The sequence below is a fragment of the Thunnus maccoyii genome, chromosome 6 (assembly GCF_910596095.1).
Source record: "Thunnus maccoyii chromosome 6, fThuMac1.1, whole genome shotgun sequence".
In the NCBI taxonomy this organism is placed as follows: domain Eukaryota; kingdom Metazoa; phylum Chordata; class Actinopteri; order Scombriformes; family Scombridae; genus Thunnus; species Thunnus maccoyii.
The window spans coordinates 10968011-11095925 of NC_056538.1; the positions used below are offsets into that span (position 1 = coordinate 10968011).

Sequence of the window (127915 nt, forward strand, 5' to 3'; positions counted from 1 at the left end):
GTTACATCCAGTAAACTACTATTTATGCTTAACTGGTCTGCACATTATACAACAGGCTCCAGGAGTTTATCCACCATTGTTTTTTCCCCAGCCTGTTTTTGGGGCCAGCCTTTACTTGTTCGTGTCAACCATGCAACCAGCCATTATCAGAGACCTGGCTTTTAATTGACTTCCATCTTTTATTTGAGGAAATATGGTACATTACGGACAGGGACATAAAATTATTGAAAATCAAGATGCTGCTATAGTGCAACAGGCCAAGCGCCTAACTCAACTTCTGAAGAGGAGATACTAGAAGAAGAAGTGTGTTTAAACTGTAGTGGGTAGAAAATAGCCATGATCTCATTTTGTGTTAGATAAAGATGCCTTAACATGCTTGTTGGACTGACTGCATAAAATTCTAAATTTCCCAAATTTTGAGTCTACACATGTAAAATTGTCAGAAAAGCTATTGTTGGGGTTTTTCTAATGATCATAAAAAAATGTTACATTCTGTTATTTTAGCATTTTTAAGATGGCAATAAAAATGAAGAGTAGCAACACAGGATCGAAATCAAAGCTGAACTATTTTCGACAGGCTTCAGCCTTACATGATGAATGGTGCCTTAGGATAGCGTTGCACTATAAGAAATGATCCAGCATAAAAATGTCTCCTAATAATCCCCTTGTAAAATCATTAATTCATAGCCTGTTTAACCGAGTAAGGAGTAATTTACTATTATAATATGGCATTTGCCCTTTGAATTAGGTTTGGATGCTGAGTCAGAGCTTCTGCGTTGTTATTGCCTAGGCACGCTCCTCAGGGCAGGGTCTGCAGATGATGACCATAACTGATGACTTGGTTGTGCTGTTCTTGCCATCTGCATTTCTATTTCTTAGACTTAACATAGGGATTACTTTCATATCACTTCTGATTAAATCAGATATATGCCTGATGCTCTGTTGTTCTTTCTTTCTCATGATAGCCCTGTCACATCCACTCATCATTGCCATTTAATTCACTGCAGAGCTCCGGCTCTCTCATGTAGATTCTGGTTTTATTCTTACATCTACAGCTAAACATTAACCACATTGTCATCGCATTTAGAGGGATTTGGTCACGTCTGCATTTGAGTTTACAATAGAATACTCCATACCCCATCCTCTGCCTCCCATTCCCCCCTCTCTTCTCTGTCTTTTCCTTCTCAGTCTCCAGTTGGAGAGAGAAATGACAGGCCGATGTTCTGGAGCCAGCCAGACACGCTCTAGTGGACGGACTTCGGTGTAATGAGTGACAACTGCATGGAAGTCAGCCACAGCAAATCAACAGTGAAAACAGAGAGAACTGATCAGCGGGCCTAATGGAAACTGCTGGTCCTGGAAGTTCCTGTCTAATGGGCAGGACACACAAATACACACAGAACACAGAGCAAAGTCAGAATGGATCCAATCCAAGGCTATTGTCCTTGCTAAACTATGTCCCATATTGTGAAATTCCCCAGTTTTTTGTCACCACTACTACTTGACCACATGAAGCTTAGGGAAAAAGATGGGCCTTTAAAATTGGAGAATAAGCCTGTGCCAAGGCTCAAGGGAACTAGTGTGCCCATTAATAATTCATGGTCAGACAATCAGAGAAAGACAGGTTGTCAGTTACCAGATTTTTTTTCTTCATAGTGTGAAGATGCAGGATACTCATTGCTGCAGGGGAGGGCATCTCCACACTTATTTTCACTTCTTTTTGCATCTAATCCCATTCTTTCCTGATGGACCATCCGACCAAACCATTCTTCACTTCCCCTAGGCAGAGCTGGTGGCAGACAAGGGTCATTAAGTAACTGTCTGGGCATCCTCCCTAAACAGCATCCACTATGGGAAAACCACCCAATATTAGGCCATGCGCCTATCATATTGTATTTCCCGTAAGCTGATGATTGCTGACACTTCTGTTGACAAGTGTAGGCTCTATGCCCCCCATGCCCCAGTCCTGACAAGATCCTGAAAATCCTGGACACCTTGTCTCCAACACCTCCTCAGTCACCCCTCAGAGGCTGGCTGAGGGATGGACAGAGAGAGGCAGGGAGCCAATGAAGGTAAGACTTTGCCTGCAAAGGGCTCTTAGCAGCTCCTTGTCCATGCACTTTGATACACATGAGACAGGCAAAAAGTAAATAACAGGGAGCTTTGTGAGAAGTAATCAGTCGGAAAGAATCTGGAAGGTCACACTACTGGGATAAGGTGAGTCCCGTCTTCTTCACTGTCACTTTTTAATGGGTCACATCAAATCTTTTTGGAAATGAGATTGGTTCTGCTTAGACTTCATTCAATTCAGCCGAGAGTTAGTCATGTGAGACACATGCAGCATGCAATCCACTGTGCTCTATTCTCTTTAACACCAAAACAGCTCCTGTTGATTACTGAGACTATTTGATTCCAGATGGCAAGGCCTATAAAGTGTCATTTAATAAAGGATGATGTATAATGGCGGTGGTTCACAAGTACATTTAAACTGTGAGTAATGATGTCATTTTCTCACTTGTGTGGGGGCTAAAAGGCGAGAGTCCCCACTTGCCCTAAATGAGTAGTGCAAATGGGTAGTGCAGCAGTGGAATTGCAGTTTGTAACCAGCTTCTGGCTAAACTAAATGGAGGCTATTTGTAGGGGGAAACCACTGATCTTCTACTTATCCCTGTTGATGCCTCTCACTAAATGTAAAGGGGCAGGAATCCTATCAGAGAGAGGCATGTAGCGTAACAGTGTGCGATCTGTGTGCCCACTAGCCCAACATGAGTGTCTACTCCAATTATGATTCAATTTGCTATCTGGAGTGTGTTACCCTGCTTGAGTGTTCGCTTGTTTGGCGCCATAAGGTAACTGGCTCAATTACAGCCCTCATTGAAAAGGAAGTGCCTGGTTGTGAACAGAATTGCACCAAAGAAAGATAGTAAGAACAACTAAGAAAGAAAGAATTGTTGGAAAGTACAGAAATATTGTGGGAGGTTTTCTGTGCTGGAACTAAGAAAATGTACCCTTTCCAAATGCACGAGTCAGCATGACTCAGATTGATGATCTCCTGGCATATGATTCAGAAAAGGAGAGAATATTCTCTGTACCTGGGCAAGTTGTCAGACCTGCTCTGGCTGTGTGATGCTAGCTCCTTCTGTGGGCACTTAGCCAACATTTGCATTCATTTATGCCGAAGCTCGCTCACCCAACAGGCCCCGTGATATTCTGCCAGTATTAGCAATCTCATCTGCTGCCTCACGACTTGGTGCAAACTTCCATTCTCACCTTAAGTCCCCTCACTGAGACATGAGCTGAATGATGCATGATCACATTACACATACAGTATATTTACACAGTATATTCCATTGATATTATGTTGTAACAAGAGAGTATGATTTTGATTTCATTGGACTTTTTGTTTTTTAACAACCTATGGTTTTCTTGAAAATCAAAATAAAATATAAAATGCAATAAACTTTTCCGGTATGGTTTGGACAAAAAAATAAATGAAAGGTGTGATCATATCTGGAGAGGTTTTACTTATTTTATATGATACCTGACCTGAATCGCCACTGACTCAGCTCAACTCATGGAAACAGAACACATTCTAGTACAGAAAACAATCAGACATGATATTAAAGTTCACTGGTTTAATGTTCAGTTATAAAGAGTACTTAATATTTATGTCAGAAGGTATAATATATATACCCGTTGTTCTGTCAGGGTGTTATGTCTGCACATTTTTCTAATCCTTTCACCACTATTTGTGATATGTCATACTTCTCAAATTGCCATTATTTTACATAGATTTATTTTCACACATGATGTTATACACATGTTGGCCTTAGAAAAGATTGTTTTTATAGAGAACTATTATGCCATATTACTTTTCATCTTAATATAGTTAGTATAGTTTTTCTTATAACTGTTATGTATTGTCTATACAACATAGCCTCAAAAAATTGGCCAGGCTCCATGATAAACTTGGCTGGCAACATCAAGTAAACAGTAATATGACTGGAAGTATAAGGGAATGGTAAACCTGTGTTATTATGCTATTGAAGAATGTAAACAGGGTTAATATCAAGGTTGTAAAGATTATTATAAAAAATATGATTTGCTACAGATTACTGGTTATCTGATGAAACACATAATTACTAGTGTCATCCAATGGAAAGGTCATACTGACTCAATGAATGGTGTTAACTTGGGTTGCTTGCAATCATCTAAGTAATGAAATGGAATTAGAAATTCTTCAGCTGACTGAATTTGATTATTTCAATATATGCAAAAAATGTTAATTCATACAGTATCACTTTTTGAATCAAGTAATCACCTATTCAAACAAACAAGTGTAACATTATTGTTTTTATAATGTAATGTAAACTAAAGTATTTTACAATTAGCATATTTCCTAATTTCATCAAATTAGCCCCAAGCGAGCTGTGCAATTCTGAGGTGCAAAGGATTAACTCTGAAACTCACTGGGCCTCACACTGAAACTGTACAGTGTGACATATAATCAGAGGAAAACATCAGAGTTTACACTAAGCGGAACCATCACTCGAGTGTAAACAGAAGATTTCCTGCCCTCCGGTCCAGACTTGAAGTTTTGGTTTCTGTCACATTACCTGCCATGTAAACAGAGCCCGGTGTCACAACATGAGAAAGAACACTATGGCATGTACAAAGCCCAGGTCCCATACCTATCTGCCTTTCCTCAGCCTCCTCCTCTGTGTCTGTTTAGCTTTTGCATACATGCATGTGTGTTTCTGGGTGCAAGGGAGAGAAAGAAGTTGCCTCATATGTCTCTGAAAGAAGTCCCTTTCCTGGATTCTCATGTCTACAGGACTTTCAGTTTTAAGTAACAGTATCATGAGAGTTGCTGTGCCTACAGGCTCTCCTTGTTCTCTGTAATTGCTTTTACTGCCACTGGCCCAACCAGCTCCTACTGTTCTGCTCAGGACGTTGCCCGTCATCGTCTCAAAATACCAAAATAAAAGGCAATACTTTCTTCTTCACGGACCCATCTCTGAGGACTCCTCACCAACAGATGTCCAGGGATTACCCCATCCCAACGGAAAGCACAGGCTCTGTTTGTGTTTGTGAGTTTGTTTTACTCGCTCGAAAATGTCAAGTATTTTTAGACAAGACTGTGCAAAAAAGCTGAATGAGTGGGCTGCATAGAACATGCATCAACACACTGGAGGTTTTCCATTCTGACAGCAGGTGATGCCTCATCCCACCAGGCCTCTGCTGCAGCATGGCTCGGCTTTATCTGCTTCCCAACTGTGTATTCATTGTGTGAGTGGGACTGCACCAATATCAAATAAATAGGACTATTCAGTGCAGATTGTTTACAGCCTTGCACAGGTTGCTTCATATTATGACATAGTGGTCAATCAGAATGTGACCAGTGTGTATTTTCTCTTACAATTATGGCCACTCTCATACTGATTATATGTGTTCATTTATATAATCTATAGTCTACATATAAAGGTGATACCACAGTACATTTTTTCAAAAGTGTACATCAATTTTTTTGTTGTTTTTCTTTGTTTGGTAATTACTTACCAAGTCGAATTCCATTGTGTGTTTCTTAGCACTACAGTATCTACTTAGGCATCTCTTTCTCTATCTGTCTTAAAAGCTCTTCTGCCTGTCAGTTATTCTATTCCCACTCCCTGACACCCCGCCATCTGGTTATCACATGTATTGATACAGATTAGCGCCGGAGAGACACGCATCAAGTCGTACGAGAAAATTTAGTTAACCCTCTCTCACATGAGAATCCACTTCTGCCAAGTTCCTCTGCAAACTATTTATGTTCTCCACCTCCCACACACCTATTAACCTTTTGTTTCACTCAATTGAATTTGCAAATGATTCTCTTGGTCTCTTACTTGAAGGTAAATCCAGAGATAAATTCTCCATCAGACTGAGGTAATTGTATATCGATGGAGATGTTAGCAGTTTGAAGTGGTGGCTTGTGTGCCGCCGTGAAAGAGGATGTATGAGTATTTGTGATAACACATGCTTCACACACACAAGCACATAATCACTCAAACTCTAAGGACTGCTGCCTCAGTTGAAAGAGAGACAGGCAGAGAGGTGACATCATCCAGTCCAAGGTGACCCTCTTAAATCTTTCAGCTGCTCACAAGTGTATGCACGGCTGGGAAATACAATGGGCTCCAGAGGCAACAGCATGCCCACTAAATGTGGTTCTATTCGGGCATGAAGACACGTACACCCAGCTCTCGATAAAGCTCTTAATATACTGATGATGTTTTAGTATTTCAAGGCTCAAACTGCAAATTCAGTATATTTTACTATGCTGCTATGCTCTAAATTGTATATATTAATGTATATTAATTCAAAACGTGTAGAACACAATCCCTTACCGCAACAAGATGGCAAAGGTTTGTGTACATCTGCAGTATATTTTTCTGTATATATTGGATTTACAGTAAATTATGATTATTATTGAATTATTCTATTGAGTTACACTGGCTTAGAGTAAGAGTTTGACATTTTGAGGAATACGCTAGTACACTTTCTTGCTGAGAGTTAGATGAGAAGATCAATAACACTCTCATGTCTCATGTCTGTCGGGTAAATATAAGGTTACAGCCAGCAGCCACTTAGCTTAACTTAGCTGCTTCCAGCCAAAAAATAGTCCAGCAGCCTCCTGTAAATCTGCAACTTGTCATTTTTACATTTTGGTTATTGTATAAATTAAACAAACAAGACATAATTGTTTCAGAAGTATTTGTAGGCGGATTTCTTTTTACATTTGGATACAGTCAGGTTTGCTGTTTCCCCTTGTTTCCATATTTACCAGACAGACACTTTCATCTAAGTCTCTGCAAGAGAATGTTTTACAAAATGTCAATGTTTCATATTTTATTTAATTAATAAATAACTAAAAATTACTTAAAACTCTGTCACATCTAGTTGTGACTGGTTATAGTTTGAATGATTTTTAGGGGTCAAAGTATTCAGTATTTCACAAGAAAGAAAAAATATGAAAAGTCAGGGGGAAAAAAACTGTCTGTTTTCTTTTTTATACCTTTAATCATCTTTTGATGATTTATTTTATTGACCTACATATTGGAAACACTGGTTTAGAAAGATGAGTAAAAACAAGATATTGCCCCTTCCTCAGAACTACAAAAAGCCATTCTCAGTGTCTAAATCTTTGTAAGTGAATATGGGGATTAAAAGTAGCCTGATATCAATGTGCAGCCTGGGCTTCCCAGCCAAGCTCCTCTCTTAACACAGTCATAAAGACATATATTTACCTTCCTTAGATGTGATTAAAGCGCTCGTCCACTGGGACTGTAAGACAAGCCTGCTCCCTCTGATATGCAGCTAATTGAGACCACCTTCTTGTACTTCAAAGGTCACAGGGCGCTCCTCCCCCCTTGCACAAAGCTCCTACAGTGCAGCTGCAGCTACTGAGAATCATCCTTCAGGTATTGGTGGTACCACGTTGACAGAGGGATGAGAATATATTCAATGAACCATAACACCTCTGGGTCAATTTCACTGACGTGGTTGTCCTTGGGTTGTTGTTGAGGGAGGACTTCTATAAATGGTGGCACTTTTTCTTTGTCTGAGCTTATCCCTTTTTCCACACTTCGAAGCCAGTTCCTCTCTCTTTTCCTCTCACTCACTCTTACCCCCCACTGGCAAGAGCGCTGGCTCTTACCTCAAGTTGCTTTGAGCAGCCTAATTACAATAACTACACCTGCGGGATCCATTTTTTGGTTTGACACAATGGGTAATAGAAAGAAGCGATAAACTGCTGTGATCCATTGTTCACTTCACTGCAGTTATGTGACATGATGGGAGTTTGCGTTCCCTGCCCACTTAAATGTGAGCAGGTAGACGTAGACAATCTACTTTTTTTTCTTCTTTTGTTTTAGGCATTATATAGTAAAATACAATGTTATTTAGTGATTTTGTTTTTCAAAGCTGCTTTAGTGTCACGGTTTTCAACCAAAATTAGTGATGAGCGATCAAAAAAGATAGAAAGAATACACAATTTCATATCATCAAAAGATGTTTTATAAACCTGAAATGTTATATAATACATGTCCCTAATGACATTGGCCGATGGGTACACTAATGTGCTCTGTAATTGTATGCACTAAGTAAACAACACTCCAGCTGAGAAATTAGCCAGAGGAGTGCATAAACAAAATGTTTCCCTAAGCTTGTTAGCGCACCTCCTATCACAAACTAATTACAACAAAGTTCGATTTCTCCATAAAATAATGACAGTGTGTCCCTGGAAATACAAACACAATAGGTCCCTGTGAGTGACACCTGCCAGCAGACAAGACATCTGTCTGCATTTCCATTAAAGAGGATTCTTCAGGGCAAGCTTGTCTCCTCTGTCTATTCTATGGACTCACCTTCCTTTGTCCTTTAAAATCAAGGGGGTAAAAAAAAAAAAAAAATCAATGCAGCTTTATTGTGGCGCTGAGTCCACACATAGGATAGTAGAAGGGAAACACCAAGTGAGGAGGGCCTTGTGAGGATATCTGGAGTGAGATCAGTGCATTGCAGCAATAAAGCTAATAAAAAGTCAGCAAATGAATCATTTCTGGTGCAAGCTTTTGTTGAAAGTACCTTTTTGTTCTATTGATTTATAAAGCTTGAATGCTTATCATTACATGTCAATTGCAGCTTTGGAATAAGAGCATGTTGAACTGCCAAAACAGAGCACTGCAGTCACCATTTTTCACAGTCATTTTTCATTCTACTGCTCCAGTAATGGCAAAGGGATTTGATTTGGCTGTCCTACGGTCATTCAGAGATCCCATTGTATCTGCTGAGCCAGAGTTGAAGAAACCTCTTGGTAAGAGTTTCCCACCCTAGAAAATGAAAATGATGAAAGTAATCACCCCTCGAGTGAAGACAGATAGGAAGTGAAGAACTTAAGAAGTATGCTGTTAGGGTTTAGCGCACTTTATATCATGGCCCTTTAAGATCAAGCAGTCAAAGTCAATCTTATTCTTATACTGTGGAGGGCAACATTTGATGTGTATACAAATCTAATGTATGTATACGTAGACACATTAGATATACAGAAATGTTCACAGCCAAACTATTTCTATAGCAGATTTATTTTTCTACAGACCTCAAGCAGCAGCTTGGCCTCTTGGTGAGCAACACTGTCTTAAGTTCCTGAAACCAGTGTGAGTCTCACTGTCAGTCAGCAGCAATGTTCAAGTGCTCTTCAGCAAGACACTGAACACCTACCCGCTGTCTTATTGTATGCTGTTCTAGATAAGAATATCTGCTTGTAAAATGGATTCATCAGCCACCATCAAAAATGTTGAAGGGGGTGGTGGGAGGGAGACCATATTCTACCTAAAGGAATCACAAAAATCACAAGGATTCATCCACTGGAGACTATAAATTTCTGCACCGAATTTTATGACAATCCATTCCAGTTGTCAGAATATGTCACTCTAATGGAGGCAATGCTGTAGATGTTCATATAAACTGATATCAATGTATCTATTATGTCATATCTACACAGTGCACAGAAACATTATTCTTTTATAGTGTGTCAAAGCTAGTTCTGGCAAGACATTTGGCTCATGCAGCATACCTGGGTTGAAACCACAGCTTGAATTAATAGAATTAGTCACTCAAAGTACAATTTTGGGCAGTTACCTACTTTCCATCCACAAGACTTAAATTCTCCAGTGCCCAAGGACATCATCTGCCCTGTTAAAATCTCCATCTGTCCAGTCCCATCTGTGAAGACACAAGGATTTGCTCACAGGTGAACTTGACCAGTGATCAAGGTGAGCAACCACCTGCACTGACAGTTGGGCTGAAGACATTTTTCAACCAAAAATCAAAGTGTTTCTCCTGAATGATAATGAAATTATACATCTCCAGAAACTGTAATGTTTCAAAAGAGAAATGACTGCTATCCTGCACTTGCTACTTAGAGACAATCACTGCTATTTTTGGTGAGATGTTTTGCTGCAGATAAAAATGGCCAAACATCCAAAAGCAGTGTTTTTTTAACACAACAATCTATGATACTTAATTTAATTTTACTTAGTTTTTCAAGAATTATGTGAAAGTATATTTCCATCGTATTTTCCGTGTGAAATAGAATCAATTTATAAAGGTCATTACTAATCTGTATTACGACTGTGCTGAGAAGATAAAGTGCTATGGGGCATTTTTTTTTCTAATGTCAGCAACGTGCCAACATGGGGACAGTTCATCAAATATTCCTCCTAAAGTCATAGTTCCACTGACTAAGCGTTATGACCTTTTTAATTCAACTGACTAATCCAGCCATGTCACTGTATCATTCAGCACTTTTTCCATTCAGTGGGCACAGCCAAAACAAGACAAGACTGTGCAGGGAAGAAACCATCTGGCCTCCGATTTAGTGCATCAATACATTATTGAAAACGTCCCAAACACAGCATTGCCTTACTTTTAAGTTACTGCCTTATGTCCCATTTAGCAATCAGCCGTCAGCCCCATTCAAACTTGTCTTGTTCATCCATGTTCGATGACGATCAGCAGAAGGGCTTTTGGACTTAAATTGTAGAGGCAATCTAGGTATATCTGCCTGTCTAAATGTCTCTTTTTTGCCCAAAGTGCTTCAAAAACAAAGAACAAGATGCATTTATGTCCATGTGAATTACTTTACAAATTCCTAGCAAAAAAATATCCCTGATTGCTCTGTATACTGTTTTTAGCTTTTAAGCTTTCAAGTGTGGATAGATGTCTGCTCCTTTGTTGTCAGTTCTATTCCACTTAGCACACTCTGAGCTGTAATTATGCCTGTTAGACAGAGAAAGTCTCAAGAAGTTCAACAAAGTTGCTGTCATGATGTAAAAATGAGTGAGTCATTTACAGTACATTTATTGACTCATGTACATGTGCTGTGGATTAAAGAGGAGACTGGAACATGGCCTGCAGAGTTTCCGCTCACAGCAACATTCGTACGCATCTTATGAGCTTCTTTCCACAAGAGCCAACAAAGACTCTCCCTAAGGGAGAATGACTTAAATCATGTTATCCTAGATTTTTTTGCATCACATGAAAGTGTTACGTAGACTTGCAGGACTGGGGGGATGTAGATTTAGCCAAAATATTCTCTTGATCATTGGCTTTGAATTTTACACACTTAGTTGCAACAAATTTTGCTGTTTTTGTTGTTACCACCAGTATTTGGTCTTAATACCAGTATCAGAAACGTAAAAATAATTTAATAGTCTTGTGAATGTTTCCAGTGAAATGGCCATGAACACACTAAATCCTGCATGTAAAATATGTCAAAATATGCAAGCTAGGAAGTAGGGAAGGACTTCAGCTTATAACATTTTTATGGCAACTTTATCACCAGACAAGAATGTTGATATTGGCAGATTCCGCAAATTCCTGGATAACATTCAATGTTAATTACTTTAGTTTTTAGGGAAAGATCATGTATATGGTGAATAGACTACACTTAACGTGTGGGTAGGTTTAATAATAATTATAATAATAATAACTTTATTTGTAGAGCACCTTTCATACAAGAAATGCAGCTCAAAGTGCTTTACAGCAAAAGAAATTACATGCACCAAGTGCTTTACATGAAAAGGTCATAAAAGGAACATAAAAGCATGTAAAAAAAAAAAACAAACAAAAACATTAATGTAATATAATATGGAAAATAAAACCCACTCGATAACATTAATAAAAAATAAGATAAAAAGCATACTTCAGTGGTGGTAATTTGAGACTTAATAAGCATTAAGTATTTCGCCACATGTACACAATCTGTATCTGTATCTGCGACTAGGTCTCTGAAGCCATAAGCAAACAGAACTTCCTTTTTTATACCGACAGCTTAGGCATCTAAGATAATTGGTTACTTGGTTAGGGTTAGGGAAACCTGTGGTTACAGTTATTTAAAAATGTTAATTGCAGGTCAATAACAGGACACAAACACACTACTTCCTACATAGGCACTAAAAAATCATGAAGTGCAAAATTGTACAAAATGATTGGACAATATGACATAATTCCTGGGATACTTGCCTGTTGTTAAGCCAATGCAAACAATTTCCTTCCTACACATTCAGTGTAAATGGCAGTTGCTAGATGTTCAGCTTTCATCACCAGCCACTTGTTTATTTCAGCTCTCCACCACTTATTTTTTTTACTCCTGCATTAATGAAATCAACACAGTGCTTAAGGCTGAAGAAAGGCTCAAGAAAGTCATCCACACATTTATATCCTCCTGCTTGGACTACTGCAACTCCCTGTATACTGGGATTAGTCAGTCGTCCCTGTCCTGTCTGCAAATGGTCCAGAACACTGCAGCCAGGCTCCTGTCAGGTACCTGGAAGAGGGACCATATTACACCTATCCTGGCCTCCCTCCACTGGCTGCCTGTACTGATTTTAAGGCTCTTCTGTTTATTTATAAAGCCCTAAATTGGCTACCCCCCTCCCTGTCAGATCTGCCCCCTCCATCAACTCTTTTAAGTCCAGGCTCAAAAATTACTTTTATTCAGTAGCATTTGAATCCTCCTGATGTGGCTGATTTTTGGTTTGTGTCTATCTCCATGTCTGTCTTCTGTGTGTTGTCTATTTGTGCCTATGAGCTGTGTGCCTTGTTGTGCATGTCGGGGTTTCTTGTATTTGTGATTTTAGCTACCTGCTCTGGTCTTTACAGTACTTTGGTCAACATGGGTTGTTTTTAAATGTGCGTTATAAATAAATTTGACTTGACTTGACATGACTTTAAACATGTTTGTACCTCTGTACTCGAATAATCAACCCACCAGGTTTGCCTCTGACCACTGAATGTGGAGTCTGTTTGTCAGGAAGTGAAGTTTTAAGCCCTGCGGAGGACCAGACTGGAGCCTCATGGCAGCTCCGCAAAAGGGAGCTTTATTTTTAGCAGTTGAACAACAGGAAGGAGAAAAGGAGGCCAATTCTACCTGGCAAGATGTGTAGGAATGATGACATCGACTCAGTGGAGTGTAAACTGAGCACGGGGAGGTTGGTACAGTTTGATAGGTTGAACACTGTTGAGGTAAAGAGGGGGTGAAAAGTGAGGTAAAGAGAGAAAATAGACAGTGGAGCAGTGATGAAGGCCCCACAGCACTGGACACTGGTCAGAAAGTTCCCCTGATGATCAGCCACAATGACCTATAGGATTCCCATGGTCTTTTGGCAAAGATGAGAAGGAGCATTCAGTAAGTGCAGTTACGGTTCAAGCATACTACACATTTTACACACAAGCTCATAACCCCAGTCAAAGTCATATTCTGGAGAAGCTATTTATATTTCTTCAAATATCAAACACAATTGCTCCTGTAAACAGCTAACAGAAGAGTCGATATTACTAGGAAAACAAAGTGTAGAGTCAACAAAAGCCATCAGTAAATAACAAGAGGTTTAAATGCTTAGCATCACAGATAATATCAGCATATCTTAAGTTTGCTATCATGCCTGAATTTATAATGAGAATATGTATACTGTTTACAGACTTTTGGCATTCACATGCACATAATAGGACGCAGAATACTTGCTTATCAAAGTAACATCAGAATATTAATGTACAACAAAAGTAACTTGTTCACAAACAAGCCTGGACATTAGAGAGTCTGGACATTACTGTTTAGGGAAAACATAGTGCTGCAAAGGAATATGTTGCTTTAGACGTCATAGTTTTACTCCTTATGTTAGGGAGTAATGTGTGTTTTGCATTTAATCTAAGTTAGAATGAGCTATAGTTTGTATTGTGTAAAGCTAGTCCACAGTAATATTACTATTTATTATTGAGCTTAAAAAGGGTTCAGATAGTTGTAGCTGTGGCCTGTGAGAGCCAGTTGCTCACTCTCTGTACTCACTAGCCTCAAATCACCTGCTTATGTGATATTCTCCTGTTAGCTTTGAGGTGGACTTCGGATGAAGAGGGACTGCTTGTTCCCTGTGGCTGTTGGAGAGGAACTAACGCCTGCTGATACAAAACCTCTGGGACAACTTTTGGTATTTAATTTCCCAATTAAAGACAATTAAAGGTCCCCTTTGGATTCCTACTAAAAGAGACACTTTTTTTAAAAAATTGAAGACAGTTTAGGTTGTACTAGTCCATGGACTCAGAAATGACTCTTTACTGATACTGATTTGTTGGCAGAGATGTTATGCATCTATAACTATCCATTTCATTTTAATAGAAGTGTAAGTTTCCTTTCATTTTATGTCTATACAGCATGTAAGGAAGTAGGATAAAGATACTCTTAAGTCTATTATTTATTAAGTCTATTATCTTAAGTCTAATAAGGATAGCTATGCTCCAGTACAGCAATTCATACAAATAACTGGATGTAAGTAGTAAACTGCTATGAGACCCTAAATAAATTCTGCTGAGTTGTTACACTCATATGGTCTCAGTAATTATTTTATGGTAAGTTGAAGCAGTGGTTACAACTGCAGTAGTAGAAAAAATTGTTTAAATGCATGGCGTTCATTTTGATTTGGCATGTTGAGACTGGAACAGGGCTCGAAGGCGGGGGGTTGCCGTGCTCATGTCCCACCTCTAGAACCCCCACACTTTTAAAATCGCTGCTCCACCCCTAGTGGTACCGAATACTTGTTTGTTTCAATTCAGGATACTCAGTAGAACTGCTCACTTTTTTTTCTAATGCTCAGATTTTGAGATTTTGTCCTAGAGCATGATTAGCCCATTACTTATTCCTAGTGATCCATTATCAATTATCAAATTAAATAATGTTTTGAGAGATATCAATCAAGATGTAAGTGAAATAACTTTTTTTCATATTGTGACTTTGTTTACCTTTGACCTCTGCTCCCCACAGGGCTTTTGTACACATTGAAGTATAACTGTGCTGACAGCCCTCAGTAAAAGCATGTGACCCATTTACTGCAATCTCAAACTTGGCTCAGTGTGTCATTCGGTGGTACTGTACACTGGAGATACTGCTCGTGTCAGTGAGTGCTGCCTTTCAGCGATTCGTTCAGGTACGAGAAACCAGTGAATTGAACGTTTGTCTCATGACAGGCTGCAGATACTGTGCCTGCAGGCTTTGGCAAGGCAGGCTTTTGTGGCTTTGTTGTTATAGTTTTGTTGTCTTGAGTATTGGTGTGTTACTGCCAGGCAAGACGTCAGCATTCACCTTCATGTAAAATACTGTACAGTATACGCTCTCAGTAAACTGTTTACCCAGATTTTTATTTGTCATCCAAGATATAATACTGTGCTTATAACAGAAGGAATGAATTCCACCCCGGCTTTGAATTGTTTTAGGTTTGTCAGAGTGGGGAATGACCTATAGGATTCCCAAGGTCCTTTGGCAAAGATGGGAAGGCGCATTCAATAAGTGCAGTTACAGTTCAAGCGTACACATTCTACACATCAGCTCATAACCCCAGTCAAAGTCATGTTCTGGAGAATATCAATAAGATATCATATAATTGTGCTTATAACAGAAGGAATGAATTGCACTCCGGTTTTGAATTGTTTGAGGGTTGTCAGAGTGAGTATGGAAAGATTCAGTTTGACGCTCAGCAGCCCACAATGAGTAGTTTAAAACACACAATGCACTAAGCATGCTCTCAATCCTAAAATCACAGAAGACAAGCATCAACTACATTTCGGCTCGTTGTGTTCCTTCTGAAACACCTGTATCCTGCGCAAACCTCTGCCAGACCCACCTCCGCTCGCCCACTCCCTGAAATAGTGCCCGCACTTTAAATGCAAATAACATACCAGGCTGAAGTATACAGCAGCCTGTTAAGGAGGCATTTTTGTAGATAGAGATTAGTGAATAATTTAATGGCAAATCCAATCTGCAAGTCACAGGGGTGGCATGAGTGTGTGTGTTAACTTGGCTTACAAGGCAGTGCTGCAGGGGAAGGCCTTCTCTTCTTTTCATTACAGAGGGCAGATTGGGAAATGAATCAGGCACTGCATTCATTAGTGTGTGCACACAGAGGCGTGATTACGGCACACACAGACCTCCAATTCCTCACCTGTCAGGATTTTCTCACAGGGAGGTATTTATCAAGGGGAAAAGGAATGTTCCCCCTCATAAACACCTTTGATTTGAGCTTTCTCCAAGTATGACAACCATTAGCAGTTAAGTGGCATTAGGTGCAATTAAAAGAAATGATGGGGAGGTAATCACAGGGCGCCCAGAGGTATTGCCTTCACTGATGTGTCTGAAATATGCATAAGGAGAAGAAAGCTGTGGCTCTGGACCAGGTTTAGCCTCTAATTAAGAGAAAATGCCCCCAGTAACTCAAGTGTCACGGAAACAGCTTGATGGGTAAAACCTCAGAGGATGAAAGGTCAAGCTAAGAAAGTCATCAAATCAAGATACTTTACTGTATGTAGATGTGGCCTAAGAATATTACAAACGTCCCTCAAGCAGACGGAGATCACTTTAATAATAGTCTTATGAATCAAAACGCATAATGAGCTAGTTAACAAAAACATCTGATTTTCTACAATTCTTCTCCACTTTTGTATTATTCTTGTTTCAAAATGTTATCAATAAATAATGCTGGCGGCATCTGAGAGTGTGACTGAAATGCAAATGAGATTTGGTTTAACTCCCATGTTCCACCGTTGGTTTCTGGTCTTCCAGGGAGTTATTTTTGAGGCAAAATTGGGTCACGACTCACAAGGTGTTATTTTTAAACATCAGCCCCCTTAGCCAGTGTCTGAGCCACAATAAAGTCAAGCAGGCTTGATTTGCATTTTTAAAAGGACAGCTTGGAGATTTGGTGTATTTTGTTGGTCCTATTCCTGTCTCTTCTTTACTCCCTCCTTAGATGCCAGTTATTTCAAGAACACGGACAGAAGCAAGTTGTTGTGTCTGGCTTTGCTCGGATCCATTGTGATGTGGAATGAGACGGATAGTGCTTGAAGACGCTCGGTGTCTGAACACCCTTGCTCTCAGCATATTGAAGCGAAAGTGGTTGATTTGGATGCTTGCATGCGTCACACAGGCGGGCTTTAATTAGTTTCTAGGTTCCATGTTACAATCCTTGCTGTCTATATTTGGATGTTGAAACACTTCTCATATTTGTTCTGCAGTTTAACTTCACCATTAGTGTTTGGCTCTGGTGACTGACCACATTTTGGCACGGTAAATGATATGAGAAAAATTACTTCCAAGGCCGCAGTAGGCGTGTGTGTCACTGATGGCTTTTCCACTTGACCCCTTTTCCATTACAGAATTTGACAGAGCCAGTATTTAATATTCTGCTACTATTCTGGGCCTTTTAAAAATCCAATTAGGCTCCTGAATTTACTGGATTATGACACGACCATTTGGGATTTAAAAAGCCTTGGTTCAGTCTTTGTAGAGGAATTATCATAGATATTTTAGGGGGAGAAAAATGTAATTGGTACACTATTTGTGTGTGAAAACATACAAACTTAGAATAAACTATGATTTTGCCCTCTGTTGTGATGACACATGCAGACGTATTGTTTTTTTTCTGCAACTTTTACATTTCACAAATGAGAAAACGTTAGCAGATTATTAGGTGAACTGTACGGCTGTAATGATTTTAGGTGTCTGCAAAATGTATTAATGATAATATTTTTACTTTTAGAATTCTGTGACAGAAATCATTGTAATGACTCCATGAACTTAATTTTGTACTTTTACAGCTAATGAGCTCCCCAAAACCCAAGGAGAGTAGTAAAAGTTTATTTCTATTAATATTACAATGTGTCCTCAGAATGATCCCACAGTAACTCAATGAGATGAATTCTGTTTGTTTCACACCTGCTCATGGTAACATACACACACTAATGTCATTCCGCTCTGTAAATGTATGCCATCTTGCCTCAAGAAATGCCTTCAGACATATTTGTGGAGGCAGTGGCAGGGAAAAGTGTGACCCACATGTTGTTAACAACAGTCTCCCTGTCACAGTGCACATCCAATTTACACCTTCAGATGTTTTGTTTTGAAACAGTATTGCTTTTACATTGCCAAGGCAAATAGCAAATTAGAAATCATATTGCAGACGACTGGCTGTATTTGTTTTCCATTGCATTCTGCATTTCATCTGCCGTGCTTGAATGAATGCCCCCCCTCTCCACCCTCCTTTCAAGTGGTGCAGAAGCCCACACCATTTGTCTGAGCTCATTCATTCTTTGTGTGCGCAGGAGAGCTCGTCTCTCTCTTTCTTTCTTTTTTTTTTCTGTCACATTTTGAGTAATTTGTTTGCTGAATCACACAAAAGCCACTCTCAGTTCAACGAGCATCCCTCAGGTTCAGCCAGGAAAAAAAAGTGTGCTCCTTCAAGCACAACTCTCATGTCCAAGCAATGTTCTGATATTTCCCCGGTTGTTTGGCATGCCAGGGGAAAACACACATTGTGTATTCACCAATCACAAACAGCAAGTGACAGAGGATATTCCGCCACAGTGGCCAGATATGTAAAAATCTCTGGGAATGAGTTTCAGCCTGCACGGTGCCAGAGTGATCTGCAAGTATAATGATTCTGGCTTGCATGGGCTTATCCAAAGTAAGGGAAGTATTTAATGAATTTAAAAGACCTATTTAGTATTACACCATTGTGGAGGGAAGCATCCATCATTTGTTGGACTATTCCCACACTACCTTGTCTACTTGACCATGACATTGCTGCTATAGTGGTACCTTGAAATGGATGTAATTAGAGTCATTGTATTGGACGGCCACACAATTAAGTGACCCAAGCGTTTGATGCTTTCCTCTTAAAGGTTCCCTCTAAATGTGCTCCTTACCAGGCTCTAAATGTGCTCTTTACTAGGCTCCTTACTAGGCATGGTATGTCTGGAAATGATTCTTGTTTACTGTGGACAAGCAAACAGTATATCACCATGCCATCTTTGCCTTCCCCTTTCCATCCATGTACTTCATTCCTGTCTGTTGGAGCTCATTAAACAGGGCTAAGGGACTGGGTGAAGTGAGCAGTATGTCCTGAGGAGGAAGCTTGTCTTCCAAAAGCATTACCATAACCTGGTGCATCTATCCTCCAGGCATGTTGGTCTGCCTCTCCCCACTTTGTTTGCTGTGGCCCAAAGCTATGTGTGTATATTTGCTATTATTAGGAAGAGAACTGCTGGAAGGTATAGAAAAATGCCAGGGAGGACAGCTATTTTTAACAGCTGGTGCTTGGCCTTGATCCTTCTTTTCCCTCCCTCACTCATCTTCTCTCTTGCACGGTCGCAAATTGTACCATGTGCTGGCTGGGCATCAGTGCATTGCCCCCTCTTTCACCTCCTGCTGCTACGTCCACCTCTGTGTCCATGTGCTGATAAATCGCAAGGTGTCACGCTCTTCCACCTCTTTTATCTCACATATGGCAACGGACGATGAGAATCAGAAGTTGGCTGCAGAGAAAAAGAAAACAAAAAAATGTAGAGTGGGAATATCATAGATTTGTATAGGCACTATTTTTTAGAAGACTTATGTCTCTTTTAATTTGACTCATCCAGTGGCAAATTAATGAACAGCACAGACAGGCTTTAAATAATCTCCTGCAGGAGCTATATATGCAAAAATCCATTCATACAGTCAGTGATATACACTAGTCCTCACTGACATTGCAGTGCTAATGCAGGCAAGAGAACTCCTCCTCTTCCACTATGCAAGCACCACAAGCTGAGAGCAGCAACAGAAGCAGCTGTCTCTCTCTTCCTCTCTGTGTTCCTCCCTCACGTGTGCTTTCTCACTCTCCTCTTAAACATTTGTCACCTCAGTTTTGTTTGACTAACATTTCCTTCTCTACCTCTTAAAACTACAAAACACCTCTGTCTTTCCATTCAGGTTTTTTTTTTCCTTTGACCCCTAACTATCCCTTTCCATCCTGCCAAAGGAGAAGAAACAGATCTGCCAGGAAAAAAAAAAAATCTCTCCCCTTTCCCCGATTTAGCTGCTTGCCTCAGATGCAAAGAGTACAATGTTATCAACTACTTTAAAAAATCACCAGATAAGATAATATCTTGATTGCCTTGATCATATTGTTTCTGGGGCACTTTTGAAGAGAGACAAAGACATGAGAATGATATGACTCTGTGATTATATCATCTTCTAAAAATATCCAATTTGTGAGCTGTCACTCTAGACCTGGAGAGTAGCGGCACAGTGGAACCACTCCTTTATTCTACCCATTCATCTGTAAAAATAAAAAAAAAAGAAAGAAAGAAAAAAGAAAGAAAAAAGATATAACTGAGAGTTATTTTTGGTGCTGAATGTGGCAGGTATAATTATGGCAACCATATGGCATTTTCTTATCTGTATTTCGAAGGCAGCACAGAGGTCATTCCGCCACCCGTGTTCAACGCTGAAGTTAACTGTGTTGTCAAGGCTACCGCATGCAGGATGTGAGCGCGGTGCAGAACACATCATTTTCTCGTTCCATTTTTAAAGTCATGACCACAGCCAATGCTTCATGCATGGACTAAATGTATTGCTCTGTGTTCCCTATCTTAATAACCTGAGCCGCTGCTTACGGACTCAACACCAATTTAAAACAAGCTGTAATTTGTGTCTCATTTGAGTAGTGGGTGGAGAAGCAACTAGCAGTGAATGTCCTCACTCACAGAGAAAGCAGGGAGAGAGAAAACGAAAGAAAGACTGTAGATGGAAAACGAGTGAGGAAGTGACAGAATGTGAAGACAGAGAGGCTACACACAGCTGGCATCGGCCCAACGAATTCATTTTGTGGGGCCACAAATCAGTCAGTGTTATGTGAGTCAGAATCCACAACTTGTGTTTGCTATGAAACAGCAGCAAGTGCTCACAGTGTTGGAACACAATCAAAGTGGATTGCGGTGCAAGTGAACACACCCACCGGAGCGGACCTGGAAAGCATTTTGCTTTTAATTCACTTGAGTTCTTTGTTTAGCTTATTTAATAAACACTTGTGTTAGGAGCATTAAATACAGCCCTGGTATCTACCTACAGCACAGCGGCTGACCCAACGTGGTGCAGGCCAGTTCAGTCATGCATAAATGGCAACTATCCCCACAGGGCATGTCGTGTACAAAAAAATACCTTATTTAACCTTATCTTGTGAGTGTACATTCAGTAAAACTGACTTTCACCATTTTAAAGAAGAGAGTAGCATTAAGCTTGACACCTATAACAGTGTATTGCATGTGTGTATTGCAGTATGTATTATTAGAGAATATTATTAAGAGTGTATACTACATAGTACACACCACATCTGCCATATCAAAACCTTTTTTCAGATCCTGAAATGCAAGGTGAATACAGAGTAGGATTTATTTGTGGTACATCAAACTGTGTCCTTATTAGAAATACCTCTGAAATTGATTTTTTTTTTCTTTTCTTTTTTATGTTCAGCAGCCATGGCACTCAGTACAGTAATGAGCTAGGTGATATTTAGTGGGTGGCCCAACCTGACTAAAGCAAAGTGACAGCTGCATGCTAGGTTGTAATTTGTTTCTTATAAAACCCCAGTTCAGTGTCCAAGCTCGTTACATGTGAGAATGTGTCACAAGCTGTATTTCACTGGTAAGTAAACAGCAGTTTCAAGCACACAAAACCTCCAATCACGATGACTGATGCAAGATGCAATCATATCTCTGCTGAGCCACAGTATACTGTATTGTACCATACCCCAGTGTTGTGCAAATTTCAGTGAAATGTGGTTTATAGTGGAAAAATTATACTAGTTTACAAGCTTTTAGCTCATGAAGAATAAAAAGATGCTTTTGTCATTCCGGTTTATGTATCACACTGGATTATGTATTCCAAACTGCTTTGTTGGAAGAAGATATTTACACAAATACCATTGAAGAGACATGTTGTGTTTCTGCCCTAGGACAGTTTGTACAGTGTTTCTAAACTTGCACCAGTCTTTCATGAGGCTTGAAATCAGAGCTGTGAAGTCACTGAATTGTAAAATCTGGGTCTGCTTCACAGACAGTCACACCAAAATATACTACAGTTCAAATTATACGCAACAAATGGGAATAAAATACAATTTAAACTTAATTTGGGTGCAAAGAGCTGCACAAACAGTCACACACAGTCAATGTCCCATTTATGTATTTATTTATTTATCTAGTAATTTATTCATTTATTTAAGAGATTGAAGAGATTCATTTTCCCACTCTGGCTCACATTGGCTTTGGGGGTAAACTGTGTCCATTAGTTTTGAAAAGCTTCAGTTCATTGTCCAGAATGCTGTCAATCTCAAAATCTATGCTGCTGATTAATTACACGATACCCGTTACCCTTCATCTGCCAATCAATTGATTGCACCTCCACTAGAGATACCATGAAATCAAACAGGTGGGTAATGTTAGCCAATTAGCTATCCACATATGTTTCTTTGTAATAAAGTAAGAAAGACATGTAACCACAGATAAGTCAAACCCAACACTTTCTGGAATACCCCAATGAAAATCTATCTTTTGAGTTGTGAATATACTTGATACTAAATATGGTTTAAAAAGGGTGGCTCTGGAAAGTTGTAACTTTAGCTTGCTCCTTCACTGAGGACTGTAGCCACAGTTAGCATGGATCCACAACAGTTACATTGGAAACCAGCCAACAACGTTTTGTCACATATTATCGAAATGCCCATAAAAAACTGCTCAGACAGCATAACCGACTTCTCCGACAGTATTCCAAATGTTCCAAACGTTCATAGCTTATCCACCAGATAGCTATTTACACTACTGTCTGTACTGCTATTGAATCCTCATAATGTAGAAGTTCCTCTGCATGACTTATTGGCTAAGGGAGGATCTTTAATATAGTTGGTCTTCCCTTTTAAATTACCACACCTTCCCTCAGCCAATACCTCATTCTCTCCATTACTTGCTCATTCTTTTTATTTGTCAGAGTTGTTTACATGTTGCTTTTTTCACATTAAATATTTAGGAATAGATTGTTTTCACAAATGTAACATGCATGTAAAATAATATCCATTCTGCAATATTTGTGTGGTTTGTGCATTTGAATAAATGGGAATAGCAAACTCTAAAGACAATTTTCTTAGCAAGAGGTTGAAGCAATCTCTATTCAAAGTTAGCAGCAAGGCATCCCAGAGGGCTCTGGGACTTGGAGCTGCATTTGATTGTGTTTTTTCTGTCCATGTCCCTGGAGCGTTTGCCTCAACCCAAGCGTGATCGTTTCCGTAGCATGTGCCACTTTACCTGATTCAAACTTGATTGACATATGAGACTGACCAAACCTCCATTATCATATTCATTACCTGTGTTATTGGAAACCACACATGCAGGGCTGAGCTTTCCACCTCATATGCAGGCAAACCTTCCCAGAAGACAAGAGGTTACTCGTTCCTCTTTTCTCTAGCTAATGTTAGTCTTATATGGAACTACTCTCATCATGACGTGTCCTATCCGAGCTGTGACTGGGTCTGCACAATGGTGAGATCCCATCAGGCCAAATTAGGAAGACCATGAATAAACTTGTCTGTGAGGAAGGAGGCAGAGAATCAAGACAGACATCGGAGGAGTGCCTCCAAGGCCTTAAACTGAAGTTATTTGATTTACCCCAAATGGCTGGCCTGGATAAAACCAGAATGTTGGCGCTAACTGTTGTGCTTTCACCAGAAAGAAGAAGGAGTGATCTATAAAGATATCTTTCTTTTCTAACTTTTGTGATGAATGAAACCTGTACCCAGCCTGAAAGATCAGGACAGAGAGGAAGACTTGTGTGGGCAGTCGGAAAGGTGAATAGAAATAATGATAACCACAATTGAACTTTTTGTCTGTATAGTCGCAGCTTCCCTGTTTTTGATAATCTGCTGCTGTAACAGCCAATCCATCAACAAAAACAGATTTGATGTGAGTTGGTGGACAATGTTACTCATTCAAATAGTTTTCAAACAGCATCATGAAAATGAGAACTGAAAATGAGAACTGAAAATGCGAACGTTGTATCTTTGCTTTTCCATTTCCATTTTCACTTTTTGAAGCAGACTTGTTATTTCATATATGTGTGTGTTTGTGCTAAAGGGTAATTCAATAGTTGCTTGAGAGAGCTGGAATCAAGAAATCTTGCTGAACCAAACACCAGTTTGGACTCTTTATGAATGGACAGATTGATTGATTGATTTGTTTAAGTGTGGAAATCCTGGTTGCCTGCAGATGGTCCTAAAATCCCCTCAGCATGATTAACAGCTTCCCACTGAGAATGCTAAGTAGCCCAAACAGCACACATATCAGAGCTCAGACAGAGGGGGTCGAGTGTACGTTGGGGTATGACTGCGGGCTGCTGCCAACCTTTGATATTTCACTAAAAAGCCAGTTCTTTTAGTTGTTTGATCACTGCACTGAGATTGTGCCACTGCAGAGATATTTATGGAGCATCACTGATACTTGATCAGAGTAACTTCAACTCAGTGAGGCAACATGATCATTTGTCTTAAAAGAAATCCCCGCACAGTCAGATGTGTGTGTCACATGGTCCACACTACCCAATAGGGTGTCATTACTTCATGCTGAACTTTTCGTTTCCTGTCATTCTTTCTTGGTAGGGCTTGTCTAAGAAATGATCTTTCTTCACTGGCCACTGCATCAGTCACGCCTCAGCCTGTAGTTGCTCTGGAAAATTGCCTGGACTTTAGAATAGTCCCCAGCTCAAGGCAAGGAATTGTCTGTGACGAATACCATATTTTTCCTTTTGAAAATGATTGGGTTTTTTTTTTTTTTTACCAATTTTTGGAGTTATTCAAGCAGCCCTGAAAGCACAAGTGTAGTTCAAAAGTTCAAAAAAAAATTACACAGCCCATTTTATCCTTCGTCTACTGTATATGTTTCCATGTTTTATTTCATTATTTTTACTGAGACTAGGCCCTGTCTTTATCAGACAGGAGTTCCCTTATCTTCATATTGTAGAAATGAGTAGCCAACAGCTCTCAATCATGCCCATGTATTACTACTGGGTACTTTCTGTGTGACACAACAATGTGACAACATTTCCTAAAAATATAGTCCACTCTTTACAGAGCCAAATCTAATTAACCTTAGTGTTATGTTGACATTTATTTCCTCATTGTTTGGTTTCTCACCAACCCAGAAACCTATAAAATAATAATAATTGCAAAATCAACCATTTTCTTATCCCCTCAAATATTTGTTTTTCTTATCATCTGAAGGTTTAAACCCAATATGTAGAAAAGGTATTGAAAGGATAACCCTTAACTTTGCCACAATCTGTGCATGCACATTTGATGAAGGTGACATAATACTGAAATGACCATAAAGCATAGTTATTACACCAAATACGGAAAGATTTCATGTTTTGTCTATGGATGTGATATGGACCGTATAGAGTACGCTTATTATACAAACAGTAGTGATGTGACTTACATTTGAGGTCAGAGAGGCCAAACTGCTTGTTAGACGTCTTATGACCAAACTGTTACAAAACTCCAATTGCAGAAACCAAAATAATCTTTCTGTGGCAGAATTGAGAAACATCTTATCAGTTCAAAATTGTGTTTATTAGTAATTCTCAAAAAAGTGTCAAACAGGTAAACCTTGCCTGTCAAAGAGGATCCAAGGTCTATAGGGCCCCAAAAGGGAACATAGGGATTAATCAATGTTACTGAGAAAATAAAGACTCGTACGTGACTTATATTCATGTATATACTTGCTATGTATATGGATTGCTGAGACACAGTCCTAGTTGGTCCCTTTGTGGCATGATCTTGCTCTGTGTGCTTGTTGGGACTTGAAGCAGGAGTTAATGAGATGCATTTGAAGGCATATTTTAACCCCCAAATATCTGAGCCATAATTAATATCCATACATTTACTTTTGAACTGTAATGGCACATTTTTGTTATGATACGCGTGCTTCTGCTTTACCTTCACCAGTGCATAATTGTTCCCTTGCTCAAGCCTCGCTCCATAACAGATCATTTCATGTCTATAAACTGAAATAAAGTCATTTTAGCGTTCACTAAGGGAAGAATCGTTTGGTCCAAATCATCCTTTCAAAAATGCAATCACACATTTGACCTTGCTGGCTCCGCTGGCCGAGAGATCGTAAGGGAATAGACAAGCATCCTTCAGTCATTTAACAGACAAATGGAATAGGTTTGTTCAAAAGCCCCTTGACATGACAAAAGCTTTCACCTTTTAACACGCAGTATAGTTTTAGCCCGGTTGCTCTTCACAATTACAACACAGACTTCAGTGCTTCAAACTGAGTGCTTCAGTTCCCACTGAGTGCAGATTTAGACACCACTACTTAAGTAATTGATTCCCCAGTGATATGAATACACTATATGTTGGTGAGGGTAATTCTTAAATATGCCCTGTGGTATTACACTCAAAGTGTTTATCAACAGCTTGGTTATTTCCTCGAGTGATGAATAGAGATGTGTCGAAGATGGATGCCTCTCCGGCAACACCCACACCTGACATACAGTATGATGCAAAGCGCCTTCTGATTTACTGGCTCTTCACCACCATATGGCTCACATCAGTCACTCCACAATGACCAGGATGGAGACCACTTCACCAAGGAAAGAGCAGTAGTGGTAATAGTCATGGTTGGCATTGGACAAGTGGGGGAAAAGGACGGGAATTTCAAAATCAGCCAAATCAAACAAACACCATCAGCACTTCACCTGCTCCCCCTTCCTCCATGCTTATTCCTCAATCGAGCTAGGCTTGTTTGTTTGCTAAACGAAAACAGGCTTGCGAGCTCTCTGTCCCATGCCAATAAAGCTAAAGAGGCAAAAGCAATCAATGACAAAGAAGGCATTCAATTTACGTTTAAATCCGAGGCTAATCAGCTAATTTGCGTGGTTCAATATGGTATCCTAAGCTCTCCACAAAAGCTACTCAAATGTCCTGGTAATGAATGTAAAGATTGTTTTCTCATTTAACAGAAGTCATTTAACTGCGGTCAGAGGGGTTGAGTTATATAACTGTTACAGTTTCTCACATGTACGAGCTGTCAGAAATGTCTGCCACCATTGGTTAGAAGGTTACAAAAGGACAGAGAAGGTGCTTTTTTGGGGGATTCAGGAAGCAAATTGAGTCACAGAAAATTTAATTTATGCTCTGGTGTATTGTTGTTATCAGTAGATCATGGCATTAATACACACATAATGAATTAAATACAGTTTGTTTTAGTGAAATTAGGTTTATTTGTCAGGAATCCAGGTCATAAATGGGACTGATTAAGATGCATTTTTAAGTGAACAAAAGTGAAAGAATTGCCATACATACAGTATGACACCTTGGTGGTGGCAGTGTGGTGTTCACGTCTGTCCTCACACCAATAAAAACATGTCAAACACCAAACAACCTCCTTTAATTAAAAATGTAGTTGTTTTCTCTTTTTGGTAGGTTTCTAGAAATGGCCAGGCTGCAGCGTTTTCCTGTATCCGCCAGTGTGGAAAATGCCAGTGTTGAGGAAAACAAATTCTATTGCAGCGTGCAATGTGGTGGAAATTATATTCAAACGTGATTGATCTGTTTATCCTGGACTGGAGCAGGCAACAATTTAAGATTATTACATTTCCCAAAGACAGAGTCATGCGTCTATAAATAGTCAGCAATCAGTCTTATTTCACTCTTCCAAATGACACCATCATGTGTTTTAGGTTTATGCAGCCATTCACTCTTGCTTCAGATGATGAATTCATTCGTTCACTCGATAATTCAGTCATCCCCATTCAGCTCATTCATTTACCCATTCACCGCAGACGCAGGCCAACAGATGTAAAGTAAAACGGCAATGCTGCTGGGTTTCCTAGATGCGATTCAGTTGTCAGGCTCGCCTTTAATTAGAGCATGATAACATGTTTTTAAACTCTATCCCTCTCTACTTCGTGTTCCCGGAGAAAAGCTCATAAATAAATTGAAGAGGAACATCCACTTTTGAACTCACTGGGCTTTACAGTACAAGAAGAAGAACGCTGTGCTCACAGGAATGTGGAGCAGGACATGACAGGAAGTGGTCGAAAATGGGCATTAGCGGCTTATAAGTGATACAGTATGTGGTGACAGCAAAACAAAGAATGCAGGTTTGCTGTTTAAAAAATATGAACAAAATGTGTTCACTTTTTTAAGGGGTGGTAAGCTGGACAAGATTAAAAGAGCTTGTTAATATATAATGATTAGAAACATGGTGGACTTAAAATGTTAGACCTCAAGGCATTCAACTTTACATTAAAAGCATCCCTTATACCTCCCTTTATTTTAAATCTGCAGCAGTTCTCAGCAAAGTTATTGACATCTGTTCATCCTCTGTTCCATAAAGAACTCTATGTTTACCTTCAGTTAACTGCTTTCAGTTCACTATAATAATAGAATAGTCTTTTCTATACTTATCAGGTTTTTTGGAAGAGGTCATAGTCAGCTGGTTTCAATATCAATATCTTCAACCAGAATCCTGTTATGAAATCCAAAGCCAAGTGTTATGGTACAAGAGAAATATTTTGATTAAGGATAAGCCTTTGTTTATTAAATCAGTGTTTTGAAAAAGGAACATAAACTGTAAATGATCTGTTGAACAGTGGGGGCGAAATCATGGCTTATGATGATCTTAAAGTAGTATACGGTAATATCTGTGACCTTTGTGACCTATAATCAAGTCCAGGCAGCTATACTACAGATCTGGAAAAGGAAACTATCATTATGTACAAAACAAATGGCATGTTGCCCTTACATTGAGGATACAACATGGATGAACAAGAGAAAAATAAAGAAGAAAATATATCAGTTATACATGCATCTCAAAGAAAAATGTTTATATTTGTTTGTGGATTTGTTAAACAAATGTATCACATGGAGGGAAGTTTTACATGTATTTTCATTAGGGCTGTAGTCAACCAAAGAAAATCTTGGTCGACTGAAATCGCTGATGTAACAGGACAGAGTGCAAAGTGAACTCAGAAGCCACACATTTCTCCATTCTCCATTTCTCTGTTTTGCGTCTTCAGGTTAGGCTAACCTATTGTTGCTAACTTTGGAGCTAACCCCCTTCACTTTTCCAGCACTTGTGGAAACAACAGACCTGACTTTTTAGCATTTATTAACTGTTACACTGTAGTCTGCACTGTACATTTACTGCCAGACTGAGAACTTACCGCTAACCTTTTCCTCTGCTCCATTCGCATCCACTGTCACTTCTCTGCCGCTCGCTGTCTCCCACTCTCTACGCAAACATACTAAGCACTGCCCTAGTTTCCCACGCAATGACACAGAGGTTGATTCACATTTCTGAACAGCGCTGCACAGAGACTCCCAAATGCTATTGATTTCCGAATGAAGAGATATTTGGCCTTATTTTTGTCATTAAAAAAATTTTTTTTGCCCTGGGGGGGTTTCTCATTATCATTACAGGAGAAACGCTAATTCAGTAAATGTTCAGTACATTCAATAAACGCTCAGTGAATGTTGAGTACAGTTAGACCCAGCAGTCTCCATTAGGTTGGGCAGGTTCAAAGTTGTGAAAACAACGGGGGTGTTTTGAATATACTCCCGTTTTCAGTGGTTATTTGTTAGTCTGTCCCTCCCGCCGCAGGAAATAATGGATTAATACTGGAAGGCTACTGATGTAGCACTTCTCTCCTTATGAAAGTAACACGGAGATTATTCAACCAATAAGAATTTAGTCAGATGAGAGCATATCGACCAACTAATCGACCAGTCGACCAGCAGACTACAGCTGTACAGATTTTGTGGGGAGGAAGTCAGATCTTTTTTTATTTTGGCATTGTAAGGAAGTTGTATTATTTTGGGTTAAAGTTGAATAGTAGATCTCAGTTTACAACTCAAGTTTTTACAGTTGTCCTTTAACCACAATGTTTGGTTATTTAAAGGATGATGAAGAAGGAAAAGACCTGAAAAACATCATTATCATGATGGACAAAGAATACATATTTGAAGTTGCAAAAAGACAGCAACTAAACACTGAACGTTTCAAAAAATGTTTTGGAAGTATCAGTGTGTTCTTGAAAAGGATGTTAATAGGAATAAAGAACAGAGTTTATTTTTTGAATGTGGGTGGGATGCTTTGAGTCAGGCTGAAGGCTGGAGTTAAAAATAAACAAACAAATAAATAAATAAAAATAACATTGGGATGTCGATAAAGACCAACTAAAGGGGTGTAAATAAGTTTTCTGACTGTATAATTGAACAAATTATTATGTAAGGGGGTGTGTGTATGTGGATATGTATATGAATGTGTGTGTGTGTATGTGATTTGTATGTATGTAAATATAGCTATATGTATATGCGTATATGCATGTATGTATGTATGGGTTCAGTTGTACGTATATAGATATGAACCTACCTTTTGTCCTACACTGACATCAGGAAGAATTTCTTTTTTTTTCTTCTTTCTTTTTTGCCCTTCTTTTCTAATCTGTTGGTGGTGGTTGTGGTGATACATGTATATGTTACATGTATGTGTATGTATTCCTTTGACCTTGTGTAGAAAAAAAAACAAAGAATGCAGGTAGTGATACGTTATATAATTATATTTTTATTTGATCACTGCATGATCAAAGGACAGTTTAACAGCTCTTAATCACGTCATCACATATGTCAAATAAACTGGGTTCACGTGGTTGTTGGACTGAGTCCATCATTTATTCTGTAGATCAATAACCTTACATCTTTATAAAAGTCATGCATGACATGGAAAAGAGAAACAAAACATTTACAGTAGCCTCTGCAGCCTCTTTATATCCATGCTCGCTGACTCTGCAGCATGGCACTGCCGTTTAAGACATCTGATTGGCTGTCAGGATCTGCTGTATGTTTAAAGAGAGACTAAAATAATGAACATTGACCAGGAGTACATTTATATTATTGGCTTAAGAAGAGGCTGACAATTTGAATGTTCCTTGGGTGGGGTTGCATGATACAAGAGGGAAAGAGCTTTACTGACTCATAAACAAACATCCAATTTGGATCAATAAGCCGAGTAGCCAACGCTGCCTTGAGATTCTTGCCATAAATCTCTGAGGGTCGCCCTCTCCCTCATTAAATTATAAAGGATCTGTGAGCCGTGAAACACTAACGGCGAAGCATCACACTGGTGGCTAAAAATAGAGAGGCCTAAACAAAAGAGTTTTTTTTTTTGCCTCTACATCCATATTGTTACTCAAGAATCCTTTTAACTATCCACTTCTCTCATTCCCCGAGGTCAGGAGAGAGAGGTGGCCAGAGCCAGGCATCCCTGCGTGCTCGTGTGTGTTTGCAGGGTGTCGTCCATGCGTCAACAAAACACTAACACGTCCCTGTGATGTCATGATGAAGGAGATACAGCTGTTCCAGCGGATGGGAACACTCTCGGTGAAGCGCTTGGCCCCTGCCGGGAGGTCCGAGATGCATCTTGTTGCTCCAATTTAAATTGCTAATCCACTTAAAGTACATAAGTCAAGAGTGCTCCCAGCTAAAATGCAAGCCGTGTTGGGTCTGGAAGTTTTTTAAAAAATCATGGACCTTGCACTTAGGAGAATTACATTTTCATGCGCTAAAAAGAAAAAGGAAGGAGAGTCCCAACACATCATCATCATCATCATCATCATCACCTCAAAAAAGAGGCAGCACACACAGCATATGATGCATATTCTGTAACAATATCATACATTTCTCCTAATGTCTTATAATAAATATTCAAACTGGATATACGTATGTTTTCAGCGCAGAGAGAAATGGGTGTGGAGAGATTGTTGTGCTCTTGGTGATGTGAAACTAATCAGGGAGAAAGAGCAGTTTCCACACTAGTGACTTTTCAAGGCCCTGTGGTATAAATATCAACCATCTGTGAGGCCATCTGCATTGGGGTGCTACATCATGCACCAAGGCCAAGCCACCAAACGCAGACAGGTTGCCTCCCATGACACAATCTGCACTGCATGTGAGACAAGTAAACCTATCGCAGAATCACTGCTATCAACAATGCATCTGCCTCATCTCTCATGTAGTGCTGTCATCCGTTTGTACATGAGCGAGGTCCTCTTTTAAAGGAGCAATCATGATAACCTCAGCGCTGTATTATTTCACAGCTGTAGTCTGCCACCACATCTCATCTCTAGGGAGAAAAAAACCCTGCTTTGGCGTAAAAAAAAAAAAAAAAAAAAAATTGCACATAGATGTAATATGTTGGCTATAAGGTGCATTTTCAATCAAGTGTTTTTTTTTATCTGAACTTGAATTACAGGACTGTTATGATTGCAGGGGCAAACATCTCTCTTATATCCAGCCATCCATCATAGTTTGACAGTTGATATTGCACCAGTTGAGAGTAGTGACCACTTTTATTTATTTACTTATTTATTTATTTTTGCTTGTGTACTTTACTACCCTATGCTGTAGCTGACTTCTGTGAATACAGACTTCTGCAGAGATGAGTTGCAATGAGACCATGACCTTTTATATCCAGCTGGAAATACAGAGAAAAACAGAGCAACACAAGAAAAGAGAAAAAAAAAAGAGGCTGAGTGTTATTATTGTTACAGAAGACGGAAGACAGCAGTTTGCCGTGTCTTATCTGCCCCCTTGCAACATCTGGAATTATGTTGTGTATTTGTTGCTCTGTCTCCCATCAACTGTTCTCTGTGTATATGTGCTTCTTTGTGTGTGTGTGTGTGCGTGTGAAGGAGAGGCAGAAAGAGAGAGAGGGTGTCTGTGTGTCTGCTTGTGCATGTGAGACATTGTTTGAAGCTATCTAGTTATTGGAACGGAAAGCAATGGAGGAAGGCTGGTGCTGAAGAGCAGGCCACTTGAGGGGGAAAGGGAGAGCGAGAGAACAGAGGGGCCACCGGCAAAAGTGAAAATCCTTTTGTTATTTCTGTAGATTGTTGAGACACAGTGTGGGGGGATTAATTTGTCTCAAGGTCTGAGAGCAGCCATCAGCAGACAGCAGCACACTCCTCTGCTGTTTGTTTACCTAACTTAGATCATGCTGCTCTTGTAAAACATCTAACCCATAGCCGGCAAGGGAATAAATCTCAGGTGGCAGTTTTGAAAAGATTGATAGAATAATCCCGAGATTGAGAAGTGGGTGGACAAATAAGGAAATGGTGAGCAGCCAAAAATATGCCTTCTGGTTGGAAAAAAAAAAGATGTTTAAACTGCCTGTGATCACAAACATGCGTCATCATAGCCAGAAAAATATAAATAGCTTTGAAAATATATCAGGCTTTTGCATTTAAAGCATGCAGTAGTTCCTGTTTCAACTTGCTCAGTTAGCCTGACGTAAAAAAATAACCTAATAATCCTAATTACTACAGTCATAACAAATTTATATGAATTTATGTACAAAATATACAAATTACGTATAACATAGGCTACTATAGAAATCTTATGATGCTAGGTTACTATGTTAGATTGCAAATTCCTTCAGATAACACAATCTCCAAATGAATATTGTAGTTATATGGAAAAATTAGCTGGAAATTCATTATAAATACAGCAAAGACTATAAAACATCAATGCAGTTATTTATTGTAGGACTGTGATTAGCTCATACCATGATTTTTTTTTTTTTTCATTAAAGGCAACTTTAATTCCACTCATATCAAAGAAATCAGCTCACTCGCGCCTGCAACACTTAACAATTGGACCCATATCATCACAACAAGCCTTTAAGTTTTTTTGATTTTTGTTGGGGTTTTTTTTTTTGTTGCTGTTTTTTTGTTGCAGGATGCTCGGGCTGTGCAAGAGAACTTCAGACTCTAGAGGTCTCCATCCTTCAGCATCCCCTCATCATCCACCTATTCGCCCTCCTCCTCCTCCTCCTCCTCCTCCTCCTCTCTAGCATTTTGTGCGGCGGAGGAGCAAAGGAGGAGAGACCGTTGAGGAGGAGACAGAGGGGACCCTGAGACAACACGTCCCACGCCAGAGCCAGACAGCACAGGGAACTTTGATTTGACGCCAAGTAGCCTGCGATGAAAATGACGGTGAAGAGAAAGAGCCACGTTTCTACTTCTTCTTGGGAGGCTTAGACATGTCGGGCGTGTGCAACATATGATGTCCTTGGACTCATATGCTCAATGAAGATTTATTTCTCTCTTGATTTCGCTCTTCAATTCGCTGATGGTGCCGCTTCGTTGTGCCTGCACTTAGGTCAGCCCGAATGCGTTTGAAGGCAGTCTGAGCGCATTGTTTCCAGCTCCGTTGCATATGGGATTTCCAGCCGTGATGTCTGCAACATTTCGCTCTTTGTTTCTGGGTAAGTCACTTCCCATGCCTTTAAAAAAAAAGATGATTTATTCATTTTAAAAAGCAGTGGAGCGTTTGTCTGTCAATTGTCACTGAGGATGTGGGCGACGATGCATGTCGTTGTTCATATTTATAGTGATTTTATATTTTATATGCGTTTTCATTCTTTCACACAACACGTCTGGCAAATGTTTTCAGCCTCGATTCGGAATGATTTCACAATATTTCTTTTTTCCTTTTGTTGTGCGTTGTCATTCCTATACTTTATTTCTGCTAAGTGCGCAAATTAAAATATTTCAATCAAATTTCATTTCCATAGGCTGCTCTAATTGCTGCAGCCCTCAGAAACGGGAAGATTTGGGAGAGGATAAAAGTTCACATGACCCCTCCCTTGAAACGGGCTATACAGATTTTTTGAGACTGTATGTGCATGTATTGACAACCAGTCAATAGTTGCAGGGTTTGCAGTCAATAGATGCCTTCAAAGGTGGGCCTGCTGCAGACAAGCAAAATGATTTTTGCCATTTTTTTTGTAGACAAAGGCAAACAATTCAAAATATAGCACATACAGTAACCACAAAGAGCCCGTTAGATGAGACATTTTCCATATGTAGGTGCTTACTGTTTGGCTTGTTTCAAGTGGTCTGAACATTATTTTACTGTATATATTATTATTACATATATCATTTGTTTTTCAGTTGGAAATGGAACTTGAAAAATGTATTTTCTCATGATCACAAGTGCCTCACTTACATTAAGAGAAATGGAAGCTTCCTTTTGTGTATCAACAGTGACAGTAGTTTATTAAATCACTGCTACTGCTGATACTAATGCTGCTCTTATTACTACGATTGCCGCTGTTATTACTTGTACTACTTATATTACAGTAATGTACTGTGGAGGGCCTGGAGGAGCTTCCAGGTTCGGAGCCAAATTAGGGATTGTTTAATTCCACTGTGACTTCTCTGACTGGAAGTTACTGTAGCACTGTGAGACAGTGTGTAAAAATGACTTCCAGTAAGAGGTTTCACACTCCCCACTGCTGTCTCATCACCTGCAGTGAAACGGGAAAAAAAAATTCCCCTGTTGAGTGTAACTAGGGACAGAACCTAGAAATGTTTGAAAAAGGCTGAGTTAACAATCTGATGTGTCTCTGGATGAGGGTACTTGGTATGAAAAAGTTTGGAAAGCAGAGTTTTAGTAAGAGTGGCCATTCAGAGGAAAACAGAAGATCTTGAGGCTTGTTTGATCTGGTTTGAGTTGTGCTCTAGTCTATGTGACGCTTGCTGTTCATCATATTGCGGTCTGGAGAGAAATCCAACGACCACAGCATCTGTGTTTAATTTTTCATGCCATTAGTTTAGACGTACAGCTGATGTTATTTGCTTATGCTAGATGTGGCTTTGTATTGTTGGTTTATAAATGCCTAAAGAGTCTTCCATTATTCAGTTGGAAGTTATAAGCTATAAGTTATTCAGTTATAATGGTGACCTGTCTGTGTTGTATCCTACTCCTCTACCAATGCATTCTGGGATAGGCTCCAGTCCCCTGTGACCCTGAATAAGATAAGCAGTATGAAAAGACAGACCTGCATACATGCTGACTTCTTAAGGCTTTCGTTGGTCTACCAATGAATGTGCGGTATGTGCTCAGTGGTGATGGTCACAGATCCTGCACTTTAACTAAAGGAGCTGACTCAGCAGCAGTCACTGCATACCAGCACATTTTTTTGGTTTAGTTCATCAGCCCTGTTTTTTTTTTGTTTTTTTCGATAATTATATGATTCACGCTAAACACATGGATTATCTAAATACCAGCGCTTTACTGATAATGATAACGATGGTGATGATGATGAATGCTGAGCCAGCAATGGCAAGGTGGAAGCTGCAAACGTCATACGCAATGATTTATACATCACATTTGTACATTTCTCTTAAAAATAACCATAAGCTTATGCCTTATGCCTAGAGTATTAAATGATTTGTTGTTGCCATGGTGAGGCATTTTCTCCTTCCCATGTCATATCACAAGATAGGACTGTATAAAGCAACCCATGCAGCTGAAAATGATATCATTAGCATGAATATCCAGCATAGTTTCAACCTGGGTTATGTGTCTCTCATGCGAGAACAAAATATCTGCCAGTCAGCCAGAAGAATATTTTCCCTGACCAAGGAGATGTATGTAGCTTTTCAGGCTAGGCTGCTCTGCTGTGCTAGACTGAAGGACATTTTCCTAGTTATAGCCAGTATTAATTCAAGATCAACACCGAAGCCAAGTAAAGAGAGGAAGTAGCTGTTTTATTATAAAAGAATCAATAGTCATTAATAGTGGCTCATTTCCTTTTTATTTGGCTTCAGCCTTGCAAGTCCTGAGACATCCTTAATTTAGTATCTGTTGGAGATGTAATATCCACTGTTCACATTACAGATAAGTAGCGCAATTAATTGCCACAGAGAGTTCTGTAGCTCCCTTCTGTAACTCTGCCGATACAAAGTAAGAAACAGAACAAGGTCAAATAAAGTAAAGCCTGGTTCAGCCAGAAAAAGGAGACTAGTGATGGATCTGTCCTTGTGCCAGGAATAAATGATTTTGAATGAGGGAATTTGAAATTGACTGTCCAAGAAGTAATAACATAGTGTAAGTCACTTGACAGAAATGTAATTGGAAAGAATGAGCAGCTTTTCTGTGTGAGATTCCAACCTCTGCAGCCTGACTTGGTGTGTCGCTTGTGAGTCTTATGTTCGTTTGAGCGTCAATCTATAAGACTGCCGGTGATCATGGGAACGCAGTAGAGTCTTAAAATTAGTGTGCAGTGATGCAGTGGCTTCTATGTCTGTTTACACACGTGTATGCATGTGTTTAACAGTGAGAAGATGGCGGCGCCTATGCGTGCAGCTAGTGTTAGATGTAGATAAAGAGAGCAGTGGATCCAAACAGAAATTCTGTCCCCATTCTATATTTAGCATGTCTGCCGGGGTACGCAGAGGATCTCTGAAATGTGAAGATGACAGGAGCCTCCTGAGCCAGAGGTTATGAAGTGACATCTTGATGTGTTTGCGCCTGAATCACACTCCCACACACACACACCCAGCCACCGACTTCTGGCATTCATACAAACCCACAGACATTTCGATATTTGACGTCTAGTTACCATACATTAAGGCTTTGTTTTGATCTTCTTTTTTACTCACATTATTTTAGCCTCCTCATGTGGCATCCCCTATGTATCTTCTCAGCTTTGAAAATATTTGCTTTTTAGAGCATGTGATGAATTTGGCAGATATGCCTTGTGGGACCTGAACTTGTAAGATATTTGAAGCATTTGTCACTTAGGTGGAGAGTCTGGCACATTATGTCGGAGTTAACCTTCATCTCACATTGGAGGAGTGTAAACCTTTAAATGACTTCCAATCTCACTTTAATTGGCAGCTACGATTAATTTACAGTTTATGTCATGAACGTGACGCCGAGACCTATTAACACTTTCAGAGCCTCAGTGCGTTCTTACACACAGACTGAGCAAAAGGACAATGCAAAACATCACATATGCACTCAGGAATCAATATCCAGTAGATATTGCTTTCAAGTTGTAGGACATAGACTGCAGTACATCTGCGGCTGTAGAGGGAAAAATAGCAAATAGCTAGCATTGCATTGCTCCAGATACTTAAATGACTTCCCTTCCACCTACAATGTCAGCGATTTGACATGCAGAACAAAATGTAAACAGATTTCCATCAAGAGAGGATTGTATTACTCAAAGCAAAAGTGGCAAATCTGAATGGCTCAGCAAGGGCAGAGCACTCTGGAATACAAAACCTCTACCAAGGGTGACTGAGGAGGCCTACAGATGAGTACAGAGGTCCAGCCGTCCTCAAAACAATTGACTCATATCATTAACAAACACTGATTTGCCTTCCAAGCACTTTCCCCCTGATGTGTACGGCCTTTGAATGACAGCGTGCTTCCCTGAATAACAATTTGTACCTGAGGGATTCTTCATGTTTCATTGATCGTGGTGCTTTTAGTCAGAAGGTCTTTCTATTCTGTCGCAGAAAGCTGGATGCCACGTTTAGAATGAGAGTGTTTGTAGGTGAAAGTGTACCTGCTTAGTACAGTAAGTGCTTTTATTCCTACTAGTAGACGGTCGAAGTAGGTTGTATTTTTAAAGCAGCCGAAGACATCCGAGCCCAAAATAAAGGTCGGACTGGCGGAATGAACGTATCGACTTTGTCGGCTGATTCGACAAGATTTCGTTTTTTCTTTATCTTTTTTTCCTGGTGTGTTTCAGCCACACCCATAGTTTCCAAGCTGTCCAAACATTCTTCTGTATGGGCCTTTTGTCACTTCTTCTTGTAAAACACAAGACACATGCCGAGACAGAGCTGGTTTTGTGTAGTGTTTCTGACCTATAAACCCTCCCCCTTTTCATCCTTCACCGGGAAAATTACTGCCAGATTATTGTGGAACATATGAACAGGAACTGCCTATTTCACTTTACTGCTAATCTTTGACAGATGTTCTGGAAAGACTCAAATTCACATTAACTGGAGCCACATGCACATCTACACATGACGTTACACTGCACTAGTATGCTGCACTGCTGTACACAAACAATTAAAGACATTTTGTGCAGATAAGCTGACACGCAAACATGTGATAACTACCGGCTGTTTTATAAAAATGGGTTGACCATGGGCCCGTTTGAGATGAGAAACATTTCAAATGAATATTTAAGTTTTGCAATAATGAGGACATGGATTAGAGGAAATGCTTATGCCAGTTTTACACATATTTTACTATAGTTTAGTGTTGAAACAATTACAACAGTCAATTAATCAATTATTTGACCAACTGAAAATGAATTGCCAACAATTCTGATCATCAATGAATCATTTAGGTAATCTTCCAAGCAGAAATACCAAACATTATCTGCTTTTTGGCCTCTCAAATGTTGGAATTTGTTGCTTTTTGGGTAAAACAGGCTAGACAAGATGTCACCTTGGCCTGTGGGAAAAGGTGATTGTGGCTATTTTCTGGCATTTAATAGACTCCAGTATCCACTGATCAATGCAAAAAAAAAAAAATTGCATAGTATAAGCCATGAAGGCTTTTTTGCAGCTAGTGCTTTATTAGGTGACCACAGCACAGCAATGACAATAGTAATCACCTTAGAAAATAACCTTTCACCTCTTAAATTACGTGATCCTACTGCCTTGGATTTTACCAACAGCTGACCTCAGCAGAAATTGATTCAGATGACCATGTCATCAGCAATTAAAATGCTTTGGCATTGCATTATGGCATCCAGAATGAAGTTTTATGTGACCCTAAATGCCTCTATCCATTTTGGATACCTAATTGTAAATGAGCTATGACAATGTCAGAAACTGTCCAAAACTAACATAGGAAGGAAGCCTTTTAAACCTTTGTTTTAAAAATTTTGTTTTAGCCCCTAGTTTCCTATAATCCTTACAGACATGGACATTCCTTCCAAAGGGAGGATTTCTGACTTATTTGCAGTAGTGAATAACCATGAAAGTTAATGGAGCGGGCACAATTACAGCTTTCTATTTTCTTAGAAAACGTGAAGTGATTTGCAGCTTGAGAGCATAAATATTTTAATCAAGGTCTATGATTGTTTTATGTAAGCAGCAAGGAGATCAAAGAGTGAACAAAACGGTGAGATAAACGCTGATGCTGTCGGCGAGGTGGAGCATGGAATTGTCTCCCATTGATTCACCCCACCGAAGGTCCGTCTCGATATTAATTCTTTGCAGCTATTGACAGTGCAGGAAATGGGATTCTATCTATTACCAACCGAGTGCTCTCCAAGAGCAAAGGTGATCAAAATTCATACATCTTGCAAAAATACCATTTAAAATGTTTGTTTGTTTATCAGTAGTGGGGGTATGAGATGCTATCATCACAGAGCTCCCAGCTCTGTCGTGGTGCTTTCAAGTGCTTTCTGCCTTAGTGAAAACTGGCAGTGCGGAATAAAGCTGGCATGCTTGTCTTCTTTAAGCAGAACACGCTTTTGATCTATGTTCTCTGTCGCTGAAACCAGGTATATCTGTTTTCTGTGCAGCTGTGCGATCCAACTGTGCAGGAAAATAAACAGCTCAAAAAGCAAAATCCCCATTGCTGAGGTGTCTTTCACTTTTAAGCAGCTTAGCATAGTGCTTACATCAATGACACAAAGGAAGAAAAAGCAAAACTCTTGATAAAACATTTACACTCAATGAGCAGCGCAGGAGTGACATTGGTTGTGTTACAGTAGAGGTCAAGCCGGTGTGTCTCTTCAAAGGTTTCCCCTGTCATCTGGAGAGCTTGGTAGCATGACGGATGTGGACCAAGCCTGATCATGCTGATTGTATACGTCAGGTCAAGATTATGTGGAATCACTGTGTCCTTATTCAGCAGAGGTTGGACATTTTGGGGTTTTTATCGCTGTACCAGGCTGGACTCATGTTTGCTGGGCTAACGTTTTCAGTGAGTGACAGAGTGTCAAAACCCCGGTAAACTGTCTGCCAATAATTGATCATTTCTTATCAGTCGCTTAGCACTTTAATCGGTCATGGGGTGCACCTGTCAGACCCCAACCTGTGTGGTGCCTCATCTCACACTGTGATTATTGATCATCATGTCCAAATATCAACTTGGACATTCAAACATGCTGCTGAGATGAGAATCAGCAAGAAAAAACAGCTCACAGCCAGATTGTGACCACAGGAAGTCTCCCCCACTAATCTTATAGTATCAGATTTTTCGTGCAGACAGAAAGAACTTTGAAGTGTTCATTTATTTTATTCATTCCAGTGTGGTGCAGATGCACAAAATATTGACTTTTCTTTCACTCTACATGACATTCAGCTGTAATTCAATCTCCAGAATTGATTGCAGATGAATAAAAGTAACTTCTGCTGCACCAAACAATGGCAACCCAGGCGAGGCTTTTTCCCTCCTCTCCTGCTTTTCCAATTGGGAACTGACTGAATGAACAGGAGGAAATGTTCCTCGTCGCTCTATTTAGACGCCTGCTGTTCCTTTCAATTTGAAGCAGTCTATTAGCCCAGCAAGCAGGACACTCCATTAGGTGTTTTGAACCTGCATGCTCCATTGTCTCACTCCATTTCCTCTTTTGCTTGCCATTCTTCCCTAAAGCATTTGAGGCTTTAATCAGTAAAGGCCCTTCTGCCCTTCAGACATTTATCTTCAGCCGCTTTTGGTCGTCACAGAGCAGCCTGGAAAGACCTAAAGATGGATGGTGTTTGGAAGGGAGGGAATTCTGTGGCCATTGATTAGAGCGGTGGAAGACAAAGCGGTTACCTGCACAAGACCTGAACACCATCTGGAGGATCCCCTCCACTCTTAGTGCATGATAGCTGAAGTCAGGACTCGGCCATCTGTCCAGTTTAGATCTAAACTGAATGTGAGGAAGAAAGGATTTTATATTGGTTGGAAAAGCAAAAAAGGAATTGACTGTGCAGTGCCTTTAAAGAGTTGGCTTAATCTATTTATTGACTGTAACAAAAATCTGGAAATGACCTTTAAAGCTATTTTAAGCTCTTAGATTTGCAGTTCTGCTGATTAACTCTTTATAGGGATGAGATCCTTGATCATCAAACCATACCTCATGTAATTGCCATTCAGCAGGAACTGTGAAGTGGAATAACTAAGATCCAGTTGTAGTTGCCATTCCTGTTCTCTTGCAACGGATGTTGTGTGATGGATGGTTTAATTATCCGACCACAGTGCCAGCCATTTGGCCATTCATACCACAGAGACAACACTGTAAACTGGATATCACTGATCAATTGCTAGGTTGTCCACAATTAAGTATGCAATGCCACTGATTGCACTACAGCTCTACCCACAGTATTCCATATTAAAGAACGCAGAGTCCTTTATCAGGCCGAAAGGTTGGGAGTTTGTCTCCACAGGAGATGAAATCGCTTATTCAGGAGCTCAGATGTGGTCAGAGTACAGAGCTGAAAAAGCTTTCTCCCCTCTTATCCTCCCACTTCTTTTCCCTCTTCCCAGCAAAGTGGTTCAGAACAGATGGCACCACCACCTTTGTTTTTTCCGACTCGTTAGACTTGACTTGTTGATGAAATGGAGCCTTTACGCTGTACTGCCCATGCAGATGTGTAGCTGTACATTTTTTAATGTACCCTCTGCGGTAAAGTGCTCCACAGTAAGGGTGGAATAATCCACCCACAGCCTGATGTACCCACAGTATGGATGTAGCGTTTGTATCTTACAAGGCTGTACAATACATTGTGCTTTCCCAGAAGAGGGCTTTCTGGCTTTACATGGACATAAAAACCAAGTGTATGTTGAGTGTGTTTGTGCTTGTTAGCTGTAAGTTAGTGATGCTTTTGTAATTGTGTAAACTCACCACAGTCATCTAGTGTGCCTAAGCAAACAACTGTCAGATCAAAACTCATAGTGCATTTAATAAGACCATTTGTTTTTGTCACTTTCTACATTTCGGTTTCATGCACACTTGTTTAGGCTGGCACATCATGCAGTTTGTCAGACCCAACTTATAGATCAGCACATCTCTATTCAAGACACAGACAGAGGCTTAGGACTGCATTCAAGATGCCTGTCATAATTTGGCATTGTTGTCCAAACTGTCACACTCTGTATGAAATTGTCTTATTGTGGTTGGTGAATGAGGATTGTGATGTTTCTCAGCGTGTGAACAGCACCATAGTTGAGTGAAAACTGTGCTGTGTTCCGAGCTTCATGTCTCTCTCAAAATTATTAAACATGAGGCTTTTTTGGACAACACATTCTCTCCCAGCAGCAGACATAATTTTTTTGTGTGTCTTTTTTCAAGAGGGAAATCAAGAGTGTTAGTGTTTGGCTTGATTTGCTGTCTACGGTCCAAAGACGCTGTGGAGGAGGAAATAGCGGAGTTTGCAAATTCAAGCTCTTAAAATAATTAAACTTGGCATGATGACTCTGCTTTCTAGATGGGTCCAAGCTTAAAAAAAGACAGCTTTGGTAGTTACCACACAGCGACAGCAAGCTGTGTTATATTCTGAAATTAGTAATAATGAAGGTTAAAATATGCAATGCGCAAATAAGATGAAATCAATTGCATAGTTCTGTCACCGTGGAGTGAAATGAAGCTTTTGGCCACTGACCCATCATACATGAAAACAAACATTTTTCCATTTAGGAGAGGGATGCTATTTACTCTATTAACCTTTCCTCTCAGTTGCACTCTTGACATTGAACAATGTGAAAGAGGCCAACTCCTCACTGGCCCTTTTGCTAATGAGGCAATTAAGTCTATCCTGCCTTGGTTGAGCAAGGGGCCGAGAGAGCAAGGCAAGTCATCTGCTGTCTCAGCAAACACCGAGCATTTTAGCCGCGCTGCAGTCAGAATACATAACAAGCCCTCCTTTGTTGTAGTGGTCGCCCAGTCGTTGTGGTTCTCCCTTGTCAGTGCGACCCTTAGCACAGCTGGAGATCACAGGCAGCATCAGGCCATATTTATCCATGTGCACTGAATCGCAGCAAGTGGAAATGGAAGAAAAACACTAAAATAAAATGATGTTTGCACTCTTACTTGCAATCTATTGTGAAGCCATTGTGGGGGGACTGTGTAACATAGCCACAACTATTTGCACATTGTTTTGGGATAATACAAATAGCACATAGAGCACTGTTTATTGGACTTACTGCATTACAGTGCATTTCAGAATAAATACTGCCTGATATTTATTTGTTAATGCTTTACAGTCCATCTCAAGCAAAATTATACTTAAAGAAAGCAAATTAGTAAAGATATTATTATATTTAGAGCAGTAAATGGATGTCAGTGCTGCCTACATTTCCAACACAACCTGATACCTGTTTCATTTCTTAGCCTCGATGTGTCCTGTTGACTTGAGTATTTACAGTGTTTCCATTATTTTATGAGTTATTCATGCAACTAAAAGAGCTCCCACTGGTCGACAGACTGAGAGGATGGTGGGCTGCTGAAGGCCAGTGTTAGAAGTGGCGTACACTGCAGCTGGAGATATACTGTACATACAGTACAGTGGAGTGGAGTAAGGACGTTACTCTGGTTCTAGTCCCACGAGACTCACAAGAAAAGCAAGGTTCCGCCTCTCTTTTCCACCTGTATACTGATAAATAGAAGATCAATGCAGTGTGTGTGGGAGGCATAAAGACAAATATTTGGATATAGAAGCAGGTGTATGCATACATAATTGAGTTCCCGTCAGTGTGTGTGTGTTTGTGCCTGATTTTATCATCAGATTCCCTCACTGACACATGTTTGAGGGGTAGAGTGGAATTGCAGCCACCTTAAAGCACTTTCCAGGATAACGTTGATTGCTTCAAAATGTGCTGATACTCTGCATCCATTAAAAAAAAAACACCCTTGTTACCCAATTAAATGTTTGACAGCAATTAGCATGTTTCTTCCCTCTTAGCTTAGTGACGGGCTGCTATGAGCAGCTGCTGTGTCATACAAAAGAGGCCAGCATTAGGGTCTAAGTTAATGTGTTTAAGGGATGCACAATTCTAACGAGTGATAACGGAAGGCTTACGGCTGCTCAGAAGGGATTAGGGGACATAGTTGTCTGTCTTAAAGCTCAGGCTTAACCATCATACACTTTTTTTTTTTCTTCCAATCCTTCCTCTTCCATCTCTCCTCCCTGGTAATGGATCGCCGGTGTTTCTTGACACAAGGCATGAAAAAGAACGTCTCACTTGGCGGTGGAATGAAGACGGCTGCTCATTAGCTGTGGAAAGGTGTACCCAACCAGAAAGAGGAGATGTCCGGACAGATTTGCTTGAAATCAATGCTTGTCTTCCGAAGATTCCTGTACAGTATGTGGCTGCCGCAACTTATAGGACCAAATTGATAGGAGCTTACATACGCAGGCAAAGGTGTGCTTAAACCACACAGATGTACGCACAGTACATGGTGTTTAAACATAAAGAAGGAAGTGAATATCATGCGTCCTTCTAGCATCAAATCTCAGCCCTCTTGTGGAGGTCTTTACTGTCCACTTTAACATATTTGCCTTTGCCATGTGACCGGATCAATATTGAGAGATTACCTCTGTTGGTGTGTGAGACACGGATGATCCTGAAGTGGCAGGGGGTGGAGAGTGACAGAGCTGACGGGTTTTCAGTTACAGGACACTAAAGATGCATAGTGGCAAGGGCGCCAGAAAAAGTGCACAGTTAGCAAAGGCCACTGATCACGTTTGTTCGCTACTGGCTAAAATTACTGACACTTGATGCCTTTACTGCAAAATACACTGAATAACACAGAAACCACCACTGTCACATATATACAGCCCTTTCTTTCTTTCTTTATTAGGATCCCCATTATCACCAGCATAAGCATTGGCTATTCTTTCTGAGGTCCACCACCCATACAGTCATACACACTCATACACACTATAGCTACATAAACACAACAAACTCATTCTAGCCTTAATCCTTTTCTTTACACATACTTGTGACAGAGCTTTTATGTTGACATTTCCTTGAGAAATGCCTCATTTCATTTCATTCAATATTCAGCTCACATAACGCAGCAGCACAAAACAATGGAACCCTCTTAGTCTTATTGTATTGAGCATGTGCACTTATGTGGTAGAGTCACAGTTTAATACAGTCTGTTGCTACAGACTCTGAGCAGATGATATGACTGACCTTTGGCTTCATATATATATACCAACGCTGTCCTTTAGCCCAAGCTAGTGACCCTCTTGTGAAGACAGATAAGCCTGGGTGCAGTTTTTCTGAAGTGATGTCAATAGGGTTGCCCCTGTGAAGTGTATCGGGAGACCTTTTCATTGACATGCAAGTTAGTGCCGTTTTGTCGTCTGGTAACTGCCTCTTTAGGTAAATCATCAATGCAACAGCGCCAGCACATTTTTTAATGTAATGAAAGTTATTGCATTGAAGCATGGAGCTCTCTTTGCGGCCTAGTTAGAGCACCACCCACTCTGGCCTCTTTTTTTTTCGCTTCATTTCTCTATTATCCTCTTCCTTAGCTAGATCAACTGCATATAATCACTGTCTACAGCTGATCTGATGGAAGGGAGAGTGGCGATTACAGGTGGGGGGGAGAACAGACGTTTAACCTTAACTGTCCGGTGGGTGGACATTTTGATGTATTTTTGCTCACATTATCCTCTGACTGCATTAGCATGACCAGCAGAACATAAGTTGTTAAAGCCCTCATTATTCTGCTATTGATTTTTGTTTTACTTCACCTGTAGTTTCAGCTCAAGTAATCCCACTTATTCTTTATTTATCACATCTGTCACAGCGTTAAAATTTGATTGGAGGGTAGAAAAGCAAATAGATTTTATATTTTTCACACACCCCAAATAGCCTCGGTTTGCCATTGTTTTGGTGACATAGCATTGGAATGCAGTAGAAGTATGAATGATGTTTCACTAGACTGACCAGCATGGTCATTAATCCTAATATCTAGACTGTAGCCGCCATCCACTCCCAGCCGTGGCTTGACTACAAGTAATCATAGCCATACACCCTTGTGTACTGTGCTGCAGGAAAAACACTACAAGCGCAGAAGCTTAGTCCATCAATCTAAGAGGCCAGACTTTTTTTTTTTTCTCCAAGCCCATGTTGGAGGATTTTACATGGCACCCTCCCCCAATCCTGAAGGAATATGTTTCTGAGCCCTTTCTCTGACTGTCCTGTCTCTCCCCAATCCCCTCTCCCTCTTATGAGATGAGGGATCTGAGCGGACCAAGTGTGTATAGCTTTCCGCCGCAGGGTCGTGATGGATGGCCACTCAGCTATACGCGCCTTGCTCACCAGAGGCCGGCCATATTTCTCCTTCACTGCCCACGTAGACCTGCATCTGCATGAGGACAGTCAGGGATGTAGCTTTCTGTGAGCTCAGCAGGGCAGAGGAGGAGTATTTGATTAGATGTAATGGAATTACAGTAATCTGATTCCAAAAAGATGACATCTGTAATCTGTTGCAGTTACTGTAAATATGCAGTAATCAGATCACAGATGCCTATGATGCTTCAGAGTTTAACGTATTACATTGCTCTGTGCAAATGTGGCATCTAAATTGTGGAATTTTCTTCATGTCTGGCAGAATTGTAGATTAAAATACACCCTGTTTAACCGATTGCACTCATAGGAGAGTGATGTAAATTAACTTTTCGAGCAGCAGTATTGGTTACAATTTTTTGCAGGTAATCAGCACTTTAAGTAATTGCTTCCGAATGTAATCCCCCTAACCCTCATAACTGGTGATGTGGTGAGTGCTGTGCTGGTCGGGGTTGGTGGGATATGTGGGGGATGGATGGATATGTCGAGGTGGAGTATTAACAACGGGATGACCCAAGGGCCTTATAGGAGGCTACTGCTCGGTCATAGAAGGAATAAACGCTGCAGGGTGCTCTGCATGGCAACGCACTCATGCTTTTGGGTCAGAGAAATGAGGGGATGGAGAGAGGGAGAGAGAGAGAGGATCTGTCATTGATCCTGTGGCATTAGCCTGGGCTGCAGTCATAATGAAGCCAGTGCCGTGTGCTCTTTGCGCGAGTGTGTATACGTGTGTGTGTGTGTGTGTGTGTGTCTGTGTGTAACTGACAACTCCTGTAAATATCTGCATCTGGAGTGTTTATATCCCAGTGATTAATTATAACTCATGTGGACACAAAGAAATCACTCAAAGCGTGTGTGCACATGGGTGTGTTTGTATGTGTGTATCCCCAAATGGCCTTGTGTGAGCATATTTGTATTTGTGTATGTGTGTGTGTGTGTGTGTAATCTGTTTGTGCAGGTTTGTGTGTGAGTGCATATGTATGCATCCAGAGATGCCTCTGTGTGGACATATTGCAGGGTATGAATTGTCATTGTGCGAGTAAACTATGTGTATGTATTTCCCTGACTTTGAGTGCATATTTGTGTTTGTGTGTGTCTGTGTGTGTGTATGTGCGTGTGTGTGTTTGTGAGTGTGTGTATATATGTGTGTGTATACAGTGATGAAGCAGGAGAGGCTGCTTGGCGACTCATCCATCATTTTCCCCCCTGGCCCGCGGTGCCCTCAGAGGAGCACTGTGCTGCCACGGTGACATTGGGCTCATTTTGGACTAGAAAAATGGTGCATCCGCCTCCAGCGTCGCCGATGCCCGTCGCCCCCCCCCCCCCCCCCCCCCCCCCATCCTCCAGCCAACCAGCCAGCTTAAACGCCACAGTAACTATCCCTCTAACCATCTCAGACTCGTTCCCCTGCCGTCAGCTTTACACGTCGTATCCACAGGGACAGATTGCTAATCCGAGCCACGCTCTATTGAGGGGCCCTCGTTTTTTTTCTACAGTCGTTTAGTGAAGCTGCTTCAGGTGGGCTGTCGCCTTCTCTGACCCTCCCCACCCCCATCACTCCTACCCTTCAACCCCATCCCTTGCTGGATAACCTTGGACTGACTGGGAAGGGTGGAGGAAGGGAAGCATATGGGAAAGAGAAGGGGGAGAGATGAGGCTGCTTTATGAGTATCTCGCAGTCTCTCTGCCCCGTTCTGCATCTCTCCCTCGCTGGTAATGTACAGGGTGAGTCAGCATTGAGCAACTGCGGTATAGCGGTCCAATCAATCTGTTTACGCTCGCCTCTGAGAAGACAATGCCAGCACCAAGCCGGTGCTGCTGCTGCTGCTGCTGCTGTTTCGTGTCTCAAGGAGGTGGGTGTGTTTGCACGTGTCCTCCAACTCTCTCCACAGATTATCCCATGCGGGACAGCACTGGCTCACTAAGGACAAACTTTTGTCACTGCTGACAAAAGTGATGGTCATATGGTCAAGGGGACATGCTTGGCAATAAATATTGAATCTAGCAAGAGATGAGGGTTTGAGGAAAAAGTGTGGCAGATAGTGAGATAATGTTACACGCTCGTATGATTTTTCTCAGCTCTAGATCAGTGTGTGCTGCCGCAGCAGGCTTGATGCAACACACATTGCCACTTTCTCCCTCATCAAGAGAAAGACCGTTTGTGGTGCATTTACTCTATGTGTGCACTGTGTGTATTTCAGGTAGGCTTCTGTGGGCACACAATAGTTAACACATGACTGATGTAAACAACCATAATAATTCACACCCATACGTACAGTGAGGTGGTGCTGCTCAATACATAGACACAAATAAAAAGACACAGATGCATGCGGAAATAGCTCAACCACCATCTCCCATTATGTAACTGCAGTCACCACATTTTAATTTCATTCCTCCCAAAACAGCACCTTACTGTCGGAGGAGGGAGGGGGGGGTACGAGAGGGAAACAGAATCCGAAAGATAAAAATTGGAGAGGAAGGAAGAGAGGCATGAAGGGAAAGAACAGAGTGAGACTGGGAGAGACAGAAAGAGGAGTATGTGGAGGAAAAGAGGAGTTGAGGGATTGCAGCATGTTTGCCCCCCTGCCGTCTTACTGCGTCCTGTATCTGCAGCTAAAACAGTTGCTAATCATTCCTGCCACCTCACACAAATAGATATATATATACAAGGAAAGAGGAAAACACACACATATATGCGCAAATCTACTGATACATCAGCAGAGGCAACACAAAGACGCACACACACACAGTTTTTCCTCAATAAGCTTCCTTTTATAGATAACCCCTCTCTGGCTGACAATAGCAACAATAGCATAAATCCTGATCCCAACAACAACAACAACAGTGATGGACAGCCGCGTCCTTCACTGAACCCACGTCAGCACATTCTACCCCTTTCTGTCTGTTCTCCAAACTTGTCTTTTTATTTTAAAAAGGATCAGTTTCCTGGGCTGCAAGCATCCTGTTAGGACATGCCGGGTTGGTGGCTGATTGATCAGCCTGTTCTGTCACTGGAGATCAATTGCCATCAGTCCTCTTGTATTGGAGATCTTGTTTCCTCCATTTGCCTGTAGCAGCGTGCCTAGCGACCTCATATTCCCACCTGACCTCACCTTTCCCATAAGTCAGGCCGAAGGTCAACGCCTGTTATTAATTTGCATGACCTTGTTGACTGTAATGTCCTATTGAGCCGCTGCGTGCCTGTATTGTCTTTCATACAGCCCTGAGAATAACTTCCTTCCTGTGCAGGGGATCAATAATGTAGCATGGGCCATAAGAAATATTACGCTATTTCCCTCGCAATAATGACAGGAATCGTAGAGAATATATGCTAGCCAGCCTGGAATCAATAGCCCTAATGTAAATGTAAACTATTCCCTTCCTGTTTCAGTGATGCTTTTGTGGTTTGTTTAGGTACATTTCTATACGCTAAAAGCAGATTTCCAACTGAGAAAACTACACCAAAAGGCATTTCACTGTGTAGGTTACAGATATCGCTTTTGAATATCACAGCCAAGCATTGTGGTGCATTGCTCCGTGGCCTCTTATCACAGCCTCTCACCATGAAGGAATGGTGAATAGCACATTTCAATCATCCTGTCATGGGAGAACTATAATCTTTTTCTTCTGCATGGCATATGTCCTTCCACTTCTAACTAATCCTTATTATGCCTCAGAAGCGAAGGTCATTGTCAAAGCCGAGGGGTGATTAAGTTAATCCACTTGTTTTCTGAATCCGATTTACCTCATTTTCCAAACTAGGGAACAATGTTCCGGCACAAAGACATCAAGATGATAGTGTGGCACACATTAAGGAGGAGGGCCCCTACACTGGAGGATTCTTCTATTATCTGTCTATATCATCTGCATCCCATTCTGCTTCCCAGTTCTATCAGAGACTTTCTAATGACTGCATTCAAAGCTATCTCTGTCATATGGGGAATGTGAGTGAAAACGACAGTAAAGCACACAAGTTAAAAGCGGCATGATCTCTCTTATTCATGAATCGATCTATGTCGCTGCAGTATAAGCCACTAGCAGAGCGAGGCACAGTGCCCTGGTGAGCAGTAGCCCCGTGCTGCAGCCGGCCAGCCTCAGTGAGTTACGCAGTGCAGTGGCATACAGTTGACTTCATTAGCAGGTCCCTCCCTTCAAGGGAATGGGTTATTTACTACCGCACCGGGCATGGACAGATGCTCCACAGATATTATACCATAGAGATTTGTACAAATAGTTGTGTCAGTGGGTGCAGTTGTGCTTGTGTTTCAGGGGCAAAGCTGTTTGTATCCTGTACAGTCAGTGAATCAAGTTAAACCCATAATGAATGCTGATTTAGCTACATTTTAATTCAGTGGATGCAGATAAAATACATCCATGTGTAAGTGAGTGAATGTGTGTGTTATTGTTTTTAACTGTAACTCTGCATGTGTGCTCAAATACAGTACAGGAAATGTGCACATCAATGCTGTGTTATCTATGTGTGTGTCTGCATTTATGAATATTTGTTTATAGATTTATTAATGTGCATGTCTGTCAGCGCATTAGCGTTACCATTAGCTTCTCCCTGTCCAATCTGATCACTCTCTTCTGCCTTATCATCTCGTGGCATGTGAGCTGCTTTTAGTAGCAGAGGGAAAGGGGAAAGACTGTGAGATAATAGGACTTTGGACACAATACACATGTCACACATATTTGTCCATTTATAGACACAATTTTGCTTTTACTTCCTACATCGTTAGCACAGATGAACATGTATGATATGTATGAAGTGTCAAGGCTTTTATTGTAATCACATGTCTCTTAATGCAGAGACACTCCTGTAGCGTCATCAGGAACACTGACCAGTGGGTAAAAACTCAGAAAAAATACAAAGTTATGTATTGTTGTCTTTTATTTTCCAGTAGTGTGAAAGCTGACATTTTCATGAGATCATGGGACTGTGTGCCAATAGAGCATGTGCACATGTGCGTGTGTGATCTCAGTCTTTACCTCATCTTTGAAAGTGTGTCACCATGCAATAAAAGATGAGGAAAAGTGTTTTTAAGTATGTAAGATGCAATGCCCAAAAGTACTTTTTAAAAAAAATGGTTTTCAAACTTTTAATTTGGTTAAAATTTCAGCCCAAGTCCAACCAGGCGCGTTTCATTCAGGTCCAAGTCCATCCTCTACCAGCTGTAAATATGAAAACAAACAGTAATAACCCAGTTCTCACAGAGCATTAGTTAGCCAACCACACACACACTCAGACAAAGTGTTGCCAAATGGCTAAATTGGCAGGTCAATTCTGTTTGTTAGAGCAACAATTCTGAATGTTTGTGCTGCAGAATACGTGTTTGATATAGTAATTCAAGGAGAAAATCAAAAGATGTATAAACAGTATACCATTGCAATTTTAATGTTAACAGTAATGCTTAATGGTAGCATTTCATTTGCAAATCCTACACAAACCTGTGTTACGGACATAAAAATGGGCTCAAACTCTGCCTTCATTTGTTAAGCTCATCTGGAGCTCGGGTTCAGTTTCAGATCTCTATCATGTACTGTATACAAAGCAGGGGGCAGGAGAGGGGAGAAAAAGATAGAGACTCAAGAGGCGCAGAGGGGGAGAGAAAGACACAAAGGAAAGCAGAGAGTGAAAGGGAAAGCAATTGAATGTGGGGCAAACAAATAAACAGACAGTAAGTTAAAAGGAAAGAGGCACAAGTGAAAAAAAAGTGCAGATGTTTAAGGGCGTTTAGCAGATCCTGTTGCGAAGCTCTCAGTCAGTCATAATAAACAGGCCTTATGCACAATTAAAAACACCTGGAGCCCCTCCATCACTTATTAAGTCAAGCTTATAATCATCGGGGTGGTGATGGGGGGGGCCATCTGCACTACAGACCTAATAGCTTTGCGTGTGTGTGTGTGTGTGTGTGCGTGTGTTATTCCTCTCTCTGTCTGTCACTCCCACAGCTTTGCAAATTAAGGTGTGACCAAGCCAGAATGAGATCTCTTCATAGCCAAGACAAACACCATAATAGGCATTTCCAACACAGACCCTATTATTTTTCTGTGACGGCTGTGCTGCATTTTTACAATATATGACACTGTTTTTATAAGCTCTGGTTCCACATCCTTCCTCATCTTCATCCTGTTCAAACTTGTTCCCCTCAGAAACACCCACGTTTTCACCCTAAAGATTTGAATCATAAAGTTCATGTCCTTTCTCGTAAATGTCTTACTCCTACGCTCATCAATAATGATTATCTAACAGAAAGCTTGGTCATTTTTAAGAGAGGAAATGCATAACTGACAGATCCGCTTGAAGAAAAATTCGAGCAGCAGATCAGGGTCACCTGAGAAGAGCTGTTTTTTCACTTTTGACTATTTTCAGGCCTTTAACATGAGAGTAATGCTGAAATTCAACATCAGGCAGAGAATATGAAAACCACTGGTGATTATTATTCGCCTATTTCAAAACTATAAAATGATGAAAGATACTTCTAGTGTCTCAAAGTGGAGATCTGAAAAAGTTTGGAGTTTAAAAATAATGTCTGAGCTACTTTTCAGTTTTCGGGGTACATGTGCCTCTAATAGATGTGATTTTTGTGGAACAAGGAGGCAGGAATGATAAGATAGTTGTCCCCATTTATTTTACTCTCTGAGGGAGTGTAAACTACACATGATATATTAATACTTTTTTTTCCAGTTTTGGCTTTGTGCTGTGAAGATTATACTTCAGCAGGTTGCGTGAGGTGTGTTTGACTTGGACGCAAAAGCCCGTACACACAAGGTGTTTTTATGTTCTCTGTTGTTCTCCAGCTCATATCCAGGACCACATCTGTGCTTGCTGTACAGTTTCTGGTTGTTTATGTAGCTGGCCTGTGGAGGTAGAGCAAACTGCAATCAGCAGAACTTTGAAGTATACCGTTTTTCGTTCTTACTCCTCCTCTGCAGCCCGCCACCCAGGGTTTCTGCATGTCTGCTTCATTTGGCAAAGCAAGTCTGCTAAACAAAGCCTTTGAACTCTGGCTGACTTAGGCTCGTTTAGACAAGAGAGCAGAGGGAACAATCAATCCCAAGATGTAGGAGTCGCACCAATCTAAATATTTTATCACCTCAGACTCTGGAAGATGGTTGCATCTAAAGCAGGGAAGGAGGAATTTTTGCTGAGGTACAGTTTCTCGAAAAGTCTCATGACTGTATCTAACACGATTAAGCCCTAAATTAATTGTTACAGAGCATTTCATTAGAAAAAAAAAACAAGTACATGCAAGGGGCAGCTTAATCGCAGCTTATTTCTTGTTTTATTGTTTTCTGGATGACTGTGATGATGAAGCAGTGTTGGTAGTTGCCAGTGTGGGAGCCGATCCTTATCACTCTAGTTCTCATGGCCTTGGCCGGATGGAGGTCTTGGTGGCAATTTCTGAGCTGCAACACAGTGAAGTAGGAAGTCCAACACACCATTGATAGAGGGCCTTAATGGTTTAAAGTGTTAAACCTTGTCTCCCCACACATGCTTATGGGCTATTAGAGTTTATGTTAATTAACTTGTTTAACAGCCCAGCTGACCTCTTTTGGTCCGTCTAATATGTACTTCCTTGAATCCTGCTGCCTACAAATGATCACAGGTAATCAGGGATGACTATGAATCGGGGGTTTTAAAGAATGCTATTAGCTAGTATACTAGTCCCACAGGATTATATCAGAGGCTTGTTTGTCTCTCAGGTTTTCTTCTCTGTTGGAGGGGTTATGATGGCTTTTATTAACCCTCTTGTTTCTAGTAGGTGCATCTGTCCAGGACCCTGGCCGTCCAACTGAATCAGTCTACTTTGAGACACTGTCTGTCCCTACAAATTTTCTCTTGCCTCATCCTGGGAGCTGGAGCGCAATGATCCATTTGAGCAAGAGAGACACCGCCCCCATTACTCTGAGATTGAGCTTGGCACCCCTCACGCTGCCATGCTGGTCGTAGACGGGGCAAAGTGGAACTCGTTTGTGTGGAAAGGGGGGCGTTAAAGCGCATTAATCTGCCCTAAATGGATAAATCTGGTAAATTTGAGCAGCTGCACCTGCATCCTAATCAGTCAAGATGCCATTTACAAAAGCTCATTTTACAAAAGCCATTGCATCACCAGCGTGTCTTCGAAAATTAGCATGGGATACAAATAGACAACGACAGCAAAGCCTGAGAATCAGACATGACTGATAATAAGATGATTTTGGAGGTAAAAAGCGTGTTTGACTCACCAAGAGAGCCGTTGAAGATGAGCCTCAGAGGTTACGGGAGTGTGGTTAATGCTGTTTCATTCCTGAGGAATAGGAAGGCGACTGGGAGTCTGCACAGCTCAAGGTGTGCGCTGTTATTTATTGAGAGGACAGACAGAGATCAGAGGAACCACGATCTTTGGATCCTTTTTTCTCTCTCTGTCTCTGCCTATTGTTCTTTACTTAGGGGTTTTTATACTGTGGCAAAAACGTATCAGTTTGCCAAATGTAATTGCTGTAAACAAACAATAATGAAAACAGTGTCATTTGGTGATATGCTGCAGCAGGGATAGAGTTCTGAAGAAGCCACATAAGGCCCTGGAGGTGCACCAGATCAAGCTTTGCATATTTCACACAGTTAGTTTCCATTTAGTTCTCTGGAAGCAACTGATTCTGACACCTCGGCTCCACTTCATCTACATAGCTGCTAATTTGCTAATTACAATAAAACTGCCGACGATCCAAAATGCAAGAGGAAATGAGAATCTCTTGATGATAGCAAGTTTAAATCCTCTGGCATGCAATCAACATGTTTTTTATTTGTACTATTCATTTTTTTTTTTTTACCAGAGCTGTTCCCCATCAGTTTTAATCACTTCATTTTAGTAGAACTGTACTTCATCCTGCTTTGCGTAGGTTATCTATTGAGTTATATGTTGAATTAGCAATTTAAATGAACTGCAACTCCACCACAGTGCATTAGAATTCAGCTCAATATATTTAGTTTCTAATTAAAACAAAAAAGAATATCACAATAAAGTCTTTCACTGTGAGTTCAGGATAGATTGCGTTTTGTCAGAGGAGCAAAGTTTAGAAAGTCACTCAGCTGGTATGTTAATATGGAAAGAAGAAGAAGAAGCCCATCAGTGTGTAACCTCAAAGAGGCCTGTGAAAGCCTGGTTGGACTCACTAAATGAGAGGCCAGGGGGATGGAGGAATCCGGTTTCTCGGTCACTGATGAGCTGGGATGGGTTGGGTGCCAGATGTTTGTGGACATGCACGGAATATGGCAAGGCTGGCCTTGCAGCATGCAAGATGTGAAAAAGCTTGGCACAGTCAAGGCGGCTCTCGCCTTGGCACATGTGCTTGTGGGCAACCTTAATCCCAGTCCTTCTTCTCCCCAGTTTCAGACCAAATCCCAATCCAAAGACATCAAATGTTCCTGTGATGTCATTATATTTAACCACCCTTTCTTTTATCCTTATTCGTCCCTCCTCATCCTTTTCTAATGCTGTGCTTTATTAGAGAACATGAAAGCATATTTTTCTCTCCAAAACAGAATCAAAGCCACAAACACATACGCCAGGGTGTGACATTATTTATTACAAGGGTATGATATTGTTCAAACACTCCCATATAAAATAAACAACCTCATTCGAATTCAGGGAATTTAAAGAGGGAAACTAATCAAGGCAATTAGCAATCACTGTCTTTACTGCAGCTCCTCTCGCTTCTTGCTGTATTGGCATCCGGTGGATCTTTGCAATCATCTCAGTGGAGGTCCTATATAATCCTGATTGTCTCTTCCGTCTCATAGTGCAGAATCAACGATATTACAGGTAGAGTGAGTTAAGAGATAGCACTTTGATTTCCAGTAATTGATCCAATGAAGAAGATAGATTGTGTCCACCGTCCCCATTCATCTTGCAAATATGTCTAGCCTCAAGGTTGTTACTCCTCTTGGCCGATGCCTATTTCATCCTGGGTTTATGGTGCAGCATTTTGCTAACTTGTCACTATCATGCCTAAAGGGTCAACCAGAGGGCTTGATCACTGACCTTCCAGGTCTCTACAGCCATGTTTCGATGACCCCACCACCCACTGCATTGATGAAGGATGGCCTGTTAGCGTCACAGGGAGCGCCCATGCGTCCCTGAAGCTGATTAAAACACAGGCTGATGGACGTTATTTACTGCATGGCCCATGTGTGTGTACCGTGTGTTCTGTGCATGCGTCTCAAGGACTCAGCAGGCTCCTGGCTTCATAACCCCCACCCCCCATCACACAGTCATGCAATGGATCATGTGAGGGAAAGAGAAAGGGGGGGCAAGATGGCTGTCATTTCTTTCTGCTGGATGTGTCACCTCTTTAGCCTTGGTGAAAAGCTGGTTGAAGGTTGAAGGCTGCTGACATACGCTCAGAACATGATATGCCAGAATGTGCCGAGTGTTGGATGTTTGTGTTCATGTGTGTGTGAGTCTCAGTGCTCCTGATGGTTTTGTGTGGCCTATTACTTCATGCTGCATGTGTTTTTACACGCATGCATTTGTGTGCGTGCGTGTATGTGTATGCACCTTGCAGACGGCATTGCAGCTGATGGCTTGTCACTGATAGTGGCCCCTCCGTGAAACGAAGGTCACAGCACTCTCCGGATCTCATCTGGCCCTCTCATAGGAATACCGCTGTAGCTGTCAGCTAATGAGACAGTGGAAGGGAGCGAGGGTGTGTGTTAATGAGAGAGTAGAGAGGATGGAGAAAGAACAACAGAAAGAAAAAGAAAACTAGAAAGACAAAGGGAAAAATGTGGGAGAAACGGGAACGAGCACAGAAAGGGGAAATACAAGAAACCAAGAAATGAACTGCAACAGCAAAAAAGAGAAGACGTCAGAGAGACACAGTTGCGCTCAAGGGAAAGCAGCAGACAATGGGGACAAGGAGGGGGGAAAAGGGAATGACAAACTTGAAGAAAATTAAAAACAGTCCGTTTCAATTCCGTTTTCAAACACGTCATAAAATGTAGATCCACAAAGCAGCAGAGAGCTGTTGCAGAAACAGTATGGGAGGGGCCTCCTGCAGTCTGCCATGGCTGCTGACTGCACCACACCTTCCTACTGAGAGCATCCTGTCCGGTCTCCTTTACCTCCCCTCTATTTCCTTATGTTTCTGTCTGTAACTCACTGTCTTTCTGTTTTGCTCCCTTTTTTACTTTTGCTCTTTTGTTTCCCCTCCATTCTTTTAGAGAGAAGGAGAGAGAGCTCCCAGACAGTGCCTTGAGGCCACCATACTCAGGAATGATGGATTGGGTCGAGGGTGCATGGAAGCGGAGGGGGTTGCGGAGCACTGCAGTGTAGCATGACTGATGGGAACATGCATTATTTTCCTGGAGGGCTCGGCCAGCGAGGGCCAGAATGTAGTATATCGCTGGCGCACGTTAAAGGGGCCTGCAGCACAGAGAAATGGGCGCTTTTATAATGGTCATTCTGTAACCCTGAATCATGACCTGCTATTGCAATCAGTGTGTATTAGCTCATGGCAGCGACAGAGGAGGATATTGGCAGATGTTCAAGCCGCACTACAACATTGGCTCCTTGATGGTTTTCAGAACAACCCTTGTTCTCCACCACAGACTTCAGAGCAGTTAACGTGTCCGTAAAAGGCTGTTTGGCTGAGACACTATCCAGTGACTCACCTCCACCGTGGGACGTCGTCCCACACCCACTTGCCTCACAGTTACACATCATACATATGCATCGCTTTGGCCACCACCTACCCTGTTTTGTTTTTCCTTCTCGAGGAGGAGCAAATAAGGTGGGGTCATTTACAAAATAGCAATAAACATCCACCCAGCTGCTCTTTCAAAGCTTTTAAGTCTTGTCATAATATTTTAACGTAGAATCAATATTCTAGACCGTGAATTTCCTGTGACTTGGTAAAAACGTCTGTAAGTGCCCCTTCCCACTGTGCCTGCCATGCTGTGCATATGTACTGTAGCCTCGGCCTGGCTCATTCATTTATAATGAGTCGGTTATGACTCCCCTGAGTCATGCTGGAGACTAGAGTCTTACTGTTCAGTCAACCAGAACCTCCTGTTGGAGCAGGAAGGCAGGGATGTGCCATCATACAGTGTTTGTAACACAAGAGTGCAGAAATTATGCTGTGATATTAGCATCTAGTGCACAAAGGGGATGTAATTTACAGTTCTATTTAGCACATTGTGTTTGGTTATAATTGTAAATTTATCACTTCACAGCAAGAAAGCACAAAAAAAGTGAATTTCATGGAGCCTGAATATGTAAAACCACAGCAAATTTTGTTAAAAGTCATCATTGATCAGTGTGAGAATAGGCCTGTTTTTCTATCTTAGGATACTTTATTTCAAAGTTAACAGTACTTGTATCTCTGTACATGAAGTTTAAAGGTTTCCTTTTCTTTCAACATACCCACACATGACACCATTTCCATAATCCATGTGCTTATGCTTTATACTTTCCCAACTAAGAGCTAGTAGCCTTTCAGCTTCCCATCAATGCAAGCTGTTTCACAGCTTCCTATGAATGCGTATTGGCTTTATGTTCAAATCATTGGGGTATAAATTCATAATGAATATTAGATACCATCAGAAGCTCACAAGTCACTTATCCTGCACTTCCATAGGCAATGTAACAGCATTTCTTATGATCATTGCATTTAGTACATGTCTGTGATTTTATTGTCAGATTTATTCAGCGTGATTCGTGATACATGCACATAAATCAGCCAGTGATGAGCAAGTATTTATTGATGAATTCTGTGCTTCCTCACAAGCTTTCCTCCACTGAGCTATTCATAGATCTTTGATTCATGCTTTTAAAGTGATTTCTGAAGGCACCTGAGATCTGATGAGCAGAAAATAATGAAAACAAATGATCAGACCTTTAACAATCCTTTAATAGGTTTCCCATGAAGATGACTGGAAAAGTGAATCAAATTTTTGCGTTTTTCCTTTATGCACAACATATGTATGTGTTTAGGAAACTGTAAAAAGTTTACATTGTAGGTCAAATTTATCTTTGATTTCTTAGTCAGACATCTTAGACAAGCAATTCCAGCTCCCAACTTACAGTCCCGTTTCAAAAGTGTATCATGAAAAAAAAATCTCCATACTCTAGATAACTCATAGAGATTATAGCTGAAATATTATCCAAGTGCGGTGTATCGAGAACCCAGCCAAGTGGCTCGGCAATTATTCACACAGGAAAGTACCACAATAATAGTCATAATATCCGTAGTGGTAATAGCCTGGATGCAGTCTGCCCGTGTTAAATTCACAGAGCTCTGCATGGTCCACACTGGGAAAAGGTCAACAGTCCTAAACCAATACTATCAGACTAAACAGTGTTTGAGCCAAATCTCTAGAAAAATACCATAATTTCATTGTTTTTTTTTTAATTCAGCAGCTTCGTCAAATTTACATTTTCCTTTCTTCTGTGACACCTTAAAGCATGTAAATAGTCAAACCAGGGACACACTTCTGTGTCTGATAAGGGGTTAAACATGCAGCAGATGTTGCACCACTTCTTCTATGTATCAGCAGATAGAGCTGTGAAAATGAATACATTTGTTATTTTATATCACAGTTTCTTGGCATTAGCTGCTGTAAGTTTCTGTAGCCTACAATTCCTGGAATTTGTGCCTCAGCTGGTGTTAATGATGCGTTAAGCTATTTCCTTTCCCACTAGATGTGTACGCAGGAATTCAGATGTCCAGGAATACACATACATCCAGGCTTACTTCTCTCTCAGGTAGACCTACCAGCAGCTCTAGCAGTCCAACTGATCTACTTAATGTTGTAATATTTCCATGTGTGAAGTTTTTCCTCAGGTTTTAAGTTGTTTAATTTTGATCTATGCACCTGAAATACCTTCATTTGACAGGTGGTAATTTGATATTTGACTTCTTTACCAACTGACAACACCAGATCAGTTTTGTGGGGAACATCATCTTAAAAGCTCACATTATTTTGGATTAGCTCGAGCTGGTGCATGTCTTTGGCATTTTTCTGCTCAGGTGTGACCTGTCAGGTTCAATGTTGGTCATATTATTCACCTCCGGTTCTTTAATCTTTATTGGCATTTTGATATAGACTGGGTGCATTTGGCAAGCCCTTTGATTAAGTTCTAGGTCTCTTCAGTATTTATTTTAACAGTTTGTCAAAGTGTCAAATCTCATTGCTGTTCATCCTCGCGCCATAGCCTGTAAAATTATATTTTATTACATTGCATTATCCTGTGCCTCATCCAATTAGCCTTCGACGCAAAACAAGTCCCAACCCATTTTATGTTACACGTCAGCAGATAGAACCCATCTGTGAAAGGATGACTCCATATTTATAATGAAGACAGGACTTAGTGTGCATTAACTTTAGCTGTTGAGAAGCTCAAGGCACATACTATTCTACACACTGCTGTCATAGTCCAGCCATCTTTGCTCGGCTTGGATTTTTGTGGAGTCTCTCAGGTGTTTAGGAGGCTGGGAACAGAGGCTTTGTGAGGGGAAGAGGCTGGTGCCAAACGACTAAAACCTAAACACTGTGAGAGCACACTTCATCCCCTCTGTCTCCTGCCGTGTGTTCCTCAGTGCTTTCATCTCTCTCTCCCTCTGCCACAATCCCGTTCTCCCTCCTTCTCTCTCTCTCTTTCTCTCCTCCAGTCTCTCTTCCTCCATACTATCCATTTTCACTCTACCCCTGCTTTTTATCTATGTTTCTCCATCTTTCTACCCCCCCCCTCCTCTCCTGCTGTGAACTAGTTGGGCTGCAGAGAACACAGAGCCTGAGGACAGGATGTCAGGAAGTCAGCTTCCATGAAAGGCAATGGGTCGCCACCATGCCTGTATAAGGCCAGATGACTGGCCAGTGTTGTGTGAATGTGTGGTTGTGTGTGCATGTGTGTGTTTATCTATGGGCATTTGAGTAAATGTATTTACCACTGTGTATTACTGCGCACGCACACAAGGTTTTTTGGTTTGCCTGTGTATACTACATGTGTGTGCGTCTGTACCCTCACTTGAGTATATGTCATGTCAGCGTGTGTGTGTATCTTTGTGTGACTGCAGCCCAGCAGCAGGCTGACGTGTGCCGTGCAGCCACAGGGACCAAAAGGGGCTCTGCTCTCTCTCAGCTAATCCAAACAAAGCTCAGGCTGAGCCAGAATGAAGAATGTCTGCACTGTTGGTCATAGACGCAAAGGGTCAACCGGGATGAGTGTGCTGGGAGGGGGTGAGGGTTTGGGGGGTAGGGTGTGTTTGTTTGTCTGTGTGTGTGTGTGTTTGTGTGTGTGTGTGTGTGTGTGTGTGTGTGTGTGTGAGAGAGAGAGAGAGAGAGAGAGAGAGAAAGAGAGACAGACACCAGCTTTATGTTTGGTCCATGTGTGTTCTTGCATTTCCCTGCATTTGTGGGTGTGCACGCCCTTGTGTGTATGAGTGTTTGCCTACATATGACTCAGTATTCTCACTGTGTACTTGAATGGATGTGCTGTGTTAACTTGCTGGCGCCTCTTGGTGGGCGGGCTATTCTTATCCCCAGACTTACCTGATTGCCATGTACAGTCACAGAGAGAGGATGAATTCACTTTCATTATAACATATTCAGTCTGCACCAGAATCATACACAAGGGAGAGAAAACTCATTCAAACATATACACGCATGCAAAGGCTGCAGGCACATGTGCCATAGCAACAGTTTTATTTCTCTCAATATCTATGTGATTCTTGTTCATGTGTTTATCCGTCTTTGTCATGTGTTTATCTGAGTCTGAGTGCTTCCTCTAAGACTCAAAGTTCTGTATACAAAAACAACTCATTTTTATTTCCTGAAAGTGGAAACCCCATATAAGTTTTTTTTTTTTTTTTCTCCCCCATTCCAAACATTTGCACAACACATTCCCTTTTGGCTCTGTCCTCAGATTCCTGTTGCATTTCAAAACTCTAACCACTGAGAGTGGATCTGCACTTTTACTCAGGGTGACTGGCGAAATGCGCAGTTGAGGTTTGGAAACTTGACTGTTTGCCTGAGCCAGAGGGATCATTAGACGATTGTCAACGACAAGGCTATGTCGCGGGTTTTCCAGTGAGCTAAGAGGTCCGATGAGCACACATGAGGTTCGCATTCACAGCCAACTTACTCCGAAGATCACAGAAACTGTCACTTTTATCTTCTCTTTCTTAAACTGAGTCAAATCAACAAGAGGCAAACTCAAAAGCACACATTTGAATGTAGACTCAACAAAGTTGAAATCTGACCCATTCCTTACTCTTGCTGGAAAAGTTTAGGATGTAGAAATACTAAGCTTGAATCATGATGTTTGAACAGTCCCATAGCCACTCCCCTCTGAGGCACTGCCATGTATATGAGCAAAGCATTGGAACTAACTTCACTGCAGTGTGCCTGAAGTGGTCAAGAGGCTATTGTGAGGCCACCAGCCTGGCATACTCACAGCAGTGTCACTGTGGTCAAATGGCAGAAAGAGGTTGGCAAAGAGTTTGGCATGTGATGTCCAGTGATGTGATGTCTGTGTGTGTGAAGGAGAAGAAAAGACAGAATAAAATCCCTTTGTCATCCCCATGTGACGTGTGTGTGTATGTGTGTATTCTGGATGTTTGTGGGTGTTCTGTGGATTCATTTAGTTTCTTAATACATGGTTAAAATTATGGATGTCATGCTGGATAAAAGATTTTTGTAGACTGTAATGTCACTGGCGCCCTTTTCGCTTTGTGTGGGTATGCATTTGTGTGTGTGTGACAGAAAGAGAAAGAGCAAGTAAACGTGTGTGTCTGATTAGTCTCCATGTGTCCCGAGAGCCCATCGGCCATGGATTTTAGAGCAGCTGTGACTGGTTTGACCTCTGACCTCTGAATATTTTACTCCAAGGGTACATCCCTGGGTACTGCATTTGCTTCGATAGACTGATGTTTTTTTCTTGACTGTATAACAGAGGAAGGGCATAATATAGTATCTTTTTTGTCTTATTCATAATCATTGGTATTGTGCCACTCAAATGCTTTGGGGCTGTTACTATAGTATAAAACTTTGCAGTGCATCAGTGGCACTTCAGAAAGCTTTTATATGTGATAATAATAAAAAATATTTTGGCATTGAAAGCGAAACTTTTACCTTCTGTGCACTTTTCTTCACACTTCATTGTGTGGAATTCCTGGCAGTAATGAAACAATGCAGCAGCGGAGCAGTCCATTTACGATGGGGTTCGGTCCATTTGTAATGGAACACTCTCAGTATTTGGCTCAGGCTCTTGTGCACTGTACCATAGCTTACTCCCAAAACTAGAACTGGTTAGAATATAATGAAACCATAGACAGTTTATGTAAACCACCTCCTATCCATCCATAGCTCCCAGCCACAAAGTAACACTGCCATTTCACAAGCAGGCCAATTAAAAGCCAGTGACATTCAGGTGTGGGAGACAGAGTGACATTATAAGTAATTCCTGCTAAAACCCAGTGACATTACAGCAACAATCGGCCAACTAGAGCGCAGGCATTCACTGGCCATCTTTAATCTACTGGATTCTTTAGAGAAGAATGTGGTACTGTGTCAGGAAACCGCTAGCGGGAACTTTGTGGCAATGAGCAGCCCTTCAAATGTCATTAGGCATTTTTCTCTGTCGTTTTAGCAGTTGAGATGGTCTACATATACTGTACAGGGTAGCAGGGGGATTGAAGGGGAGGGACATGGCCTCTTTCTAGCCGTGATCAGAATCTAAACCACCTTTATTACTGAGGACATTAACATGTAAGATGCATTTGTGATGCATGCGTTAAACAGTTAATGCATGCAGAATGTAGCTCTGCAGCACACATGCTTTTGTTACTTAAAGATATGCATGCTGGGTATGAGTAAAGGGAATTGCACATTGTTACAGTAGTGACAAGAATACATTAGATATTCAGAATAGATCTGCTAAGAAAGAGAGGGAGTCCCCCCTCATCCATTCTCCTCTTATATCCTCGCTCTCGTGCTTATGCAGATGTTATTCCCACCCCCTCTCCCTTTGCATTAGTGTGGGATAGGAGCACTGAAGGCACTAATAAAGGACATCTCAGGGACGAAGGACATCGGGGTTTGAAGGTCGTACCATGGAGTCGGTAGCACATTGCTTAGGGCAGCATTACTCTCTCACTCAAGTGTGCATGCACGCGCGTGTTTACGGATCTGCTAGGTGTGCATAATCTAAGTAGTGTGTATGTGAGTGCTTGTGCCACGTCCGTGTATGTGCTTGCGCAAACGTGTAATTAAGTATGCATGCTCTATCTAGTGAATATATGGGCAGAGAAGAGGACATTCTGTCTATCCGTTGGATGTGTGCTTGCTCCCAAAGACCTGGCTTGGGGCTAAACTCTTCTGCTCATTAAACCATACAGGAAAAGTCCCATCACTCATGCACACAGAGCCTTAATCAGCATACGGTGCAGCCCTGATCGCACTGCTTACCCACCAAATGGACATCTGCATTAACAAGTCCAGCAGATCTCACTTGTATGTGCTTATATGCACCATATGGTTATGCAGACACAGATTATGTATGCATGGTGCACATGTATGTACACACATGCACACGCGCACAGAATAGCAGTGGTGACGGATCTCAGGTGGAAAGAAATCTTCTGTCTCCCTGATTTGACCTCTTCTTCTATCCTCCTATTAGCCTGGCTTCTCATGCAGAGCCACAAGTGTCACATTGCATCACTGGGAAGCATCGCTAATAGAAATATTAATATGGGGAGCGCCCTGGTAGCTGAATGGTTACTGTGCATGCCACATAATCACAACACCCCTGGATCTATTCCCCCTTGTTTCTTGTCTGCCTCTTCACTAATGACTGTCAAATAAAGGCAAAACTGCCAAAAAAATCATCTTTAAAAAAAAAAAAAACATATATACATATATATATATATATTGGGGAAGATGAGAGAGAAAGGCTTTTTTCTCTCCCTCTCTCTTACCCTCTGCAAACAGATTAGTTCCTAATCCAGGGATAAGGGGAGATGAATTGTTCCTGATTGGCTACATTGGGATAAATAAACACGTCTGTTGCAAATGGATCCACGCCGCAGAAGGCAATTTTTATCAAGTCATTTAGTCTCATGCTTAGTCTTAAAAATCCTACTTCCTGTGAAATCATTGAAATCTGTCACTTGTTTTCCAAGGCACTTTCACTTGTTTCAGGAGTTTTAACTACAATAAGTTAGAATGGTGTAGAAGTTCTAAGAAAACTTTTTACAGTACAGTACACATTCATTTGTACTGGATACAAAGTAAATTTCCTCATCCTGTCCAACATTAAATTACTTTTTTACATGGCTCTTCAACACATCTGTCAGCTTAAACTTTTCTTCTTTTTTAGTGTATCTCTTGTTATAAGACAATCAGAAGTTTTAACACACTTTATTGTTCAAGGGAGTAGGGAGGTGTGTCCAAACTTTTGACTGATACTGTATTTTTGTGGCCATGGTTTTAACAAGGCTGCATTTTGGCCTTGATCTCAGCTGGGGTGTTATTACTCATACCCTGATACCTCTTCAGATGGAATTAGCTGTTAGGGCCAGCATGTGGCACGTCGCAGCAAAGCTGAGATGTGTGAACAGTTTCTTCTTCTGGACTCAGGGGAGAACATTGTCATCGTCCTGGCATTGGTCCAGCCATGCATGGCACAGGCATTATGTACTCTTGGGTGAGCAGGCGCCATGCAGGGGCAAAAAGTGTATTTCTTCAGCAATGTCTGTGTGTCTGCATTCTCTATGAGGTCTGACGTACAGCAAGGCTGAGAGATAAGAGCCATGTAAGATAGATGATGATGATGGGGGATGGGGCAGTGGAGCTGGTGTTGGTAGTAACATTTCCCTTTAGGCTGCCAGCCTCATTTTCCATCTGAACAGACGTACAGGGATGTGGATTTGGAGACTGTGCAGTGCACTTTACAGCAAAGATCAGGAGGTGCTGTGTGGCCAGTGGCTCATTTCTTCTATATCAGGGCATCAAAGATGTCTTTTTTTCAACACTCTTCTTTAGAGGCCTCCAGGTTAGCCCGCAGGATTTGCACTTTTCATTTTATTTAATCATGCGTGAAGGTTCTATGCTAATCTTGAATATTGTCAAGTACAATTTGATGTCCACACCTGCTTCTTTTAGCCCCACCAAAAGAGATTCTAAAAGTTCACCCTAGGGACAACCTGGTACAACATTTGAGCAGTTTCACTACATCAGATCAGGGTACAGTAGGTGTAAAGAATGTATCCGACTAGAATCCTCGAGCCTGGCGAAAAGTTTAAACTTGTCATCCTTAGTTCCTGAAACAAAAAATCTGAATACATCAGTTATGTTTGTAAGTCACCTGCCGTTCGCCAGACAGACAGATGGGACCTGTAATTTCCAACTGGCTCTCTGAGTCACTCCTCAAGATAATAATAGCTATGCCAGCATACCCATGGAATATTCAGGTTGCTTGTTATACTAAGGCCTTTTCCCAACATAGACATACATTTACCAGACTGTTTGTTAACTTTGTCAGCATGGTGAAATATGGCACACATGGACACAGACATAAAAGTACATGCTCGCACCTGCAGAAAATTTGGGCTAATAGCATTTATTTTGCAGAGCGAAATGTAATTTGACAGCTCAAGAAAGACAGAGGCAGATGCACTTGCGGAGAATTATTTGAAATACAGCTGAGCTTCACTTTTTTTTTAATTTATTTGTTGTTTGGGTAAAAATGGAAGAGAGTACAATAAAAGAATTGCCTCTCAGAGTGAGGAGAACATTCTCAGTGGTGCCCCGCATAAACCTTTCACTGGTCAGAAGGCTGTTTTTAACCTTTGTGTGGGATCCAAAATGCCAAAGAGCCAAACGTCTTTCATTAATCTCAAGACAAAAAGCTCCTTGCATCAGCACAACCTGCAGAATGCCGGCAAAGTGAGAATCATATCCCAAACTTTTAGAGAAAAAAAAATATCCACCACCAGGCTGCTCCCACCTCGGTTACAGCATACTGCCTACACAGTTTTCCTATTGCACCTTGTTCTTTTTTTAATTAAGGAGGAAATGTTGCCCTAGGGCTGATGCATAAGGGACAAAGCACTTAGCATGTCTGGCCCTAACTAAGATTCTACATTCTGGTTCTTAAAATAAATCCATTTATTGCTCCCTCCTGGGTATGCTTTCTCATGCCTAAAAGAAGCACGATGTTGATTATAGCTTTAGCTGCCACCCTCTGTAGACTACCCAAGCTTAAGCTGTGTGGCCAAATTTAAATGAAAGGACTGTGGGACATGAATTTGCATAATACACATATGGAGAAAAAGAGGAAACACGAAGGTAGAGCCTGAGATGAAGTGACTACTTCTTCTGTGAAGCAAAAAATAAAGTCCCCTCACCCCTCCATATCTCCACCCCAAATCCAAATGATATCATCTGTTAAATTACTACCTCAACTCAATGACATACAATATCCTCAGATACACCTAATACACATTCATCCTAATGTTTAATTCACTTGAAAGTTGATCACAGGGCATGTTTTACTTTCTCTCCACTCCCTTTTTTTTTCTCCGTCTCCCTGTGGCGATGTCACAGGGGATTAAGTCACGGAGGCCAAGGGACTTGTTTATGATTCATCTGGAGGGAGGCTGGAGCCGGTAGTAGTACCCACAGGGCAGGCAGCTAGCAGGCTACTTCCCCAGCTCCCTCGCTTCCCTGTATGCTAACAGAGCGCTGAATCTCTAAATGGCCCGTGTAGAGATGACGTAGAGGGAGAACTCTTGTACATTCAGATTACACATTTCAAGCTGACGTAAATCTTTATGACGTAAATCCTGCCTCATGGGGTATATATTAAAATTGTGATTTATGATGTATGATTTGCTGTTTTTAGAAAGGGAGTAAAGCATAATTTAATTGTTTTTTATTTATTAATATTTTGCATGCCATGTGGTGATCATTGATTTGAGTCATCAGTTCACAGTTTTTCAAGTCCATACTAAAACAATAGACAGATACTCAAATGAACATTGACACGTGTTTTTCTTTCTGTAATCATTCTTCCTGTTCATACTGGCCTTGAAGAGATTCCTTCATAATTCACTTACAGTGTGAGTGATGGGGGACAAAATCCACAGCCCTTGTTTTGAGCAAGAATGTATTTAAAAGTTCAAGGCTTCAGCTGTCCAAATTAGTCAAATCAAGTCAATATCCTTCAGTGTTACTGTCTTTTCCCTGTTGTTGTCACAATCCTATCACCACAGCTGAACAGGAAAACATTGTCCGTTGAGACACAAAGAGGGATTTTTTTAATAAAATGTGGAAGATATCCACTTTATTTGTCTAACTCAGATGGGTGAAGCTTCATATTATCTTCAGATAAACCTTTAAATATATTTTTGCTTAAAACGAGGGCTGTGTCCACCATCTTCTAATGGTCAGTATGAACAGGAGGAATGATTACAGAGACGAACCCGTTTCAGTGTTTAAATGGGCTAACTACTGTTTTAAGACAGGCTTGAAAAATTGCGAACCTATCCTTTAATCTAACTAACCTCAGCTCTAACTCTCCTTTACAATTTTTAGTCTTATACAAGTCTTTTTTTTTCAGAGCATCCCAGCTAGATTCTAAGTCATGTTTTACCCTTATTCCCCTTGACATTTAAGTGTGCTCCAGTCTCAACTAATTGCATGTGAGATTTTAAACAACCTGTAATAGTTGATTAACAGCCTTAATAACTGTGTGTCTATATTGTGGTGAGGCTTGTTTTTAATAAAGCTTCTCACAGTAGGTAAACCACAACCAGTACTAAAGCTTAGTTTGAAACACATGTGCAACCACAAAACGAGCAAGTCTCTGGCCAGGTTTTTTTTTTCTATTGTTCTCCCATTACTATTCTCTTTTGTTGAGAATGAACAGTGGTTTGTTATTAGTGACAGACTACAGGAGAATGGTGTTATTCAACATCACTGCACTGGCGTCAAGGGAATTAACATATTACCGCCATTCAGTTGGACTTACTGTCTTCTTTTAATTGCTCTTTTAATTAACTTGTGTCTAGCCTACGTCTTGTCAGAAGATGCCCGAGCATGCCGTTTAGCACAAGGTAATGAGATTAACCTCTCGTTGACCACGCAAATGTAGATTAAACATTATGGCCGAATGAAATGAGCTGGGCTTTATTTACCCATGTGTACAGGCAGGCGGCAGGCAGGCGAGCCACAACTCTCTCAGCAGTAACATAGCTAAAATGTCAAGGGGATAGAGGGGAGTGTGTTTGGCATTGAGTCGTGAGTGTGGCCAACCAGCTGCATGGGGAGGAAAGAGAAGGCAGCCAGTGCTGGAAAATAGTACGAAATTCTCCCACTGCCTCTCTATCTCAGGAGAGGCGACTGCAGACAGTCGATGAAAACGCCGCTAATCGGTCAGTCACACTCACACATGTGTTAAGCTTCACGCGCAAACACAGACACACACCTACAGCACCCCAGACTCCCTCTATGACTTTTTCTCCTCGCCGTCTGTCTGTACACATTTAAATAGAAGCAATGCAAATGACACCCTCTGCCTCCATATACACAAATACAATGACGTGACGTCCAGCGAGAAGACACACAGTGGGTGAGTACGCTAAACGGTCAAGGCAGGAGAGAACAACATGTGGCATGCTTAGCTGTTTTTTTTCCCCTTCCTCTTAGTCCCACTGAATATCTTTTAGGGAGATTTTAACATTGCACAACATTGATTGTAATGTCTGAGGACAAACACATGAACACTGCTCCTCAGAGATCTTGAAAACAGAGTCATATTCTCACAGTTTTCAGGACTTGTTCTTAACTTGCACACTATTGTGTAACATCAAAACTCCACTGTTCCTTCAAAGGGTCTTTATATGTCATATGAATCTTTATAGGGGTCCCAGTACTCTTAAAAACATACATTCTCAAAGGGGCATTTTTTAAAAAGGCATTGTCGGCACATTTCAGGAAAAAAAAACATTATAATGTATCTATAATACAAACATGGAATCATATCAAATCAAATGCCTTTTTTTCATGTGATCTATATTACATTCTACAGTATATGTAACTTCTGTCTAATCCTAATAGTTGTTGTTCTACAAATTCTTGCAGTTTGCCCTCATTTCCTTTGGCACGTCAGTTAACAGTTTCCACGCCAATGGCCTACTTTATACCTCCTCAGCCACTGCACTCCCTCAAAACATCACAATAGAAAGTGACAGATTCCTCCTCGTTTTTAGGCAGCATCAAGTTCAGTCAAAAGCATCTTTGAAAAAGGACTGTGGATTCATTTTGTCTGTGGAAAATTTGGAGCTCTGGCTGTGCTTTATCAAGGAAACCTCTACAGGGACAGGGTGAGCCAATTGCAGAGACTTTAGCTGTGACCTTCGCCCCGTTTCCTCCTCGCTCGGGGTGTCACTGCAAGCAAATGTCCTTCTCCCTGCCGGAATAAGCTCCCTTGGCCCAGCTAGTGCCACACCTTGTTTTAATCAGGCTTTGGGGAGTGAAATATGGGCCTCAGGAGCAGGCTATACCCGAGCTCCATTCATCTGGTTTCAATCTTCTCTCCGCCCTCGGATGTGGCGGCATGGGCATTCCTTTTCTAGACATTGGGGGCGGGAGGGGGGGGGAGTGATGCTGAGCAGCACAAAGGTCAGGAATATTTGTTTAGAGGAGTGAGTGTGTGTTTGTATCATTGTTAAGAGCTAGAAACATGCAGACAGGGACTCACTGTGGTTACTGCATTGCCTAATGCATGGTGCTGCCCTTCTGAAATAGACAACATATACGATTGAACACTTGTCTTGAGTCTATACATACTTACATTGGCCATTCCACTTACTTGCTCTTTTGATCATACAACTTGTTTTTTAAATTACAGACCAAAGACACACCCTGTAGGAGGTTACTTTGCGTGTTTGTTGTTCTCACTACATGTATGAATTATCCGTATTTTGTGCGTGTGTCTAGGTGAATAAGGTTAGTGTCCTGCATAAATGGGCTTAGCTAATAATAAGGACAGATGGTAGGTTGGTCCATTAGCTCTCCTAAATGAGCATAAGTGAGGCCTTTCCTGGAAGCCTTGCAGCCCCTGTTGACCTCCTTGACCATCATGCAGCCACCACTCTGCCTATGTCAGCTGCCCCACCAGTCAACACCTTTCAGCATACAGCTGCCAAAACAGACGTGGCATCTGCTCACCTCTGGGGAAATGGCAGCCATTGACGTGTCCTTCCTAGTCACGAGCTTGGATGGATAGGTTACCTCTTTGTCCTTTGGAGCAGCAGCAGCAGCAACAGCTGTAACAATATAATCCTCTCATTTGTGTATGAGGCGCCCCCTGCTTTGTTATTTTCCGCTCAACCGATCAAGTAAAATGATATGTCAGATGCATACCATAGGACTGGCGACAGCGCTAATATGTCAGTGACGCAGCGCACTAGTGCTGGGCGGATGGAGAGAGGGAGTTAGCGTCCCGTCTGTTTTCAATTAGCCGATGAAATGTACAACATGGGAGCTGCTCTGTTGTATTCAATTCCTATTCTCCCGTGAATCCAGTGAAGTAAATTAGTGCCTTCGCTGAGAGAGGCTTCACTGTCTAACCCCAGGTGAACTTGGACTTTAGACAGTGATAAATAATCGCAGTGACCTATATAATGGAATTAAATCTGTGTGTGCAGAGAGGCGAGGAAGAGGAGGAGAAGAATAAGAGGAGCATCCAGAATCTCCGCACCCTCCCGACTATGAGCTCTCAATATGTGGTGCTTAAATGTCCAGATTGGGGATATCTTACATTACTTCTAAAGGTTTAGCTTTAATGCTGCTCTAAATATAGCACTAGCTGTTGTCTTGTTTTCATCCCATTCTCCTTGTTCATCATGTGCCTCCAAACTCCAAACCGTATACCCCACTGTGGCTTTTATTGTCTTTCCACACGTTGTTAAATGCTTCTTTGAAACACCACTGGGGTATTGAATTGCATTTAATAAAAGTCAGGGGTGCAGAGCTTTATAGTGCATGAGGTAGATAGTATTTGAAGTTTTCATCGGTCTCACACTATTGTGAAGCATCCATCATCAGAGAGAGCCTGGGCGACCGCGATACATTCCACTTCCTGTGGTCATACACCTAGTCAGCTCTATTTTCAACCTAATGGACATAAAAAATTGCAGATTGCAGCAAAATGGACTTGGCAGCACAAAAGCTTATTAAGTATTGATCCGCTGAGGTCAGTGCCCATGTCCAGCTACTCCAACAATGTGAGAGGAGTTCGTTCACACGCTTGCCAGCCACAAATTGAGATTAGACTACATAAATAACTGTGGAAATTGAGGAGCATTTTGTGTCTTGGGGAACTGTGGTTTGCCTGATGTGCCAGGATAAGGGGTTGGAGAAAAAGGTTGTTTATATGTGCACTGTTGGCATTATGGCTGTTTATATCATAGCTAGCCCATCTGTCCAAACTCCAGCAGCGTTTTGCTGATATATACCATATCAATGCCCAACAGGAGAGCTTTAAGTTGATCAGCAGCAGGCAAACCTGTCTTCTACAGTGTTTTAATGAATACAGCTCATCTTGTTTCTCACTGTGCCATCTGTCAGGAACGCAGGGTCAAACAGAGCTTGAACGGAACTGAGAACATCCTTCCACTGTGTTGTCTATACTGTGGTGTCTGTTCCTACACTCAGGATCTCTGTGATGAATATTTTCCTCTCTTATTCTCAAACCCCTGCCAACAAAAATACCTTAATGCCACTCAGAGCAAAAAATAAGCTCAGCCCTGGGACAAAAGCTTGTGGAATATGAAGGAATATCAAAAATATTCTTTGCAGGAATGAAAGTTTTGTTTATGTCAGGAAACCAAATTTGATATCTGTCAAAGCAAATATCATTTCACTAACTGGATTTGGAGTTGTGCTTTTTTGATAGCCCAAATTGCTGACTTACCCAGCAGTCGTTTTCTCTTCCACACTTGCTAGTGAAAATGAGTTTCAGCCAATGTTCTTGGCAACGGCAAAAAAAAAGTTTTATTTTAAAATGAAATATTTTTCTCGATGTCTTAATATGTCAAAGGATTCACTCACCTCCATTAAAATGTGTTTTCTCAGTGGGGTACTGCAGGTTTATTCAAGCCTGTGTGCATGTGCTGCAGGGAGGATTTGCCCTTTACACACACGCACATACCCACACACACTAGATACTCAGTAACCTTGGTGATACGTTTCTGCAAGACATTAACTCTCTCGTCTTTGCTGCATGCTTCTCCATTGTCTCAGATTTGGAGATGCTCATGCAGAACAAAGTGAATGTGCACACATGCTGGTTTGTTTAGGCTCTGCCAGATGTTGGGAGGATCCGTTGCTGCAGCAAAATAGAGAGGTCACTGTCCAAGCCCCATTTAACTGAAGCGTGTTATCTGGTGCAAAACAGACCATTTGACATTTGGACCTTGTTCAGTCTGAACACATTAAAGGGAGGAAAAATGTGTTGAATGGTGTTTTTGAAGCTGAATGTAACCCTGTAAACGGTTTAACACCACATAAGCTTCCAGAGATTATTTTGCAAGTCAAGCTGAAGTCTCTAAGATGCATTGCTGTAATTAACATTTTAAATGGGGACCATCCTTTCCAAAATGATGAATTGGTTTTTAATTAGAAAAGAAAAGGAAAAAAAACATCCAGCCAATGACAACGACTTTTCTTTGTGCAAGAGACTGGAGTTCTTCTGAGTCTTCTGCTTGTCACTCTTTCCACTTGGTCACGTGTCCAGTTGCAGTTTTTGCAAAAGCCACAAAAAGTTGGAAAGAATTTAAAGTCAGACTGCTTACAATAATGTGTAGCGTCTCAGAGCTCTCTTCCATTGTAAAAAAGAATATATACATGTATTATTTGTGTTTCTGTCAACCTAAAACCAGCATAGTAAAATGCCTCTCAAACATGCAGGATCTATCATGTCAATATCACAAGTCACAAATTTGCCTCAGGAGGCTTTACAGTCTGTGCAGCAATACAACATCATCTGTCTTTAGACCCTTGATTCAAATAAGGAAAAACTTCCCTAAAAAACCCTTTAAGGGGAAAAAATGGAAGAAGCCTCAGGAAGAGTAAGAGAAGAGGGATCCCTCTCCAAGGATGGACAGACATACAATAGATGTTGTGTGTACAGAATAGAGCACAATGCCAAGCAGCTTCCAGGTGCCACCAGAGTGGAATAATACATGATCCACGTGACCTCCATCAACATGGACACCTGGCAGGAGGACAGACTACACATGCACACAGGGGAGACACACATACACGAGAGAAGAGACAAGAAAAGACATTATTCACAGAGGAGAGAGAGAGGGATAAAGACATCATTCAGAGAGAGAGACATGAGGTGAGACTGAACTCCTGCAGGATGGGGAACCAGATCCAAAACCTCAGGAAATGGCACCGACAGCCAGGGAAGCAGAGCGGTTCCAGGATGGGTGCTGGTCCAGCGAGAGATGCCTGAGAGACAAGAGAGGACAGGAGGAGAAAATAAGGAGAGAGAGGGAGGAAATATAGAGCGGCACACAGCCTGGACACTCCACTGCTTGTGGAACAAACAAACAGAAGGTTGGACAGATGCAACAGTTGCAATGCAGGTTGATGAAAATGGTGCATGGGAGTAAAAGACATAAGACCAATGTGTAGGCCTATATCAGAAGCTCTATGCTCTTTTGACTGTTTCAGGCTATGTGTAGAAGATATATGGAGCAACCGTAGCATCTTGGACAGCTACACCCATGAGTGTGGGTGACTCCACCAGATGCAGCATTGATAACGTGTATAGCACCGTAAGCAGGTTTCACTGACTCTCCCTCCCTTGGGGAATGGCGTAATTAGCTTTTTCCCCATCTCCTCCCTATTTTCTTATTTTGCTGAGGGAAAATGCAGAATACTTTGGGGGAATTAAAAGTGCTTGTCGTGAAACTAATTTTGAATCTATTTTGGGGATCTGACAGCGGGATCACTCCACACGACAGCAATGACGAGGCCATGAAAGGGATGCTAATGAAGGCAATAAGAGCGGCACAAGGTGAACATTTACCACAGGGCCTCACATTTATCAGGCCTCGGTGGTATTTCATCTATCTTTTTGCCATTCCCAATAGTCCTCCCTGCCTTTTCCCATTTGCCTTCCCCCTCCAGGTTCAAGGGATTATCTTGGAAATGATTCTATTCCTTCTTTTCCTCATCAAATCCACCCATTGCCACTCCAGCCAGAGTTCTTAGAAACCGCTTATCAAAGATGAACATGAACAGGATGGCCTTCACTTTTAGATGTTTTCCTCTCAAGCTTCAGTTGGCTTACTCCTCCAGTGGCTCTCATAACCAGAGGCACATAACATGATACATGTGGTGGCTCTCCTAACTTAGCTATAGTGGCAACAGAACAGTGCTGCAAATAAAGGAAATATAAAAGGGTGACACTCAGATACTAAATAGCACATAACCAATAATTATGTCTAGTAAAACTCAGAATGATAAATTATGTTCATTGAAGGGGCACAAAAATTGTACTTAATCATTTTTTCAGGAACTACCTGTTAGCTATTCCTAATAAGCAGGTAGTTCCTTATTTGCTCCTTACTCATGCCTTGGTAATGACTTAATATACGTTATTGTAAAATGTTACAGACAAAAGCTCTGTGTCAGCAGAAGGGAGCGTTGGTCGCTGGGTGTGAGGCAAGGAGGATTATGGGATTTTATTCCTTCAAAGAGCCAGCCTCCAGTCAGGGAAAAAAAACAGCCCCTTTGATTGAGCAACATATTCATGAGTTGGACCTTGAAACTACAAGGAGACTGGTGTAGTGTGCCATATGCAAAACGTGTGTTTTAATAGGGCGGGATAACTTGGTACATTTAAAGAGACTTACTCCTTAAGAAGCCGTAATTAAAAAGGGAGCTGTGGCTGTATGAATAAAGGTCTCTCTTATAGAGTGAGCATAGGGGTTGTTTTTGTAGACGCTCGGTTTGCACTAACAACTGGAGGCGGCCTCGTGTCTGCTGAGACATCTGAAGATTTTTTTTTTTTTTTTTTTTTTTTTGCCGTTTTAAGAAAGGCTGTCTCCAAATCCTCAAAGACATCAGGAAAGAGAAAAGGTCAAGATGTAACTTCCAGTCTGTGAATCTCTGTGCCACATTGGGTGGTATTTATAGTATATAATGTTTGTCATTTGAATAGCTAATTCAGGTCACATAAGACTGCTGTACTGTGGGTGGGGGCAGACACATTCTTTTAAACAGCACTCTGAGCCGTGAGCATTTCACCATTGTCTCATCAGCCCTACGCTCCTCTCAGCATGTCTCCAACTCAGCTAAAAAACTAGCTCTATGTCAGCAATAAGAATTGATGCTTTGTATATATATTTGCCGTGTCAGATTTTGCTAGTTACATGCATGAAGTTGTGTTTTAGAGAATTTATATGGAGGTCATACAGCGCAAACACTTCTCTTTCTCTGTAACATCATGAGCCTGTAATTGACGGAACATAAACAGTTTTTGTACAGATTGGCAGGGTTGGGAGATGATTGTTACTGTTTCCTGCTGCAGTGAAGCATGTGACTTGAGTCTGTATGCCTGATGACAGCTGTATCCCAAATCATAGGTCTTTGTGCTAAAGCATCATGATTTATTGTCGGCAAAAGATAGTCCTCCGCATCTCCTTTATGCAGATAGGCGGAAGTGGAACTGTCTTTCTGACAGAGCATAAAGCATTCATCATACACGCCAGCAGTCACGCATGTACATCAAATGTAGATAGGCACATATGTATCCTACAGACAAAAAGCAGTGTGAATACACACAGCGGGAAATTGTCAGCAGAAATAAAACAGTCATACACCCAGTCTTTTCCTCCTTTTGTGCATTTTCTAACCTGTCTCTAAAACCACCTTTGTGATGCTATAATCCATCCTCCACACCAGTGACTTACAGTAAGTGCTCAAAATAAGGCATTGCACCATCTCTCCACCCCTCCCTCAACCTATTTTTTTCTTTCCTTTCACTCCCACCCTCTATCTCTCTCCATGTCCCTCTCCCTTCTCTGATCTGCTGTGTTTGAGTACCAGAGGTCATAAGCTTTGGACATGGCAAAGGCCCCGGCCAGACCGATGTGCTGACTGAGGGGATATGGGGCTTGACTTTGGGCAGTGTGAAAGATCCAGGCCTGCCTTGTTTGTCTGTCTGTCCGTCTCACTGGCCACACTATAATAAGATTGCGGGGCTCTGTAAGGCGGATTTACTGGAGCACAACTCCCCCTAGGGCCTTTTCATAGAAATTGGTTCCTCCATATTTCACCCTAGCTTCTCACTCCCTCTCTTTGTCAAAAGTGTCTATCTTTTTCTCTCACTTCCTCACTCTCTCTTTCTAAACCTCTGGTGTTAGCTCCCCACTTTCTTTTGTTAATTATGATATGCTTCTTTCCTTTCTTTCTGTGGGTAAAGATTGAACTTAGCCACAAATGGAAGCATGAAGCTGAGCCAAATGGAGCTGAGACAAGCAGACACAATGGAAGAGAAAGAGGGATGGAGGATATGTCCTGTGATATGGTACAAGTTACCATTTCAAAAGTCCTCTCCACATATATCTCTCTGTCTCAAGATGACCGTGTTTATTTAGATAGACTTCCCCATGTCCTTATGGAATCTCATAAAGACATGTGAATTCACACACAGCACTGTGATGAGGACTGTTATATATATATGTCTGGGTTTAAGCTAACATGGCTCACAGTTTTTATTGTTTCTAGGTCACCTTACTGCAATTTTAAAGGTCATAAACCCAAATTTGACTGACAAAACATTTTTTTCACACTATGTGTGCAAAGCTGCCACAGAGGTGAATTCCACTGTGTCTCATCATTGATGTTGACACAAATGATGTGGTCTTGCAGTCCAATCGTCCCAGCTGTGCACACTGTGAATGAGGCCAATTCAAATGCAAGCCAAACTCACATCAAGGCTAGCTTATTTTGGGACCACTGTGTCATCCATTCCAGAGCACAAAAGCCCCTCTGCAAGACCATAAATAAATGGGAAAGTGGGGAGCAGCGATTGTATACCAACCAAAACCCCCTCTGATTTGTCTGCTGAGTCTTTCTGACAAAAAGACAGATTTCTTTCTGTTACACATACAACATATTTGCTGTCCATTTTTTCTTTGAAATACATACAGTTTATGGCACTCACTGAGCCTCACTGTTGGGCAGTGAAGCACATTTTTGACACAGTTAGTGAGCTAACCCCCAGTCATTGTTTGAAGGTCAATTTAAGTTGGTTAGTGGAAAGTCAAGTGTGTTTCGTGGAAAAAGATTACAATGCCTGGCTTTCTTCGGTCACCCTGGCCCTATCTATCTTTCAGGTGAACTCTTCCATTTACAGAGCCCATAGCTGAAGCGATGGGCAGTTAAGGAGGAGGTGGGAGGTGAGAAAGGAAGCAGGGAGCTCTTATCAGGCCTGCTACACTGTGCAGGGTGCAGCCTTGGGCTGCTGATGAGTGTGGGAGCACTGATTACAGAGGCTTGCCTGAGGAGTCGAGGGAAGACAGTGGGCACACCAGCAGACCCTTTAACCACCTTCACGCATTAACTCGCCCCATTAGATTCAACCAACTGCACAGTCTGACCCTTCTCCCTCTTGAATATTCTTAATACTGCAAAGCTCTGTCTTTCTCCTGACATCCAAACCAATATCGGAGGGGAGCCCACAAGATGACTGACCCTGCAAATGCTACATTAAAAAGTCATAAACCTTGATAACTTCAGGTTCCAGGAGCTCCTTGGTGAGGAGGAGTGGCCCTTATTTTTCTGCTGACTGATGATTTGAACTGAGAAGGTGGTCCAACAGGAGCAGAAGAACCTCAGCAATTCGTCCTGTCACTCTTGGGCTGCCAAAGGGACACGCAAACACACTGCCAACCGTAAAGTACTCTTTCTCTGTCCAGCTGGTGAATGCCAACTGGAAACTTTAAACTTGATTGACAGTGAGTGGCCCTCAGCTCAAGTTTATAGCAGAAAACACAAGAAAACAAAACTTGAAGAACTGCTGAAACCCACAACATGATGTTATCTGTATGGGTGAAGCTCACCACTCTTCCCCTTTGTGTCCTGCGTCAGCACTGACTCATTGGTTTCACAGCACAGAGCTGACATTTTCATTGGCCCCGAGATCACTTATGGGACAGGGTGTTGGCTCCTGTGAGGGTGGACCAGTAGACAAGTGGACAGGCGCCCAGTGAGGGCTGATGCATTCACAGACCACATTTGGCCTCCCGTGGAACATTTGACAGCATGTGATTTTGTCCAGTGAGCACAAAGGCATTCTTTCAGCAACTGGCTTTGGGTTTAATCACTCCACAGCATAGATACATACATACATATAACAGCTGTGCATGTACATAGTTTTTGTTCAACCCTTACCATGATGTTTATTTATTCTGTGCAAACAGGAAGAACTATTGAACCTCTGAGCAGCTATTAAGCAGCATAATAATAAAAAGGAGATGTAACAATATTTACACAACGTGTACATTCCTGCATGAGTCCAGATGAGCATCTGCCAAGCTGAATAACTTTATTTTAAGCGCTCAGCATCCCCAGGAGCTAATAGCTCGTTCAACTATTAAATTAAAAGCAGGTAGTTAAGTTAAATTTTGTAGAGCCAAAAATATCTGACGCCTTTGAGTGCATAAGCTCAGTGGAGCTCTGCATTATTGTACAGTCTTTCTACCAGGTGGAGAGAGTCGAATATCTCAGCAGTGCACCACCCCCTCTAGACACACACAAACACACACACACCACAGCTTCAGCTTCCAGCAAACCCCCGTGACGCCTCTGGCTAATTCCACTCAAGCCCGCCGGGCTGTCCACCATCCTCCAATAAATTAGCCTCGCTGCTCCCCAACTGAGACACGAGCCCTGACAGTCTGGCCTGTGCCCAAAGTCCTTCACTTATACACACACACACACACACACACATGATTATTGCTACTTTTTACCCAAGCACTTTACTAGGTAGACTGTGCATTTCTTTTGGTATGTTCCATTTGCAATAGTTGTGGATGGTGTCTGTCCTATCTCTGACGTTCCCATTTTGTCTACTTGGTTTAAAACATCTTTGTAATTCAAATGACAATAATTTATTTCCCCTTCATATTTATTATAGCAGAAATGTCCATGTGCAAGCAGTTCACTAGGTACCTTTCCTTCCCGGGCCACGACTCCCCAAAGTGTTTGCTGTGAATAAGAATGTGATGTTTGACCACCCCTGTCAAAAAGGGTTAACAAAAAGATCATCATAATGCTTCTCTTTGACCTCCTCTGTCAAACTCTTTTTCCTGTAAGAAGAATTCCCATTCTGTCTCCCTTCAGTGTCCGGCTGTGACGTATCTTCACATCTGTCGGACAGTGATTGGGATTCTGGGTCATATCTCTCACTGTGTCTTCTGTCTCAATTTCCTCTATCGGCATGGTTTTGCTTCCTATCCGTAGCATCTGCCTCTTGTCTCAAGTTTGGATCGAGCTAGTGTTCTCATCTGACATCTCTCTAACTCTTCTGTTTTTTTCTCCCCCCATCTCTCTCCCTTCTTCTCCTTCAGTTCTATTCAGCCTGCTGTCAGTAGGTGCCCAGACGGAGATGAAGAAGGTCGTTGGGGATAATGCTACCTTACCTTGCCACCACCAGTTCCCATCATCCAACTCACTTGACATTGAGTGGCTACTGCAAAAACCAAACTCCAAACAGAAAGTGGTGAGATAAGGTTACTTTTTCCTTCCTGTTTTATCCTCGCCTTCCCATAGGGTTAATTGAAAGGATTGTAATTTCACTCTATCATGACTTAAGTAATGATGACATTATTACTTTGGCTTTTAGGCCATAATGAAGTTACTTCAAAATGAAATATCCCTTAAGATTTCAGTTGTGGTTGATTTGGTGACTCCCATGGTTACAGGGGATATCAGCATGTGTAGTTAAATGAAACACTCCTAGAGCAGCTACTTTGACTAAAATACAACAGAAGAACAACTTATCTGTTTACAGTGCAGCCAAACAAACTCATGTTTTAACAATGCCCAGTGACAAATACAATGTGGTTGCTGTGACAGCTTCAGAAATAAAGCTACCCAGTATTTCGCCACTTGAATGCTTTTGATGTGAAGCGGCAGCAGTGGGATGTTTCATTTGCTTTAACAGTGACTTAATACAGCTCTGACATGGCTGTGGACAGTGACACTGTAACTAGTATCAATGTAATAAAATTAAAAGAACAGTAATGTTGGAATACATGCATGCCTCATTTCCTGTGAATTTGTGTAAAGGCAATTTGAATCAAGCTCTGGAATGGCGGACTCTGCCACTAGCAATGTCAACTACTATATAGAGAGTTATTTATAGAGTAAATAAGTAATGCTGAAAAAATGCAGAGCATAAATGGTATCAAAGTGCAGTTTGATTTCATCAAATGGGATTTCTGTGTTCTTCTGAAGCAAAAAGTAAAACTGTTTTTATGCTATAGGCCAAACATAAATGCGAGAACACATTTTTCATTGCTTTGAATCCTAGGGTTACACACTTTGTGATCCTAGCTAGAGGGTAGATACCTAGCAAATCAAAATGTGAACATTTATGCTAAAACACAGACCTTTGTTGACTTCTGCAGTACTTTTATCAATCTTATCTTTCCCTCCCTCTCTCTCTCTCTCGCTCTGTCCCCCACTCACTCTCTCTTACACTCATGCACACACACACACAGAGTTTTTATCTATCTTCTATCTGTCCCCTGTTTGAATCATGCTGATTGATTTCCAACAGGAGTCATAATAGTTGACCATTAACTCATTGTTACTGTGTTACTGTGGCACTTCAAGTTTTAGTGCCTTCCACAAAGGAACAATCATGCCACAAAATGTTCCCCAACTCATTTTGTGGTTGTAACCTTGGACGGTTTAAGGCTTCTTATTACGAGACTGGAATTAGATCTCACCAGCTATACTATTTTCTCTCTTTTTATCCATATTTCTTCAACTATTTCAGTTTTTTTTAAAAAACAAAATCAGACCGAAACATTTGATTCCAAATACGTGCTCCACTTAAAGCAATATATTGTTTTTGGTTTCGTTTGCTGTATCCACCTTAAATCTTATAACTAACTAGAACTAGAACATGAAATCGGTTGATAGCAGCTAATGAAACAGATGTTCTTTATCCTGGAAAAATTCTGTAGACTTTAACCTCAAACAGCAACAGAACTATTCTGTCTAAAGTAAAGCTTCACCTGGCTGAAAGTCTTTAAATGGCCTTAACTTAGTTTTTTCACAGCCTCTGAAGATTTCATGGTATCGTTTCGCTGGCTTTGAATCGTTGCCTTTCTTCACCCAAATTGAACGTAGTATCTGATAATAGACAGAGCGTAAAATCTCACCAGCTTTCTGACAGAAGAAAGAGATTTCCTTTCTCTTTGGAAGTCGTTTGTTCGTGCACTGATGTGTTGGTTTGCACAGAGAAGCGTAACACTGTGAGAAAGAAAAGGAGAATGCGGAGGGGAAAGAGAGGGGCTGGGAATGAAAGAAAGGGGAAAACAAGTGTCTTACGCTTTGATGATTCAGAAGGGGGCTGCCACATTGCAATGAATATTTAACAGGAAGATAACATTAAAATCAAATGTCTGAAAATTTGATTAGGAAAGAGACTGCGCCTGTAGCTGAATGAATAAATCATTCTTTTGTTCTGCTGGAAGACCGTGTTGAGAGGGAAAGAGTATCTTGTCAACATTTAGCCTGTGTTAGCAAATGTACAGGCTACATGTGTTATGGACACAGAGGGGTTGGAGATGGGACATGAGAGGTCCACTCTATGAGTCACACCAACATTTTCCTAAATTGTTCAGGATGAATAGTTAAAGACTGGATCTCCTTCACTGTGCTGATGTGCGACCTGTCATGAGCATAGTTTAAAAAACAAAAAAAAGTGTGTTAACATAGTGACAGGTGTGGTATAAACCTGGAGTGTTGAAGGTAGGCTGTGTAAAGATATAAATACTTACCACATTAACATCCTCTTAAAAAATAAACCACTATACTTAAGACTTACTGTATGCTCTTGATTTTCATTGCGAAATTGACTTTATTGGTTTATTACAATTTATGATTTTTTACCAGGACAAGCATGACACACTGTTTTTACTCAACTGTACAGATGGATACATTAATAATATGGTAATGTTTAAATTCTTTTGGTTTCTGTGTTACTTGTTCCAAATCATCCTTAACCCATTTCAACCTAAGGAGCCCTCTATAAAACATTCTAAAACCTATTTCTAAATCTCCTAAAACCTGGGACTAAAATGTGCTAAGAGCACTGAAAAAAAAACATGGATAAAAGATAAGATAAGAAAAATACATCGTTGGAGGCTGGGCCCCTTTCATTCCTATGGAAGCTGCTCAGTAGCACATGAAGCCAAAAAAGCCACTTTCCGCTGTAGAGAAATGAATGTATACTGTGCACACTCTATGGGCCCAATACACCCATGGAGAATGCACACCAGAGACTTCCACTAACTTCCAGTTTAGCCCTCTGGCTAACTTGAATAGGGTTAAAATAATTCAATGGTGCAGCTCCTCTGGACTTTCTAAATGTTATCAGATCAAATGGGTCAAATTCTGATAGTAAAACGAGTTATTTTTCGGGGGTTGTGACACTCAAAAAAATGTATCCACCGTTTTACAACCGCTCTCATGATTGTGTGTGGGGAAAAATGCTTTTTGGGCCCTTGTTGGACCAGGAAGTTGTAATTCCACGGTTTGGCCACTATGTCAAATTGGCTTCATAAAAACACACGAAAAAAACGAAACGAAAAAAAAGCATTCCATATCCCAACCTTCCCCACACGTATTTCATCGAATCACGATGCAATGACATCATCTAAAACGCACTCATGCCACATCTGGCTCTAATGGGAGAAGCATGCAAACGTCGTACCCTGTCTTAAACTGTAAAACAGAGAATATTACAGCAACAGGACAGACGCTAAATGAGAAAAGTAGTAGAATGTATCTGTCATTCAATTTTAACAGAAGTATGATATAAGATATGAAAGTAAAATACATATTATACATGATAATCTTATATTTTACCACAGCCACTACAGTACTCTTAATAAATACTATTTCTGAAAATAACCTTTCTATTTTTGCCAACAAACTTGTGTTTTATCCATTCCATAAAACCAGAGCAGGCAGGGACACTCCATGCCTGCATAGTAATTTCATTTATTACTGAATATATAAACCACCTCATTTTAATTGTAAACTATGCTAACAGCCTGTGGCCATTTTACAAAATTCGTTTTAAATTCCTCACATTCACCGTCACTTTCACTATCTTTCTATCGGTCTCATAAGCATATGTTCAGAATACACACAGACATAACCAGGAGCATAAATACACATACAAATGTAGTGTAGTCTAGTTTCACATGTCTGTGAGTAATACATGTCTAGAATTTATGAAGTCAACAAAAGTGTGCCCATAGGCAGATGTTTTTAAAATATGTCCCACTTTGTTTAGGTGCCAGAGCCATGTGGGTTTGTGCCTGTAGCTGTTGCACTGTAATGTATGTCTGCATTCGTGGTGTGTTTGCCCGCTACGTGTTTTGTGTGTGTATATCTGTGCATGTGTGTGCAAATGGCCAGTTGTCACCTGCGATCACAGCAGGTGCCCCTGTTTCTTAGGCGCTGATGCGCTGTGGCACCGGCATTTAGCAGTCCCCATCTGCAGGCTCTCACTTGCCCTGAGTAATAGGCCACTGTGACAGCTGTGTTTGTTTGTGTTTGTGGATGTGGATGGAATGAGAGAAGAGAGAGAGAGGCTAAAAAAACAAGGAGAAGATAGAAATAAGCAAAGATACAAACAGGCAGAGAGGAGAAAATGAAAGTTTTCAGTACATGTTTACAGATGTTACGTGTCCACACTGAAATTTCAAATCATCTCATTTTTCCTTTGAAGGCCCAGTCTACAAACATCAATTTACCTTGCGCTGAAAAGAAAAAGAAGTGTCAATCGCAAACTGTGACACAACTGGCTGTTGCTTCACTAGCCTAATTATTTCAAGGTTTTGATGAAGACACCCTTTATATATTTTTTATTTTGCTATGTAGAAAAATACTAAAGTCCTCAAATAAGCAAATCATAAAGAAAACAATATAAAGATACATAAACAGAGAAGATATAAGAAAGAAGAATAGCACATATACAGTACATGTGTATGTAAATATGCATACATGCAGGCCTACATACACATATACATGTACGGATACAATCATACATATGCATAGACATATGCATATTGTACACAGACTTGACTGAATTTTTATTGTCCTACTTTACATATACTCCTGTCTTTCATCGTTCGTTCTCATTTCCTTTGCCTCAGTTTAATTTATAGGAAGTCCTACTTGTGCACTGTTCTGTTCCCTCATAGTAACATCAATTTATATATCAATGTACTTCAAAAGACCTTACTTTTGGTTATTTTTATATATTTGAACGGCCCTATTAGGTTTAGCTCTAAACTATAGTCAACCCACTTGTTCTTTGGCACATGACCAGTATTGAGTACTACATACTCTTGACTATGTTGGACTATGTGTGAGACATTTTTTTTGGTTTTCTGGCCTGATATTTCATCCAGAATGCCACTATCACATCATTTCCTCAGTGGGTACTTTAATCTTTTATCTCAGTGCCAGAATAGATTTTTATTTGGTCAATTTGACAGATCTGCGAGTAGAAAGCATAAGGAGATAACAGTGCTCACAGATAATCAGCCTAAATGAACACTGGCAGGATACTGGCATTTCAGCAAATGCATTCATTTGTAAAATATTATTTCCCAAGTGTTAATTAAAAAGTGATTGTTAACAATGTCTCCCATGAGTGCTAGTAGTCTATTTTTCTCCAGACTGTGCACCCAGTGAGAGACTATGTGAATATGCGCATTATCTTCAGAGTTATGTCATTTTGAATGTTCATGGCAGGCTGCTAGTCAAATATTGTATATCGAGTATCTCAGTTTCTATGTCTCAACTGTTGAGACATAGAAACTGACTACATCAAACATGTTGATAAGTGACATGAACTCCTTTTTCAGGGAATTAGTTGCATGAGATGGATGAAAACTGATATAACCGACAGTTAAAACATTAGAGTTTATTGTATTACCAGGTTAAAAAATTGCAAAATTATTGCATGTTGGTGATACTAAATGATCAAACAACAGTCTCCCTCTCTCTCTCTCTCCCTCTCTCTCTGTCTCTCTCTGTCTCTCTCTCTGAAGGCCGGACTGTAATACACTAAACAATGTTAAAATACATCTCTGATTTTCTTCTCTTCGATATATCTAGATCATTACCTTCTTCGGGGGCCAGGTGTACACCAATGAGGCGACGGGCAGCGAGGCCAGCCGTCTGTCCTTCGCAGGGGAGTACCTGGGGGGAGACGCCTCCCTGCTCATCAGTGACCTCCTGCTGACTGACTCTGGGGAATACTACTGTAAAGTCAAGACTGGTGGAAAGTATCACTGGAGCCAGGTCAACCTCATTGTGCTGGGTGAGTGTTGTAATACACACACTCTCAGGTTGCAGAATGATACACACACACACACGCACAGGTGCACACGCGCATGCATGTCCATGCACATGCTATCAAGGTTATGAAGAGACCTGAACTCATTTTTTACATGGAAAATGCACATACACACACACACACACTCCCTCTCTTTCATGCACAAACACACATAAACACACACAGACCTAATCACTGGATCATTAGCCTGGCACATTTCCTCCGTCATGCTGACTGATCTAATGACTCAATTTGATTCAGACAGTGTGATTTGATTTTGCTCATGCTGTTTGGGTTCGTTTGGATTGGTTTGTTGATGAGGTGAGACCAGAAACATGCGACTGGGCCTGGAGGAGCACAGAACTGATTGATTAAGTTACATGGACAAGCATCAAGTTCAATTCTTTTTACAGTACGTCTGTAGCACATAGAGCTAATATATTTGTGTCCTCTCAGATAAGAAACGAAACAGACAACAGACCCTGCTCTAAGTTTGAGGTGCATTCTGTAATCAAATTTAGCTGTTGAAAATGACATTGAAAAAACTGCACTGCCATCAATCTAACAAGAGATAAGCTACTTAGGGAAATTATTTGTACAAATCATGTCTTAGCTCTTACAAATGTAGAAAAGCTTGTTTTGGACTCATAAGCCGCAGCAAAGTCATCATTGTACGTTTTAGCCCCCCCTTTTTTCCCCATGCTTTCTGTTTTCCTCATTTGCCCAATATACAGATGGTTATACATGGCTTAGCTTCACAACCAGCTCAGTGGTAATATGTGTCTCCGCCTGCATATCTCACGTAGCTAAACAACTCTGAAGGACAGACAGCAAAAAGGGAAGCGTCTGTACCACAAAAGCCAGTCACAAAGTCCAGCGGAAGGAGCGAGATCATTCTCAATGTCAGAAAAGCAGGCGATTTATTAAAACATCATGGGAGATTAGTTCAACCCACGGTTATTGGTTTTCTAATGGAACAGTCTGTTAATCCTCTCGCTCTCACTCTCCTCTCTCTTCCATGAAGACATTTCAGTGAGTTAGTGCCTCAATTTTTACAAATTGCCCTCAGCTTTGCGGTGACACTTTCGATTTTGAGAGAGACGAACATTTGCATTTTTCTCTTGCTCCCCACGCTAAGATAATAGCTTGGCAGCCGAGCTGGTAGCTGGCTTGGCATGAGACAGTGTGCGAGTGTATGTATTTGTGTGCGCACCAGGGTTTATGCACGCTTCCAGTGGCTGTGTATGTGTGTGTGTGTGTGTGTGTGTTTATGTGCAAGCTCATGCCTGGATGCCTAAACCGTTCGTGCTGCAGAGTGAGTGGATTTGAATGTGAAGGTTTATGACTGAGTGTGTGTTTTGCATGTGTATTTGTTTGTATTTTTTAGGTGTGTATGTACTGCCAAACACAAGTGTATTTGTGTGTGTCTGCAGTTAAGCTCTCCAACTGCTCCTGCTGCAGTTAGGCCTAACTGACCCTGACAGAGCTGCAAGATGCACAGACGAAGCGTCAGTGCTCCCTGCTCAGCTGCTCTCATTATATTCCTTACTGAGTGTGTGAGCAGAATACACTCTGCTTCTGAGAGCAGGAAAAGGAGGGTTAGATGAACAAAGGGAGAGATACGCATAAGCTATCTGGGTTTATGTACCGGCTACCACTAACTCACTACATCATAGTATTACAGAGATACTTATACTACATCTCTGCTGACAAGCACACAATAGTCGACGCTGCTAATATGACAGCATCACAAAAATACAAAATAGATGTTTAAATATAGCTCACCGTTGATCTAAAAATATGACACTTGGAAGGGAGAAAACTGTGTGCTATTTTCCTGCTTTCATAGCTCAGCGGTGCCTTTCAGCACGTACCTAAACAGAGTAGCTGTACAGGGCTCAGCAGACTCTAGCTATACTGTACTATGCCTCAAGCTACTGGACTTTGACCAAAACCTTTGACCTGTGGAGAACATATCACCATAAGCGTTCACGGCCAGCTTTGGGGTCACATTGATCCATTCCCTATAGGACTCTATGTGTGTGTGTGTGTCACCAGCTCTGAGAAATGATGTGTAATGTAATGGAAAGCATGGATTAACCTACCCCTCATTAAAAGTTGTAAATGACATCAGTAATGGATATAGATCGACACATTCGAATAAAGTTTATACAGTATGTTTAACATTTCAACTGAAAGTAGAATGAGTAGTAGTAGTAGAATGAGTGTTATGTCACTTTTATGCCTTTCCTCTGAATTTTATGCAATGTTTTATTCTAAAGTGACATATACTTGTGCTTATACTTACATTTGCTTTACATTGTGGAATAACACGTGTCAAAGAGAAAAGAGAAAATTCATTGTAAACTAAAATTCAGCCCATCTTGTACAGTTAAATCGTATCATCATCAACATATCCAACAAGAATGGAAAAGTGATTTTATTAACTTGAATCGAATGCAATTATATTTTATAATAACAGTTCAAAATTATGAAATGTGTCTGTATTTCCTTATAATTGCACTGGGAACAGTTCTCATTCACTGTCAATGGAACAACTGAAGAAGGTTTAGATTAATCTTTGGCTAACTGATAGACTACTTTATCCATAGATAAGATAATTAGCTAAAGATCATGTAAATGTAAATGAATACATTTACTATATTTTTTGGTTTTTACATCAAAAGCTGTAAACAACACATATTGATAATTTATGTAAGACTCTTGGGATAACTGTATCTGCTATTACTTTGCTCAAAGCATTATAAATACTTAAAATTTAATGCAAAACTCTCTCTTCACTAAATTGTGAAGATATCTGTACTGATGCAATAAATAAAAAAAAGTTTGTCTCCTTTGTTGCACAATTGGATTAAACTGATTCTCGTGCATTTTTACAGTCAAACCTTCCAAGCCAAGGTGCTGGATGGATGGCAAACTCCTGGAAGGCAGTGATGTCAAGCTGAGCTGCAAGTCCAGCGATGGTTCAGACCCCATCAGCTACAAGTGGGACCGAGTGCTGGACAAAGGCAAGAGTCTGGGCAAACTGCCAAACCTGGCACTGATAGGTGAGAAAAATAATTGGCGGTATTCTGACACACTGATTCACCATTCATCTACGCTAAAGCCCTCTGCAGAGTAATGCTATGAAGATTCATTTTCATATCTGTGATTTTTATAGGCTGCATTTATTCAAGGAAGTGTTTTGCTGAGCACACTGCGTTTCCTTCACCTCCTCCCACCTTTACGTTCATACATTTGCACACACTGACAGCTAAATCTGCCCAGTACAACTTTATTCTCCTGTTGCTGCTCCCTGAGCTGCTTTACCAGAGTAATTAACAGTTACAGCGCTTTGCTCAAGGGCACTTAGATAGGCTTTGATTGTTCCAATTAGGCCACTGATTCCGCATGACTTTCTTATCTTTAGAATTACAGTACTGCTGCCCCCCAAATTTGCGCAAGACATATCTACAGCTGAAGTCCACATTAAGCATGCATATTTTTCCAGAAAATGAAACAGAGCACAGCTATCTGATTTCTAGTTGTACTCTGTTGGGATGACTTATATAAACACAAGTATCTAGGTTGATACTGTGATCTGATGAAGATGTCTGTGACATTGAAATGTTAGCCTGGCTCAGGTGAATTATACCTGCATGCATAAAGTCAGTGTGTTTCTTGGCTTGTGTGTAAAAAGGAGAAAATCAAATGTAATACACAGAACTGGACTGGCAGCTCCCACAGCATTCTGTACCAAAAAAAGAGAACATTGGCTCAGTAGTAACCCTGAGGCACACTTCATTCACATGGTGTGGATTCTGGCATTCCTCTTGGATCACAACCAGACATATCTTCCTCTAAACAGTAACAGAGACAGTTTGTAGAAGAAAAGCTAATGGGCAATTCTCCCTGCTGTGTATTTTCTAAACTGGCATAAACACCCTCGGGGTGCAAACCCCTCTGTCTCATTTTTTCCCCCCAGTGTTCAACTGGCATCCTTGATGGCACGTGCCCAGACAAAAACCTTCAAATTAATGACCTCCACCAAACAACACCTGTTCAGTCTAATTAGTTTTCATTGGATGATAACACACAGCATCAGCAGCCATTATTTATGTGTCTGGTGAAAGGTAATATCACATGGTTGTCATTGGTGGGAATGACTAAATATCCCATGGGGCTGTGGGGCTCCATCGCTCTCTTAGACACACTCCTGCTACTCTCTTCCAGTCCTCCTCAGTGTGATGGGCCTAGGTCTTAAATAAACACTCCATCAACTTCTCTCTCTCTCTTTCCCTCACGCTCTGGCTGTCTATCTCTCTCTCTCTCTTTCTGAAGCCACGATATATATTACTGTTGCCTCTCCTGTCCTGCAAATGCAATTGAAAGTGGGGATAGTAAACATGCAGCAATGCACAAACAATGTACAGTAGACACCTAAGCACTATACTTACTCATATTGGTCCATTCTACAGTCTGTATTAACTGTTTTATTCCCCAGATCTCAAGAACCCAGAGATTGTGACCCTGAGAAATCTCACCATGGATAGCACAGGTGTCTACAGGTGCACAGCAAGCAATGACGTGGGGGAGGAAAACTGCACCATTGAGGTTACGATGCAGCGTGAGTTTTGGGAACGACCTCGCAGCATTCACCTCACACCAAACTGTCACACTGATTGATGGTTATTGTTTCAAACTGCGGCTGGAAATACATTTATTCCCCTGTCTGCCTCTCCGTCTACCTCCCCACCACCTCACCCCCCTGTGCTCCAACACAAGGGACTGCGCTAAACTAAAACTTGTGGCTACTGGTCACCACCTATGCTCCAACAGTTATGTTTCACTGTCACACTAATACATTTCCTGAGAGGCCCAGGGTGGTCAGGGTCATATGTAGAGAAAATGACAGATCTAATAGCTCAGCAGAAAATGTTTGAGAGCCCTGGTGTCAAATTGCATGTGGGCACTATATCACAAACGTATGGAGTTGGAAATATTGCCAGTAAATGAGTATGGCCCACAAGTATTTGTGAATTTAAGATTTAGAATGAAAACTACAGCTGTCAGCTCTGATTATCAGTGAATAATATGTAACAGGCAGTGAGCGACTCTATCTCTCATCACTCACCAATTCCTCTTTTCTGTTCACAGATGTGAGGGATGTAGGTATGGTAGCAGGTGCAGTGGTGGGAATATCCCTCGGTGTCCTCATTGTCATATTAATCATCTGGCTCGTCTTCCGGAAGAAAGAGAAAAAGAAGTACGAGGAGGAGGAGACTCCAAATGAGATCAGGTTTATTCATCCTTCTTTCCTTCCTTACTTGTGATTGTTTCACTTTTTCACCATTTTGTAAAAAAATTAAATGTAGTGTGCTAAAAGCTGTGTGGATGTATGGGATTATGCGGATATTCATTTGTATGTGTGTTTGTGTGAATGTATATATGCACGTGCATATGTGTGTTTCCTGTATCTATCTCAGTGTGTCTGGGGCTGTTGCTGTTATCTTAGCTGCAGTTTAACTAGTTTTTTAGTTCAAACCTGTGTACTAAGTAATCACTTGGTGTCTAAACCCTGATACTGTCATGGCTTCATGTCCTCCTACAGTAAAGCCATGGCATCTATCCTGTAGATTTACTCTAATTACTCCTCTGTGTACAAACCTAATGTAATATTGTATAATTATGTTAAAAATGTGTAATATCTGCCTGTCTCATCCTAGCACGTAGCTGTTTGTTGACTTGTGTGTGTGTAGTGGAAATTTAAAGATGAATTCCCAGAGAACAACTTGTGTTTCACAGTTTTATTGTAATAAATAGAGTTCACATATGCAAATGTGGATCTCCCAGTTTGCTAGGCTGAAAGAGATACTGTATGAAGTCCAATTATTATATTTGTACATAAAGGCGGGCGTTACATATTCGTCACCTTAACAGGTGTCTTTTAATTATTGCACAGTGTTCTTTCTATTCATTCATAGCCTTATCTATCTTTCCTCCTCTGCCTCTGTCACAGCTCACTTTTGTTAACTTATCCACACCTGTCAGGAACCGGCAGTGGAACATGTTAAAACGAGAGGCAGAGATGACAGACTATTATGTAGTGCACTTAGCCGTAAGACAGTATAACATAAGACAGTATAACATAATCTTAAAACAATAAATGTAAGAGTAAAAGATCCCATTTCAGCGTGTTACACCTGAAGCAACAGTTTAACTGAAGTCGTTCTACAACGCAGATAAGAAAGTAAAATGCTAACTGACACAGCAACAGCCCCTACAGTATGTGCTTGGATACTTTCTGTCTACCTGTCTTCCTGCCTGTGTGTGTGCATCTAAAAACTATAAACAACTACAAGGTCAAGTGTTCATTGATTATCTTTTAAGAGCCTCCTTTTCACACCTCCCTTACCCTTACCGCCATGTTTGTATTTCATGAGTGCGTGTGTGTGTGGGGGGGGCATCAGAGCTGAGGGATCACGCTAGTGTTTATTCCTCCCTTTAAAGCCTGCTTGCATTGGTGGACCCTGTGGACCCGCTAATGACACTTGTAAAAGCACCAGGATTTTTGGTGACAGACTGGAGTCAGTGTAGGTGCATATTTACTGATGTAACAATGAATAATGTAGCATGGTTGAGGGACAGCTTCCAGTAAATAATGTACATGTGATGAAGTGTTTTCTGTTTTTATACCATGTTAAGAGTCTGAGCCGTTCCACTAATGTGCTCAACTAGACCACCAGCTTTAGTCATGCATCTCTTGCGTGTGCATTTATAACCAACCTCTGTGCTGTTTGAAAACTTTGTTGGAACTATCTCTGGCTTGTCTGAGAAGTAGCATGTAGCCAACAATGCACAAATGAGAGGTTTCTATTTCTGACTTTTTCAAGAGAGTTATATAAGCCCTGTATCAATAGGGTTAATATTACCTGCTGACTTAGCCTCACATCCTATACATCCTGGTGACCTGGTGACAGTGATTTATAAACACTGCAAAGACCCTCTGTGATTTTAATATCATCCCAGTAACAATTACAGCACGAATTATCCCAGTTTTGCTGATGCTCCTGTCTGTGGAACTCTTTTAAGCAGTAAGTTGTTTTTGCCATATAGTTTCTTGATTTCTAGCCTCCTATCATGAAAAAGTAAGGCAAAAGTGGAATTATACAGGAAAGTTTTCATTGTGTTCTCAGCAAAAACTTTTTTTTTTGCCTTGAAATTGTATCTGGGGAACTAGTGATTTCAGCACATTTCATTATTTTGTGCAAATGTGTTTCACAAAACTCAGACCTGGGGGGTATCTCATGAATTACATGAGGTCCCAATACTGGTCCCATGTGAATACAGCCTTAGAACAGTGTTAGAGAGTGGTAGTGTGTGGCTTATTGTGTATGTGTGTGCTTTGCTTTTCTATTTTGAGAGGTATAGTTGATATAAAATAAGGGGACCTTTATCATCATTGTGTGCTCTGTGTGTGTGTGGGTGTTTCTTACCACAGGGAGGATGCGGAGGCTCCCAAAGCCAAGCTAGTGAAGCCCAACTCCCTGTCCTCGTCCCGTTCCGGCAGCTCGCGCTCCGGTGCCTCCTCCACCCAGTCCATGGTGCACAACAGCGCCCAGCGTGGTCACCGCCCTCGCCCACCTGCTGTTGCAGCCCTCAAGGAAAATGGACAGCCTCCAGGCTTCCCCCAGTCCCCACCAGCCTACACTTCAGTGGTACCCCCCAAGACCCCGGAGCCCCCTACCACTCCAAAATTCACCTCCAGGAACCTGTCTGGGCCCACACCCCCAACCCTCATGGTCCCCGCCCAGACCAAGGCCTTCCAGACTGTGTAGGACTGAAAGCCAACCCCTTCCTGCAGCCATGTGAGACTCCCATCCCTGCCCAGCACCTATGCCCCCCTCCCAAAGACTAAGACTCTTCCATAAACAAAGAAATGCAACTAGTTAAAAGGATGTAATTAAAAGAATCAATACTATAAGTCCAAAAGTACTTTTAATGAATGCATACTTAAAAAGGGAAAATAGAAATGCTTGCCCCCTACTGAATTACATAAAACAACAAAACAAAAGAAAAAACAAGACCTGAGATGCGACACTGTTTGTGTCTCATGGCTAAAGGCAGAACTTATTTTTTGAGTTCCTTCTTTTGGCTTCAGAAGGCACAGGGAAGCACCATGTGCAGCGAGGTGGAAGGAGCCCCCTAGCAGAGCTTTTATTTATTTATCAAATCAAAGGGTTAGGCATGCAGTGGAGAAAAAGAGGGGAAAAAGGGAAACAGTGAAAGCTGGATAATAAACTAGATCCAGACTCTGAGCCTGGTACCAATGGAGTCATACTGCTGTTGAGCTTTGGTTGTCAACAAATACGAGACAGATACAAGCAGGGCCGAAACAGGGAAGAGAAGAAAGTGCAAGAGCATAAGACAGCTACTGATTTTTTTTCTTTTGGAGGGGGGTGGGGGGTGGGGTCACTGATTCATGTCACCCTGCACCTCCGACTAGCTGCTTCCAGCACCTGCTTTAAAACCACAAACCCCTTTGCTTCCCGTGGGTCAGGCCGACTGTGCCCATTCATGTGGACAGACAGTGTGCGGTGTGTGTGCATCATGTGCCTCAGTGCTCTCGGTCTTTCGTGCTCTCATAAAAGAACCCACGAGAAACCACAGTGGTCCCGAGACTGACTCATCTGGCTCACAAACAGCTCATCTGCTTTACCAATCAGCAGGGGAAACTTCAGGTACAAGGATGTAGCACTGACAATGGCGTCAAATCAAATGGAGTTGTTACCCCCTCTCGCATCCTGTCTACATCTATGGACACCTTTTTCTGGTACTGAATATCTTCCCTGAGTAATTAACTAGTATGTATTAGGCCTATAGACAGTCAATATTTTAAATATAGGGGATAAGCATCTGTTAGACCAGCTGGTCTTGTTTTTCTTTTCTTTTGTCTCTGTTCTCCTTTGTCTCTTCTATCTGAGCAGGTTGAAAGGGTGACAGACAGCTGTGTGTCCATTCATCCATATTAAGAAGTGCCACCAATCCCTAGGATGGGTTATTATTATTGCTTTTTTTTACTCTTTTGTTTACCTGCTACATTTCTGAACTGAAACCAAAATCTGTCACCTTGAATGTGTGATGTACAAAGATGGTGGATCCCGTTGCTTTCAGCTTCCTACAAGGTACTGAATCGATATTCAAGCTAAGGCACAAAGAATTGACCTTGACGTTCAATTTTACAATTACTATGTCTGAATGAGGGAAGCAAGAAGTATGATTCTAGAGACTTCAATTGTATAGGGTGTGTATGGTATCATTGTCAGTACTCTCCATGGATCCATAACAATGGAGTGGCACTCGATTGCTGTCTCACTGAATCACCGGATCCTGCTTGGTTATTGGTCGAGCTGTGGTATTGGCCAATCCCCCCTTTTGTCGTATCCTCAGACAGACCCAGTGCGGTTTGATTGAAAGTAGCTGAAAAAAAAGGGCAAGTAGCCTATCTAGTGTGCCTTTGCAATCCCTCTTCCCTTTGATGGTTTCTTTCTTTGTCCTTATCTTCAGCACACCAGTGGTTAAGTCTCTGTTCACATCCAGCTTTGAGGGTCAACAGCAGCAAACGCTGAGAGATACAACTTCACAAAACTTGCCTAGTAATAACAGATACAGCCCAGGGAGCACAAAGCAGAGTGAATTATCCATGGTGAGAAAGCAATCCCATGCCACAGGACAATGTACTGTAAATTCTGTAATCAGTCTTGTTTTATATTGTACATACAGATAGATATACGCACATGATGTCATTTAATTTAATAAATATAGGTATGTGATGGGAGATTTTCTCCCCTACAAAAGAGTCAAATGGGAAACCCAAAAGTGAATTTAAACCATGTGTTTTTGTACATTTGTTGTGTTCAAAGTGAAAAAGTCAAATCCCTATTTCACATGTCACTTTGGCATTTTTATCTTTGAACTCTATGTTCATATGAAACAAATATTATCATATGTAATAGAGATTGGAGGGGAAAAAAAGGCCTAAGGATGGCGATGTTGGTCAGTCTGAGGATCAGTTTCTTAGTTTTCTGACCATCTTGCTCATCCAATGCTGTGATCCAGAGCAAGATATTTATACAAGGACCAGCCAGATTCTCTCATAAGATATATGGAATTTACTGATCCTGTGAGATTTATTTCCTTTGATTTTTTGTTATTTTGAAAACTATTTGCCAAATTTCCATGAAATCTGTTCTGAGAACTCATGATCAAGGCATGATGAATATTTCGGGGAATCCCTTACCTTTCATTTGGCGCACCATCCAGCTAAAATTTCCTCTTGTGCACAAGATATATCAAAATCTAATGGGCAGACTGCCATTAAATTTTGTGAGTACATTCATATTACAAAGGAAATAAGCTGTTTTGAATGCCCCATGGTATTTACTCTCAGGACAAATTTTACAATCCAAGCTCCACCACTGGTTCGAAATGATTTGCATATTCAGTATCTTCTGTCCAACACTTGAATTGTTTGTTATTCTCAAGTGGGGCTTCTGTCTTGTTTCACTCATAAATCTAAACTTTCACATTGAAGTAAAATCTGTCACATATGATAAAGGAATTTAATCTTAAAATGTTTGACAACCAACATCTGTCTGAAAAACACATGTAGTTTGACTTCACATACTGGGACTTCATGTGATGTTACTGTAAGGGAAGATGAGAAAAAAATGCCTTTTATATTCAAACACAAACAGCAGTTCAGATTTGACCAGGGATGCTACTGCGTGTGTGTGTGTGTGTGTGCGTGTGTATGTGTGTGTCTGTGCGTGCGTGCATGCATGCATGCTTGTGAGTGTGTGAGTATGGGTGTGTGGGTGTGTGCATGTAAATTCAGTATAAGCCCTTGGGCCACACCCACACATTCTCATGTTAGCCATTCAGTGAATGAGAGGGATCCAGTCAGGCAAAGTAACCTCTATCCAAATTGATACGACTGCAGACTGGCAGTGTTTATTTTAGTTTTCATGGACTTATATGCCTATTGAACGTGGCTTCACAGGAAGCAGTCATGTTTTTGCTTGTGGGGGTGGTGTCTCGAGACAAAGCACGTCCATAATTCATAACTATCGTCAGCTCTGGAGGCCACTTGTACACTTTCTCCCTGCTCTTGCTGTCTCTTAACATAGAATGCACTTGGCCCTGGGTGTACTGATGGCGTCTCAAGGCATACACACACACACGCGCACACACACACACACACACACAATACAAACAGGTAAATGTTGTATATACACACACACACATCACATTCAGGTGCACACGGAAATACAGGTACTATGTGCTTCATGCACATTCACATTTGCACATGCACAGATTCGCTCACAAACACACACACAGTTTGCACAAACAAAAGCCCAAACAGCAAACCTTGTTATTTCTGCTCCTTCAGAATCAATTTGATGGATCGAATGTCTGGAGGTATTACGACTGACTGATGGAACCAGGATACTAAATGCAGCACAGAAAGGGACACTCTATACTGCATCACCCAGGGGATACACACACACACACACACACACACACACAGACAAAAACAGCTACTGTAACAAAACACACACAGGCACTCAGAAAGACAGACTCTGCAATGCATTTTAACAATCTGGATAGCATATTCTCCAAGACTTTTTTTTCCCTAGGAATCTGTCAGAGTAGCTCTGGGAATCAGTAGAGGTATAACAGGATTGATATTGAGCCAGGGCTGTAGGCTCTTGCCATTGAAATTCCCTCCACCACAGATGAAAGTAGCAGTGGAGGTGGAGGATGGGATGCAAGTCTTCCAGCTGTTAAATTCCTCCAAGCTTTTTGATTTGCTTTCCAGCAACTGCAAGTCTCAGGTGGCAGATTCCCCAGTTTATGAGCCCTCGCGTTGCATTTCTCCTCTCGTGTGCAGCTTTGTGGCCTGACAAACTTGCACTCTTTCCAACAAATTAATTTTAAGGAGCTTTTGTCAGTTCAGTAGCGAGCGGAGAAAGAAAGTCTTAACACACCTCAGAGTGTCAGCAGCACATCCAGTATCATCCTTTAAAACAGTATCCATCAACACTATATATTGTCATATTATCAACACTCAAAGGTGCAGTAAACATGAAGCCATTTATGGTTATCCTGTGTTATATGATAGGAATATGAATCTCATGTAGCCACAATGTTTTATGTTCTATTAAGCAGTTTTATTTCTGACTAAAGATGTTGAGCAGGGCAAAATTATGCTCAGGCTTTGTGGTTTGGCCTTGTGTCTGGGTATAGGGGAATGTGATGTATTGCTACTGTTAAAGAGAAGAGATGGACGGGGCTGATGTCAACCTCAAGAAGGAAAGCAAAGGTACCTGCATGTCATAGGAGATTGAGCAGACGAATGGGAATGCTTTGCTTTGATGTAACATAACTGTATTCGGCTAAAGAAAAAAAGAAAAAAAAAAGAAACTCTACAATTGTAAATATATTCACAGAAAATTTTATGAAGCTTTATTTTTGTCTTCTTCCTTATTTTGAATTGTTCATCCATGTACTTTGCACTTTTTTGTGTGCTATGCTCATCACCGGCCTGTGTGGGATCTGTGTGGTTGGCTGTTTCTCTTGACTACATTGTTGAGATGTCAGGGGGAGACACGCTCAGTGCGGCGTCACTAAAGGGAAATGTAAGACACTTTTGTTTTCTTTACTCTCATCTGTTTTTTCTGCCGTGGATTCTGTTTGGTTTTGTAAAACCGAACAGAATTTCTGTTTGTTCGTTTGATGAAAACAATCCATGTAAATATCACAAGTAAAAAATGTATATTTTTACGACTTCTGAGTTATTACTCTTTCATTTGCAAATAAAATATTCAATGACAACCTACTTGGTCTTGTGGCCTCTTGATTTGGATTCTGGCCTCTCTGCAAAGAGGAAACAGAAGAATAACTCCTTGGCCTGAGTGACATAGACTTACAGTATATTCAGCGTAGGAATTAGTCAAAGCTTTCCTTTGCAGTGTATTTGTGAATGTATTACTGTCACTCCCCAATCTCCTCTGATCTTTATGTATGTTGGTGGGGAGTGATGAGGTCATAGCCTAAATTTAAAATATAAACTCTATACATACCCTGTACAGTTACTGCACATTAAATATTCACAATATAATAATTGCATTCTACAGTACATGAGTTGGCTGACTAAACTAAAATTTGACAGCTGCTGAAAAGCATTACTGTACATTCATGAGCCATAGTTGTCAGAAAAATCAAACCCTGAAGGCAAAAATGAGCAAGCATGTATGCTGTCAAAAGCATAATGTGAATATTTAATTTTTGCACTGAACAGATTTCTATTCAGCGGCCATATCCCCTGTCAGATTTCAAAACATCCTCGCACACAATTGCAATACCAAGTTGTACTGCCAATGTAGGTGATGGCAATGTAACGCTGGTTAATGATTAAGTGTTCACTGTGATGGATTAGCTATCTCAAGCAAGTTTCAAGACTCAGCAAGATGACTTCTTCAATGCAGAAAATCTATAAATTTGCAGTATGCTGTGTAAAATGGTCAGCAGTGATTTGCATTAGTTATTTTATATTAATATGAAATAAAAATCCCAGAGGAACCATATTCTGACTCAGTTAGGCAGGGATGTCCTTCTCCCCACAGTCCCTCTTGATCTCCAGCCTCTTGACGTGACACTCAAGGTCATAGATATCTATTGACCCGTCAACCACTTATTGACTGACATTCATCTCTTCCCTCCAAAAGGTTCTTCTTATTATATGTTGACAATCTATTGAACTGCCAAGTGTCTGTGTCAACCCTATTTAAAGAGGCAGAGTGTGACTTTATCTATGCTCCATGGATGCACACAAAGGTATAAAGAGAAGTTGCAAAAGTGGATTGCATAAGTGGAAATAGCACCCTGAGTAAATGCACATGGGCAATCCATGGGGGATAATACAATTACCGGTGTGTTTGCCGACATCTGTTTGTTGAGGAGTTGGCTGAGCACTGCTTGCTAAATTTACATCTTTTCAAAACACAGCATCCATATTAAGCCAGATCAGATTTTCAAGGCCAGATCACATTTCTCCGCTCTCTGCTCCATGCCTCTGTGCCCATTGTTCCGCATGATTAGCCATGTGTGATGACACTGTCATAAACCCATCGCACTGGCATGCCCATGCACACACAAGAACACACACGCTTATCAATGCATACATATGCTGCACTCACGTCATCTGGTTACAGCTTGGACCATCAGGATGGTAATTTCTAGTGGTACAGATAATATGTGTTATTTACACTTTAATTATCTATCTTTTTTTTAAAAAAAAGGAGCTAATATGCAGCATCCACATTTCTTTTCAGACACTTTCATATTATTTACCATGTCAACATAAAACTAGGTAGCATTGGTGTTGCAAATCATCTACCAGCATTTTGCCACAATTATGAATTAACACTAAAAAGGGACACTCACACTCTAATTAGCCCAAATACAAAAGTGATATCATACAGATAATACATCTTTTGGCTCTGAGCAGGCTTTGTCGCCTAATTAATATCAAATCATATTTTGCTCTTGGTCTCCCTCTGTAATCTGCTAAGTAAATACTCGTAGATTTCCACACCAGGCCTTCATAATTGAAGTCACTTATATAATTGCACCCCCTGGTGTTTATTGGGGATAGCTCTTGCTGAAAGGCTCTTAATGAGATGAGAAGAATCAGAAGTCACACATCATGCATCGTCAGCTTAGATTAGTTCAACCACAAATATCCAGCATCTATTTAAACTATATAATATGTAACTTATATACACAGAAATGGAAGTTTCCAGCAGATTTTGGATTACAGTTGTCAAATTTCGGTGGTTGAATTTGTGTCGCCTCCCTTGTTTAATCTGAGTTTTTGTGTCTGTTTCTAAGGATATTGACCTTAGCACTAATCATCACAGATAACTTAAATCTAACTCAACTATGGCCCTTGTTTGTGAACAAAGTTAGAGGAGAAAAATAAAAAGTTAGCGACTTATGTAGCAATGCACTGTGCACAGTTGTCCTACATGACTCAATGAGAGAACAAAACAGCAGTACTGCTAGTGGGTGTCACTGGGTAAAGGGACCATACAGTGGCTTTGCTTAAAGCTCCCTCTGGTGGAACCTGACTTACTGTATGTACCAAGTGCAACACATATTGAAGGCACACTGATGAACAGAAGTGCAGGAGATGTGTGGACAGAAAGTTGATTGTTCTGATACTAAAACATAGTGTGGTACAGTAAACAGGCTTTGCTTGTCAAACAGTATGCAGGTATTGACATGCAATTCATTGTTATTTTAATCAAACTTTTCATCCATGTCTTTTATTCATTTGAAAGCTGATTATATTTCACATTTATCTTTAAAAAGAAGGGTGTAAAAGAACACTATTTTAGCACACAATGGCAATAAATTGGCTTCACAGCTGCCAATCTTTCTGAATATTACTGTGAACTTTTACCAGTGCAGTGTGAGTCTTTGCACTGATTATCTCTGGGTAATGAGCATTGCGCTGTGACCCACATCCCCAGTATGTTTCACTCTCTGACAACTACACTAATTATGGTGCTGCTATAAATTCAGATAGTGAGGTTAATAGCATGCTATTTTTGACACCCGTTCATTGCTTCAATTCCACTTTAAAATTTAAGTCGTCTTCGCATATAGATGAACTATCCATTATCCATTTTTTGAGGCTATATTGCAAACTAACACCCTGATACTGTGCTATCTGACAACCCTGATTAGGATTAATGCACCTATGATATGCATGATAAATATGAGCATAAATTTACATTGTGATTTTCTGACCTTTATTGCTTGGAAAGATTCCTTTGCTTGAACAAATGTAATGTGTTTCATATGAAGCTTTTAATTCAGTCGGTGCAGGATGTGTCACTTTATTTAGTGCTGCGGAAAATTCACACAAGCTTTGTGTTGAGAACATACATAGCCAGTAACATATCTTAATATTCAATTATGAAAGTTCTGGTTTTATTTATTTAACAAGGAGACAAAGAAGCATGAATATCAATTTAGTAAACTGGAATCTTAATTCTGAAAGCTATTAGTGCGTCTAATTGAAAAATGAAGCAATTAATGATATCTTTTAATGGAGCAAGCAAGTAGAATTAACTGATTAACTGTAGGCTTAATTGGCCAAAGGAAGAGGAGAAGCACTCAGCTGTAGATTTTACCTTGTCAGTGTCTGGGATCAAGAGCTAAGACTCTCATCTGTGATAAATGGAAACTTTTAATATCGAGTTACGGAAATGCTGCCACAAATATGCTTTACATTGAGGCTATTGCCACAGTTTGCATCATCTCTAAATTCATGCCTCATCATCACAAAGCCATCATTAATAATTCTTTAGATTATTACAGACTGTATTACAACAGCAGGTAAATGAAAAAACAAACATCAGCATGAAATGTCACCTGGTGATGGCAGATAGACACCTTTTAATACATTTTTTTTTACCACTTATGTCCTATAGAAATCACCTGCAATGACTTTAACAAAGTTGTTATTACAACTAATTAATGTGTCAAGGGAACCCTAATTATATCTGATCCTTGTGCTTCACAAGATGAATAATCATGACCATAATTATAATAAAATGTGCCTTTGGTGTTTGTCATTTAAGCCACACATCACAGTAAAATCAAAGATGGGTGGTGTAGGATTACTATCAGGCAGACAACCATCAGTATGGACAAAAATCTATTATTCTTCAGAAGAATTAAATTGTTATTATAAAATTATTATTAAAAATGAATGAGAATACACAATTTAATTTAATAATAAAGAAATATACAAAATTATGATACTTTTTCACCTTAAAAAAGACCTCAGGGTACATTTACCTCATAAACATTACAGTCAGCTTATGAAAGTAAAGTTTTATTAAGCAATTACAGTATAAAAACTGGAAAACTGAGTTGAAATGCTTTTGCTCTTGTGCACACTGAGACACGGACAAACTCAAACGCCCCCTCGTCTCAAATAAAGACGTAACAAGAGAGGACAGAGACGCTCCAGCTGCAGCTTAATAACAGTGTAGGTAGCAGGTAGCATCCCCGCACTAAATTGCAGACTATAGCAGCTCTACATATCAGTGGGAGAATCTAGTAGCAGGCAGTTATTCTCAGGTTTGTTACAGATCGTTAACAGTGCACACGTGTTGCGGAGGACATGGCCTTTGGGCATCTCATCCCTCAGCTGAGGCTGGAGGAGCCAGCGGAGGACCCCATCCGCCACTTCCAGCGTGGACACAACCAACGTGGGAAGTCAAGTTCACCCAGCTGTGACAGGAAGCGGCACAAGTAAGAGTTATATACAGCTGTTGGGACGAGGGGTTAAGGCTTCCAGCGACAAAATAGACGATGCTTAAAGGATTTGGGTGCCAAGATATACAGCTGAAGCCTCGCTCATCATATACTGTCATGAAAAATAAACCATAGTAATCCACTGAGTGCAAATTCAACCCTCACCCTTGCTATTTTGACTGTCAGAGATATTACAGTTATATTACAGTTAAGTTATAGTAGCTAAAGTTAGTAAACATATAAGCACATAGCAAGTTAGACTGATGCAAAAAAGAAATATTAAACCAACAAAGTGATACATGTAAATGAATGCAGTCTCTTTCATTGTTGATAACAAGTTCTTCCAAAGGCAGCCACAGCTTTTTGTGACCAGCTGTTTCTTGTTGTCTTAATGACAGTTTCACAGATTGTTGATGTGGGAATTAAAGGTGTCAGATTGTAAGCTTTAATGGATCTTTTTCACAGCAGACATTTTGACATGTCGAAGCAGGAAAAGCAGAGGTGCAATTAACAACATTAAAGAGGGCTGAATCCCATTTAAAGTTATTCATGTAATTCCACGTTCCAGTTTCACACTATATATAGGCCTTCTAATTGTGTGACTTGAGAGTGTGTTCTCACTGGTGTTAATAGACACTGTCCCACAATGAAAGGCCCTAGAGAAATTAAAGAGATACTCAAAGATAATAAAAATAAAAAACAAATCTTAGATACGCAAAAAGAAAACATATAAAATCCTTGGGAAATGGTTCATGCTTATTCTAAAATTAATCAGGAAAATTACTTAATTTCTCAATTAATTTGTCAAGTAAATGTCAAAATAGTGATATTTTATATTCACACATACAGCAACCGGGACACCATATTTATTCCATAGTTAGGTTTGTATTGTCATAATTTTCTTTGGTGTGATTGAGGCTGGTTCATGAATCTTTAGTTAAAGTTTAAGGATCTTGACTGTTGCAAGATGTTACAACACAACTGTGGAATGAAAGATTGCTGTGAAACTGCAGACGTCCCTGCCTGTTGCCACGGGAGCTGTCACCTGGGATAATTAGGCTCTAATTGGGGCTTTGTCTAATATGAACACTGGCTGTTAGCAGGCACAGTGGTATGGTGATTAGGCATCCATCTCCTCCTCTCCTGAACACTTATCAGACCATCCAATGTCATGAATCTATCTTGTGATTGTCTGGGTAGAAGTGATGCATGCAAACTGTGTCATAGCAGGATTACACAGCTCAGTGATAGTGTTACAGCACTATGGGACATCTCTCTAATGATGTGGTTTCTATAGACAGCTTCTGGGCTGGAAAAACTTTGTTCTGCACAGTGATCAGATTAAATCAAAAGTGTGAAATATGCCAAATTTCTTATGACATACCCTCACATAGGGCAGAAATTCACAAGGGTGCTTTCTGGCCTAAGGAGCTGCTTCGGTGTTGTTGCTTTAATCAAATAGGAACCATGTAACCAGGGAAAGAAATTGAATGTATTTTTGTGTGTTTGTGTGTTACACTGTTAACTGTTAAATATCTGTACAAACTACAAATAATGTCTTCACACTGGCAATTTTTAGGCATCATGGTACATTTTAATATTGCAAATAGCATTTTATTTAAATATTCTGCAGTAGAGTCTGCAACCATTTTAACCTGCACTTCCGAGGAAGAACAGGTGACATCAATTTTTATGTGAAAATACAAGCTGAAAAAAAAATGTCAGCTTTAATAATGGTGCACAGTTGTCACTTGTCAGGTGCCTGAGCTTGTATTAGGTGGATGTAATTTGAGGTTTCATGTAACTGTGGTGCCAGCCCCTCTGGCTGTCTCTGTTGCAGTATTACACTGTAAAAATGTCAGCGCTGTCTTGCTGGTCGCCAGTTATAAACCTGTGACATTACTCATCAATGAATAATTTTTTCTGCATTGCCTGCTAGTAAGTTTGTCTTCATTGACCAAATGATGAGATTCACATATCAAATCATAATGTGACAACTTACAAAACTCATCTTATGCAAGTTTGTGTCAACACAACATGACAGTGTCACAGAACTTGTATGTGTTATTCAGAAAACTTGTAACTTCTGCTCTGCTCTTCTGGCGCATAGCATACAGGTTCAGTTACTGGACATTTTACTGCCAGTTTCTCTTAGGAAAGCACTAATAAAGAATTCATCTTTTCCAGCCCATAATGTTTCTCATAGGCTAGCATTAATCCAAATGGATGAGTACCGATGCTTTCTTTATTCCAGAAACTAATTTCCAGTCAGCAGAGTTAACAGCCACTGCTGCCAACCATGATGTCATAGACCTATTTGGGGATACTGAGGACAGAGAAGGAAGTTAAGGGATATCAAACTGCTAAAAGAGCAGTAATGGTATTTTGTAAAATGTTATGGTGTTGTAACTTTTCTTCACAGAAAGGTGCGTTCTTTTAATTTCTTTTCACACTATACTGAGGCGAAAGAACTTGTTGAATGTGATATGTGACTACACTTTACAGCTATACAGTGTATTTGAATACATATATTAAAGGGGACATATAATGGGTTTTTTTTTAGATTTTCTGTTATTTTTATACCGTTATGATGTTGGATGTCTATGTTCAAAGTTCCAAAACTTGAAGTGATTGTAAGTCAAAAGCCAAGGCTTTGACCTCCTCTGAATGCTCTCTTTGCAAAGTTACTTCTACTTCCTCTTTGTGATGACATCAGATTGTTCCTGCATGCTCATAAACAGATATCCGTTCTGTAGCCTTTGTTGCTAAGGCTGTTGTTCGGTTGTTCGATGGGTTGTTTGCGTCCACTCATATATTTCGGATTCAGGCTTGAACATGTACAGATGTATTTGAGAAGTTTCCATTACGTAGCTTCAAGAACTGCTGGAAGTCTGCGGAGAACAGAGTGGGCTCATTGGAGGGGGGCCTTAAAGAGACAGGAGTTTAAACAGCCTGTTTCAGAGGCTGAACTGAGGGGCTGTGTAAAAGGCCAGTATAAAAAAAATAAGGAGTTTTTTTCTTTAACTGTTAATCATGCAAAGATATTCCAGTAAAGCCCCAGAATATGAATATAGACCTGGAAATATGCATGATATCCCCTTTAACAAGACTAAGAGTGTACAGCCATGCTAGCAGCTCTGCGGGGCTGTACTTGCACAGCGATGGTTTGAGCTAAATGCTAACGTCAGCACGCTAACATGCTCATAATGACAATGGTGACACTGATATTAACCTTGTATGATGTTTACCACATTTACCATCTTTGTTTAGCGTGAGTTGTACTGACATATGGGCAAATAGAGAAATATGTGATGGAATCCCATCCTGTCGATCAGGCTGTGAAGTTGTGCACATGCTTCAGTTTTGCCTTCTCATCTCTTAAATCCAGCAGTAGCCAGGAGCCTAGTGTCACAGTGCTCGCATGACACCGTGGTTAGCAATCTTCCTGTCGTAATTAATGTCTTTTTGATTGAGCTTTCACCTTAGGTTAGCTCACAGGTAACACATGAATCAGCACAGATGGGGGTGGACTTGGCTGGGGTGAGGTGATGCAAAGGCTGCATCAGTCAAGGTCAGGGGAGCCCCACATCGTCAGCAACATATTGCCTCCAGAAATAGATTGTTCACAGTGTCATGAGTCGAACCAAACTTGAATGGTGGCTTGGATGGAGAGTAGCAGTGAATGCATTATATCACACATATTTAATGGGTGCACAAAGTGTTAAATGTTACAAATGTAGTGAAAGGAAATATGGGTAGGAAGAAAATTAGAAAAAATAGTATTATAGTGAGTGCTAAGTAGCAATCGTTTAAATGAGAGAGAAAAGAAGAAAGAGCTGCTCCCCTACAGGATTATTATTAATCAATCATTCTTCTCTTCTTCCTTTCTCACATTTTTTTAACTAAGCAAATTAGCAACAGTTTCATTTTCAAGCAAGAATTACAGTATCTGTAGCAAAAGTTTTCAATTTTTTGCCTTCATGTTGTTGTCAAGCTTTACATGTTTAAATGAAAAGTTCAAAAGGCTCAACAGGAAGTCGACACCAGTGGCCACAAGTAGCTTGATGGGTAGATAAGCCATTCCACGACCAGAAGTTATAAATGTATCAACCTTTGTGAAAGTGTCCAAACTTGTGCTATATCAGGCTTTGATCTGATCCTGCTTATAAAACGTATGCATGCATGTACTTTATGTGCCTCCTAGGGCTACGGAAACATGTACATTTCAAATGAGACTGTGTTTCATATGGGGACTGAGTGGTTTAAATAATTGAATTGTGTCAGTTCCAGCTCTGCGGCTTATTCCAGAGCACTTTCTTCTCTGTCACAGCGCCCTGCATGGATGCTGTGACAGTGGATCCAGTCTGTGTATAAGGGTACTAATGAGGACTCAGTCAAAGCTGCGATTGGTAAATGAGGCAGATCCAAGCCTCGGTCGAGGAATTGAACTTTTCTTTTATCCCTGCAAAATCTTATGCACCAGCTCCCTCTGATAATCCACAAACACAGTCAGGATCAAAGCCATGACGTAGTGCATTTTAAATCTGGGTTTAAGAAGCAGGCTCCCTGGTCCTGATCTATTTTGGCAAGCAAAACTGTTAAATAGTTGAATGCTGACAATAGAGAGAGACAAAGTCTGTTGGATTTCCTACATTCACATCAAAATGTTTTTGTAAAGCAGTGTTTTTTTTAACCAAGTTTTCTTTCACAGTACATTTGGACGAGCGCATGTTTATATTAAAGGAGTTCTGTGCTACTTATTTTACTGGTACTCATTTGCATGCAGCAGTGCTGTATTTGGTCTTAAGTCTTCCTCTACCGTGCAGTGCTCCATGAAACCTGCTGGGAAGCTTGGGAAAACACTTAAAATTTTAAATTCCAAATGCCACTTGCAGTGAGAACATTTCAGGCTTTAAATAAATGCCTTTTGAACGCTCACAAATATTTCATCATTTGAACGAAGAGTTGGTTGCTTTACTTTGGGTCCTTCACCTGGATCTATGATTTAATATTTCCCATGGGAGGTTTAGTTTTCCAGTTATGGCAAATAGTCCATGCTAGACCTGATTGCTATAACATGAGAAACAGTTTGCTGCTGCAAGGAATGAACTGATCAAAGGAATGCAGATAGTCTTGGTCTTCTGTGTGCACATTTTTGGATTATTAATTGCCCATTATCTCCATAATTTGGTGCACAGCCAATCCACTCCATAACACTATCCACTCCATAACACTGCATTTTCAACCATTTAAAATGAAAGATAATGGCAAGAAATAAAAGATACTATATGAAGTTTGACTCCACAATTGTATTGCCTGTTTAAAATATCCATATAAAACTGATTTTGGTGAATATTTAAGAAGAAAAAAGTTAATACAATACATTGTAAATGCAAAATAAAAGTGGTTATGAATTGTAGGGCTAAGGAGGAACATGTATAGTACAGTATAGTGCCAGAGATGCAGGAGTGTGTACTATGATGGTAATCAGAGTAGCTGCTGCAGGACTAGCAGAGGGCATGTCTTGAGCAAATATGAATTCTGTTAATTCACTGTTGATGCGTTGAAGCTCAAGTATGAACTTTGTGTTGAGCTTCAAAGCATCAACAGTTTATCTGACTTGGATCGTGACTTGAGAGTTCAAGACTTGAGACTTGTTTCCATCAGTCATCATGCCCAAATTATATTTAGAATTTGCTCAATAATAGTAATGCGTCTCTCCCTTTAGTTGTTCAGTGTTTAGTGTGTTCCTGTCTTTATGACCTCTGGTTGCCCCATCTGGATCTGTTAGCATGTCTTTATTGCCTACACATTGCTGTATGTGAGCCTCTCAGTATTATTAAACACAGATGTGTAGGCCATTCGACACTTTATTGGCAACCAGTGTAGTAAGCGAAAGACAGATGAGGTGTGGCTGCATAGATTTATAAGAGCCTGGAAATTCCTGTACTTCCTTTATATTATTCCATTCATCAGAATCAGGTTAATTGCCAAGTAGGTTGGGAATGTGTCTTGCTGTTGTGGTCCATAAGAGTCAAAAATGTAAGAAAATTAAATCCTAAAGAATATAAAAAGAAAGAAAGAATTTACAATTTAAAAAAAAAAAAAGTAAAATATATTCTAGGTGAGAAGAGCTGCTACAGCTGCTAAAGGTTAAAATGCTACAGCTGCTAAAGGTTTTAAATGGAAGAGAATGAGATGAAATGTACAAAATATTGACTAGGAGTAAACAGTATATGCAGTGTGCAATTAATAATAACAATTATAATAATAATAATAATAATACAAGTTGCATTAATGTTACATGCAATGTTAGATCAAAGACCACAAATGTGCGAATATAGGATTATGGGGGTTTTACATTAACATGATTTTGTTTTCAAATATTATGTCAGTCAGAACAATAGTAATAATAATGTAGTTTAGCTAAAATTTTACTAATTAACAACACCAACAATCCTCCAAAGTTAGAGACTAACTGAGAATCCCTGCTGTTCGCCGCGCGGGAGACCAGCCAACCTCGAACACATCCCGTCATCATGCTGAACAAGTCTGACAGACGGAAGATTCAGATGGCGGCATGATCAGTTGCTGGCCCAGCTGGCCATGTGTTTAGAGAAGGAGAAGAAGCGAAAAAACACCAAGTTCCAAGCCAAAGGCCATCACTCCATCGGCTTCCTCAGGCCAGGAGAGAAGACAGGCCGGGAGTCTCGGGAAATAAGAGTTGACCTTGGAAGACAACTCAGATTTCCAGAAGAAATTGCAGATACCAACCTCTGACCTGACATCGTACAGTGGTCAAGAACTACAAAACAAGTGGCCCTCCTTGAGCTGACAGGACCCTGGGAGGGAAGGATTGAAGAGGCGCACAAGCACAAGCTGGGAAAATATCAGTCCCTCATCCTTGAAAACCAGCAGAGGGAATGGAGAGCCTGGAACCTCCTGGTGGAAGGTGGTTGCAGGGGCTTCCCAGGGCAGTCACTCTGGAAAGCATTGGAGTCCCTGGGTAAGAGGGTCAGCCCACAAGAAATTGGTCAAGGACATCACCAGGCAGGTGGAGACAGCGTCCAGATGATTCTGGCTGAAGAGGAGTGAGCAATGACACAACCAGGCTGACAGAGGAGAGGGAGGCCAGAGCTAAGTGGTGAGTGGACCTGAGGGACTGAGGGGTGGTTCCAGAGAGCTGGTTCTTCTCCTCAGCCCCTCTGAGGTGTCATGGGCCAATTGACGAAACAGTGGTGAGGGGGGAGTCCCACTTGAAAACCCTATGATCAGACACCATCCACTCACAGGATATTAACTTTGAAGTTATTGTTGCATTTTTATATATGCAACCTTTTTGTGCCTTGATATATATTTTCAAAAATATATACATTTATATATTTTTTATTACTTTCTATATTTTTTATTATATTTTATGTGTTTTTTACATATTTATTTACTGTTTTTCTGTAATGGAGCCTCCCAGCCAAAGTATTTCACATGACTGTACTTGTATAATCGATAACGATAAACATCTTGAATCTTGAATCTTGAATTTTATGTCCCTCAGGCAGGAGTATGGTGTAGATCCACAGCAGTGAACCCACAATTATCTGTGTAGTTCAACATTTATCATTGCAGAAGTTCATTTCCATAACATATTGAATGTCTAGCGGGTGCGTTTGGTCCATAAATTATCAATTTGCCCAGCATTCAGCGACAGCAGAGAAATCAAGCCGATAGGCTGCAGAGCCAGTTAAGCTCCTCTGCAAGGTAATTAGATTCAGATAATCCAAACAACAAAAGCCGTAATCCTACTCGAATTCACTGCATTCTGTTGGTGTTAAACTGGCAGACCTGTTAACAAACTGCAGCCCGAGAGATTATAAAACTGAGCTGTTTATTGGATCATAAGGCACAAGTTTACCAACAGTAATGTTATGCCATATGTCATGGTGAGAACTGTATGCGTGCCTCACACTGTCACAGCAATATGGGTGTGTGTGTCTGTGTGTCTGTGCGTGTGTGTAGCAGCTATTACTCATGTTGTGGGGACTTGCCTCTCTTATAGGGATAAAAAGCAAGTCCCCATAACATAAATCATTCATTTTAGGGTGAAGACTTGATTTAAAGTTAAGGTTAGTTTAGGGTTATGTTAAGGTTAGGGTTAGGCATGTGGTGATTATGGTTAAGGTTATAAGTCTCCAGGAAATGAATTTAAGTCAATGTAATGTCCTCTGAAGTGATGGAAACTGTGTGTGGCTGTGTGTGTGCGTGCGGCATGCACATGTGTGTGCATGTGTGTTTATGTGTGTGTGTGTGTGTCCAGGCATAGCTATCTCAGTACAACAGTGCAATCCACCAAATTCACCAAGGGCCAAATCAGATGGTTATATGTTACAGTAGTTATAACATGAAGTTTACATTTTCAGTGATGGGTATATTCATACACTTTCCATGAGATAATTAGCATTATTTGTTACATTTTTTAAAAGAATGTAACAAATGTAAAGTTAAAGATGCTCATGGACAATAATTAGAATATTGTAGAGAGGTTTTGTAATTATGGTAGCCAGAAGTTACAGGATTTTAGAGTGGGTCTTCTGAAAAATATACAATTTGTTAATTTAAAACACACAGTATAATACTGTAATAATTTAAATCAACCTTCAACCCCTCAACAGTTGATGGACATTTTTTTCTTATGTCCTAATTTGATGTGTGCTCAAAACGGTGGTTTGCAGTGATTGAAAACATTAGAAAACATTTGTTCATACAATATTCACCCTTTTTTATCCTGATGCATACTTGAATAATGGTGGTTGGAAGCCCTTAATGACAAATGGTAAACAAATAAATAGAAGTAAATAGTTTCATGAAAAAATGTTAAATTTTTGTCAATTTTTGTGTTTTGAGATTTTATTGTGGTACCGTTTTGTGTATTGCCACCATTGCTTTAGTATTATACTGTACAAAGCATCATGTCTGTCAATAATGTGATTTGTAATACCATGTGTATTTACCATGTGTTTCACAGCCTCTCACTTCCTACAACTCCACAGGCCACACTGCAAGTGACTTGGATTGTTCCTCCAAGGGCATCACCACAGAGCCTGGCCAACCCAAGGGCCCCAGCTAATGAGTCAATGCAGGGAAATTGATTTAGTCTCCACCTTCCTATCTCCATCCCATGCAGGCCAAAGATAAAACAGGGTGAGTCCCCAGGGTCATGGCTCAGTAAAGCCCTCCAAAGTCATTTCCTTTCCTCTGACTGAAGAGCCAGATTAATTATAGACCAATAAAAACTAGCATCAGGTCTAATTAGTGAGCATATTGAATAGATGTAATCCTGCACTGTTAGCAAGTACCTTAATGGCTGTAAAGATGTGTCTGTTCTTTTAAGTAATGCTATGCATTTTTCCTCAGGCTAGTTTAATTTATTTCTCTTGCATGACAATAAAAAAAGCATTCAACATGCAAAGCCAATTTACCAGAGGTAATACACCGCAGAATCTAATGTGTTAATGTGCCTTGTTATTCATCTTCACTAAGGTTGTCCAAATAAAGTCGAGTCTTTATTATCCCAAGGTGGAAATGGAAGTATGCACAAGTATTAAAAAAAAAAAGAAATTATTGCACAAACAATACACACAAAGTAAAAACTCTTAAAGCCTTAATGGAATATTCCCTTCACACACACACACACGCACACACACACACACACACACACACACACACACACACACACACACTGACCTCATGTTTAAAGTGCTACAGGTTCCTAAAAGTTCATTTAATTTCTTAAAGCTACCATTTGCACGAAGTTGCTCAACACTTACTCTATACTCTGTTAATGTAACAGTGCACCCCTGCTGTATTCTGCTGTCCTCCATTATGTTCAGTTTCTACTCATGTTCAGATGAAGCCAGTTATCTTTTTGGCATATTGGATTCCCAGTAATTAACATATAATAGCTACACAAATACAGTAAATAACCAGAATTCTCTTCTAGATCCACATAATAAAATCTATCTGTTCACACTACTTGCTACTACTAGTAGTATAATACTCAGTTTGCCCTGAGGAACCAAGCATTAATGTCTGTAACATACTGTATGAATATGCATTTCTGTGCAACATACAGTAGAACACCACATACAACATAGTTTCAGCAACTAGTTTTGCATGTATGGTTAAAATAAATCCTTTGAGATTAAGGACATGAAGATTATTTTTAATACAATTTGTATGACCAAGAGGGTTTTTTTACTCTCTCAAGTCGACTAAAACTGAACCTTGTAAAATGATTAAAGCTCTTCTACCAATTAATATAATTCCCAGCTATTCATTGGTAGTTACCATATCATTCAGTGTGGTGTAGATTTTTGTCCAGATGGTGGCACAATAGCATTACTCTTCCTCGCTAAGAACCACTAGCAAATTATTTATTATCAGGAAAACAGCATCCAGAAAGTTAAAACCATGCAAAGATAAATGGAAGGCTTTGTGTTATTAATGAACAGAGTCAGACCAGGTTACCCTTCAGGTTATCACCGAAATTTGTTATAAGGTCAGGGGTCTGCCAAGACTGTCAGACAAGTTAAATGATGTTGCAGCTGCAGGCCAAAGAGTAATGGTTCTTCTTCTCATGGGGATCCAAACAAATCTCTTACATCTCTGATCTTCAGTGCATCACTGGAGCACAACTGTGGTGACATACTCACATACACACACTACAGACTGTTTCATGGACTGGCTCCCATGGTTAAGCTGAGTGTGGGAAATGAGCATGAATGTTGCTTTTTAACAGCACCCACGGGTCACATGTCAGAGACTATGAGTGCTCTCTGTCTGCTGCTTCCTTGTTTTGGATTATTAATGGAAATCAAGGACAACATATGAAGGATGCCTTTTTAAGGGTAGTGAATCATATTTAGATGCATGCCCAACAATTTGCAAGTTTCAGCTTAGTTCAGAAGGAGAAGTAAATATCTTCACAGCTAATGAGACCATAATTCCAGTAAAGGCTCATGAGAATGTCTGTCCCATTTGCTCTGAAGTCATACATTGCATTCTTCTGAATCAAACAAGATAACAATGCATGCGAAAAACATATGAAATATTGATATCTTGTTCCCCCTCCAGCTGTCTGGCTATTATACCACAAAAGTAGAACTCAAAATACTCCTGCAGTTGGCAACTAATCCTGCAGTTCAGAATGTGTTTGCACACACACTGCTGGTGAGTAAGAGAGTGTACTGCTGGGCATTCAAATATTAAAGAGAGGTCTGTTTATCACACAGCAGCTATAATAAACGGTGACTATACAGCTGTTTTGTCTCACAGCGGTGCATTTCATTGCTATATTCATCTTGTGTGTGTGAATAAACAAAGCCATTGGCATTGTATGAATGCTGGATTTACCATTTTCCCAAAGAATGAGTTGATTAAGATGAAACAATGGTGCATTATCATGGTATTCTAAACAGATCATCCACTACACTCTGACACAACATATAACATGCATACTAATACACATAATCAAGGGAGTACTGCAACTTTCTTGCTTCTCTATCTACAGTATTCTCACTTTGAGACGTGATCATGTTCTCTATTCTTTTCCAGGGCCGTACAGCGCCTTAAGGCCTTGTATTTCTCTTTCTAATTAAGCAGCTGTCCCAGAGTTAGGTTCCCGCAGTGCCGGTTCATTTATTTTATGGATATTGTTTTGTCAAGAGTGGTTGTTTGAATGACATAGTGGCACAGACCCATAACGGCCTTACATAATCATTTAAAACAGAAGCTATTATCCAAAAGCCACAACGACATGTACAAACCACCAGTACTCGTACGTAGATACAGTACATGGGAATGTTATCTGTACAGAATTTCATTTACCACACAGCTGAGCTACCAATCTAAATTATTCATTAGGCAATACATCAGTAGAGCATATGAACACACACACATCTCGCTCTCCTTCACCCTCCTCTCTAACAACACCCTGGGACACCTATCATTTAGCTCCTGTGCTTAAGCCTGGTAATGGCTACTCTGTAATCAAACACCATTCATCCATCCTAAGAGGAATTAGCCTCTTCTGTTACTGATTATACCTGTACATGTTATAGAATACAGTGCAGCACCTCCACACAGCTGACTCATCAAAATCAAGCTTATAATTTTATCTTTATAGCACATACAGTCAGCAGAAAGAACAGTTTTACTGAAGCTGGATTTATGTCTTTGCAAACCTACACAGAGAGGGGTATTAAGGGAAACCGTGGGTCGCACCTCACACATCAAGCGAGCTGATTGGTTGATTCACTTCCTTTCGGGTGGTGGGTATGGAACAGAGATGAAAACAAATGTAAAGATACTACATACAAGTATAAAAGAAACAGCCACTGAGCGACCCCCGTGCAAGTTCTCCCACGTGAAGCCTAATTCCAGATTAATCCTCCTCAAATGTGTAATATTGGGGTTTTTTCTTCTTGCCTACAAAGGACAAGAGAGGGTGGAATAAAGTGTCACTATGTAACAATATCTTCTCATGTGCTGTGACTTTAATCTTCCTCCCCTCTCTTCTGTAATTATGCTCTTACTGGTGCTTCCCTCTTACATTGCTTTGGAGAGAGAGGTTATGTTGAGCGCTATCTGCAGTGCTTGAGCCTTTCAATTATGCTGTTGTTGAATTGAGGGAATTGAAAATAGAGAGAGGTCGTATTCATCACTCGGCTCCATTAAATCAGGGAGGATAAATAGTGGCTCATTTATGTAGACTGCAAAAGTATAACAAGACATTTACTTTAGTAGTGAGTCATAAAATTCATCCTTTTCTAGTTGTGCTTTTTGGGCTTCTGACTGATGTAAAAGCTTTCATTTAGCTAGAAGAAAAATATCTGTGTCTATAGCTGCTAGATGTTCAGCTTTCTTTAGCAGCTCTTCACTAACTTTGTTGTTTGTTTCTGGGCAGTTAGTGTACAACTGGTTTATCAAAGCTTTTTTAGCTTCTGGAAACGGGTGATGAGAGCGGTTAGTTGAACTGTATAGTAACTGTGTGGCCCTGTAAAACCAAAACAATGAACTAAAAGAAGCTTAAAATCTACGTAAGAGAAATGAGTGATGTGTGTTTGTTGTATTTTGATGTAATGTTAGTTTATAAAATATTCATTAATTCAGCTTTAAATATATAATACAGTGAAGTCTTACAGCAGGGGCTCATCTCTGAGGCACTAATCAACTTACAGTAGGATATCTGCTGCTGGCTCTCATTTTAGGGCCAGCAAGTGACACTCAGAATGACAGATGAGATGGCTTCTGATTTGATTCAAGGAACAATCACCCTGATTAGTGTGCTCTGTCTTTTAGTCATTATTAGAGCCTGTTTAAAAGGGAGCTCTGGCATCATGAAGCTACATATGGGTAAAAAGGAGTTAGTTTTATTGCACTGAAAATGTTTTACCGGAGTGCTCTGGTAGCCGAATGGTTACTATGCATGCCACATGTCTCTGGTTTGATTCTAGCCAGACCTTTGTTGCATTTCATACCCATCTCTCTCCCATTGTTTCTTGTCTGCCTCTTCTTCTACAGTTCAATAAAGGCAAAAAAATCTTTAAATTTAAAAAGAAAATGTTTTTAGCAAGGACATGCATGGTTGTGTATAGTGTTGTAACATTATGTGTTAGTGCCTTCCAAAACCTTTACAAATGATCATTAAATAAATGATTCACGTGAGTATTTTCTGCCACCACTATGGTTAAGGTTTGGTTCCAACTCTTGGTAGGAAACGGGAATGCGGAAACAAGGCTACTTCTGCCTTTGCTCCAGACAGACAAGACTCATAATTCAGTCAGTCATCAAAGGTCAAGCAAAGATAAATCATTTTAGGCTTTGAACAGCTGACTTAAGCCATTGTTTTTCTTGGGAGGACAGTTTTGTAGTGGTATACAAAACTGTCCACCACAGGGGTAGACCTAAGTCAAACATTTTCAAATCCTACACATAATGGTTATAAATTCTCAAAAAAGTATTTAAAAAAAACTTCTAACAGTCTAAGCAAAAAGTGAGCCTTAAAAGTGTAGCATGTATTTCTGGGCCATTGTATTTACAGTATATTCTTGTTATAGTCTTCACTGCTATTACACTGGCTTATATCTGAGACATAATCCTGGGTCTAATGTACATTACAACTATAAGTAGTTAGTTATGTGTTGCTTATTTCAGTGTTGAGTTTTTCTAAAAGATGCAGGCAGTACACAGTGGAAATGCAAGTAAGAACCAACTGCTACTAGCGCACCCATGGTCCCAGCTGGGTGGCTCTAATAAAGAATCAATTACTGATCTGTGCTTGACCAGATGTTCTGCCTCAAAATATGCCAGCAAGTAATTTTCAAATTCATCTTCTCTAATGACCTTTTTTTTGTATTCATACCAAATATATTAATCAGAAAATGTCACCATTTATTACCAATATTAAACAAGAAGGCTGCATAATCTTCAGCAGAGGCATAATAACTGTAACTGATTAAAAGTGAAAATAACCTCTCTATATCCTGTTTACTCTGGTTAGCACATACAGTACTTAGGACTGAGAACTTTGTTTAGGAGTTAGAACATGTATTCACATGTTTTGTTTACAATGAAAACTCCACATGAGATCTTTTACTTTTTATCAGCTGCACTTCATTAATGCTAATTATGCTTAGTGACTTATAATTTGGGTAACTTCTACTATAAACTGACATTTTAGAAAATTAGAATGGAAAGGATGATATTGTAAAGCAAAATGTTCAAAGTGCTCCATTTGTCTCATCAAACAGATGAATTTGAGCAGAATTCTTAAGCTTTGAGACAATCGAAATGTTTATGTGCTCATAATATTTATTACATTGAGTGTATCTCTAGTATGATGCTTTTTAGAAAGGCTGGGTCAAACTGACATTTGTTTCATGGTCAGGTTGGCATGGTACTGTAACAGGTTTTTTTGCCTATTTGAAGGTGCTGGGAACATAAAATAGAAGAGCCCTTTTCTATTGATATGTTGTAGATACTCAGCCAACTTGTGATCCTGTATAAGGAGAAGATGCACCTGTCAGCCTGACCTCACAGCTGGCCTGCTGTAATGTAATTTTGCATAAAAACCCTTTTTGAACACTGCCACAGAAAATAAACTTGTAACTATTTAAATGTTTAGATGTGTGAGGTATTTGTAGAAATAAGGGAAATCAATGTTATTGGATTTTTTTTTTCAAATATATGTTTATTATTTTTCGGGAACAAAAAAAACAAAAAAACAAACACAATCGAACACAACACATCCATAATAATTACAACAAGTTATAAATTAAACAGTTATAAAATAAATTAAATATAAAACAGTTTTTCTTGAAAAAGTACGAAAGGGTATATACATAGTATAAAAGGAGTTTACACAGCAAGGTGCTTTACACTGGATACAACCCATAGGTTCTTACCCTGAAAAAAATTCCATACAGGGTCCCAAATACATCATTTCATCATTACAAAATCTCAGTCTCTCCTGGTATAACGTGTTTGACATTTCCCTCAACCACAAATCATACATAGCGTAGGTACAGAATCCATTTTCCAAACTTGTAAGATTAACTTTTTTTGCAATTACCATTCCAAATAAGGAGCTTCTTACTCCATGGATGGCTGCATATAAGATCAGGTTCCCGATGCTTCCCTAAAGCCTTTTTTCCAAAGATTTTTTCCAAAACGTATACAGTTTACTGCAGGACCAGTTTTCATTCTTTCTCTATGAAATCTTATTCAAGACACAGAGTGAACATTCCCACAAATCCCTAAAGACTAATTTGCTCTGTGTGTTCTGTAGTTGCAGGCAGCTACAAAGCAATTACATCTGTTATGCACAATGAAATATATTAAAACACTGTGTAATTTTTTCTTGGTAGTACTTAAAGCCAGTCAGTTCAGCGGTTTTAGGTGTACAACATCAAAATACTTATGTTATATACATATACATTTGCTCTCATGTTTTACAGGTTACGTGAATACTGATTCCTAATTACACTTGCAACATCCATTAATTATTACCTTTGAAAAAGAAAAGTGTTCATGAAAAGGCAGCAGCGCATTATCCACACCTCTACAACAGTTTTGATGCTGGGTCAGTGTTTCTGTTTAATTTTAATGAAGCGTACAATATGACACAAGGGACTGCAGCGTGTAAGAGTAGACATTTTCAGTAAGTGCTAGTTAACAGGCATTATTGTTCCCTGAACCTGTCTCTCATTAACTGTGTGGGGAAATCTGCCATCAACACACTTTAATAACATGAATTTACTTGTTAACAACCAAGACAAGAGAAAAATGTATTTTTCTACTCTTAAAAAGACTTCATATTTATTGTTGCCCCACTGTACTTGTTACTGTGGGTTTTGCACAATGGCTTTAACAAATACCATCAAACAATAAACCTATCAATGAAACCTAATGAAATGATGATGGTGATAATGTAGTATACTGTAGTTTTACCAGCATAAGGAACAGAATAAAGAGCAACTGAGTTAAATAATTCAACATTTAATCTCAACCAGTGATACATGGATTGATTTTTCTATTTTTTGTAAAATAAAGCTACAGAAGGTATTTTACTTCTTAGTCTTTCCCTGTGGAGTTTCCATGTTCAGCTACTGCACTGTTCTGCAAAAACAACTGAAAACTGCTTTGTAATGGTCGTTCGATAAAGACAAACTAGTGTAAGTGAGTGAATGAATGTGAGTTTTTGTGTCTAGCTGCTTGTAGGCAATAAGACTGCAGGCAGGTGACCACACAGACTTTTTAAACCTTGAGCTAATCTACAGATTAGAGCTGCCATGCTTCACTTTTTAATCACAAAGAAATCTTTGTGCTTTTTTAATTCTTGGAAGAATTTCAAAGCTTGTTTGATTGAGGCTGATTTTATATTTCAAAATGTTAATTCTTACATGTAGACAGTGCTGGCTCACTTTATTGTTGGATTTGATCTAGTTTATTCATTGAACGGTAGTTTTATTTCTGATTATCACTATGTAGTCTAAGGTTAACTGGAAAAGGGCAGATATGTGTTTAATTGTGTGTTTGTTCATGCAGAGACGTGTGTGCAGGTATATGTAATGATAGATGCAAATTGTGTGTGTGTGTGTGTGTTCCTTTGTAGATTACACGTGTGCCCTTCACAGAGAAAACATTCGCTCAATTACATCAAACAGGTAGTGAAATATTAATATCCTTAGATCAACAGATATGTACTATTTAACACAGCTGACCTTTCCTTATCTGCCAATACAAACTCTTTGATCAAGCATCAGTAAAAAAGTGCCACCAGCAACAAGACTTAAATCAAATTTTGCTCTGTATTATTCATTTTTATGCAGTGCTGTGAGTTATATTTTTGAGATTTTAGTTTCAGATTAAACCCAGTTACCATAACAATCTATAACTGCATTTGGACTTGACTGACGATCCTTCCACTCAGGAAGACGATTGGCTCAGCTGGCATCCCTACTGACATATCTCCACTCAGCAGGGCTGCATCATTCAAATCAACAGAGCGGTACATGTGAGAACTTAATATAAATGCATGAAAACACCAATTTACTGACTGTCATTTGATTTTAAAAAAAAAAGGCATGTTTTAAAAATAAATGTCTGAGTTCAGTTTACAAAGCCTACTGTTATAACTACCCGTCAGTATTTTAGCTGCTGGACCTTCCCCCACCACCTGCTAATAGCTCAGGTCACTGCAACACTATTTTTATCCCTTAGACAACTCTGTCCCTCGCTCCCTCCTGCTGTTATCCCCTTAAAGCATAGAGATTTTCAGCATGGGGAGAGAGATGGGGAGGAAGGGGCGATGTAGGGAAGGAGGGGGGTGGTGTAGTTTTAGGGGAGATTCTCATAAGAGCGCCTTGCTGTCCTCTTTCTTCTGTTGTGCATTACGACCGAAGGCTCAAAATAGAACATCTCTAGAGAGCATCCAATCGCGTGTACGGTATCTTCATGCACACGGGCACATACACATACATTATAGCCCGCTTTTTTTTTTACATGATCATGGGGGAAATACGATTAGCCAGTGAAATCATACTCATTCTGAAAGATTCATTTTATTCATGATATCCACTAAGGCATCCTCCATTCTGTCTGAATCCCTCTACACACATTGCTTCTGGTTGAATGTGTGAGTAATTTGTTGTCATCCACTAAGAAAGATATGGATATAATCCAGTATAATTGCACAGGCAAAAATGGGAATATTTGTCAAAAGAGCTTACATTTTCTGAATCTCACAGTTTGGTATGTATGAGAACATGTTTGATAACAGGAATATTAACGCAAAAACACATGTTCCACTGTAACACTGTAACAGCAGGAAGTAACCAAATAGATTCTAGAGAAACGGACTGTGAAGAAGCTGACCACACATTCTGTGTTATTTACATACCGGTATGTTTGTGTTTGTGTACAGTACAGTGTGTGTGTATGTGTGTCTGCGTTATTTGCATACCGGTATGCTTGTGTTTGTGTATACTACAGTGTGTGTGTGTGTGTGTGTGTGTGTGTGTGTGTGTGTGTGTGTCTGTGGGTGCCTGAGCCTCAGTGGTTAAGAATGCATGCCAGCGTGAGTGAGCAAGCGAGTGTACAAGTGGAGCAGGATCAGAAAGGAGAGAGAAAGAGCACAGAGAAGGAGACAGAAGAAACACACTGAGAGGGGGGCTCTTTGTGCAGTGGTAGATAGTGCAGGAGCAAGTCGCGGTTCCCCAGGAAAAGGGAGGTGCATCCTTCCATCTTCTCACGGGGGATTTAAACTGGCTTCAGATTCGTTTCTGTCTGACGGAGGATTCCCCTGTTCTTGGAGTACGGCTCCGTCCTCTAATGTAACACGGGACTTTGTTGTAAAGCAAGAGAGCGGCACACAGAAAGGAGGGAGAGGGAGACTTGCTCTTACTTCCTTTGTACCCAACCTGCTTGACAGATGGTACTGGCAGAATGATCTTTGACTCTCACCCAATAACCAGTCCTCGTTCCACTCACTGAGGTAACGTATGTCAGTTCCTTTCCACAGCTTTTAACAAAAGAAGCTACGTGCCCATACATGCATTCCGCTGCACTGTTTGCCTTGAATGTGCTTGAATGAATGTGCAAAATGAATATGACAGCTCAATGTGTGCGAAAGTATGTCTGAGATATTAGTTCACGGGGCAGGGCCGAGAGGGATGTGACAGTGGACAGGGTGAGTCTAGAAGTATTGTAGCTCAAGCACCACCTCATCAGCACCTAGTCAGAGTGGAATTATTTAACACAGCTCAGTTGGTGGAACTGTTTACTAAGTGTGTTTTATCAGTAGTGATTTCTCCTCTTGTGATAGTGCTGTACCATGACTGACCTTCATATGCTGTAGGGTAACCTGAGGTCCACAAGCTGAAGGGCAGCACCCTGCTGCACACACCTGCACTTTTTTCTTTTCTTTTTTTTTTTGCCAACCAACCTTCGTAAATAAAACCGATATGGCTCTTCTCCATGCTTCCATTGGCTGGAGCTGAGTTACAAATCAATCATGGTGGCACAAGTTGCAACAGAAGCAGGTGGTGTGCTGGTAATAATAAGCAGTGTCCCTGGAGTGGAGTTGTAAGTCATGTGGAGTGTTGCAGGTGTAGCATTTGCAGTGTGATGCTTGGAGATTTTGGGATCTATGTGGATATTATTGTAGAAAAAAGGTAGTTTAGAGTCTGCACTCGTACCTGATAATTATGTAAAGCACTTTGTTTAAGCTTAAACACAAAATGTCATAACTGAGATAACAGACATACTGAGATAACAAGTGTATTGTTGTATTTACATACACATATCTAGATCATAAAATGACAAATAAATAGTTACATACTCATAAACATATACATATAGGCTCAGGTATTTTGATTTTGCTCTACTTTTTGGTCTGTTTGTAACTCAGGATTAACATCAGATGACTTGTTGGACATTTGCCAGCCTTTCTTTTAAGATCCATGCTCTCAACACAATGTGCTAGCTTCTCCCAAACGGCCGACACTGTTGGAAATGTATTGTTTAATTTCCTCAGAAAAATAGATGGAAGTCTCAGCAATATCTAGTGAGAATCTTAGATTTTTGAATGTAGGGAAGTTTGCATCAGAAACAATAGCTGAGTGTCTGAGCTTGCCTTCTGCGTAATAATTCACTCACCTTCCCTCTCGACACCTTCTGTATCACACAGTATCACACTCGCTCTCACTCACACTAACACACACACATACACGCACCACTGTCTCCTGTCCTCTAAATCCTGTTCTCAGCGTCAGCATGAGGTTGATGTTCAGAGCGATCCTCAGAATAGAACATTGATTGTACTTAATAGGTGAAATACGACAACTATGTGACACAATAACATGAGTAGCCTGGGCTTGTAGCAGCAAACACTGGATTGAAGAAAATCATTTTACTCTTATCTGACTTTTTGATACAAAGAACATGTTTACTGTGTGTGTATTTTAAGGTTTGTTACTACACTGGAAAAACAGTTTGATATTGCTGATTATGTTACTGAAATCTCCAAGAATTCATTAGATTATATATTAAATGATCACATCAACTGTGTCACTATAGTGCCATGAGATTTAACAAAAGTTCACAAGTGTCCATCAACAACTGTGGGTATGTCATAGTGTCCTTGTGCATGATAATGATTCCCTCCCTACACACTCACTACCATTCCTAAAGAGTGTCAACTAAATGCATAAAGTGGAAATGCAAATTACAAATTGGATCTACAGTATGAATGTAAAACCAGTTTGTCTCAAGGGAAAGAGGACTCTGAAGTAACAAAATTATAATAAACACTGCAGAGGTGAAATATATTAGCTTGAATGCCACGTGACAGTGTTAAACTGCTATTTAAAAAACTCATCCTTTTGATATGTGCGTTTTCAAAGCACTAGTGATTCAGCAAAGGTCAAATCAAAGATAAAACTACATCAGAATGATTTCAAATGACAAAGTCTCAAGATTCATGACAACATGCTGCGTGCTAAACACAGATGAAACACTAACAGTGTTGTCAATGACAAGTTTATAAGTTTATAAGTTATAGTTCCTCAATGTTTCTATTGTGTCTACTCTTTGTATGTGTTCACTTTTGTCGGTATGAATCTAACACATCTCTGAACTGAATTTTAATGTCTTTGTCCTCCAAAAGCTTGCATAAAAGGTTGCATAGTAAGGCAAAAAACAATTATTTGCATGAACACAAACTGCTTGATTATAAACCTGTTTTTCCATATTACTGATTTATATCAGATAATAATAGAAGCATCTTAGACCCTCGGCATGCATGTGCAGTAGAAATACTAAACCAGAAGCTAATTAAATATTTAGCAGACATAGCAAAGCAGATGTCAGACCTATTCAGTCACATCAGATATAAGACTGCTCTGAGGTTAACAGTTTTATCCAGTTCACAAAACCTTCAGGACAGTGTAGTATTTTAATAATTAATCTTATAATATTGTGCTTGTATTTTTTAACCGCGGTCAGGCATAGTTTCTTTGTATATGAGTTCCTGACAGCATTGTGGTTATCTTCTCGCCATCATTTTACACAGCATATTATACTATACAATATAGTGGATCAAAAAATCTTTAGTTAGTCTTATCAGTATGTACTGTAGCTACCCATTTGTAAAGAGGTGTCTGCAGGTGCAAGGTTCAAACTGTGGTGTTTTGTCACTGTCAGTTTAATGTGTTTATTTTTAGCGTTCATTGACCCTGCTCAATATGAAGATTGATGTCAGTTTGCTTCCCACTGCATTCCCAGGGTCACTCTCCTGCTCTCGACTGCCCATACTGGAACTCACAACATTAGCTTTAGATTAAGGATGCTGTGACTTCCTGTCTCCCAGTCAGACAAAGTGACAAAGCAAATGATTTGCAGTCCCTGCAGTGGTGCGCTTTAACCAATTTCAGGTTTGCAGACGTAGTTTACAATTAGAGTATGACCTTTGGAGTATTATTTGTTACACGAACTAGAGCCCTGCTGAAGCCTCTAGAGATGACTGTGATACATTGAAAGATCAGGTTTGCATTGTCTTTTTGCACTGATTTCTTTATTTTTAGCATTTTAATACTGTATTTCTGTTTCACTAGAGTAACAAACTGACAGATTCTGCCTTATTTTTTAAATTTCTTTTACATTTTTATTTCACATTTTTGATTTCATATAACTATGGCCTCCCTCTTGCCCCTTTATACAGCAATACATGACTTATTTAACTTCTTGCACACTTCTGTAAGTTAATAAGCTGTTGAGTAATTGCAATGTTGATGTTGAGAAGAAGAGTTATTCGTCTCTGCACATTATCTTTTCATAACATTATTTTTGGATTCTACAGTAGTTACCATGTGAGTCTGAGTTTGACTCTCAGTCTCTCTTGTACTTCACTTCATAGAGGTTATTTGATGCTGATAGCCACGTTGTTATTCCTGCCTCTAAATCATTGTTATCATTTATAGCCTTCTTCCCTCACCACCTTCCAGTGAGCAGCTGCATTATCATTATCTGGTGACACAATCGCCATCTGGAGAGCATGTATTTTCTTCTTTTTGCTTCCAGTGTGACACTTCTCTGTATTATTTCTGTTAGGTCAGACTGTGGTTACATGCTGCGGTATGTGGGCTTAGCTCTAAAGCTTTTCCTTCACATAAACTTCCATACTGTCGTATAAATGTAATAAAATCCAGTGCTTAAGAGGCTGTGTTGAAATTG

General features: G+C 40.5%; 1 protein-coding gene and 1 long non-coding RNA gene across 2 annotated transcripts; both read left to right on the plus strand.

Moving 5' to 3' along the window:
• The first annotated feature begins 33759 nt into the window (after positions 1-33759).
• On the plus strand, positions 33760-99333 carry clmpb (CXADR like membrane protein b). Its single transcript, XM_042415444.1, has 8 exons — positions 33760-33943; positions 34110-34215; positions 81711-81862; positions 87514-87718; positions 90634-90801; positions 92238-92360; positions 92891-93032; positions 95235-99333. The coding sequence occupies exons 1-8, from the start codon at positions 33932-33934 to the stop codon at positions 95569-95571; spliced, it is 1245 nt and encodes a 414-aa protein (XP_042271378.1). The 5' UTR covers positions 33760-33931; the 3' UTR covers positions 95572-99333.
• Positions 99334-104797: 5464 nt separating this feature from the next.
• Positions 104798-114459, plus strand: LOC121899468. The gene is made up of 3 exons (XR_006096711.1): positions 104798-104861; positions 104965-105127; positions 114175-114459. It is a non-coding gene; the product is annotated as an uncharacterized LOC121899468 (long non-coding RNA).
• The last annotated feature ends 13456 nt before the right edge of the window (positions 114460-127915 follow it).

Excerpts from the sequence above, each read along its gene's own strand:
- clmpb (XM_042415444.1), top strand. Across the intron at positions 34,216-81,710 it reads ATTTCGCTCTTTGTTTCTGG|TTCTATTCAGCCTGCTGTCA; the intron begins GTAAGTCACTTC and ends CTTCTCCTTCAG. Across the intron at positions 90,802-92,237 it reads GCCAAACCTGGCACTGATAG|ATCTCAAGAACCCAGAGATT; the intron begins GTGAGAAAAATA and ends TTTATTCCCCAG.